Source organism: Poecilia mexicana, unplaced genomic scaffold, assembly GCF_051168715.1.
Source record: "Poecilia mexicana isolate PSO_F unplaced genomic scaffold, ASM5116871v1 scaffold_18, whole genome shotgun sequence".
Classification (NCBI taxonomy): Eukaryota; Metazoa; Chordata; class Actinopteri; order Cyprinodontiformes; family Poeciliidae; genus Poecilia; species Poecilia mexicana.
In genome coordinates, this window is record NW_028263387.1 from 10211265 (window position 1) to 10339022 (window position 127758).

At 40.0% G+C, this 127758-nt stretch overlaps 9 protein-coding genes and 1 pseudogene across 10 annotated transcripts; 5 read left to right on the top strand and 5 right to left on the bottom strand.

Moving 5' to 3' along the window:
• Positions 1-4564: 4564 nt before the first annotated feature.
• Positions 4565-6309, bottom strand: LOC106917626 (uncharacterized). The gene is made up of 4 exons (XM_088015516.1): positions 6173-6309; positions 5967-6075; positions 5783-5875; positions 4565-5541 (listed from the first exon to the last, which is right to left on the bottom strand). Exons 1-4 carry the CDS (start codon positions 6231-6233, stop codon positions 4917-4919), a joined length of 888 nt encoding a protein of 295 aa, XP_087871642.1. The 5' UTR covers positions 6234-6309; the 3' UTR covers positions 4565-4916.
• A 3029-nt stretch (positions 6310-9338) lies between these two features.
• LOC148154035 (permeability factor 2-like) lies at positions 9339-13472 on the bottom strand. The gene is made up of 5 exons (XM_088016109.1): positions 13329-13472; positions 10383-10811; positions 10187-10295; positions 10031-10102; positions 9339-9713 (listed from the first exon to the last, which is right to left on the bottom strand). Exons 2-5 carry the CDS (start codon positions 10444-10446, stop codon positions 9614-9616), a joined length of 345 nt encoding a protein of 114 aa, XP_087872235.1. The 5' UTR covers positions 10447-10811; positions 13329-13472; the 3' UTR covers positions 9339-9613.
• Positions 13473-14500: 1028 nt separating this feature from the next.
• Positions 14501-17522, bottom strand: LOC106917624 (permeability factor 2-like). Its single transcript, XM_088016106.1, has 6 exons — positions 17284-17522; positions 17054-17159; positions 16890-16970; positions 16334-16414; positions 16068-16122; positions 14501-14901 (listed from the first exon to the last, which is right to left on the bottom strand). Exons 1-6 carry the CDS (start codon positions 17345-17347, stop codon positions 14884-14886), a joined length of 405 nt encoding a protein of 134 aa, XP_087872232.1. The 5' UTR covers positions 17348-17522; the 3' UTR covers positions 14501-14883.
• Positions 17523-20987: 3465 nt separating this feature from the next.
• On the bottom strand, positions 20988-22291 carry LOC106917625 (permeability factor 2-like). The gene is made up of 4 exons (XM_014986746.2): positions 22028-22291; positions 21838-21946; positions 21673-21753; positions 20988-21423 (listed from the first exon to the last, which is right to left on the bottom strand). Exons 1-4 carry the CDS (start codon positions 22089-22091, stop codon positions 21342-21344), a joined length of 336 nt encoding a protein of 111 aa, XP_014842232.2. The 5' UTR covers positions 22092-22291; the 3' UTR covers positions 20988-21341.
• Positions 22292-26377: 4086 nt separating this feature from the next.
• Positions 26378-27832, top strand: LOC148154036 (uncharacterized; annotated as a pseudogene).
• A 993-nt stretch (positions 27833-28825) lies between these two features.
• On the top strand, positions 28826-35310 carry LOC106917621 (protein mono-ADP-ribosyltransferase PARP14-like). The gene is made up of 7 exons (XM_014986739.2): positions 28826-29059; positions 29359-29399; positions 30045-30957; positions 31044-31634; positions 33063-33199; positions 33432-33612; positions 33746-35310. Exons 3-7 carry the CDS (start codon positions 30081-30083, stop codon positions 34024-34026), a joined length of 2067 nt encoding a protein of 688 aa, XP_014842225.2. The 5' UTR covers positions 28826-29059; positions 29359-29399; positions 30045-30080; the 3' UTR covers positions 34027-35310.
• A 149-nt stretch (positions 35311-35459) lies between these two features.
• LOC106917593 (protein mono-ADP-ribosyltransferase PARP14-like) lies at positions 35460-50197 on the top strand. Its single transcript, XM_088016187.1, has 14 exons — positions 35460-35701; positions 35784-35908; positions 37226-38743; positions 38821-39057; positions 40493-40717; positions 40788-40842; positions 40942-41088; positions 44387-44449; positions 44537-44713; positions 44797-44976; positions 45727-46338; positions 46726-46862; positions 49113-49293; positions 49462-50197. The coding sequence occupies exons 1-14, from the start codon at positions 35530-35532 to the stop codon at positions 49749-49751; spliced, it is 4119 nt and encodes a 1372-aa protein (XP_087872313.1). The 5' UTR covers positions 35460-35529; the 3' UTR covers positions 49752-50197.
• Positions 50198-50335: 138 nt separating this feature from the next.
• Positions 50336-60068, top strand: LOC106917627 (protein mono-ADP-ribosyltransferase PARP14-like). The gene is made up of 14 exons (XM_088016188.1): positions 50336-50596; positions 50679-50803; positions 52206-53723; positions 53905-54141; positions 54467-54691; positions 54767-54821; positions 54910-55056; positions 56100-56162; positions 56254-56430; positions 56515-56694; positions 56799-57407; positions 57796-57932; positions 58077-58257; positions 58420-60068. Exons 1-14 carry the CDS (start codon positions 50425-50427, stop codon positions 58707-58709), a joined length of 4116 nt encoding a protein of 1371 aa, XP_087872314.1. The 5' UTR covers positions 50336-50424; the 3' UTR covers positions 58710-60068.
• Positions 60069-61233: 1165 nt separating this feature from the next.
• On the bottom strand, positions 61234-75101 carry f13a1b (coagulation factor XIII, A1 polypeptide b). The gene is made up of 15 exons (XM_014986749.2): positions 74940-75101; positions 71011-71228; positions 70101-70289; positions 69416-69664; positions 69227-69345; positions 69048-69155; positions 68762-68936; positions 68156-68294; positions 67293-67396; positions 66079-66167; positions 65766-65919; positions 65100-65375; positions 64159-64319; positions 63642-63778; positions 61234-62732 (listed from the first exon to the last, which is right to left on the bottom strand). The coding sequence occupies exons 2-15, from the start codon at positions 71198-71200 to the stop codon at positions 62591-62593; spliced, it is 2232 nt and encodes a 743-aa protein (XP_014842235.2). The 5' UTR covers positions 71201-71228; positions 74940-75101; the 3' UTR covers positions 61234-62590.
• Positions 75102-83119: 8018 nt separating this feature from the next.
• On the top strand, positions 83120-92733 carry LOC106917629 (uncharacterized). Of its 2 annotated transcripts, none has more exons than XM_088015359.1 (3): positions 83120-83368; positions 83571-84395; positions 87117-92733. In XM_088015359.1, the coding sequence occupies exons 1-3, from the start codon at positions 83320-83322 to the stop codon at positions 92657-92659; spliced, it is 6417 nt and encodes a 2138-aa protein (XP_087871485.1). In that variant the 5' UTR covers positions 83120-83319; the 3' UTR covers positions 92660-92733. The 2 variants fall into 2 exon arrangements, with proteins under 2 accessions (XP_087871485.1, XP_087871486.1); XM_088015360.1 differs by having other exon boundaries at positions 83619-84395.
• The last annotated feature ends 35025 nt before the right edge of the window (positions 92734-127758 follow it).

Consider the following 127758-nt stretch of genomic DNA (forward strand, 5'->3'; position numbering starts at 1 on the left):
CATGTTGCGCGTTCTCGTTTAGTTTACTTTGTATTGCAGTTTTATGAAAAACGTGCAAAGTTAGTATTTTGGGTCTGGTTAGAGCTCTAGATCTAAACTCTAATTCATCTTAACCATGTGTGTTTCTGTGTAGTTTTAGACCAATCCCTGCTCCTCCAGTCTCTTCTCCTTCTCTCCTAAGTCATTCCTCTCCACTGTCACCACATGCTTGCTTCAGAAGTAATTTAGCTTCAGTCAACAAAGAGCAGGTCATCAGCTTGACTTTCTTTTACTATGTCTTTATGTTGACAGAAAACCATTTGAATTTGATTGGTATAATCATTACCGCTGAACCGTATGTCACTGGATTTGACCGCATGATCGGCTCATATTGGAAGCAGCTGGGCTTCACTTCAGTTTAGAGCAAATGAGCTTTTCTGAAATGGGTTGGAACTGGATCTGATTGTTCTGGTGAAGTGGCCTCAGCTGACATTTGTTGTCATTTAGCAACTCAGTTCTGCTGAACTGAACTGAGTTGCATCATAATGCACTCCAACCATTCACTTTCAGTTCGTATTGCACAAGGTCTGTCACAATGCTTCTTAAAGATAGCTGATATGAACATGTGTAATGAAAGGTCATTTTTTGTGTGATTTGAGGGAAATCATTTCATGTTCAGGATTCAGGTTCAGATTGTGACGTTTTGACCCAACTCTGTTCATGTTGTACTCTGTACTCTTGTCTCTGAGGTGAGTTAAGCTGTGAATTAATGCAGCATCAAACTCAAGACAAAACTGCCAACAAGACAATGTTTGTGTTTCTATCAATTGTTGTTTATTATAAAATATATGTTTTCATCTGTGGCATCTTATAGCAAGTGAATTTGAATAGTAAAAAAAGAAAATGCATACATATTTAAATACTTCAAATTATACAAATAAATGCTTTGACAATAAACAGCCGTTGCTCATAAATAACAAAATTACATCCATGAATTTAAATTATCGACTAATTAAATTATATCACATTAAAATATATCACACAAAGGAATTGACAGATTTGAAAGTCAAGTTGTGCTGAAACTTCATGACAACTAAAACTTCTTTTCACTGTTTCAGTTCTTTGCTGAGTTGATATGAACAACATGGACGGCAGCTGAATGTGGAGCATTTCAAACAAATTACTGAGATGTTGCTGCTCCTGTTGCTGATGTTGCTGCAGTAGTTGTGGTTGCTGCAGTAGTTGTGGTTGCTGCAGTAGTTGTGGTTGCTGCTGCAGTTGCTTTTGCGTTGACACTGCTCGTCTTCTCAGCCTTTGTCTGCCTGTGAAGGAAACAGATCAGGGTCAATCACTTTGAAACACACCTGGAAGTCATGCAAGTGTTTTTACAAAATATTACATTTAGCTAGAAACTGGTTTTCATCTCAGATATGTCTGTTTATGCATTCCTGATGTTCAGAGCATCACAGAGACGCCACCACATTACTAAAACAACTACATTCATATAAAACAATCCCACTTACATTTATTATGGTTTCAGGAGTGATCTGATGATGTCTTGAGCCTGACGTTCCTGAAGGTCAAGGCAGCGCTGGGTTTTATCTTTCAGGATGACACTGCAAGAGATGGAAAAACATTTAAATAAAACAACTTTCAATCAATGCTCAGTGGTTATTCTAATCATTATTTGCTCTTGAAGATACTTACATCACTTCCTGTTTGCTGCAGGATGCACCAGGTTGATGCACTCTCACATCAGCGATGCGATTGCGCCTTACTGCTGGGACTGTACTTATACACTGGCACCTCATTATACCTGGAGAACAAATGACAGCGTAAATTAAGATGTGGTTTTATATATTTTTAATTAGGAATGTTTTTAATCACAGGTTTCATGACTGTAGAATATTTTTGCAGACTTACTAGCTGAGGAGCAGATGGCGATGCAGGCCAGAAGAACGATGCACTGGATCCCAGAGTTCATCTTTACTTCAGCTTGTGAAGATCAGAGGTTTCTTCTGCAGTGATTTGCCTTGTCTTTGACGTGAAGCGTTCTTCACTCCTGAGTCTGTCTGACTGTGCAGCTCCATCAGCTTCTCCTTTTATACGCTCACACCTAGGCTTAAACCTGCCAGGTGAGTCTTCTTAGGAACTGAACTAAAAAAAACAACTTATCCCTCTTCCCAACTTTCACTGCCCCCGTGTCGTTTTCCTCTGAATCCGGAGGAGCAGACTTCCAACACGTCACAAAACAATCCGGTCGTGTTGAAACTCGGCTGCCTTCGAGGCATTTTCTCTGTGGATGTTGAAAACCGACTGATCAGCATCTGCAGGTTAGAGAAGGCAGATAACTCTCTGGACCGTCACAGCGGTGGTCGGAAATATTTATTTATTGGCACCGATTCAGTTGTAAAGATCATTAATCAGCGGTTTTCTATTTGCTTGACAAAGTCGAGGTATTTTTCAAAAACTATCTTTAGCATGTATTTGACATGGCAGACGTAGGAACAGGTGAAAACATAATTTTTCAATTGAAATGGTGTTAAGAACTGGAAAATTATAAACAAACAACATTGAATATTAGTTAAATATAACGAAGGTCGACTTTCCAGCCTCAACATGCAGCCAGAGACACAATGGAAAGGTTCAGATCAAAGTGTTAGAATGGTCCAGTCAAAGTCCAGGCCTGAACCCAGTGATCAATCAATCAGTCAATCAATCAATCAATCGATCAATCGATCAATCAATCAATCAATCAATCAATCAATCAATCAATCAAGTTTATTTATGTAGCACATTTCAGCAACAAGACAGTATAAAAAGCTTTAGATTATAAAAACACAAAGTCACAGAAGACGCTACACAACAACTGAGAAAACCAGTAAATGTTACACTACATCCACATCAACATGTTGGTCATGTTTCATTTATTAAGGTTCTAAATTATTTTAAAGACTTTAAATGGATGTTACTCGCAGCTCAGATGTGTTGGACACAAAAACACACTAACTGTTTCTTCTTTTAATGTTTAATTCTCTTTTCAGTTTAGGGTTTAAAGTTAGTTTGTGTTGTTTTGTCACACAAATCCCAAATGGTAGGAACATCCAGAGATCATGAAAATGAGTCTGAATCTTTGATTTCCACTCTAGTTCATCGTCACTGCAGGTCATGTGTTATACTTCACTACATCTTCTGATGAGTCAGTAGTTTCTCTCTTTTTTGACATTGTGACTGCAGCAGTTCACACACACAATGCTGCCACCTCTTGGCTCACTGTCCCCCCTGCGCTGCACGATCTCAGCTCTTCATGGTTTGGTTGCAGATGACAGTTTTCTGATCCGACACAGGAATTAATCAGAGAACCAGATCAAAAGCGAGACTCTGTCAGCTTTTCTAGCTGAACTGAACTGATCTTTTTGTCTTTACTTCTGCGCCTCCGGGACTCTGGCACGCTGCCAGATGAATCATGATTCCTTTAACCTTAACAGAGACTGTTAAGGTTAAAGGAATCCAGATAACGGCAACGCTTTCCATGAGCGGAGATGAGCTGCAACCTGTCACAGCTGGAAACCAGCCACGTACTCAATCACTTCACTGTTATTATAATAGAAGTCAATATGCCATCAGATTTCATGGTTGCCTTGCTCAACCTCAAGGAAACCATTCCCTTTCAAAACTGTGGCAGCGACGATGTGGCAAGAGCAGAGAAACTTACAGCTAGAGAAAAGGTGAAGATGCAATAAGTGTTTTAAATTTCTGAATGAGTCACTAATTGTTTGACACCAAAGTGACGCCAGGCAGACATCTTTTGTCTGCACAATTTGTGGAAAATGCAGCAGATAAGTAAAACCTCCATCACCCTTTTCTGGGCTGCGTAGAGGCGCTCCCGCAGAGCGTCAAAACCCAACGCTGTGCTGGAATAAACGGATGGGGAGCTGGAATGATTTGGTGATCCTGCAGCTAAAAACCAGCGTTGCTGGAGGATATTTCTAATCTATTGTTGTTCATTTTCATTTTATATTCTTTAAATGATCCAAATATTTGACAAGCAATGACAGATGTCAGTTTGTACATGCCTCCCGCTCGACCACAGTGACCGCAGACATCACTGCGTGGCTGCTTACGTAAAGACAGATCTAGTGAAGACAGATCTAGCAATCTGGGTCAGGTTTAGTAAACTGCACTGCAGCAGGTAAGTCATTACTGTGCATTTGATCCTCCTAGTGTTTTAATCGTTCTAATAATCAGCATATATTTTGCAAATTCACAAAGACAGACAGTAAATGTTTTGCCATTCTCCTCATTTTGCTACTCAATCCTATTTGTACGTTATTTATAGATCAGGTTTTGTTAGACTTTAGTTTTGCAGTAATGCTTCTTTAAAATAGCTGACATTGATACATGAAATAGGTACATTATTTGAGTTAGTTTTGAGGGAAATCATTTCATGTTCAGGATTCAGGTTCAGATTGTGACGTTTTGACCCAACTCTGTTCATGTTGTACTCTGGGGTTTGCTCTTGTCTCTGAGGTGAGTTAAGCTGTGAATTAATGCAGCATCAAGACAAACTGCCAACAAGACAATGTTTGTGTTTCTATCAATTGTTGTTTATTATAAAATATGTTTTCATCTGTGGCATCTTATAGCAAGTGAATTTGAATAGTACAAAGAAACAATAACATACATATTTAAATACTTCAAATTATACAAATAAATGCTGACATTAAACAACCGAAGTTTATAAATAGCAAAGTAACATCCATGAATTTAAATTATCGACTGATTAAATTATATCACATTAAAACACGTAAAGGATTTGAAAGTCAAGTTGTGCTAAAACTTCATGACAACTAAAACTTCTTTTCACTGTTTCAGTTCTTTGCTGAGTTGATATGAACAACATGGACGGCAGCTGAATGTGGAGCATTTAAAACAAATTACTGAGATGTTGCTGCTGCTGTTGCTGCTGCTGCTGTTGCTGCTGTTGCTGCTGTTGCTGTTGCTGCTGTTGCTGCTGTTGCTGCTGCTGCTGTTGCTGCTGTTGCTGCTTCTTCTGTTTCTGCTGTTGCTGCTGCTGCTGTTGCTGCTTCTTCTGTTGCTGTTGCTGTTGCTGCTGTTGCTGCTGCTGCTGCTGTTGCTTCCTCTGCTGCTGTTGCTTCTTCTGCTGCTGCTGCTGTTGCTGCTGCTGCTGTTGCTGCTGCTGCTGCTTCTTCTGTTGCTGCTGTTGCTGCTTTTGCAGCTGTTGCTTCTTCTGTTGCTACTGTTGCTGCTGCTGCTGTTGTTGCTACTGTTGCTGCTGCTGCTGTTGTTGCTGCTGCTGTTGCTGCTTCTTCTGTTGCTGCTGTTGATACTGATGTAGGAGCTGCTGCTGTAGTAGTTGTGGTTGCTGCAGTATTTGTGGTTGCTGCAGTAGTTGCTGCTGCTGTAGTAGTTGTGGTTGCTGCAGTAGTTGTGGTTGCTGCAGTAGTTGCTGCTGCTGTAGTAGTTGTGGTTGCTGCAGTAGTTGTGGTTGCTGCAGTTGCTTTTGCGTTGACACTGCTCGTCTTCTCAGCCTTTGTCTGCCTGTGAATGAAACAGATCAGGGTCAATCACTTTGAAACACCTGGAAGTCACGCAAGTGTTTTTACAAAAATATTAAACTATTTAAAACAAAGAATCATCACAGATCAGTGATATTACATTTAGTTAGAAGCTGGTTTTCATCTCAGATATGTCTGTTTATGCCTGTCTAATGTTCAGAGCATCACAGAGACGCCACCATGTTACTAAAACAACTACATTCATATAAAACAATCCCACTTACATTTCTTTTGCTTTCAGGAGTGATCTGATGATGTCTTGAGCCTGATGTCCCTCAGGGTCAAGGCAGCGCTGGGTTTTATCTTTCAGGATGACACTGCAAGAGATGGAAAAACATTTAAATAAAACAACTTTAAATCAACAGTCAGTGGTTATTCTAATCATTATTTGCTCTCAAAGATACTTACATCACTTCCTGTTTGCTGCAGGATGCACCAGGTTGATGCACTCTCACATCAGCGATGAGATGGGGTCTTACTGCTGAAATCGTTTTTATACACTGGCACCTCATAATACCTGGAGAACAAATGACAGCGTAAATTAAGATGTGGTTTTAATTAGGAATGTTTTTAATCACAGGTTTCATGACTGTAGAATATTTTTGCAGACTTACTAGCTGAGGAGCAGATGGCGATGCAGGCCAGAAGAACGATGCACTGGATCCCAGAGTTCATCTTTACTTCAGCTTGTGAAGATCAGAGGTTTCTTCTGCAGTGATTTGCCTCGTCTTTGACGTGAAGCGTTCTTCACTCCTGAGTCTGTCTGACTGTGCAGCTCCATCAGCTACTCCTTTTATACGCTCACACCGAGGCGAAAACCTGCCAGGTGTGTCTTCTTAGGAACTGAACTAAAAATAAACAAACTTATCCCTCTTCCCAACTTTCACTGCCCCCGTGTCGTTTTCCTCTGAATCCGGAGGAGCAGACTTCCGACACGTCACAAAACAATCCGGTCGTGTTGAAACTCGGCCGCCTTCGAGGTATTTTCTCTGTGGATGTTGAAAACCGACTGATCAGCATCTGCATGTTAGAGAAGACAGATAACTCTCTGGACCGTCACAGTGGTGGTCGGAAATATTTATATTGGCACTGATTCAGTTGTAAAGATCATTAATCAGCGGTTTCCTGCAATATGAACCCTAAACTTGCAACCACAGATATAATGGAAAGGTTTAGACTGAAGTATATACAGGTGTTAGAACGGCCCAATCAAAGCCCAGACCCGAATAGAAATGGATGTTAATTGAGGCTCTTTAATACAGCTGAGTTTAAGGTCTTTGAAAAGAAGAACTGAAGAAACTTTCAGTCCCCAAATTTGTAAAGTTGTTAGAAACAAACCAAATAAACATAAAGTTGTATTTGCATCAAATGTTTCCACTTTAAAACTATTTTACATTTTCTTTTCAGTTTACAGTTTAAAGTTAGTTTGTGTTGTTTTGTCACACAAATCCCAAATGGTAGGAACATCCAGAGATCATGAAAATGAGTCTGAATCTTTGATTTCCACTCTAGTTCATTGTCACTGCAGGTCATGTGTTATACTTCACTACATCTTCTGATGAGTCAGTAGTTTTTCTTTTTTTTTTTTTTGACATTTTGACTGCAGCAGTTCACACACACACAATGCTGCCACCTCTTGGCTCACTGTCCCCCCTGCGCTGCACGATCTCAGCTCTTCATGGTTTGGTTGCAGATGACAGTTTTCTGATCCGACACAGGAATTAATCAGAGAACCAGATCAAAAGCGAGACTCTGTCAGCTTTTCTAGCTGAACTGAACTGATCTTTTTGTCTTTACTTCTGCGCCTCCGGGACTCTGGCACGCTGCCAGATGAATCATGATTCCTTTAACCTTAACAGAGACTGTTAAGGTTAAAGGAATCCAGATAACGGCAACGCTTTCCATGAGCGGAGATGAGCTGCAACCTGTCACAGCTGGAAAACAGCCAAGTACTCAATCACTTTACTGTTATTATAATAGAAGTCAATATGCCATCAGATTTCATGGTCGCCTTACTCAAAACCTCAAGTAAACCATTCCCTTTCAAAACTGTGGCAGCGATAATATGGCAAACGCAGAGATTTTGTTTTTTGACAGCAAGAGCAGCGAGAGATCCGATAAAGATCATGACGGATTCAAAAATAACTTAATCAGGTACTGATTATTAGACGTCAAGGTACTAATGTGTGTATGTGTTTTAGTAAATGAAGAGGATTCACACCATATTTCTAAAACAGACCACCCACTGGCTGCATTAACTCAGGATGCGCTCCAAAGGTCCCACAACAAAGTTTTACGACTGTTGGAAAAACAAATTGTGTTGTAGTTGGACTGAGGGTCGAACTTCAGCATTTGGGAAAAAAAACTCATTTTGACATCAGTCAAAACACAGGATCTGACATATTTTATAGTAATTTAACTGCAGAGGCCAGATGATGACGCTCTGAATGTTTAACCCTTCAGAGGAACCGGTTTGAGGTTCAGTTCACACAGAGCTGTGAGAACGACTCTGTTGTTTCCCTCAGACAGACGGGAGGTATTCCTCCAGGTGATTTACAGCAAGCTGAAACATTTGACCCATAAATCCAACTACCACATATCAGCCTGAAACGAAGACACGCGACCTTTAACCTGAACATGTTCCTGCTGAGTGTGAGGGAAACGGCTTCATGTCGTTCTCTCTGTTTTACTGCCTTCCATTAAAAAGTTACCATCAAAAATGACATGATTCAAATTGTAACTCTTAGTTTTTACCTTTTTCTTCTACTGTTAAACAGTTTTTCAATCAGACACTTGAATAGATACAGAAATACTGTTTCCATGTATTGTTTTTATGCATTTAAGGGAAAAAAACAATATAGATCTGGACGTGGACAGGATTATTAAAATCGCACACATTTGACAATGTTTAGAAACATGAACAGTTTGATTAAGATAAAGTCAAAATGTCTCCATCATACAGGAGAAAATTATGAAACCACTTAAAATGATCAGTGTCTCTGATTTTACCCTTTATAGGTAAATGTTTGAGAAAAATGAACTTTGTTCTTTTATTCTACCAACTACTGACAACATGTCTCTGAAATTACAAGCAGAAATGTAGTATTTATCTGAATAAAACTAGAAATGGACAAAATAATGAAAAAGATGCAAAGAAAACAAGTTTATATTCATTTAGAAACAACAACACTATTGTTTTAACAAAGGAAGAGTTCAGGAATCTGTTTGGTGGAATAACCAGGAGGTTTTCAATGGGACTCTTAGTGTTTTTTTCTAGAGCTGTATTTAAGTCCAGACTTTGACTAGACCACTCTGAAGCCTTTCATTTGGTTGCTTTTGAGATAGTCAGAAGTGGACTTAGCTCTGGATCATCGTACGGTCAGGATGCTTATTTGATCAAGTCTTACTGGTTTATCACAAAAGCCAACAGACCCAGAAGAGGCATCAGATCAATGAGCTTTTTAAATAAAGTCTTCAGAAAACAACAAACAGTCACCTTAATTTATCTGAATCCATGATTATCTTGACAACAGAACAGATACAAAATAGTTTGTTAAAACAAAAGTAGTGAGAAACACTTCAGGCGTGGAGATAATTAAATAACTGGGCTTGTTTTACTGCACCGGAGTGAAGGTGACAGGTTGTCACAGCAGGACCAGACATTATAGTTTTGAATGTGTCTCTTTTTAAAAAATTTAGAAATTTCCTCCACCGTCTGTTTTAACAGATACCAGATTAGTCAGTAATGTTTCAGTACGGAGCATTAAAAAGACAGAAGTGTTGTGTTTAAATATATACGGTATATTTATTTAAGTTAAGCAAATTTGTAAATTTATATATATTTACATCCTTCAAAAATAAATGTACATATCAAACAAAGTATAAATCCACAGGTTTTTGTTGGTCACATTTTGCTGATTAACCAGTAATTCAGTCCTGACAGAGACTCTCTAGTCTGGTATTAAATAAAATTAATATGTTACTTTTAGCTGCTGGTGCAAACTATGTTTCATAGAATAAAACAAACAAAAACATAATAAATATCAGCTTCCACGTCACTGATTTGTGACAGACGATGTTGCTCTTGCTGTTGATTGTGTTGTAGCTGCAGTTGTTGTTGTTTTTGTTGTTGTTGTTGAGAGTTTCTTTGTGTTCCTGTTAAGAAAACAAACCAAATGTAAACATTTTGAAACCAGCACTCTTAATGCATCTAAAAAGAAACTATCTGAATTTGTTTAACTCGTTTAAATCTCTGCAACGTAACACATTCAGCGCTGAGGTTTGAGCCTAAAATGAATGAAATAGTCAACAATCTTCTCCAAGAGAATATTTAGGAGCCGATTGTTTAGGCCTCTGTTACTGGTAGAAAGAACTCAGTTCTTTAGATTTGATCTCTGCTGACTGTTCAAAGCACTACTGCTAGACTACTGACCTATTTAAGTTTTTATGTAAAAAATTACTTTTTCACTTACGTTTTCAAGAGCCTTTTGGTGAAATCTGACTTCGGGTTGAGACAGAACTCTCTATTATCTTTCCGGATGACTCTGCAATAACAGAATAATAAATCAGTCTTTAGTTTCCAGTGATGTTTCTGATCGTTTCGACAATTTGTTTCTGCAGGTACTTACATCACTTCACGCTTGCTGCAAGCCGCACTCGGTTCGTACACCTTTACATCAGCGATGAGATGGTGCCTTACTGCCGGGATCGTCTTTATACAACGACATTTCATAATAGCTGGGGAGAAATTATTACAGCGTAAGTTAAGAAGGTGTTTTGTACCCAGTAAAACAACAAAAGAAAATCTTTCTACAGCAAACTTACGATTTCCTGACGTGCAGAGGAAGACGCAGGCCAGGAGAACGATGAGCTGGACAGCTGACTTCATGTTTGTCTCAAATAATAGAAATGAGTGAAACTGGTTTCTCCTCTCCAGACTGAAGGGTTTCTCCTCTCTGTGAGTTTTGCTGTCTGACTCTGGAACGCCATGAGCTTCACCTTTTATACACTCACAGTTGCAAAATAAGTCTTCCTAAGAAGTGAAAATGAAAAAAAAAAAGAAGCTGTCATTCCTGCTTTTCCGCCCCCCTCTTCTCTGTCTGTTTTCTTCTGAAAGAGGATAAGCTCCCCACTTCCTTTTATGGACTTCCTGCACTGAGGGAAATCCCTGCTTCACAGCGAAACAAGCTGAGTGACCTCCGACTGCTCCCGGCGTTTATGCTGCTGCTGCTGCTGCTGCAGAAACTCTGGCTTCTGTGGAGCAGAATCAATGTTTATATGACAAGTCAGTAACTCCTCTCTGATACGGATTCACTTTAGAGTTTTACAGCCTGTCGGATATCTTACATAGTTATGTATTCTACATTCCTTTAATGTAATAAATGTTTTTAAGCTATGGTTGTCTATCCATTTTCCTTCAAGACCTGAAATCATAATTTGTATTTTTTTCCCTGAACTTTCTCTGTGCACTCAAGAATCTGGAGCATCGCTTTACGGCTTCGGACTCCAAATTAATGTACTTTACAGGTCCCGATAGCTCAGGTGTGCTTTTTAATTGGACAAATAAAACCTCTGATATCCCAAATAAAATAGTGAACTATTCATCTCTCTCCACTAATTGCTATTTTATTAATATTTGCGTTTGCTGAAGTCTCTGACGTTGAGTTCAACACCAACTTGTTGATAGTTTGACTCGTGTGATGCAAAGAAAAAAGTGTCTCCGTTGCAGTTCTGGGAGACAAATGAAATAAAACACCTCATCCTAGAATCAAAACTTATTTTTTAAACTGCTGTGTTTCCAATAAGGGAATTTATTTTTTAAATACATTTCTAAATGCCCAGTCGGCTGAGGCAGATAACCAGTCATTAAAGGAAGTCATTCGCCTCCACTTGCTTGCCAAGGATGAGGAATTTCAAAGTCAGTGAGTCGATTAAATAATTTCAATTTCTCTGGACAGATGATTTTTAATTAACAGGCACTGAATGACTGAATTTCTCTAAATCTATTAGAACTTGTGTTATGTAAATACATATGAATTGGACTACATTTTAATGGAAACAACTGGTTTAAATGATCTGGATTTGAACTGAATAAGATTCTCTATTCAGTAATTGTTCATATAAATTGTGTTGGAAGGTGAACTGAAATGACATTGGTTGATAAACGGAGCAACATAAATGAATTGTATGTGAATTGTGTCATACGTCGAAGCGTGTTCAGTGGCTTTTATTCAGCTGAAATAGTAAAGAGGAAAACGGGAACGGATTAACTCGCTCACGGGTTCAACGGGTTTGAGGTTGGTACTTTGTTTTTTTTTCCCTGAACATCCAGCTCAACATTCTGCACTGACTCAAAATTAACAAATGCTGAGAGTCTCCCGTTGAGACAAAACAACTTAACGTGAAATCCAACTGCTCTGAGTGGGAGTGTGTGGTAATGCAGCCGGGAAGCATCCAGCTGCCTCATGTGAAGCACATTTCACCTGATGACAGATTCACACAGAGGAGGCCAGGATGTCGATCTCTTTCCTCTAAAGATGGTGAACATAAAGCATGTCAGTATAAAATCTCTTGGTATGAGTGTGGCAGCAGCTGAGAGAAACAGCGGTAGCTGTGAATTTAAGTCAAGTAAGTATTTGTAGATCCATGATATAAAAATGCATGCCAGATTTTTCAGATTACAACTTATAGTATTTTCCGCACTATAAGGCGCACCTAAAAACCTTCAATTTCCTCAAAAGCCGACAGTTCGCTTTATAATCCGGTTCGCCTTATATATGGACCGATATTGAGCCACAACAGGTCTAGCAACTATGGTAAGCAGCCGCCGACTTAATTTTCACCCGTAGAAGAAGAAGCGCGCGGTACATGCTGGGATAGTTGACTTCTGCAACTTTTAGATGCGTCTCTACTTCAACACAGCTGAGTCAAATAATGAGGTCATTAGCAGGACTCTGGAGAATTTGACTGCACTGAGGAGGTGATTCAGCTGTTGGATTCAAGTGTGTTGGACCAGGGAGACATTGAAGAGTTGCGGGACACCGGCCCTCGAGGACCAAGATTGCTCACCCCTGGTTTAGAATCAGGTCGTCTGCAAGTCATTTAGCACCACTTCTCCACCAACATGCTGTGCGCGAACGGAGAAGGGTGACCATCTTCCGGCCACGCCCCGGCCCAGTCCGTTTAGTGCAGCTCCATCTAGTGGATGCATAACGTAACTCCAGCATCTACTGTAGCGTCTACTCTATGTGGTGCGCCTTATATATGAAAAAAGTTTTAAAATAGGCCATTCATTGAAGGTGCGCCTTATAATCCGGTGCGCCTTATAGTGCGGAAAATACGGTAATTTATTTTTTCATTGATTGTTATCAGTACTTGGATGCTTCCCACCTAAATTGCCACACACTCCCACACACAGAAAGCTGTTGAGTTATCCGCCACATTATCTTGTGACAGTGGAGGAAGATTCTTATCTCAGGCTTTGATAATGTTGAGAAAGAAGCTGATGTTGTGCTGGAAGCTTGCCAGCATTCCTGCTTTCCGATGTGAAACTTGGACCCATGGATAAAACCGGAAAATGTCTTGACATTACTTTGATTTGATTAGTTTGTGCTGTGATTTTTCACTCATTTTACATGTTTAATAATCGGCCAGACAAAGATGTTCTCTCATCGTCTCACTCCTGTCTCAATAATCAGTTTCATATTTTAACAGAATCATTAAAAATAAAAATACATGACGTGTTTTATTGCTCTGAAAAGCGTTGCATACCTGTTAGCTTGTCAGCCGCAGATTAAAGAAGCGTCATCTTAATAACAGGCACTGCTCATATTTCCCAACAGCCAAATGAGCTGTTTTCTGAAAGTGTGGTAACTGGAGAAATCTCCCATGCTCTGACATCTTCACCCGTAAAACCTCCCAGGATGTGCAGCAGGGCCTCAATCAGTGACTTTAATGTCAGTTATTTGGCAGCAATTATTCTTTTATTAGATCATTTCACTCCCAGGATCACAAATGCAACAAATGTCATGGTCAGCTCTTTTAGTTCTCCTTTTGACTTCTTCAGAAAGAAGAAACGGTGATTCCTCAAAATAAAAATAAAAAAGAAGAGTCATTAATTAAAAGGTCTTAAATGGGATTCTGGCACTTGGTTCCAGATAATGTGAAAAGAAAAACGTGTTTAATTTGCAGGTACGAAGCCTAGAAAAAGGATTTTTTTTATTCCACTACTTTTGCTGCTTTCAGCATTTCAGCTTGTTTAAGATGAGAAAAAGGACTTTTGGTCTTCCTTCCCTCCTGACTCTGATTAAATCAGATGGTTGAGTCTCTAATATAACAACTCTCTCCCACATTAACAAATAAGATTGCATTTTTCTAATTCATATGTGTATTTACGTTACTCAGTCTAAATATTTTAAGAAAGAAATAACTATATATATGTTTTTTAAGTAAACGTTTGACATTCAGTCCAAAGCTCACAAACGACTTTGCGACCTCAAATACTCAAATGTGTCGCCGTGCGTTTAGCAAAGATACTGTAAAAAAATATCCAGATCACATTAACTTGTGGGTTAAACTTACTATATTTTAAATAGCATCTTATTCATTTTATGGAGGAAGTGGGACAGAAATAAAACCCGAGCAGATTATTTTATTGCCCTCTACTGGTATGTTTGTAACTTTGAACTTTTACCACACGTGACCTCATTTGTCTTTCGTTAGTCGGATGAATCCTGTCGGCGGTTTTATGTCAGCAGCTGCGAATTGTTTAGTCTGCAATAAAAAACTAATATGAAACGTAAAGGGTCAATCATGTCTTAATAAAATACAAACCCCACCACCAAGACGACATATTTAATACAACTGAATTATGTAAATAATAATAATAATAATAATAATAATAATAATAGCTGTTTCATAAGAATCAAAATCACAGCGAAACATAGAGGATAATTGTCTTTATTATGATTTCAGCCTTAAAAACAAAAAAATGAGGTTAAATCTTGACAGACACAAGTTTCACATTTATGTTTAATTGTGCAGAAAGAGCAACAAGTTTTAACATTGTTTTGCTAATTGATCGTATTAGATGACAAGTATTGATTATAAAGGTTAAAATAATGCATCTCTTCCTACAAATCTCTCAAACCTGGAACATCAGGAAAAAAAAGTATTTTTCACAGGATTCCAACTAAGCAAACTGAAGCTGTGACTTGTCATTTTGGCACACATGAGGAATTGAGCAATCCAGCCGTTGTGAAATAATCTGAGCTGATGAAGACATGCTGGAGCGGTGGATGATCATCCGGGCTGGGAGCTTCACGTTCTAGTTGGCAGTGGGATCCTGCGAGGCAAGCAAGACGGGACGATGAGAAAAAGTCATTTCTGAGTGAAAATAATCTGATAACTCAGTAGGGGGAAAAAAAATCAAATGATTGTTGTTTAGATTGCAAGTTTTATTCTCTCTGACGCTTTTTCTTGTCCATCTACACTCTATCCTGTTCAAAGAGCTTGAAAAGCAAACACGAGTGAAGTCTCCCTCCTCCATCTTGTTCAAATCTGACGAAATTGGTGTCAAACGTTTGTGTAGTAAAAATGTCCATCTGTGTCGTTTTCATTTTTAAATTAGGAGCAAAGAAGTTTCCAGATGTAATCAGAGGTCGTCATCAATATCTTCAGAGCAAAAGCAACACAAAAAAACTTTTGCTGCACAACCGTAGCAAAATCATTTGACACCAATTGCGTTACATTTAAGGGAAATGTTCGAGCCAGCTTCACTATTCCTACGTTTTCAGAAGCAGAAAGCCGACATTATTGGTGCAGGACGATGAGGTCAGAGATCTGGCAGGAAGCTGCTGGTTTTGACTCAGGTGATGCGACTCATAGTTTAAATCATCTGTTGCTATACAAGCACAACCTGCCTCGCTTTTAGCACTGCTAAGACCCAAAAGTGCACTTTACTTATTGGTTTGGTGCAGTTTTTCTTACTTACTGTACTTTTTCTTGCAATCAAACGATAATTTGTAAATGAACCAGGGTGGGATCCTTTCTCCCGTTGAACAGAAATGATAGGGGCGGGGCAGAGAACAATCCTGGAGAGAAAATGACCTGTCTGCATTCACACCTGAAGCGAAACGCACCGGAGTTTGATTGGAAGTGGACCGAGATCACCTTACAAAGTGAGTCTAGGTTCGGTTCTTTTGTTTGCACCAGGGTTTGATTATGAGTGATCGAACCTGCACAAAAAGTCCAGACCATAATGAATACAAAGGAACAAAAAAAAAAAAAAAAAAAGGAAGTTTCTCTGGTTGAAATGATGTAACTCTTTGAGATTTTTGTTTATTGAATCGTAATGGCATTAAATGCTGCTCAAAAGTATTCTTTTGCATATTGAGGATCTAGAATAATTGCCTGTTAAATATAAGGCAATATACAGTATATATATAGATATGTATTTTTTATCTCTTTGCGGTTAATTAGCCCAACGTCCTTTTCAATGGAGCTGCATACCCAGGTCAGCCAGGCGAGGAGATCTGCCTCCTCTGCAGGTTGAGGCGGCTGAGATCTGATGAGGAAAACAAAGAAAATAGCCATTCAGATCAACCCTACATGTTTGATAACTTAGTATCAGGGAAGAATACATTGATTTAGTGTTGAAACACACACACACACACACACACACACACACACACACACACACACACACACACACACACACACACACACACACACACACGCACACACGCACACACACGCACACACATATATATATTTGCCTTAAAGCCTTCTGGGTGGTAGCAGCTGCGGTTGTTGCTGCAGCTGTTGTTTTTGAGAGAGTGCCTTCCGCGTTTGTTTTCCTGCGAGGAAAACAAACATCATTACAGATTGCGAAACCACTACTGAGTAATGAGTAAAAATTCTGAGTATTTTTACTCATTTAATCATGTAAAAATAGATTGGTTAAGTACTAAAATTAACTAATGGTAATTTTACGATGGGTGTTGAGTTACAAATTTGCAGACTCCTGTTGGTAGCAGAATAAAAGTATTACTACTTTAGATGTGACGATGTGATTCCTGCTGACCATTTAATGCACTAAAGCTGCTCCAGATGCTGCTGTTGACCTTTAATTTTCTATCAAATCACATCAAATCAAATTTTATTTGTATAGCACATTTCAGCAGCAAGGCATTTCAAAGTGCTTTACATAATAAAAAATGCAAAAACACAAAGTCATGCAACATAGAATCAACAATTAAAACATTACATTAAGTCAAATGCCATCGTTAAACTCTATGTAAAATTTAAATGGAAAACAATTTTAATAATTACCTTTTCACCATCTCCAGGAGTCTTTTAGTGAAATCTGACTCCGGGTTGAGACAGAACTCCCTGTTATCTTTCCGAACGACTCTGCAGTAACAGAATAATAAGTCAGTGCTCAGCCTTCAGTGTGGTTTCTGATAGATTGACAATTTGTTCCTGCAGGTTCTTACATCACTTCACGCTTGCTGCACAATGGATTTGGTTCATACACTTTTACATCAGCGATGAGATGGTGCCTGACTGCTGGGATCGTCTTTACACAACGGCATTTCATAACTGAGAGGGGATTACAGCATCAAGAAAACAGTTTACACCACACAAAGAAAAATATTTTGTCATATATAATTATTTCCTTTATTAAACAATTGAATGGATGTCATTTTTGGTGCAGTACACTTACATGGACTTGAGGTGCAGATGGCGATGCAGGCCAGCAGAACGATGCACTGGATCACAGACTTCATGTTTGTCTCAGATGGAACAAAATTACAGTTCTTGCAGTGATTCTCTCCTCCTCAGCGTGGAAACGCGCTGACTGCGAAATACCATCTGCTTCACATTTCATGCACAAAAATGTCAAAAACGATTCTGCTCTCTCCTGAACCAGTTGGAGTGACCCACTTCCTTTTATGGACTTCCTGCTGAAGGGAAAAACTCCTTCACAGTGAAGAACGGTGAAGCTTTTTGGTTTGACAGGCAGCCATCACTGATGAGACAAAAAGGAAAGTGATAAAGGTGCTTTTTATTTAAAACAGATGACAAACGTGTGATAAATTTAAATAAAAAGAGATGTGAAATCTGAAATGGTTTAGATTCATGGAGTTACTCTTTGTGCTAACCGTCAGTCCCCATGAATTACATTTCATTATGTTCTGAAACTTAAACAAGTTGAATGCATAGGACTGGAGATTTTGTCAGATTTTTTTTCAATAAATAAACTAGTAATTGCTACAACAATCAGAATGTGGACATAGGAACTATAAAACATTAACAACTTGAAAGCAGTCAGTGAAATGACCAAATAGCAGCGTTTATCTACAGCAGGAAGACCTCTCTGCTTTGTGTTGGTGTCACTTTTTAAAGTTGCTCTATGCAACACTGCATTGTACATTATTAAACCACCAGCAACCAGAACCATTGATACGAGACAGGATGAATCCATGTTTTATGACTTTTACATTAAATCAGAGCAAAGAAGTCAGAGAAAGAAGATGAAGACATGCAGTAAGTGGTTTTGAAAACCTCATCAGAGCCTTAACCAATGGAGTTTATTGATATTTTTTTTTTGATATTTTAAAAAAACTGTTTATGTCATTTTTCTTCCTAAATCACAGCTCAGTTAGTTCTCTTTTTGTGTGGACTTCTTCAGAAGGCAGAACTGTGGTTCCTCGAAAAAAATGAGATTCTTCAAAACAGCAGAGTTCTCTGTGATTCTTGCACTTGATCCCAGATAATGAAAAGGAATAAAACCATGTTTTATGCATATATGAAGGGGAGAAAAGGGATTCTGCAGAAGGTTCTTTTCTGTGCTATTTAGATGTCGTTCACCTCGACCCAGATCTGTTGAGGTGAAGCTCTGTTCAAAATGCCTGACTTAAAAATCAAAGTGAGATCAGTGAGCAGTTCCCTCTTAGTGATCTGCTGGTTAGGATGATCAGTTTTATTTTTATTCCTCCACTCCTCCACTCATCACCTCTTAGCCCTTCTAGTCTTACTAAACTCTCCACTATTAGGACAATTTGAGACCAAAAGTCCCAACGGTTCTGTTTCTGGGCTGCAGGAGGACCAACACATCAAAAGCAAGAACATGCAAACTCCACGCAGGCAGCATTGTGCAGCCACATGTATAACTTTGCATGCACCCTGTGCAGTTCAACAGGAAAACACATTCATCTTGAGAACATTTTAAAGTTGCATGTTTAGTGGCATAGAGAGTAACCTGTCATCTGATTACTGGGATTTCAATGTCAGCTGTGAATGGTCTCACCTGAGGCTCATCATTAACATCCTATGAGAGCAGAAAACCGTTGTTCAGTGTGTGACCCTCCCAGTTTTTTAGCTGTGGAACAGAAACTAGTCTGTCAGAGGAAGCAACTGGTCGTTTCATCATCTGAGATGGTTGTGAAAAGCATGTAGAGTCCCTGCAGCTTTAATCAACCAGGATGTTATAACCAGGTCTGAATGGTGCTTCAGGACTTTTTATGATTATCTTTTTGTAAATCTGTTTCCTCTGTTTTCCTGTTTCAACACTCATTGCATCGTCAGAGGTGTAAACAAGTGTTAAGATAAACTGAACCAATAAAGTCAAATCAACGACTCCGTCTGTGTCGGCAAGTCAATGAGACACAGTAGAAACTGTAAGTTGTCACTTTTTGCTGCTTTAAGCTTGAACAGTAGCCATTAATGTAATACAAAATACAACAACCAGGATGGCATGTTTAATGCAACTGAAGTATTTAATTACAACCAAGAGCATAGAGGTTACATTTCTTTAATTTGATTTCAACCATAAAAGTAGAAACATTGGAGCAAAGTGTGACAGATGCATGAAATTTAAAGAAGAATAGGTTTAATGTTTTGTTCATTGGATGAATGAACATAAGTACGTCTTTTATTGTTTGACATTTTGGCACAAATGAGGAACTGAGCGATCCAACAAATGTTGTGAAAGAAACTCTACTGATGATGAAACCCTGGAGCAGTCCCTGGTGGAGTTGGCAGTGGGTTCCTGTGAAGAAAGAGAGGAAGACCATGAGAAAAAGCTGCTGCTGCTGCTGCAAGCTGACTTTGTGTTTTCATGTAAAGCTTAAATGAAAAACATGTTAAAACAATTACATTTTCATTTAATTTTCCACGCCTCGCAGGAGGTTTTTGGTGAATTTTGACTCCGGGTCCAGACAGCGCTGACTGTTATCTGTCATGGTGACTCTGAAATAACAGAATGATAAATCAATGCTCTTCACTTTTTTTTCTGATGGTTTGACAATTTGTTTCTGCAGTTACTTACATCACTTCGCGATGGGGGCAAGCCGGACTCGGTTCATACACGTTTACATCAGCGATGCGAGAAAGCCTTACTGCTGAGATCGTCTTTATGCAATGGCAATACCTAATATCTGGGATTACAGTGTAAAAAAGGCTATTTATTGTCTTCTTTACAACCTGCTGTAAAGAAGACTATTTACTACAAATATTTAGTTATAGCTACACTGTCTCTAATTTGCAGTAAAATACTGGCAGCTGCATTTTACAGCTACATTTATATTGTAAAATTATGGCAACCACAGCTGCTGATATTTTACCATGAATTAGAGATGTTTTTAGTTTTTTTTACAGTGTAATGATTTTTTTTGTTATATTATTAATTATTGAATGTGTCAAATCTTTGCACAGTACACTTACTCTGTGAGGTGCAGATGGCGATGCAGGCCAGCAGAACGATGCACTGGATCACAGACTTCATGTTTGTCTCAGATGGAACAAAGTTAAAGTTTTTGCAGTGATTCTCTCCTCCTCAGTGTGGAAAACGCTCTGACTGAGAAATACCATCCGCTTCACATTTCATGCACACTTGGATGTCAAAAATGATTCTGCTCTCTCCTGAACCAATTGGAGTGACCCACTTCCTTTTATGGACTTCCTGCTGAAGGGAAAAACTCCTTCACAGTGAAGAACGGTGAAGCTTTTTGGTTTGACAGGCAGCCATCACTGATGAGACAAAAACAGGTTTTGCACCAACAAAGCACGGAGATGTGTGGCACCTGCTTTGCAGCTAAAAAGTTTTTCTATAATCTACTCATAGTTCACTGTAAATAAATGAGATTATGTGATTCCTACGTGGTTATTTGTTTCGATCATGCATCACTAAACTTGACAGATCCGAAGAGGCATCAGAACTTGAACATAAAGTCTTCAGAAAACAACATAAAGCTAAATGAAAGTGACATTTGTTCTGTTGCCATAATTAATCTTTATAAAAACAAAAGTGGTCTGAGATGCAGTGGAAATGCCACTGTGTTAAAGTGGAGAATGGAGTCAGATTTACTGTGAAATCCTTTGTTGTTACCAATAGAAAGTATAAAGTAAAAGCAGAATGCAGAAGTGTTTATTTGGGTTTGTATTTATTGTAATTTAACCATCAACAGCAAGTGGATTTTATGTACAGTGCAATAAAAGACAAAAAGACACACACGTATTTGAATTAAACAAAATTATGAAAAAAAAAAGTCTACATCTTCTCAAAGGGAATGAGGCAAAGCTTTTCTGGTACACAGCATTAGCTTCCACTGATTAAACATTAAAATACAAACTGACAGATATTTTGGAAAGTCACCGTTTGCTGATTAACAAGCCTGTCGTTGCCTGAAATAAATATTTTAGTTTTAGCTGCTGGTGCAAATGTTTGTAGACTTAAATAAAATCAAACCAACACAAACAGAATGAATAGCAGCGTTAATGTCACTGCCTGGTGACAGAAGATGATGTTGCTGCTGATTTTGTTGTTGTTGTTGTTGTTGTTGTTGTTGTTGTTGTTGTTGTTCTGCAAAGAAGATAAAAAACTGGTGAATATTTTTAAACCATACCTGTTTATGTTTCTTTAAAAATTGTCTGAATAAGGTTTTTACTCAATAAAGGAAATTCTGTAGCAGCAAAAAGAAAAATATCAACAAAAGCTTTTTGTGATTCCTGTTGACTGATGCCCTACTGCAGCTGCTACTGAATACTAATTTAAACTTCTATGTAAAAGTTGAAAGGAGAACATTTTCAAAGGATTACTTTTTCCACTTACATTTTTAGATCTTGCAGGAGTCTTTTGGTGAAATTTGACTCCGGGTCAAGACAGCGCTGTTTGTTATCTGTCATGTTGGCTCTGCAATAACAGAATAATAAATCAGTTCTCAGCCTTCTGTGTCGTTTCTGATCGTTTTGACAATTTGTTTCTGCAGGTACTTACATCACTTCACGCTTGCTGCAGAATGGATTTGGTTCATACACCTTTACATCAGCGATGAGAGCGCGCCTTAATGTTTCGTATATCTTTATACAACGGCATTTCTTAATAGCTGGGGAGAAATATTTACAGCGTAAGTTAAGAAGATAGTTCATACCCAATAAAACAAAAAGAATTTATAAAGCACACTTACGATTTCCTGACGTGCAGAGGAAGACGCAGGCCAGGAGAACGATGAGCTGGACAGCTGACTTCATGTTTGTCTCAGATGGTAGAAATGAGTGAAACTGGTTTCTCCTCTCCAGACTGAAGGATTTCTCCTCTCTGTGAGTTTTGCTGTCTGACTCTGGGATGCCATGAGCTTCACCTTTTATACACTCACAGTTGCAAAATAAGTCTTCCTAAGAACTTAGAAAAAAAAAATAACTTCCTACTATTTCACTTTCACTACTTTGCAATCCATCTGATTTCTGCAGTAGGAGGAGGAAATCCCCCCTTCCTTTTATTCAGTTCCCATCGTGAAGGGAATGACTCCTTCACTGTGACCTCAGGCCGCACGCTTGAGGTGTGGCGCTACGGGAAACACTGGCCTCTCCAGAGCTTTGACTTGCTGCTGCCAAATGTCTGATAAGTCAGTAAATCCTCACAGTGGAGGTCTAAAACATTTTACTGCTGTATTTTACAGTCTTTCAGAAATCAGTGACATGCAGGACATGGTTACAGAAAATATTGAAGAAAGTTTGTCATCATTCTTTGGCATAACTCTGGATTCGGAGACAAAAAGAGGTGATAAGAGTAAGAAATGCGTTAAACATTGGATAGATCTAAATAGGAAGAAACGGATTATCTTAAATGTTTCAGATTTATTAAGATCTTCTTCTGTGTTTCATTGTTCATAATGTAAACTACAGTGTCTGTTCTTTTAAGATTCTGGCATGAAGTTTCACTTGCGTTTTAGAAAATTACTGTACTTAACTTTCCTGATTTAAGTTTCGGCATCAACCCCCTAATTAGGCCTCCACTTCATCCTGGTTTTAGGCAAACTGGTGAGAATCAGGCCACCAGTTCGTCAACGAGGCACAGAAGGAAACTAGCATAAGTCAGAGAGATTCATCAACCCAATAACTTTTGGACTGCAAGTGAAGAAATGAAAACCTTGGAAAAATCCCACACATTATGGAGTGAGAGGACTTGTTAACTCCTGGCCAGCCATTATTGGTAATCAGATTTTAGGCATCGATTCTTCTTGGCATGGCTTCATCAAAGTGAAAGATTCCTGAATTGTGTCTCAGTATTTTTGCATCACCTGCTCCAATGCGTCTGTATTTTGCATTTTATTGTAAAAAATGGAAGTTTAAGTCACTGTTACTCTCATTTAGAACCAGTCCCTCCATCCCCCTACGAAGCCCAACATCATAAAGACATTGTCATCTTAACTCCCGTGTGGTGAAAAGTTTATTTTCTTCCCACCATTCTTTATAAACCCAGACTTAATGGCATGTGAACATCTTAGTAGAGCCATTATTTATTAAATACTCTGACCAACCTGTCTGTCACCGACAGCTGCGCTATGTCCAAAGTCACTTTAATCTCTTTTCTTTCCTAATCTGACACTCTGAACTTCATCAAGTCACCTGATGCCTCTTGGCTTCATGTAGCAGATTCACTTCTTAGTGAATAGTTTTGAAGAGTGTACCTCATGATCTAACAGACTCATGAATGTAATCTGTTTTGAGTGAAAGGGGTGACGGTTAATGTTTGGTTAGCTTGGATTAGGACTTGGCCCTTCAGGCAGATACTTCTCGGAAATCCCTCTACTTGGAGTTCGGGGAATAACAGGACAGAGACAGGAATTTTCTAATGACGAGATTACAACTTCATCCAGCTGCTTCCCTGTGGGTGAGAGACTCGGCGATCTGCTGCATCTGGGAGGGACATCTTCATACTCAGACGATGTTTTGTTTGTTTTGGCATCAAACCGGTGATAATACAAGTTTAAGAGACCAGACGTCTGGTCTGGAGACTGACTCAGAGAGGGAGCGAGACTGTTGATCTTTTTCTCACAATAGGGGTGAATGTAAAATATAAAATACTTTTTATCTTACAGTCGACTTTGGTGGTACAACAATGAACATTGTTCTTTTATTCTGTTAGCTACTGACAACATGTCTCCGAAATTCAAAGCAAAACTTTACTTTTTATCAGCAGAAAACGAGGAATGGTCAAAATAAGGAAAAAGGCGCAGGGCTTTCAGACCTCGAATAAAGCAAAGAAAACAAGTTCATGTTCATTTAGAAACAACAAAACTGATGTTTTAACTCGGGAAGAGTTCAGAAATCAATATTTGGTGGAATATCATGACAATTACATTAGTAATATTGGATTCCTGTTTATTTCAAGGCTGTGAAAACAAACAGCAAGCTACAAAAACTGTAAATGTAAAACCAATTCGTCTACTGTGATTGAAATAAATCAAACAGTACGTGTGAATACTGTGAACTTTATTAATATAAGATAAATAAGTCATAACCTATAATATGATGAACTGTGGGTCCAGAGTTAATGCTTTGTAAAAACAATTTTAAAGGTCTTGCAATTATTACTAAATTCCCTAATTCAATGCACTTACTAGAAAGAAAGAAAAAAAGCTTCTCAGTTTGTGCCATTTATCAGAAAAGTGCCAAATCGGCATGTAATTAAGAGAAATGGTTTGATGGCAAACATCAAATCTTAGCCTGGATGTAAGCATGTATTTATCTATATGAGATGAAAACCCACAAAGCACCATTTGTTTAAGCAACACATTATGTTTTTCTGCAAAAAAAAAGAAAAAAAAGACACATATGTATATAATATTTGGCCATCTAGATTTGTATAATCTGAAAATTTGGCATTTTGTCAATCCAGAGGTTAGACTAAGAACAAATTTATTATCTCTGTCTTATAGGAAAATTATGTTTGATCGGTATGGATTAATTGAGAATGGATGTCACCAAACAGAGTTTATTCATATTTCATGTTAAATTAAATCCTGAGATCTTCACAGAACCTCTTCTTTTTGTTCAAGTAGACACGTTTGTTTTCTTTAAAATGCCCAAATCACTATTTCTTTACCCACAGCATTCTCTGGGATGGCTTAAACAGTTCCCCTATGTTCCTAATTAAAATCTTAAGAATTTTATTTATTTTTTCCCATGCCAAATAAGAGCTTGCATCATTTCCCTCTTATAATCCCAGTTTATGCGTTTCGCAAGGTAAGCCCCTTTAGTTCCCTTTTCTGACTATTTCTTCAGAAAGATGAAACTGTGATTCCTCAAAACCGACTGACATGACGTAGTTTTAACAAATTCTAGAGGTTTCTGTGTTGCTTCGTGTCCTTCACTGATTTCAAAATCAGTTAATCAGATTTATTGCATGTCTACCCTCCATTGTTCAGCGCAGAATCAAATAAATCCCTGATATATTTCAATGACCTCTAAGCATCACGGTTGTGACCTTTCGCATGCGGTTTGGCTGACCCCCCAGCTTGACCCCAGCTTTGTGACTGAACATCATAACGCTGTTATCAGATCCCTGATCGTAGGTCCTGTGGTCAGTATGAATTTCTTCGTCACTGAACTGCACAATGGATTGTGGGTAACTGAGTTTTCCCTGTCTTGTGATGCATCCTGCCACGTCAAACATATCGTAAAACATGAGGCCTCTATCACATGAGAACAATATGACATGATTAAGTGGAGTGCTTGGGATGCAATAAATGCTAAATAAAGCAGCTAATAGCTGCAAGCAACTGGCCTGATGTTTTACTGCCGTTTATTGTTGTTATGAGTTAAACTCTTTTGCGTCTGCCTGCCGACACTGAGCTCTGTGAAGTTACAACATTTAGTCTCTTACTTTTCTTATATTCCATTTGTTAGGCTACATAATGAAGCTTACAGCAGAAATAATGTGAAACTTTGTTGAGCCGCTGAAAAGTAATGCTATGTATTGGTGATTTCACATAAAGCTAATAGCCCACTGTGTGACGGATGATCCCACTGTGGATGACGGTGATATGAAGGGCCAACACAAAAAGTAATTTTATGAGAGATTTAAAACTTTGTTGTGAAACACCGGCTACGCACTCTGACATCACTGCACATCTGAGGGGCAATAGCACTACAGTATATTTTAAAAGTGCAAATAAAAGAATAAAAAAACAACAACAACAATACTAACAATATATAGAATGATTACAAACAACTTTTGTTCTTTGGACTGATTTCTGCGTATTTTTGTACAGTTAGCATTTCTTTGCTTCTTTTTGCCAATATTGGTTGTTGCTGTACACTTGGTATTTCTACACTGAAAGTCAAATGTATGTCTATTCTATTCTATTCTATTCTATTCTATTCTATTCTATTCTATTCTATTCTATTCTATTCTATTCTATTCTGGCAGTTCCTAATATCTGTTAAAAGAGTATTAAAATATCTATTACAATGGACATTTATACAGCAAATGAACAAATTCAGGCTTAATTAGAAGTTAAGTTTTCGCGATGAGCTGCAATTGACCACACAATCCAGGACTTTGACACACTGGATTGCAGGATTCGTCCTTTTCTCTATTCAAGCTGTAAAACTCGCTGACTGAAATCTTGGAAAAATCTTTTGAATCCACAGGCATTATAACTTTTACTTTTATTTTCACTTTTCTTTTTTCCTCCCTCTGCTTTTGGACTGTGCAACACATTCTTTCGTGGATGACAGCGTTTTCCTGAGAATACGCAGAGGCTCCCACTGTTGGGAAGCCGCATGGGGTTTTGATTTCTGTGGGACTGGTTTCCCTTTCTCTATCCATCCACCAGATGGAATCAGGAGGCTGTGTTGTCTGGAGGGCGGCCTCAGGAGTTCAGTCGTCACACCTGCAGCCAGTGTTTAAGAGAAGCCTGTCACCAGTCCTTCAACGCCTCAGTGTGATGTCTCTCTGAGTGTTTTGCTCAAGCCTCCCTTGTGAGCTCCTTGCAGGTTTTCAGTGGCTGTTGCCTTTTGTGCCTCCTGAGTTTTATCGCTTCGCCACCAAGGTTCACCATAAAAAAAGCCACTGGTTCAAATCTCTTCCGGCTTTTCAAGTCGGTGCCACAACCTGTCCGTCCTCCAACGAAGTACAACCAACAAACCATCATCACCACCCAGTCTCCCTGGATCTCCCTGGATCTCCTGGCTTCTGTTCCAACTCCATTTGGACCCGGCACTCCCCCTAGAAACCAAGCACCAGCAGAATAACCCCCCTGTCGGATCAATCCCCATTTCGCATGTAAGGTCTTCTCCTCACCTTCAGTATAACTTATTCACCGCTCCTCTGAGGCAAAGAAGACACATTCAAACTCTTTGTACAATAAACTTGAACTGAATTTCTCTGTATCCTGAAGTGAATTCTGCATGTGGGTCAAACGATTAGCCTCAGTTTCCTCCAAAAAAAAAAAAAAAATGGAGGGAGTCTCTCAGTGGACCAATTTGGAAAAACAGGCCCACAGGTAGACTACCTTTGAGAGTCCTTATCTATTTTATTATCTGTTTATTTTCTTTATCTGTGGGTGAAAATGTTTGTCTTGGCAGGCTTCAGTATTTTCCATCATTTTCTTTTTTTTTTTTTTAAAGGAAACCTTCAAGATTAGCTTCAATACATTTTATTTTTGGTATTGGCTTTTAGAAAAGGTGGACAGAAAAATAATTGCACATCAAAAATATAGTTTTAAATTACAATTTTCCTAGATGAAGGCCCAATTACCTTTATGGTGAGTGAACGATCTGATGTGGCATCTGCCACTGGGTTGAATATTGTCAATGTATTCTCAGCAATAGCTTTAGAACGTTGGACCACATTACTTTTAAATAATTGTGTATACATTCCCTTACTAACACAGGCAATCTGTCATTTTGATCACAAGAAATATAAAAACTTTTTGCCCTCAAACTTGTTTAATGTGACTGAAATCGTTCATGTAGAAACAGAACTGGACGTCACAATCCTATTGGGAAACTGTTCTGATCAGAATATTATATAGGCACTGGATGTAACCCATGTGAAGTACCATCAAAAAATGTCACAGCTGTAATAAGTTTACAAATCCTAACCATGTCATCATGTGCCTGACTTTGAGAGTTCATCACTTTGAGGAGTTTGTGTTTTTCATCTCCACCGTTTATTGTTTCGAATGCCTAAAATCAAGATATGAATCCCCAACAACAAGTTGGGGATTCAAGAACTCCCTTCTAATCTCAAATGCAAATATGACCATACATTTATTAAATGATATAGCTAGTAAATACAGCCAAGCCCATATTGTAAAAATATGTGAATGGTGTCTATGCTTTAACTTTAGTTGGATAATTTTATTGTTTAAAATCTCAGAAGAAAGGATTGAATAAGGACGCCATTTACAGTGCAGGATGCTGTAAACTTCATCTGCTGAGTTGGATGGTTACAAATCTGTCTCCGTCCTTCCGCGGTTTTTAGTCTAAGTGTGACATCTAGTGGTTTGCTGTGGTAGTACAACATGCCAGTTTGACACAAGATATTAAAACATAGTGTTAGTTACTTGGTTTTATTTTAAATAATGTTGAGTGACAATACATTAAATCAAATGGAGCAAATTTTCACACATGTTAATAAAATAAAAATGATATATTTAAATATATTTTGCTTCCAATAAAATGTTCAATATTTTATACAGTTTCTAAACAATAATTCTCAGACTTTCTGATAGTCTCTACTAGTATTAAAGTACTTGTACCATGTTGTTTTAAGAAAGCCTCTTTTTCACAACCACTTACAAAGAGTAGAAGACAAGTTTGATTATTCAAAATTAGATTTTTATTCTAAAAAATGGCTCAGTGTACTGTATAGCCTATTTATTTCATTGTCATTTGCACAACAAAATACAAACAGAAATGTCGCCATAAAAGGAAAACAATTCGCATGTTTGGGCGTGTCTGTAAAAAACAGACTTGTAAGTAAATGAAACTGAAACTAAAAGTTGTCATACGCGAGATCAGCTGTCAAGAGTGTAGTTCTGGAAATGGTGACACATTTATTAAAAGTCTTGCTAGAAGTTCAAAAGTTTTGATAAGATTGGTAAATATCAGCAAATCATAGTTCTGTAGAATCAGGGGAGACTTAAATCCTGTCCAGGACAGCAGAGGCTCTGGGGGAGGAACTGAAAAACCAGGATCAACTCTCGGTAAGTTGTATTTAGGAACAAAGCTAACTCTGTCATCAGTGTGGATGACAGAGTTAGCCGTCAGTTAGCATTAGTCTCAGATTCATGCTAACTCAGTGGTTGGTTACACCGTTAGCATGTTTGACAGGTTAGCATTAGCCGACCGAAGCAAACTATTCCTGACAGAGAGCAGTGACACAGTTTATCTGAGACTTTTATGTTTTAAATAAATAGTTGTGGGAGAATAAAGGAGAGGAGATAATAAAATTTAGTGAATCGCATCCCAGTTTTAATCTACTTGATGAAATGTTTTCTTCCAGATATTTTAACTACACAAAGGAGCTCCAATATTCAGCAAAAGGTGAGTTTTTTGGGGGGAAATTATATACTATGCTTCACTCCCTCCTGATTTTGATAAATCGCAACCTTATTCCAAAGTTTATTAAACAAAATTTCCCTAAAAGAAATTATACTATAGTGATAACGGTTAAATTGTCCTTTTCACTGCATAAAAATATCAGATATTTATAAAGAGCTTGGTGATAACACTCAGAATTGAATTCACACCTGAATACAGTGTTTAGCATCACTTTGGAGAACTTGACTGCATATTGAAAAAGTAATTCAGCCATTTGATTCAGGTTTCTTTTGAATGGAAACAATATTCATGTTTTAGTGTGGACCATGGTCGTCTTAATGTGAATCTGAAAAGGATTCTGTGCAGGGAGCTAAAGGTCAGGGCAATGAACGTTTCGAATGTTTTTCACCACAGATATTTCTACAACATTTTTTTTTTTAAATAAAAAGTAAAAAAAAAAAAAAAGTCAATAGATGCTCCTTTTACTTTCAATCCTCTTTTGAGAGATTCCTGTTTCATCTCGTCTTGGACGACTTGGATAAAGAAAAGTAATTTTGATTCTAAACCTGTCAGGGGTATGAATAATTTTGGACCTAACTGTAAGTGAAGCAGATAAATACTTTTTTGTGGTCTTTGTTTTATTTGTAGACGGACCCCTGTCACAGGGAGGAGCGGTTCAGAGTGATGAATGATTTCGCCAAAGGACAGCACCTGTCTTACCCAAAAGTCGACATCTTAAGAAATACAAATATAGTCATCTTAAAAGGTCCTGGCAACACAAGACGTACTAACCCCCATGGACAAAACACAAATGATTTAGAGAGGAGAATAAATCTTCCTCAAGATGTAATAACCTTTATTAAATCCAGTAATGCCGTAAATAAGTACCAGACACTCTTCCAGCAGCGGTTGAGGAATCCCGTGTTCATAGCGGTCGAGTCAGACTTGGTCCTGTTTTGTAAGTGCCCTCATGACCTGGATGAGGCTCAGGCAGAATTGTTGGGGGATCTGAGTGTGGAGATTGAGAAGCTCCAAGGCGTTGCCGCTGCTCCTCCAGATATAGACAGAATCAAAGAAACTCTCATCAAAGCCAAGACTGACCTAAACCGCAATGAGCTCAGGGTGGACTTCAGCTTCGTCCCTGGGCAAGGTGCAACCACGGTGGCCAAAGTGCGCCTGGTGGGCTACACTGAATATGTGAAGAGTCTCAGAGATGTTCTTCAGGATTACCTGTTGAATCAGGTTTCTACAAAAGAAGTGCTGAACCTGCAACATCCTGAAATGGTTGACTGCTTTGGCAAAATCCTAGAACTGATTAGCATTAAGCAAACACAAGTTACTATGAAAGAATCCCTTCTTCCCAAGCCCTGTGTAGTCATCTCTGGCCCCCGTTGCCATGTGCAGGAGGCCCATAAGGCTCTTAGATCTGGATTAGCCAGTCTGACATTAGAAAAGTTGGTTTTCGATGGTCCGGGAGCTGTACGTTACTTCCAGGCAGAAGGTAAAACCAGCAAAGAGCTGGTTGAGAGCTCCTGTAATGTTCTGATCCAGGAACGTCAAGGTAAGCACAATGAACAGGATTACTATGAGTCTTCTTCCAGTTACATCTGACTGTCTCCAACCATTTACATTTGATTTAATTTGCAGTATCAGTGCCAAGACAATTTATTCTTTCAACCTCAAGTCTCCGTCATACTACAACCACCAGTCAGCAGTCCTCTTTCCTGTTTGTGGGCCTTCAACGAAAAAATGTTGATAATGCCCTAACAAAGATTAAGAATCTGTACCAAGACCACAGCGCCACAAAAACCTTCACCAATCAGGATCTGGCAGACCTTATCGAGGAAGACATAAAGAAGTTGATGAACCTAGTAAAGACTCAGGGCCTGTATGTACAGGAGGACCCCTTACGCCAGGGGGGCTTGACGGTGAGCGGGTTGAAAGCTGGCGTCAACCAGGTGGAGCAGATGCTCCAAACACTCATTCCTCTTAGGAGAGAACTGAGAGCCAAAGAGGAGGAAAGTCTGTACCCTCGCGTAGCTTGGTGCATGCTGGGACAAAACGGTAGCTGGGAGAGGCTCCCAAAAACAGCCAATTATAATCTGGAAAAACGTAACACCACGAAAGATATATTGGACACACAGGGGGTTACCTGGAGTGTGAATCTACTGAAGATGGAGGCCAGAGGAGTTTTAACTGGACAGAGGGCCAAGCTGAAACGACTTGAGAACTTGGCAGGTAAGGGAAGCAAATGCTTTTATTTGAGTGTTGGATTCATGAAGGTTTCGGTGGATCCCATTAGATTTAATTTCCAAACCTTGAAAGAGACAAAGAGAGCAATATTTGCCTTTTACCTTGCAGACTAATAATAATATCTACATCAAACTATATAGAAAAAGGAACATACTCTATCCTGGCAGGGAAGCAGACAATATATTTTACATTATTCATCCCAATATACACACAGTATGGAAAACCAGGGCATAACATGCTATAAATATGGGTAGGAAGCTGAAAATGACGTTTTAAAAAATGTGTTTAATGTCCTAACATTTGGATTTAAGTTAAATGCTTAATTAGATACTGTGATGGACTGGCGACCTGTTCAGGTTATACCCCACCTCTCGGTTGTTGACTACTGGAAATAGGCACCAGCTCCCCCAGCGACACCACTAGGGATAAACGTGTAAGATGATGGATGGATGGATTCTTTGTTACATAAGCTGAGACAGCAAGAAGAGAAAGTATAACAGCAGCTTATAAAATGTCATAAAGTGACACAACGTTTTTATTTTCTGCCACACAGTGCTTTTAACATTAAGAATTCAAACAACTTCTACGCTAGTCACAAAGAGCTTAGATTTAACCCTACACATGTTATTTACAGGCTTGTTCTGCCTTTTGGATCACTCTCTGGGTGGCTGTCATGTTGCAATATGTCCTTAGAAACAAACAAATAAAAAAAACATAGCCTTATAATGAAAATAAATCCTAAAACAAAGTTAACTGGGGTGGAGAACTACAGATAATATCTTTTATCTAGTGGCATTTCTATGAAGTCACATGTGAACAGTTTATTAGCAGAGCGGGATTGCCAGTAAGTGATGCAGTGTTTCTCAAGGAAGTAATTTATTAACCAACTCTGACTTCCTGTAAGAAGCTCAAACAATAATTCTGTTAAGGTTGGTTTGTCAAATACACAAACATGTAAAAATAAGCTGATAAAGTTTTAAACCACATATACACTTTACATATATATAATTTTTACTTAACTTACTCATAGACCGTTTTCATTGTAGATATTAGGACAGAACATGTATAAAGTTGAGTGCATCCCTCATTGTCAACCTTTGTTAGTCTTTCCTTTTCAGCTAAAAGTGGGAAATATTTTATCTGATCACTGCAGTTACACAGTTACAAGTATTGCTTTTGAAAAGGAAGATGCACTCTTAAAGTTTTATTGGCTTTGCAATTATAAAAAAGTAAGCATTAAAACCATTTTTTTCTTGAATCACAGATGTGATGTTCCAGTTAGAGGCCAAATGTTTATTCATTTCAGCAAATAGGCCAGCTGTCATTAATTGAACAGCTTTGTATTTATGAAGTTTCCAGAATATCTTTGTGTGTTTCTAACGTTTTCTAATGTCAACTGTGACACTTTGATAGACTTTACATTTCCGCTGTACTGGGACAAAATGTCTAATGCTGAACGTTTGGAAGAAGTGCTGCTGAATCCTTCGTCTGCAGAGTATCGAACCGTCCAGCAGGCATTCAACAAAACTGCCCACAACACCATTGTGAAGGTAGGAGAGCTCTTCTGTTTAGTTTGGTCCTTGTTTTATCTCAGAGGATGTGTGCCACATCATTAACTCATAGAGAAAAGTCAACTAATTTTATTCATTCATAACAATATAGAATATTTGTTCCAACTTAGGAGAATAAACAATATCTAATCATACCTAAGCAATGATTTTTGAACTAACCGTGTGAAAAATCTCTTTCATTGACCCGTTATCTGTTTTTCCTTCCTGTCAGATCGAACGCTTGCAGAACGTTCATCTGCGGCGCACGTATGAAATGCAGAAGAAACACATCTCTGAAAAGAACAAAAATGAAGGTGGAGTAGTTGAAAGACTTCTGTACCACGGGACAAGCCAGGAAAACCTCAACTCCATCAAAACCAAGGGGTTCAACAGGAGCTTTTCTGGGAGAAATGGTAGTGACTACTAACTAGTTCTTCTGCAGATGAATTGTTTGTGGAGATTTAGGATGTGTAAAGAACTTGCAATAATGTACCGGGGTACTTTCCTGGACTATGAAAGATAATTATTTAATTTTGTCTTTCACAGCTACTGCCTTTGGTCAAGGAACCTACTTTGCTGTAAATGCCAGCTACTCAGTGAGCTACTCCAATCCCGCAGCAGATGGTACTCAAATCATGTTCATGGCCCGAGTCCTGACGGGCGTTTTCACTCTGGGCAGCAGCAGCATGAGGATGCCTCCGCCTCGCAACAGCCAGCAACCCCATGACCGCTACGACAGCTTGGTGGATAATATGAACAACCCCAACATGTTTGTTGTGTTCCATGATAACCAAGCGTACCCAGACTACCTCATCACCTTTCGTTAAGCACATGTTTAACAAAAAAACTGTTGATCTTTTTGCCCATGTACCAATTCATACCTTTACGGTTTCTGTTGTTCCTAACCTAATGTTTTGTGCCATTTCTGTTCGTACCTCTGCGACGTAGTTCACAGTCTTTGACAGCTGAAGATTTAAAGTCGTTCGCCGCAGGACTGAAGGCATCACCCAGACTAGAGACTCATCCTGCTGAGAGCAGCAGCAGCATTTTTAACTGAGATTAAAGTCCTTATCTCACAAACACTAATACCTGAAGAAAAGGTTCTGGACCCTAGGTAACCAGCTGTCTCTTGGCAATTAACATACTGTGATTTGTTGTTACCATCTCATCATTATGTGAGATGAGATGGTTTCAAGGAGACATTTACTTTCTTTTATATTTTGAGACTTCATTGCAATTGATAATTGATGTTGGCTAATATAGGCAAACTGCGTTTTGTCTTCTAGAAAGGTGTTGGAAAAGCACATAGTTTTTCTGTTAATTCAGCTCAGTGTCGACTGAGCCCTTTGTTCCTGTAATGTTAAATCAGAGGACAACAGGTTTGTTTACATGCACAATGCTTGCAGCATGTTTGAAAATGTAACATATTCACAATGCCTGGGCGCCGGGGATCTGTAATGTCACCTTGGAGTTCTCCAAGCCAATACAATAAAGTTAAAACGTATCTAGAAATAAACCTTTAACCAGCTCGGTTGAATTTGGTGTGGAAAACATGAGAACTTGGGCAAAACCAGGAGAAGCGACAATTTGATCTGCTTTGCAAATGAGCCACAACAGCGACACTCTTTCCTTTATTAACACAAGCTTATTGAAAGTCTGGTCATAGAATCATTTATTGAAAAAAAAATAAATTCTAGAAATATTTTTATTCTATTCAGGATCTGGTTTAATAGTTCACACGTAACCTACTTGTTTCAAATAGGATAGGATAAAAATAGAAGGGCGGGACTTGAACTGTAATTTTACGCCACAGGTACTTTCAGTTCTTGATGCCACCCATTTGAAGTTTGCCTTCTTCTGGAAATCCTGGCAGCAGCAGACTTTACCCAAGAGAAACACTACATACTTGAAACAAAGATCTTTGCTCACTACCATACATCATAATTACATATCTGGTATGTGTGAGGCAACTTGAGTATTAGTTGTGTATGTGAATATACTTCTTCTACACGATGAATGTGGGCATATTACAGAATTGTGCAATCATAAGTTATTTCACAGCCACATGAAATGTTGGACACTGTATTTTAATAAACATCATGGAGCCATGATCAGTGGGATTTATTGTCATTTATTTACCTTTTTACTTTGCCAATGTTCAACAGTGACACCAGGAACATATCAAGTTTTCCATTTACTGGAGTATAACTGGGTGTGTCAAAAGTATTAAAGGTGAGAGATAAGAGAAAGCGAAACTAGTTTTTCAGTGAACACTGTTCATTCAGAATAGGGACAAGCACAGAAAATCCTCTCTTGGTTATCAGTCAGAAATGGCTGAATTTCCATATCCGCTGTATTTTGAGGCCAGATATTTAACAGATAAAGAGAAGGATAAGGTCAGCAGATACTTTCAGATAACAAGAGAAAGTGGGGGAGGCGACTGTGGTGGGATTGAAAAGGTGGGAGACAACGTCTATAAAGTCTGCTTCAGGGAACAAGAAGGTACGCACTGATATTTGGCTTAAATAAGAGCATGCATGCAGATTTAAAACTGACATTATTTATATTCTCTTTCATCTTCTAGTCCAGGAAAGGGTTTTACAGAAGAAAACTCATACGATTAGTCTTCGTGGAGGAACTCTACACCTGACCGTGACTCAGAGCAGTTCACCACAGACCCAGGATCAGCCATCGACAAGCCAATCACAAGTGAGCTCTAGTTTATTGCAAATATATATATATCTTATATAACCAAGATAAAACCTCAACAGGAACTAGTGTTGTTGACTTCTTAACATACCAGTTTTAACCCTGAAGTGCATATTTGTCTGGATTTTTCTTTTAGTTTCATGTTCAACTGATCAGACCAGTTTCCAATGTGTTTCTGATAATATACAATTGGAAAGTAAATATTCAATGACTACAGTGTCGAGTTTTAACTTGTATAATCATTATTTTTTAAGAGATGTATTTCACAAACTACATTTGATTTTGTCACATTACAAACTAAAACTTCAATATACATTTGTGAGATTTTATGTGATCGATTCATTCAAAGTTATATTAAGTGTCATTAAAACCAAATATGATTTTTCAGATTCTTGCAAAGCAAATCTCTGACAAGGTCCATGTTGCTGTCAAAGTCGCACATCTACAAGCTGAAATGTTTGGTCTACTTTTTTGCAAAATGGCTGATGATCAGCTAGACCTGATGGGCAGCATTGTGAAGAGCAATTTTGAAGTGTTCTCACAGATTTTGCAATGAATTTAAATATGGAAATTAGCTGGACTTTCCCAGTCCAGTTGGTTAACTGGACTGACCTGCATATATGTCCAATCCAATTGAGCTTTTAGATGCATCCATGCTTCAACACACTTGAAGAAACATTCTGTATTTTTTCATGTCAGGCAAAAAAGTTCAGTTTTAATGTCGTATAACCAGAGCGCCATCTTCCTCATGTTTGATGAATTTTCCACATGATTTGTGGTAAACTGGAAATAGGCTACTTTTCCATATAGTTTTCCAGAGTACACAGGTAGTTCTGTCAACAGATTATTTTACCTGAGCTGTGAATGTCTGCAGCTCCTCCAGAGGTACCATGGGTCCCTGCTCTCCTTGCTCTTTCTCTTTAGGTGGACAGTCATGTTCTCTGATGTTTTCTAACAGTCCTCTGAAGTCTTCACAGAGTAACTGGAGTAACATTGAAATAATATTACCGACTTGTGGAATTTATTTATTTAATAGGTGGCAATGAATTTTATATGGAGGTATCAGAGTCAGGGAACTGAATAAAAAATGCACATCATACTTTTCTAAAAATACAAATAAAAATTGGTGAATATAGTGAAAGTATATATTCACTATTTTGTTTTGGGTCTTTCACAAGAATTCCAATACATGCAAAAAAAATTTTAAAGTAAAACATGGGAAGGCTTCCCAAGTTGCAAATTTTTTTTGCTCTGAATTTTGTGTTCAATTTTCATTTACGTGACAAATTCATTAATTTTGCTGTTTTGCTCTTTCAGACGACTACTAAACTCAGCACAAAAGGCTTTAAGAAGACTTTCAGGACAGACATCTTTCTCTTGTACTACATGAGAGACAACCCTAAAGCTTACAAAATACTGCAGAAGCAGTTCTCTGCAATCGGCTGCACGATACAGCTAGATTTTGAGGAAGAAGAGACAGTGGTGAGGGGGAACATAGAGAAAGGGCCTGGAGGAGCTTTTGATGGCGCAGCAGAAAACTGGGAGCTACAAGTGGACCGGACCTTCATCAATGTCATTGAGGCCTACACCTGCCATCATGTCCTTGAGCCCAAACAAGTCAAGAAGGTTCTACAGGATCCCTTCTTTGTGTCTGATGATGTGAGAGTGTACTCAGAGAATGGCTATGCTGTGGTTGTAGGGGAGACAGATGTAGTGAAGGACAAGATTGCGGTTCTGGAGAAAAGCATAACAATTCGCAAAGAGCAGCAGGTTGTGGAGAAACGGTTCAAGCTGATTGAGGAGGAGTTCAACCGAGAGATGAGTGCAAGTTGTCCAGAGGTTAAAATCAGCAGGACCTCTAACATCATCATCTTAGAAGGTCCTGAAGATAAGGTGCAGCTTGGTGAAGCCAAACTTAACGAACTGATTAAGAAGATACAAGAAAAGAGGGTTAATCTCTCCAATGATTTATTAGACTTCATGGCGACAAGCAGTGCCATCTACAAGTACCAAACACGGTTTGAGCAAAGTCTCAGAAGCCCAGTGTCCCTGGAGGTGGGGTTCGAACTGGTTCTGTCCAGTTTGTCTTCGGATGCTCTGAGAGAAGCAGAGACGACGGTGCTGAGAGATCTGAATGAGTCCAGTGTGACTCTTCAGGGTGCTGCAGCTGTGGCTCCAGATCTAGACACACTCAAGGAAATCCTCAACATAGCCAAGGATGACGAAAACCGAGGCGAGCTAAGAGTGAACTTTAGCTTTCTTCCTGGATCCAGTGGCACTTCATCATCCAGAGTGAAGCTGGTGGGCTACACTGAACACGTGAACAAGCTTAAAGAGCTTATTTATTCCTTCCAGGCAAATCAGGTTTCAACTCAAGAGGTTATCAGTCTGCAGTATCCTGAACTTGTTGACTGCTTTGATAAAATCTTAGGAATACTTGGCATGAAGCAGATCGATGTGACACTCAAAGCCTCCTCTTTTCCAAATCCTTGTGTTCTTTTGTCTGGTCCTCGTTCACGGGTTCAGGAAACCAAACAAGGCCTTGGGTCAGCTCTGGCCAGCATGACGATGGAGAAACTAGTTCTGGATGGTCCTGGGGCGCTGCAGTACTTTCAAGGAGCTGGTAAAGTCAGCAAGGAGCTGGTTGAAACTTCCTGTCAGGTGATTATTAGGGAACAACAAGTTGTTAGCTCACCAGCTGTGGCAACCAAACAGCGAAGCCTCAGCAGCATCACACCAAGACCATCAACTCCCAGAAAGCAGTTCACCACTGTTGGACAGAATGCAGTGAAAATCAATCTAGAAATCAAGATTGGAAGTTTAGAGAAAGAGCAGGTTTGACCATTTTCACTTCATTTTCTGTGTCAGTTACTGTCAGTTTTCTATTGAGGCTTATCTAAATGTTTCTACAGGTGAATGTTTTGGTCGTCCCCACCCATGGCAGGCAGCTGTCTTTAACAAATATTGGCAAATCTTTGCTAAAGAAAGGCGGAGACACAGTAAAATCACAGTTCGACTCATTGGCTGCAAATTCCGCCTTCCTCCCTGGTGATGTTCTGCAGGTTAATGCCAGTGCATCTCTGGGTTGCTCCAAGATATTCTGCATAGAGTGCCTGGCCTGGGACGGAGTTGGAGGAAAGAGTGAGCAGGTGAAAGTGAATACACAAAAAAATCTAGATCTATGACAGAAAAACATGTGAAATGACTTATTACCTTTAGAATAAGTCTGTTTCATCTCATCCATCAGCATTATAGAAATATTGCAATTTAAAGTCAGCAAAATTTAATTAAGTTCACTTCTGTAATGCTAATGCCTTGAGTCACTGTACAAAAAATTTCGTTTCAATTATAACACACATACACTATATTAAACTGAGTTAATTATTCAAATTAATTTAAAAAGCTTCTTTCTAAGGAATGGCTAAATCCAGTCTCTCATTTTCTACTGACCCTCCTCATGGACGTGTCAGTAGATGATCACTTGCATTGTGTTGTATACAAAACAGTTTGTAGCATAAACACCTTCTTTCATTAGGAAAATCAAACACTCAGCCAGAATTGTGAATGAACCAGATGGTTTGAGTCCTTTGAAACCACAGGTAGCGGTGGTTTACCTCTTCATTCTGTTTAAAGCCAAAGCAATCCAAATCGGCAACTTTGGGTTTTTTGGCAACCCCATTTTTGGACTTCAATGTAAATGGTACATGTTTACATTGTCCTCCTCAGTCTCACAAAAAAATCCAAATGTCACCCACGCAAATATATCGCCCATTGACATTTGTTGGACTGACTAATATTGTTTAGGAATATTGATCATAAATGGGTTAATTGTGGTCAGTGGATAGTGTAGTCATCTTGTAATTGGAAGGTTGTAGATTCAATTCCCACTTCCTCTTGTTTTGTGTTGATGTGCCCCTGGACAAGGCACTTAACCCCAAGTTGCCTACCAATCAGTGTGGGTGGGAATGATTGAATGTGGCTTTAGTGTAAAGTGTTTTGAGTGGTCCAAATGACTGGAAAAGCACTACATAAGTTCAGCCCATTCACCATTTAAAATGGGAACAGGGAAGAAGGTATCCCTTTGAATCAAAGGGTTAACTTCTTTAAACAATGTGGTTACTTGTGACGGACTCCAACATGTAAGTTGAGTCTTTGGAAGAAGTTAATATTTTTCATAACTCAGAAAGCTCAACTGATTCAAAACAGTTCAAACACGGATGCACCGGTGACACAGGGGGTAGAGCGCGCAACCCTTGTACAGATACTTGTGCAGATTTAGTTTAGGGTCTGCTCACTTACTGTTGTTTCAAGACCTGGATCGTACAAAATCCAGGATACAAGAGCTAATTTCTACCTTAGAGACAGTGAGTAGCTCAATCAGCCAGAGTAACCTTGGATTGGAGCCCTCATTGTAAGACAGCTGTTGAGATTTGGATATCTACTCAGGATGCCTACTATGTGCCTTTTTTTCTAGAAGATTTCAAGAGAGATCAGAGGGACATAATCAGGCCAGGAGGGACCATATATCCCTTCTGACCTATAAATGGATGCATTCTTTTAAAAACATTTATTCTTGTCTTTCAGGATCTTGCTAAGGGATTGAAGAGATGTTTGGACCTCTGTGCAGAGAAGGGCTTCAGTTCAGTGGCCATTCCTGTTATCGGGCCTGGACTTCTCCTGAAATACCCCTTGAGTGAAGCCGTTCAAATTCTGAAGGAAAGCATTCGCCAATTTGCATTGTCTGGCCAATGTGGAAATCTCACCACCATCCACATCGTCATTAAACCGGGCTATCCAGACTCTGAGGAGGTACATCTTAAAGGCAAAATATTTAGTTTAAATAAATGTTTCCTGTTATTTATTACTTTTTTATTTCCAGAGCTACCATGAAGTATACAAACATCTCAGCTCAATCGTCACCCAGGAAGGCCGAGGTAAACTAGACTTTATTACTGGTTTATAGATTATGTAGCAAATAAACATTTTATTGTCAGTATTTGTCATCAAACTTCAAGATAGCTTCTTTCTCTTAGCGCTCTTCGGATCCCTCACCAGTGACCTCGATGACATCAGCATCACTGTAGGAGGCGGGGTCAAACTGCAGTTGGTGTTCGGCGACATCACTAACGAGATTACAGATATTGTAGTGAACACCACCGACTTTGTCAACTTTTACAATGGTAGGTGATCAGGAAGTGAGCATTTGGTCAAGCAATCAATCAAATTTTATTTGTAAAGCACCTTTCAGCAACAATTCATTTCAAAGTGATTTACATCATAAAAACTTAAAAATACAAAGTTACTGAACACAGTCAAAAACTGAAACATTACATTTTGTCAAATGCCATTGTTACACATCGGAATGTTGATTCATTTTTCATTGATTATGTTTCAAAAGCAACTCTAAGCAGGTGGGTTTTTAGTCTAGATTTAAATGCACTCAGTGTTTCAGCTGTTTAGCAGTTTACTGGACAAATAACAGAGCAGAATAGAAGATGAATATACACACACTTAAAATTATGACAGCAACAACAGACTTAAAATACTGACACAAAATATAGAATTAGAACAGGTCATATGACTAATATAATTGCTTGGATTTAGTGAGGCCTTTTAGTAACGACTGTCAAAATGAACCTCCAAATGGGGCAAATTTGCATTTTTAAAATAAAATAAAATAATCCAACGGACGAGCCATCTCTTAGAAAAAGTCTTTTCTACTTTCACATATTAGTGTTACTAGCCAATTAACAATGTAGTTTTGTCAAAAAAAAAAAATAGTAGTAATAGTAATCCAGAGCACACATGAAAGCTAGACATGTTGAACTGATAGCTGGTTTACAGCGACACTCCAAAAAAAACTCACAACCATGTGGCTGCGCTAGTTTACATTTCACAGGGCTAATACAATACAGCTCATTAGCAGCTCATAGCTTTCACATTTTAGACAAACAGCATATCAAGACTGGTTTTTTTTAACTGATAAACCCCAATCCGCACCATGTTCACAAGGAAAAGAAAAACAGCACAATGCACATCGCATATAAAAGTATCGACTTACTAGGAAATTCCTCATAAACATAGTCCACCCTCAGTGGCATTCACATATCACTAAGCTTCTGTAAGCTTCTCTGCTTACAGAATGATGACTGAATTGCTCAAATTTCTCAAAGCCGCTCTGCTCTCATGACTGTGGGAAAATGTTTGCTTCTTGTATAGAGATGAAAGGAGGAAAGAACCAGCAAGCCAACATATGTACGAAAATAAATAAATAAATAACACCACCTACATTGCTATAAAATATTATGAAAGGTTTTTGGATTTCTACCTAGACTGGGTAAATATCTGGATAAATATCTGCTTAATTGAAAAAACATCGTCATCTGTTAAAATCTGCTTTAGTCCATGTCAAGAACTGGAAAGCTAAACCACAATCTGAACCCATCCAATCACTGAATAGATGCTTAGAACAGATCAATGTGTGGATGTGCCAAAACTTTCTCCAGCTGAACAGAAACAAAACTGAAGTTATTATCTTTGGACCAAAAGAGGAGCAAACTAGAGTCAATGCACAGCTTCAGTTATTACAACTAAAAACCAGCGATCAGGCCCGAAACCTGGGAGTAGTGATGGACTCTGATTTGAACCTTCAGAGCCACATAAAGGCAGTTACAAAGTCGGCCTTCTATCACCTGAAGAACATCTCCAGGATTAGAGGACTGATGTCTCAGCAGGATCCAGAGAAACTCGTTGTATCAACCTTCCAGACCCCTCAGGTCTTCTGGTTCTGGTGGTTCTGGTTCTGCTCTGCATCCCCAGAACCAGAACCAACAGAACCAAACGAGGAAAAGCAGCATTCAACTTCTATGCACCACAAACCTGGAACAAACTTCCAGAAAACTGCAAAACAGCTGAAACACTGAGTGCCTTTAAATCTCGACTTAAAACCCACCTGTTTAGAGTTGTATTTGAGACATAATCAATTACGAATTTAATGACGGCTCTTGATTTAATGTAATGTTTTGATTGTTGATTCTATGTTGCATGACTCTTTGTTTTTGTGTTTGTTATGATGTAAAGCACTTTGAAGTGCCTTGTTGCTGAAATGTGCTATACAAATAAAATTTTATTTGATTTTTGATTTAACAAACTGGAGATGTTAATTGAATGAGATTTTTTCTTAACCTCTTATTTAATGTAATTTGTATTATTTTATTATTATATTATTCTGAAGCAAGAAAATCCTCGTAGTGTTTTAGCTGTTTTTCTGTTTAGGTAACATCTGGAAGCTTTCAGAAGAGCATTTTTATTGTGCACTGCATGCTTGCTACAGTTTGTTTCTCTTAAAATAAATTTTAGACAATCTTATTAAAAATGTACATTTTTAGGGGTAAAAATTTTAGGGGTAATGATAGATGATAAAATTAGTAAATAGTAAATCACTCCACATCTTGTATTATTCAATGTTGGAGCCACATCTAAATTTTTGTGCAGAATTGTGGGCCACTACACATAAATCAACATTACAAACACTAACAGTATTACAAAAGAAGAGCCATCAGAGTAATACACAATGCTAGTTTTCTTGCACACACAAATCCTTTATTTGTTAAGTCTAATTTATTAAAATGGCAGGAAATTGTGAAATATCAAACTGTTCTATTTATGTATAAAAGCCATTACAATCTGTTACCTAAACGTCTTCAGGAAATGCTTTATGAAAGGGAGGGCGGGTACAACTTAAGGGGAACGCTGAATTTCAAAATATGTAGCATCCGAACAACTATGACAATATTTTTTGTCACTGTAACTGGAGTCAAACAATGGAACGAACTGAATATGGAATTAAAACAATGTCCAAAGCATTAACCAGTTTAAAAATAAATACAAAGCTATTCATATTACTCAGATGGTACAGGGAACATTAGCTGTATGTCAGGGGTATTTGCAATTTGTCACTACTACTATCAGTATTATCCGTACATTTTCTTGTCTCATGAGAGCTGGTTTGTAACCATTTTGTCTATGTATTATAATTTACTGTTGGCTCTTTAGCACGGTACATTGAAGAGGCACATGAATATTATTACATGGTTTTATTTGCAAACTTTTGATAACTATTGAGTCAGTAGAAAATATATTTCATTAAATTGAGATAAGGGGTAGGATTAAATATGTGTTCACTTCTTCCTACTACTTTTCAAACAGAAGAGTTGTGGTAAACAAATAGTTTACCACAAAAATTATTTGTTTTTGTGGTAAAAGTGTTTGTGTCTGTCCTACTAATTGCTTGTTCTGTTGTTTTTAAAACCCTTTTGAAATAAATAAAGTAAATAAATAAATCTGCCAAAGCATCAGGTCCTCTTTATCAAACAAATTTGAAGCTTTATTGTGATTGTTTGCTGAGCCTTAGCTCAATGTGCATCAGCTTACAAACCTGGTGAAAAATGTTTATGTGTGCATAATTATTTATTGCAGAAGGAGTTTGCAAAGATATTTTAACCGTAGCTGGACCAGAAGTGGAAGCTCAGCTGAGAGCAGGTGAGAGAGGAGAAAGATCACATGTTCCAATCACATGTGAGTTCAGAGCCTGTTTTTATGGTGATTTTCTGTGCTTTGTGTGTACAGTGGCTGTGAGCCAACAACCTATTTGTGCGACAGAGCCTGGACTGTTCCCCTGTAAAGCAATTTTACATGTTTGTGGAAAGAAAGACGCAAATGTCATTGAACAACTTGTGTGCAGCATCATTGACTCCTGTGAAAAACTAGGAGTTAGCTCTGTAGCAATTCCTGCTATCTGTGCAGGTAAGTATATTGTGTTTTTTAGAGCACACACCATAATGTAGCAGTGTGTGGCTGAACTCTGTGTGGACAATCTGTTTCTGCAGGAGCTGGTGGGCTGGACCCTGCAGTCGTTGCAGGTGCAATCCTGAGAGGAATCAAAACGGCCACATCATCTGGTCCTTTTCACAGCTTCACCACCATCCGCCTTGTCCTGATTAAAATCAACGTCTTCTTAGCTTTTAAAGAAGAAGCAACACAGATGTTCCCCACTTCTGGAAGAAAAGGTAACAGAACTTTTTTTTTTACAAATATATTTTGTTTAGATTTGGTTCAGAGTCACAGATCTAATCTCTGCTACACCTTTACAAAAACTTAAGGCTCTAAATAAAAACACGTTTTAATAAGTAACTCCACTTAATAAAATTTCTCATAAATATTGATTTATTGCAGTGGTTCTCAATACAAGTCTATGAAAGCAATGTAGCAGTTTAGCTAGTTTTGATTTATATGGCATAAGGTGGCAGTTTATCATGATTCAGCCAAAGTAATTAAATAAACTGTTTATTGTCAATGTGTTTCTTCCTACTGAGCAGTGAAAATAAATAAAACGTGTAACATGTCTTTTTCTTTAAGTATTTACTTACTGGAGGGCTGTTTGTTAGTGCTGCAGAGCCACAGCTAACAGCTAACAGCTAGCTCCTCACTTAGCCTAACGGAGCCGGTGGTTCAGCAGTGCAGCTGTTGCTCCTCCTACACTTTGGACTGAACCATTGTTCTAACAATAGTGGGGGGGAGGGGTGACCTAAAAACTAATTCTTATTTTTTTTTCTGAGATGAATGGCAGATTTACTTCGTTCTTTGTTTCTATTGCCTTTTTTATATTGATATTGTTTAAATACAAGGGTTTCTTTCATGATTTCTTTGGGGGGGAGGAACAATTCTAGACTTTTCTAAGATTGGGAGGTCCGGACTCCCCCCAACTCTCTAAATATTATGTTCGGACTTTTCACAAATGTCTTTGACCTGTTTTCCAGCACCACCATTTCAGGTGCCTCAGGTACAACAACAGGCACCTTTACCTCTGGTTGCTGACCTCAGCATATATGATACCATTCCTGTGAGTGAGCCATCGACATTCCTGTTCCTGGGTCTTACCAGAAAGAATGTTAATGATGCCATGGAAAAAATGAAGAATCTTTATAAGAATCAGTGTACCGAACACACCTTCCCCAAAGAGCAGCTAGACAGTCTCAACGCAGACGACATGTTAGATCTGCAGGAGCTGGTGAGGATGGAGGGTCTGTACATGAAGAAGGATCCGTCTGGAAACCTGATGGTGAACGGTATGAAAGACGGGGTCAACAGGGCATTTGTGAAGTTCAATTCATTTCTGAATGTCAACCTCAAGAAGAAGATTATCGAGAAGGATGAGAATGAGTTGCACAAACGTGTGATGTGGTGTATCTTGGGACAAAATGGAAGCTGGAACAGACTCCCCAAAACAGCCAATTACAGCCTGGAACACAAGGATGTTGCAGGAGGAATTGTGGATGCACACAGAGTCTTGTGGCAAGTGGATCTACAAAACTTAATGGTCACTTCTGCAGCACACAAAACAAATCTCAAACGACTTGAGAATCTGGAAGGTGAGAAAGACAGAAGCTACTTTTACTCAGTATTTTGCAAAATGTTATTAATATGTTTGTAACTATCAGCTAGCTAATTTGCTGTTATTACCCTCCTCATTTTTGTTTAAGTCCTTGTCCTTTTTCTTTTGATAAAAAAAATTATTTTAGTTTCCACTTCTTACACTAAATGGTGACTGCTACAACTTTTACAATCAAATATCATACTGCTGTATATTGGTGTTAATATAACTTTTGTTTATTCCTCTCATTCAGTGTCAAAGCTGTGGTTAATTCTTAGTTGTAATCTTAGAAACAATCCTATTGGATATTCTTATTTTGTAACACAGGTTCACTAACTGGAAAAAAAAATAACTCTCTAATTTTCTGGTCTAATATATTTTCCAGACTTCACGTTCCCTTTGGAATGGGACAGCATGACGCACGGTGAGGTCATGAAGAGGGTAACGCTGCAGTCTTCTTCACCAGAGTACAGGAGAGTGAAGCAGGGATTCAAACTAACTGCTAACCAAACTGTAATGAAGGTCGGTGGCTTCCAACAAGAATTTATAATTTACAATTTTAAAAACTCTGCCTTTGCCTACTGCTTAACTCAGAAATGATTTAGAGTTTTACAAGTACTCTTGTGATATTTTTGATAACTGCCCTTGGTATTTATTTTCTTTTTAACATTGACCACATTCCATCCAGGTACCTGGGAAAAAATTAAGATAAATGATACTGATGTTTCTGATATGAGAGAATGCATGGTTTATTATATTCTAACACTATCTGAAGCAGTCCATTGACATTTTTCTGCATGTTCATTTTTTTTATATTAAAAGATCATGCTTAAATGTTCATGACACACATTATGCCTAAGGACAAACAGTGCAGGATTTTGATTCCTAACATATGTCAGAGGATTATTATAGACAGATTAGATGTTTATTATTATCAGAGACTTGAGACGTCACAGTGAATTGAGAAGCCAAGAGCAATAGCATATTTCGCCAGCAATGCAGTAACCAATTATGAAACAAGCAAGAAACATAACATTTTGTCAAATGTCATTATCAAAATCATCAAGAACAATTCAGTCATCATCAAGTATATTGATCAATACTGCAGTTAGGGCTGAAACGATTCCTCGAATGATTCGAGTACCTCGATTACTAAAATTCCTCGAGGAAAATTTACCTGCCTCGAAGCTTCGTTAATTTATGTTTTTAGTTAGCGCACCGTGTTCCGGCCGGGACTTCATTTGCGTTGTGCGGAGCTCTCACTTCCGCCTCTGAGTTGTTGACAAAAGCTAAGTCTCAGCGGCATAAAGTCCAATCTTCAAGATTGGCCCGTGGGGATTTAATTGATTGATGATAATGCCCGACTTTTTATCGTTTTTGGGGAACCAATAAGCATCCTTAAAATGACTGGGGGAATGCCTGGAGTACGGCAGCATTTCTCCTCCGGGGCTGCTGGTTGAAAGCGAACGGCGGGAAGAGCGCTGAGGTGAGCGGATAGACTGAACAGGGCGGGCGGCTGAGTAGCTGATGCTTACCGTGTAAATGTAGCTTTACCGACGAACCGCACAATAAATTTCATATCCCGGTCTGAAGAAACGGGTGGCGGAGCGCATCATACATGGCTGGTAGATGAGTTTCTGAGTGTGACCAGTGAAGGTGTTGTAAATATCCCGTATTGCTTCCCCCCGTGTTCGTACCCCGGTCTAACGGTTCGTCAGTCCGCTGGTCTATTTCCTCCCCTCCACCCCATCTTACGTTCGTTCATTCGCCCTCTCCTCCCACTCCAGGCGGCATTTCCCGTATTTTCAAACCCAAAGCGTGACAGGTTAGGTGGCAAACTCACTGAAGATGAATACATAAACTAAAAGCTGGATTGTAGACATTTTTTATAAGCATATTTGTGAGCCTGCCTCTTTGTTATTAAATTCAATATAATTTCAGATTTTTCTATAACTTTTCTTCTGGTTAACTTAGAAAGTGAGCTATTATTGTTACAGGTTAGTTTTCTAAACTACAAAAAAGCAACTGTTAGGGATGCTCAAATATGAAAAATTGGACTGATATTGATATCTGATAGTAACACCGGTATTATGCCAGATTTACCAATATTTCATTTTATATTTTTTTTATCCGATTACTCGATTAATCGTAAGAATAATCGATAGATTACTCGATTACTAAAATATTCGTTTACAACAGCCCTAAATATATGCACACTTACAAAAAGAAAATATATTTATCAACATTACTGGAAATATATTGTAAGTAAAAAGCAAGCAAAAATAAAATGAAGTCATGCATCTCTGTTCTATGTGACTGGGAGAAAATGTATGGACACCTGCCTATTGCAGCCACTAACAAAACATTTCCCTTTTCCAGCAGCCATTGTGCTGCAGTATTCAACATCTTGAATGAAGTGGGTGAAGCTTCTATTGGGTTGGGGTTGCTAGATAACAAATTATAATGCAACAATTGAGGTTTTTGAAACAGGCTGGTTTTTTTTGCAGACACCAGGGGAACATTTACTTATTCCCCAAAAATGGCTGTTTTTTGTTTTTGTTTTTTTTTTCTCTTGGACTGTTTCTAGAAGCAGGAGGCTCTCTTATGATAGTACAGAAACATACAAAATTTGCACATTAGTGGATCTGTATTTTCATTTTTTATTTTTTGTCAAATTTGATATTTTTATAAGGGTTTTTAATGTATTTTCTATAGAGGTGCCAACAACTGAGATTGGTGGGTTAGCTGTTTTTTCTCTGTTTCTCCTGTTAGATTGAGCGAGTGCAGAACATTCCTCTACGACGTACTTATGAGGCACAGAAAACATTAATATTTGGAAAGAACAAACAGGAGGGAGGAGCAAATGAAAAGTTTTTATACCATGGGACAACGGAGGACAACTGTGACTCCATCATGAAAACTGGCTTCAACAGGCGCTTCTGTGGGCAAAACGGTAAAACTATCTTATGCATTATATCTTATAGCTTTTGTAAGCTAAATTGGTGACGTCTACCTTAAAAGTAGCAATGAAATCTAGTAAATATAAGGAAAAATCTGTTCAGCAAGTATGTCTTTGTTTTAATTTGCTAAAATCTTTATTTATTTTTTGTCGGTCTCATAGCAACAAGATACGGTGAGGGAACCTACTTTGCTGTAAATGCCAGCTACTCCGCCCATCCCACCTACTCCAGACCTGCTGCTGATGGCTCTCAGCTGATGTTTGTGGTTAGAGTCCTGACCGGCGTCTACACTCTGGGCCAAACCGGCATGAAGGTTCCTCCGCCTCTCGACGACCAGGAGCCTCATATACGTTACGACAGCGTGGTGGATAGAATGAAAAGACCCAACATGTTTGTCGTTTTTCATGATAACCAAGCTTATCCGGACTACCTCATCACCTTCAAGCAATGACCCTGAAAACGTCACATGGTCCTATCAAAGTTAGAGTGAAATAATGGTTTCTGGGTAACTAGGTTAAAAGTAGAAGACATACAAATTTTCACTAAAACCTCAAATATGTTGATACTTAAGATAGACTTTATTGTAACCTTTGAAAGGTGTCTTTATTATTATTTTATCAGATTTTCTGAAGGTCCTATGGTGATTTCCTTTTAATTCCTTTGGCTCTTAAAATTAGAGATGGAACCAGTTCACACACATTTCAACAAATAATAAAACAGTTAAGTTTTATTATGATTACATATATGGTATGTGGGACGCAGCTTAAGTATTACTTGTGTGCAAATATATTTCTTCTACACAGTGAATGTAGGGATATTGCAAAATTGCACGTTATGTCATAGCCACATTAAATATTAGATGCTGTGTTTGTACATTAATAAATATTATCATGATCAGTGGGTATTATTGTCTTTCATTTACTTTTTGATTTGCCGGTGTTCAACAGTGACACCAGGAAATACCTTCTAGTTTTCCATTTCCCGAACTGTGACCGGACTGGGTGTGTCACAAGCATGAATGGGAGGTGATAAATAACAGAAAGTGAAACTAGCTCTTCAGTGAATGCAGCTTACTCAGATTACGGACAAGAACAGAAAGTCCTCTCTCAGTTTAGAAGTCAAAAATGGCTGAATATCCATATCCGCTGTATTTTGAGGCCAGATATTTAACAGACAGAGAGAAGGAAAAGGTCAGCAGACACTTTCAGAAAAGAAGAGACTCCGGGGGAGGCGACTGTGGTGGGATTGAAAAGGTGGGAGACAACATCTATAAAGTCTGCTTCAAGGAACAAGAAGGTACGCACTGACATCTGGCTTAAATAAGAGCATGCATGCAGATTTAAAACGGACATCATTACTATTCTCTTCCATCTTCTAGACCAGGAAAGGGTTTTAAAGAGGAAAACTCATACTATTAGTCTTCCTGGGGGAGATGTACACCTGACCGTGACTCGGAGCAGTTCACCACAGACCCAGGATCAGCCATCGACAAGCCAATCACAAGTGAGCTCTAGTTTATTGCAAATATATATGTTTATACTTTTTTTTATATAAGCAGGATAAAACTTCAACAGGGCCTAGCGTTGTTGACTAAACATAGCAGTACATATTTGTCTTGATTTTTCTTTTGGTTTCATTTTCAACCGATCAGATCAGTTTTCCTTATGTTTCTGACTTTGGTGGATTTGAGTCACAGTAGTGTTTAGTAGTAACTTGCATGGTCTTTATTTTTCTAAGAGAAATATTTCAATATTTCACAAACATAATACAAAGTATCTTGCAGAATGTATCCATACATCTTATTTTGCCACATTATAAACATGAACTTGAATTTATATTTTTGAGACTTTATATGATTGACTAATTCAAAGTCGTATTTATTAAGTGTAACAAAAATTACACATGATTTTTCAGATTCTTACGGAGCAAATCTCTGACAAGTGTGACACACATGGGTATTCAGCCTCCTTGGGTCAGTTATTTGTAGAACCATTTTTTGCTGCCACAGTTTCTGGGTCCATGTTGCTGCTGAATTTGCACATCTAGGAGTCGAAATGTTTTGCCCACTTTTCTTTTTTTTTTAAATGGCTGACGCTCAGCTAGACCTGATGGGCAGAGCAAGTCTGAAGTGTTGAAGTGTTGCACAGACTCTGTATTGGATTTAAATGATTTAAATCTGGAAATTGTCTAGAATGTTCCAATATATATATATATATATATATATATATGTGTGTGTGTGTGTGTGTGTGTGTGTGTGTGTGTGTGTGTGTGTGTGTGTGTGTGTTGTTCTGAAGCAGGTCCAAACAAATTGAGCTACTAGATGCATCCATGCTTCAACACGCCTGAATCTAATAACCAGATCACCCTTTTCCTCATGTTTGATCAATCCTCCACATGATTTGTGGAAAATTGGAAATGAGCTGCTTTTACATGTAGAGTACACAAATGATGTCGACACTCATGGACAGTCATGTCGTTTTGGGTTGCAGTTTTCTACAGTCTTTCAATTCTTCCAATTCTTTCAAAGATAATGGATTGAGCAGATCTATGAGAGACGTTCCAGTTTTGGGGTACTGCTTTATAACCTAACTTTGAGTTAAACTTCTCTAGAACTTTCTCACTAACCCCATCTTCCATGATCCCTGGTCTTCATGATGTTTGTTCTCTGATGATCAGAGAACAGGGAACAAAAGTTTGTCTTCAGGTTTGTCTGAAGTTTTCAGGCACTTTTCTGGTACTACATTGTGTTGGTCTATCACATAAAATCCCAATAAATACATTATTGTTTTTGGAAATAAAATGTGGTAGGTTTCCCAAGGCGCAATGTTTTTTCTAATTAATTTTGTCTGTGTCCATTTTTCGGCTACGTAACAAATTCATTAATTTTGCTGTTTTGCTCTTTCAGACGACTACTAAACTCAGCACAAAAGGTCTTGAGAAGACTTTCAGGACAGACATCTTTCTCTTGTTCTACATGAGAGACAACCCTAAAGCTTACAAAATACTGCAGAAGCAGTTCTCTGCAATCGGCTGCACGATACAGCTAGATTTTGAGGAAGAAGAGGCAGTGGTGAGGGGGAACATAGAGAAAGGGCCTGGAGGAGCTTTTGATGGCGCAGCAGAAAACTGGGAGCTACAAGTGGACCGGACCTTCATCAATGTCATTGAGGCCTACACCTGCCATCATGTCCTTGAGCCCAAACAAGTCAAGAAGGTTCTACAGGATCCCTTCTTTGTGTCTGATGATGTGAGAGTGTACTCAGAGAATGGCTATGCTGTGGTTGTAGGGGAGACAGATGTAGTGAAGGACAAGATTGCGGTTCTGGAGAAAAGCATACCAATTCGCAAAGAGCAGCCGGTTGTGGAGAAGCGGTTCAAGATGATTGAGGAGGAGTTCAACCGAGAGATGAGTGCAAGTTGTCCAGAGGTTAAAATCAGCAGGGCCTCTAACATCATCATCTTAGAAGGTCCTGAAGATAAGGTGCAGCTTGGTGAAGCCAAACTTAACGAACTGATTAAGAAGATACAAGAAAAGAGGGTTAATCTTTCCAATGATTTATTAATCTTCATGGCGACTAGCAGCGTCATCTACAAGTACCAAACACGGTTTGAGCAAAGTCTCAGAAGCCCAGTGTCCCTGGAGGTGGGGTCCGAACTGGTTCTGGCCAGTTTGTCTTCGGATGCTCTGAGAGAAGCAGAGACGACGGTGCTGAGAGATCTGAATGAGTCCAGTGTGACTCTTCAGGGTGCTGCAGCTGTGGCTCCAGATCTAGACACACTCAAGGAAATCCTCAACAGAGCCAAGAGCGAGGAAAACCGTGGCGAGCTAAGAGTGAACTTTAGCTTCCTTCCTGGATCCAGTGACACGTCATCATCCAGAGTGAAGCTGGTGGGCTACACTGAACACGTGAACAAGCTTAAAGAGCTTATTTATTCCTTCCAGGCAAATCGGGTTTCAACTCAAGAGGTTATCAGTCTGCAGTATCCTGAACTTGTTGACTGCTTTGATAAAATCTTAGGAATACTTGGCATGAAGCAGATCGATGTGACACTCAAAGCCTCCTCTTTTCCAAATCCTTGTGTTCTTTTGTCTGGTCCTCGTTCGCGGGTTCAGGAGACCAAACAAGCCCTTGGGTCAGCTCTGGCCAGCATGACGATGGACAAACTAGTTCTGGATGGTCCTGGGGCGCTGCAGTATTTCCAAGGAGCTGGTAAAGTCAGCAAGGAGCTGGTTGAAACTTCCTGTCAGGTGATTATTAGGGAACAAGAAGTTGTTATCTCACCAACTGTGGCAAACAAACAGCGAAGCCTCAGCAGCATCACACCAAGACCATCAACTCCCAGGACTCGCTTCAGCACTGTTGGAAACAGTCCAGTCAAAATCAACCTAGAAATCAAGATTGGCAGCTTAGAGAAAGAGCAGGTTTGACCATTTTCCTTTATTTTCTTTCTCACATTTGGCAGGATGTGAGAAAGCATGTCTCACATCCTGCCAATGTAAGGATGTCTGACATTGGCAGTAATGTCTGACAAACTGACATTACTGGCCCGATATGATCAGGTTGTCAGTTTTCCATTAATGATATTTCTAAACGTTTCCACAGGTGAACGTTTTGGTCGTCCCCACACATGGCAGGCAGCTGTCTTCAACAAATATTGGCAAATCATTGCTTGTGAAAGGCGGAGATGTGGTCCAGTCAAAGTTCAACTTATCGGCTGCAAATTCTTCCCTCATTCCTGGTGATGTTCTGGAGGTCAGTGCCAGCACTTCTCTAGGTTGCTCCAAGATATTCTGCATAGAGTGCCTGGCCTGGGATGGAGTTGGAGGAAAAGGGGTGCAGGTGAGAAATCAGAACTTCAAAAATCAAGAACTATTTACAGAGAGAATAATCCACGGTTTCAAGTGGCTGAACTTAGCATCCTTCATAAGGTGACTTGCCTCAAAAAAGACAGATTGAGTCGCTATAGGACGGGATGAGCTTGGACTCATTGTTTGATTGTGGAGTTTTTGGCATTAATCAGGATGACTATGTGCCATTCTTCAGAAGATTTCAAGTCTGATAGCAGAGGGATACCCCTAGAACAGGAAGGACCATGTATCCCGTATGGCCTGTGGATTGATGGATTCTTATTAACACAGGGAAATATTTTATTCTTGTCTTTCAGGCTCTTTCTAGGGGGCTAAGAAGATGTTTGGACCTCTGTGCAGAGAAGGGCTTCAGTTCAGTGGCCATTCCTGTTATCGGGCCTGGACTTCTCCTGAAATACCCCTTGAGTGAAGCTGTTCAAATTCTGAAGGAAAGCATTCGCCAATTTGCATTGTCTGACCAATGTGGAAATCTCACCACCATCCACATCGTCATTAAACCGGGCTATCCAGACTCTGAGGAGGTACCTCTTAAAGGCAAAGTATGGAGTTTAAATAAATGTTACAAAACATTTATTATTGATTTTAATTATTTCCAGAGCTACCATGAAGTATACAAACATCTCAGCTCAATCATGAACCAGAGAGGCAAAGGTAAACCAGACTTTATTGGCAGTTCATAATTTTGTAGCATATAAACATTTTATTGGCATCAAACTTCAGGACGGCTTCTTTCTCTCAGCGCTCTTCGGATCCCTCACCAGTGACCTCGATGACATCAACCTCACTGTAGGAGGCGGAGTCAAACTGCAGTTGGTGTTCGGTGACATCACTAACGAGACTACAGACGTTGTGGTGAACACCACCAACTTTGTCAACTTCTACAATGGTAGGTGATCAGGAAGTGAGCATTTGAAGGTCAAAGTCCAAGGAAGGAACTGTAGCTGTAAAGTTGTTTGTTGACACACACTGCAGCATATTACTGAGCAGAAAAGAGGATGAATGAATACATATGCACTTAAAATCATGGCAGCAGCAACAGATTGTTGACAAACAGAATAAGAACAGGTCATATGATTCGGCTTCACAGTATTTACCCATAAAACACGTTTGAGAGGATTTCATGGATTTTGATTGGTTTTCAGGAAGCATGTGGTGTCAGGCAAACTGAACCTCCAAATGGGACTAAATGTGTGGAGACATGAGGCTTTAAGCTATATTACTGAATTTGACCATCATGAGATCTCAAAAATCAGCTTGTGGCTTATCAGACTGCAATAAAATGTTCAGTTTATGATCTTTGATTAAACTAAAATAACTCATGCAATTTGTTGGCATAATTACCATATAGTATAAAATTTAAATTTCTCAGATGTCCAAACAGATATGAAACGTTCCCCGGGAGACAAATTGGCTTATAGTCAGAGCAAAATTTTCCACAAAAGAACAAAAGATGATAATATGTACCTAAATGAGTAAAGCACCTGGAACACAACACATGGAACAAAAACTTTCAACCAACACCGTTTAAAACATAATCAAAAGTTTTTGGTTTACCATCTAGACTCAATAAATACCAGTGGTTAATTTAAAAAAAAATGTTACACAGTGGTTAATAAATCGGATTGTTATCTGCATGAATATTTATTGGACTTTGTGTTGTTTTATTGTTATTGTCTATAGAACAACTGAATAAAAAGCTGAACGTGATTTATTGTTTTTCTTTTTGATTAGGCAACATTAGGAAGTTTACAGAGAGATTAAAAGAGTGTTACTCTTAAGAATGGATTTTAAATGGCGCTTTATGAAGTCGAATTCCTTATTGAAAATGTAAATTTTTAATAAGGAATTACCCTTTGTGAAACAAGTCTTGGCTCTGCTTTCACATGAGCAAAGAAAACATATTAAAGTGTACATAATTAATTATTACAGAGGGAGTTTGCAAAGACATTTTAACCGTAGCTGGATCAGTGGTGGAGGCTCAGCTGAAAACGGGTAAGAGAGGAGAATTGGCCACGTGTTTTAAAGCAACACACAGTTCAGATAGTTTGTTCTTGTGGTGATCTCCTGTGCTTTGTGTGTACAGCGAAAGTGAGCCGGGGGAACGTTTTTGTGACACCGCCTGGACTGTTCCCCTGTAAAGCCATCTTACATGTATGTGGAGAGAAAGATGCAAGCCTTGTTGAAACTCTTGTTCCCAGCATCATTGACTACTGTGAAAGCCTGGGATTTAGCTCCGTAGCAATTCCTGCCATCTGTGCAGGTAAGTGTATTGTGTTCTTTAGAGAACACATAATGAATGTTGCAGTGTGTGGCTGAACTCTGTGTGGACAATCTGTTTCTGCAGGAGCCGGTGGGCTGGACCCTGCAGTCGTTGCAGGTGCAATCCTGAGAGGAATCCAAACAGCCACATCATCCGGTCCTTTTTACAGCCTCACCTCCATCCGCCTTGTCCTGATTAAAATCAACGTCTTCTTAGCTTTTAAAGAAGAAGCAACACAGATGTTCCCCACTTCTGGAAGAAAATGTAACAGAACATTTTTCACAAATAGCTTCCTGCTAGTGTGTCTCTTATGATGGTTTAAATATTATGTTCAGACTTTTCACAAATGTCTTTGACCTGTTTTCCAGCACCAACATTTCAGGTGCCTCAGGTACAACAGGCACCTTTACCTCTGGTTGCTGACCTCAGCATATATGATACCATTCCTGTGAGTGAGCCATCGACATTCCTGTTCCTGGGTCTTACCAGAAAGGATGTTAATGATGCCATGGAAAAAATGAAGAATCTTTATAAGAATCAGTGTACCGAACACACCTTCCCCAAAGAGCAGCTAGACAGTCTCAACGCAGACGACATGTTAGATCTGCAGGAGCTGGTGAGGATGGAGGGTCTGTACATGAAGAAGGATCCGTCTGGAAACCTGATGGTGAACGGTATGAAAGACGGGGTCAACAGGGCAATTGTGAAGTTCAATTCAAACCTGCACGGCACCCTGACGAGAGAGGTGAGAGGGAGGGATGAGGACGATTTGTACAAACGTGTGATGTGGTGCATCCTGGGAAAAAATGGAAACTGGGACAGAGTCCCCAAAACAGCCAATTACAACCTGGAAAGGGGGGATGTTACAGGAGGAATTGTGGATGCACACGGAGTCTTGTGGCAAGTGGATCTACAAAACTTAATGGTCTCAGCTAAAGGCTACAAAACAAACCTCAAACGGCTTGAGAATCTGGAAGGTGAGAAAATTACATTTTAAAAGTATCTATGAAGTATGTCACAAACTACTTTTACTCAGCATTTTGCAAAATGCTTATTGATGTGTTGTGTGTCAGCTAACTAATGTGCTGTTATTACCGTCTTCATTTTTGTTAAAGCCCTTGTCCTTTTTCTTTAAATATACATATATATATTTCCACGTATTACACTAAGTAGTGACTACTGCAGCATTTACACTCAAATATCATATTACTAGATTTTGGTCTTATTATAACTTTTGTTTATTCCTCTCATTCAGTGTGAAAGCTGTAGTTAAATCTTAGTTGTAAACTTAGAAGCAATCCTACTGGATATTCTTATTTTACAAGACGGCTTCACTATAATTTTGTGGTCTAATATATTTTCCAGACTTCACGTTCCCTTTGGAATGGGACAGCATGACGCACGGTGAGGTCATGAAGAGGGTAACGCTGCAGTCTTCTTCACCAGAGTACAGGAGAGTGAAGCAGGGATTCAAACTAACTGCTAAGAAAACTTTAATGAAGGTCGGTGGCTTCCAATAAGAACTTACAATTTTTAAAAATTGACTTTGTTGCTGCTTACCTCAGAAGTGATTTAGAGTTTTACAAGTATCTGTAGGATGTTTTTGGTGGCTGTCCTTAATTTTTTTTTTCTCTGTTTCTTGTTAGATTGAGCGAGTGCAGAGCATTCATCTACGACGTGCTTATGAGGCACAGAAGAAAAAAATATTTGAAAAGAACAAACAGGAGGGGGGGGCAAATGAAAAGTTTCTATACCATGGGACAACGGAGAACAACTGTGACTCCATCATGAAAACTGGCTTCAACAGGCGCTTCTGTGGGCAAAACGGTAAAACTATCTTATGCATTATATCTTATAGCTTTTATAAATTAAAATGGTGACGTCTATCTTAAAAGTAACCAAGAAATTAGTAAATAAAAGGAAAAACCTGTTCAGCAAGTATCTCTTTGTTATAGTTTACTGAAGTCTTTATTTTTGTCGGTCTCGTAGCAACAAGCTTTGGAGAGGGAACCTACTTTGCTGTAAATGCCAGCTACTCCACCCATCCCACCTACTCCAGACCTGCTGCTGATGGCTCTCAGCTGATGTTTGTGGTTAGAGTCCTGACGGGCGTCTACACTCTGGGCCACAGTGGCATGAAGGTTCCTCCACCTCGTGATAACCAGCAGCCTCATATACTATACGACAGCGTGGTGGATAGAATGAACAGACCCAACATGTTTGTCGTGTTCCACGATGACCAAGCTTATCCGGACTACCTCATCACCTTCAAGCAATGACCCTGAAAACATCTCATGAATTAACGGTTTCTGGGTAATATTAGGTTAAAAAAACATTTCCTGGATTACTGGAAAACCTCAAATCTGTTGATCCTTTAACTAAATTTTATTGTAACCTTGGTTATTATTTTATCAGATTTTTGAGAGTGCTATAATGATTTTCCTTTGATTTCTTAGATGAACCTGTTAAAAGGATCTTTTGAAACTTGTCTGCCTGTCAGATAGACGCAATTTATTGAAACCTTTTTGACCGAATCTGTAAAAAATTGCAAATAAAACAATCTTAAATACATCTTGAATAAATCTTAAACAGCTTCAACAGGGTTATTCCCAAGAGAGCTGAAAACCTGACATAAAACACATGGTCAATAAAGAAAGACCTTGTGTCTGATCTTTGCTACACATTTGACCATTTCTTAAACATATGACATCCAGATATTGCAAATCTATTTTCAATAGTTTAGATGCCTCAGAGAAAACAAGAAAAAAAACACACTCAACAGAAGCAAAATTAAATACGAGTGATTTAGCGATTTTGCATAGTACTGTAAATATAAATGAGCAAACACAAAATAAAAACAATAAAAATGTAAATACCATATTTTTCGGACTATAAGCCGCTACTTTTCCCCCACGCTTTGAACCATGCGGTTTATAGCCCGTTGCGGCTTTTATGCTTTAGCAGGAAGTGAATCATTGGAAGACACAATTGGAAATCAAAGAAGAAAGTGCTAAATTTTCTTTTAGAACGAGCACATGCTAGCAGCAGCATGACGGATAAATGTTTTCAAACTCATACCCCCTCATCATGGAAACAACACGAAGAAAAAGATCCCGCTTTTAAGTTGAGGAGTATCGATCTGGCAGGACAGGAGGGAAATAGAGCCGCTGTACGTAAGCTCAGCGTGAACGAATCCATGGTTCGGCGTTGGAGACGCAGGGCTGCTTCCTTAATAGCAGATTTATGAAAAACCGAGAGCGGCTGAGATACCATATATATATATATATATATATATATATATATATATATATATATATATATATATATATATATATATATATATACGTTTCCAGTTTTTTTTTTTTTTTTAAACTTAGTACATGCACTTTATAGTAAGGTGCGCTCTGTAGTCCGGAAAATATGGTACTAATAATTACTGTTTATATGAATGAATCTAAAAAGCGCCACTGATTTTTAACCACATGGTTAAGGTTTGCATTACCTTGTTCTGTTGGGTGAGAACTTTCTCAACAAATCAAGTTTTTCTCATGCACTTTAAGGCTGTACAGTAAGATGTTTGTAAAAACTATATATTTTTTTCTGAACTTAAGTTCCATAAAAAGTTGTTGCACCATGGATCAACTTGATCTTTTTCCCTCCTGCTTATTTAATCTGACCGTCTTGATTTCTTGACTTAGTCCAATTAATGCATTTTTTTCTCTGCATAAAAGTTATCAAGACAACATGTACAGTGTTGGTGACTTTTTAGGCTGTTGTGATGCTCTGTATGAGAGCTACCCTCAACTACATTGGACTGTCTTTTACGAGACAAAAACAGACAATTTTCATTTCTAATTCCGAATGTTAAATTGCTTTAAATCAGTAAAACTGTGTGTTATCCGAGTATATCTTAGAAAAATTGGAAAATCATGAAAAAGGGAGCAGTTTCTTGTCATTTTAGAAACGTTCAACATAGACTGATTCAGACTCAGATTTTTTGACAGACTGCTAAAAATAAACAATATTTAGTGTGTCAGAAAATTGTCTTGGAATGTTATATAAGATTAGTAAAAATAATGCAAGCTCAGGCTGCTTTAGTTGCAGTTTTCAGGTGATCTGCATTGTTTGGTCGGCTGTCTCTGATTTTCCCTTTTACAGTGCTCCACAGATTCAGAGCGTTTGCTGACCAATCAAGGTTTATAATTTCACCAGTTTTCGTCTCGGGAAGCTCCAGTCACATTATTTGCATTTTATTAATACAATCTACTAATTTGCTCCATCTTGTCTTTTGCCCTTTCATTCATCCTGGAACATCATTGTTACATCGCCCGTCTCCTAGAGACCATCTCGGGATGTAGCGATAGCATTAAGACTCTCCTCCAGAGAAAAGTGACTGAATCCAGTGCTTCACAGCTGAACAATGTCCATCTTGCAAATTAAAGGGCTGCAGCACACTGGTCAGTTTTTAACTGTACTGTGAAAACTTTGTGGAGAGTAACATGAAGACACTAACAGTATAAGTTACTTTTTAGGGAAAATGGTTTGCCTTAGATTATTATTGACCCTAAAAACACATTTATGTGAAATGTTGACTTTTACAAAGTGGAATTTGTGCACTAAGTAGGATTATTATACTGTTAGGGTAAGAGACTTGGATCGTTTTATTACCAGGAAGACCTGTTATAAAATGAAAAACTCACTGCAGGGTTAATGACTGAGCTTTATGAGGTTAGTGACATCCTGGCTTCCCCACTCTGTCTCTGACTCACACAGTCTGATGCAGTAAAAATAACCAACACCACATGTTGCTACTTTATTTATTAGGTAATTCCAAGATGAAGGAAAAACAGAAATAGCTGTTAACGGTGAATATATATGGAGTTTAATCTGCATAGAGATACACAGAAGTATGGGATTCTTTCTGAAATGTAAACTAAAACAATATATAGTTTGATAAAATACTGTATCTAAAAGCCTGTTATCAGTTTTCTATGGCATATATTCAGTATTTGCAAGATTTTTAGCCGCACAGTTTCAATAAATCCTCTGCTTACCTCAACCTGCTGTTTGCTTCATAGCAAGCAAATGGAAATAAACTGGAAGCTCTTACATTGCAAAGAGATTATATAATATGTGCTTAAGTATTTCAGAATATAACAGACTGGGCTTGTTGCATGGCGTAAAAAGGACAACTGTGGCTGAAACTCCCTTCCTGTTTACACATGCAGTGAAAGTTCAGTCACCTTTACTTTTCAGAGTTATTCTGCCCCCTAGTGGCCAAATTAAATTACTCAAAAATAGGACTTGACGCAAAAATGGTCAAGATTTGTACTGACCAAAATATTAAGTTGTTGATCAATCTTTATTATGCTACAGGTAAAAATCTGAGTTTTTTAAAATCTATTTTTTGTCTGTACTTTCATGCATCAGATTAGTATTTCAATATGCTCAAACTACCGCCTCTATTGATATAGATGATAAAAGTTATGGAAGTCTCTATACTTTAAGTACTTTACTGTGCAGAAGTCTTCAGACAACCCCTTCAGTCATGTTTTAACGGATTATCATGTAATTAGGCCTGCCACAATAAACAATAAACCGATTAATCGCATGATAAATTAAAAGAAACTCAATAATTTAGCTTGATTTATCATTTTTCTCTCTTTTTAACCAAAAACTGAATTATAAAGTCTTCAGTCTGGTACTTTGGTCTCAACTGTTACTTTTTTTGAAAGATAATTTTGTTTAATTCTGACTTCACATTTTATTTTATTTGTTGTTTTCTTTCTTTATTTTGGATATTTCAAATTTCTTCCAGTTCCAGTGTTTAAATGTTCATTAGAATTTAAAGTTTATTGATCTTTGAGGATATGCTCTCGCATTTTTATGCCATTATTACTATCATACTACTCGAAAATGTTCTTAAAATAACAATGTTATCGTTTGTCACAAAAAGTTCTAGGACAATTTATCGTCTGGCAAAATTTGTTATTGAAACATGTAACGATAATAAGCCCATACCAGTACTTTCCCATGCTTTCTGAAACTTTTCTCCAATTTCAGCATTTTTAGCTAAGTCTAAAGAAATCAGGGTTGTTTTAAGCCTTGTGCACAGGGCTGGATGCTGCAGCTGGGTGTCGGTGAGTCTTCTGTTTCCTCTTTAGGTTTCGACGGTGATGGATGCCTGGCCGGAGACCTGTCTGAGACCAGAACAGTCCAGAGTAGCCATCACTCTGGTTTTGCCAGGCCTCTGCGGAGTAAACATCTCAGTCCAGGTCAGAGAGGAGCCGCCGGGGAGCAGACTGTGAACAGCAGAGCCTGAGTTACAAACTGGACTGCTTTAAGAAGACTGAGACGCATAAATCATTACCTTATCAATTTATCTCATATCAATTTAGTAGCCAGAAAAAGTTATTTAACATATAACAGATAATTATAAGTGGAAAAACTATTCAACATCTATTCTGAGGTTCTGTTGTATAAATGTTGTGGCTCATTTCTTTTGATAGGCGTTACTATGAAGCCCAGATTTTTGCTTTGTGAATTGTTGTACGGTATGTACAGTATTTTTAGCCACATAACGCAGTCTGTAATTGCACTGGATTTGTGATGGTTTTCTGAATAGGAAAGAGATGACCATGCAGCAAAGGCTGCTGAAGACCAATGATGATGCACTGCAAAAACATGAAATATTTTTAGTCTAGTTTCTACTGCAAATATCTTTGTACACTTGAAGTTAGAACTAACTCACAAGTAACTTTTCAACTAGATACAGGAGCTTGTTTTAAGTCAATAGTTCCTTATTATGGATGAAAATGTACTCCTTCTTTCAATAGATTATTTCACTTATAACAAGACATTTTGCCCATGTTATCAGTGAAACAATCTGACAATGGAACCAGTACTTTCTGTCAATATAAAGAAATTACTAACTTAAAACAAGCTCCTATATCTTGCTGAAAAGTTACTTGTCAGTTAGTTTTGTCTTATTTTAAGTCTTGTAAGATAATTGCACTAGAAACTAAACTAAAATGACGTGTTTTTACAGTGTCCATCAGTGAGGGTTAGGATTAGTGAGAGTTAGGGTTACGGACCCAAATGCAAACGCAATGCCTGCAGTTAATAAAGTGAGAAGCTGTTTTAGCAAGAAGAAGAACAAGATGGATGGAGTTTATTTCTAGGAGAACTCGTCTGTTTCCTCTCAGTCTCACCTGTAGTATCTGGACTTGAGCTCCATGACTCCGGGTCCTTCCATTCGGAGGTAAACGTTCTCAAGGTTGAAGGAGAAGGGGTTGGTAAACTGCACAGTGGCCATCATCTCTTCATTCACTCTGCCGCCGCCAGACACCTGAAGCGCAAAAAGAAAACATACAGAAGCCTCAGAAGGTAAACATGAAGGAGGTTTTCTTCATAAGAAACAAACTGTTCGGGGCCGATGGTAGAGACGGTGGTAAGAGTTAGCCCAACCCTGGAACCGGTGGGTGCCCACTCCATCTGTCTCCATCATTGTGTGCTTGAGCCAAACATTTTACTCGCCTTGCACCCTGCTGATGGTGCTGCTACTCACTTCTGTCAGACTGCCAGGGCAGCTGTGGCTATAATCTGACCACCATCAGATTGTGAATGTAGTTTGAAGTGCTTTAGTGTCCTCTAGACTTGATAAAGTGCTACGCAAGTACAGGCATTATGAAGGAGTCACGCTGGATCAGCCAAAGGAAAAGTTCGTACCTCAACAGTGAGTTTGGGAGTGTGCAGGGTGACAACTTTCATGGCGCTCACGATACGGCCGGTCTCTTTGATCTTCCCAGTAACTATGAAGTTAAGGTTGGCCTGTTCCACCAGGTGATTAAGATAGTTCCTCGACTCAATCATCATCAACTCCTTCACACCTGCAACAGTCACAGAAGTTTCTGTCATGATTACCATTTAGGTATTGGCTTCTCCTCTTGTGCTACAAGAGTTCTTTACCCAGAATGGAAAAAAGACATAAATACAAATTTCTGACAGCAGTTTGCAGAAAACTGAATGCTTCTGAGGCAATTTTGGCTTGATATTTGACCACTCTTCTTTTTGGCAGAATTAATAATGCTGATTTAAATCCACTGGTTGTCTACCATGGACCTGAGTTTAGGGGTTATTTTCAAGAGAGTTGGGGTCAAAGCCATTCCAAAAGCTTAACTTTATCCATTTCAGTACCAGTTTAAATGTCTACTTAAGATTACTGCCATTTTAGAACGAGGTGTCCACATTTCCACTGATGAGATGTTGATTTGAGGAGAAGCTGAATAAATTGGAAGTGATCCTCCCTTTTTATTCCACTCGCGTTGGGCAATGCACCTATAAGTGCCACTATTTCTACTATTATTATTATGTCCTAAATAGTGGCGAGCCAGCCAGGAGGTTACGTTGTGTTTTAACCTTTGGGGTTCAGTGAGCAAAACCTAACTGGGTGAACACAGATCCTATTATGTGTTAATTGTCCAATTAACACAACTAAATATATGTATAACAGAAAATCATGTTCCTTTTCCCTCCTTTTATTGACATGCCAACCTGCATGCGCCTCATTCTTGTTTTTTTGTGCAGTACTGCATCATCAATACAAAGAAAAAGATTTTGCCTTCTTTGTCGCTCATGAGTCTCCTCTCCTCGCGTTTCTCTCTACTCACTCTTTTGGGCCGGAACGGTCACAGTGGGGGTCTTGAACAGGAACTCATTGCTGGAGACTCCGGTGTAATACACCACACTGCCACTGACGTAGGCCTCCACCGTGCGCTTCTGCAAGCTCTGGTTTACGAACTCCACATTGAACTCGAAGTCATCGCCGACACTGATCTCAAGGGTGGGCAGGACCACGCCCACATCCGCCTCAGGGGGGCTGGACTTCTCCTGCTTGCAGCCGAACTCCTCTGCCTTTTCCAGGACCGTCCGCTCCTCTGGGCTTCCTGCGTTCACATTGGAACGTTTGATTTTATGATTAAAGGGAAAAGGCAAAAAAAACAAAAGCCAAAGCTGATCCTTTTCCTGGATTTAATTTAGGACCTCACATCTGACAAACAAATCTGACTTAGATATGAACCAAAAAAAGCGATCCATCAACGAAGCTTTTACCATCATTGCTTTACTTTTCCTGTTTACTTTGAGTCATTATGCGTCAAGGTAAATTTAGTCGTTCGTGCACCCTTGCGTTTCAGCTGTGACGGCTGGTTAATTTAAAACTATCCTCAGATTTGCCAGGAGTGAGGTCTGTGTGTTAAATCAGAAGCAGCAGCAGGGAAAAGCGGGTTCTGCTGCTTCGTTTAGCAGCAGTGCTTGTGTTCGATGTGGTCACTGACCTTCAGGAAACTTGTATTGATCGATGATGTCTCGACGACCGTCGCTTCCCGCAGCCTTGGTCAAAACCATACGACCCACATGACTTTTGTTCACTTTGACCGTCTCCATGGTCCCGTCTTTCTTCCGTGAGTGAAACACGACGTCGCTGTTGACCTGCGAGGAGGAAAGGACAGGAAAACAAATAACAGCTGAACCGGGTCTGACCCCTGCTGATCCGGCTGCTGGTCACAAAGTATGACAGGCGACAGACGATGGAAATACTTCCCTTTTGGTTGTAATTTCACAGAAAGTAGTAGTGCTGAAAGAACTAACCTCAGCAAACACAAAGGGCGCATCGAATGGGAAGCAAATCTGTCCATGTTTTATGGCCAGGACGGATGCGGGTCCACATCTGTACATCCCTTCAAGCAGCAGGAAAGACAACAATTGGTACATTCACTTCAATTTCATATGGGGACAAAACATGCTTTTGCTGTATCACAAAGTGCTGCACCTTCCACGCTTATTGTCTCTGTAAAAAGCCCTAATTGATTGAATCCTTTATGGCAGTTTCATAAGAAAAACTAAGAAGGGGGCATCCATTGTTGGGGAGGTAAAGAATATATATATCTGGGGGTGATGTGGTGGCGCAGAGGCTAAGCACAACCCACCTATGGAGGCCCTAGGGCTTGACACGGCTGTCACAGGCTCAATTCCAGGCCTGGTGACACTTCTGTATGTCTTCCTCCTTCTCTCATTACCCACCTTCCTGTCAATTCACTTCCAAATAAAGGCCACTAGAGCCAATAAAACCTTTAAAAATATCTGGAGTTTAAGGAGTTTCCTAAACTCAACTTATCTTCAAAGATTTGGTCAGATGAGATTAGGTCTCGTTCCAGTCAACTTTTCATTCTGTAATCCAAATGTCTTCATTATGTCTTATGATTAATAAAAAAATATTATAGGATTGACCTATAATATATTATTCCACCCATAAGGCTGTTGATTAGACAGAGTCACAAACCCACATCGCCCATTATGAACTATTAAGGCCTTGAAAATGCAATTCACATCAACAAGAAAGTTGGTTTTGGTTTTAATTCAGAAATTAAAGTTCACTTCCACCTCACTCACATACAACACGGGTTACAAAAACAGCCGCTAAGCATTCTGGGAAATAGTTCCTCTCCTGTCCTTTTCTTTCAGTTAGTGCTAACCTAAAAACGCTAGTTTGTTCAACTTTTGGAGGTTTGACCAAATTAACATAAAGTTAACACAACTTATCTTTCACAAACTCACACATGCAGGGTCAAAATCTAAAACTCACACGTTTTTGACTTAAAGAAGACAGTAGACACAACCAAATGCGGCTCAAATATTTCACAGTGCTCAAAAACTCAGCATTCTTGATTGAATTCATTAAGACTAGTGAAATATTCATTCTAAGAAGCAGCTACTCTGACATCCGGTTGATCCAAAGTTATATTTTTCAAGGCCAATAAATGTGGAAGGGGCTGAACGTCCACTTCATATGGGTTATCGTTTACCGTCGCTGGTTTCCTGTGGCGTCGCGTCCACAACCTGCCAGCCTCCAAAACCTGTAGGCAGGTCCGGTCTGGTCATGTAGCACTCGTTCCAGCAGTGATAGTTCCTGAGAAACACCAAAATGTTCAGAGTTACAGAAAGTGTGAAAAGGTCTCACAGTCTAACTTTGGAGCTTTCTTCCTCGGTCGCGTCTGTCATCGCTGGTTTTCTCTACATGAGTAACCACAGAGTGAAAAGTTCAGCTCAAATATGTCCCATCTTCAAGAACGGCACTCTGGAAACCAAACCATTTGAGATGAATATGAAGGCCTAATTATTATTACATTAAAAAAAGACAATAAAACAATGCAGTCTTGAATTTCTAATGAATGTGATTTGGAAACCCTGTAACATTGAGCCATTCTCAATCTTTGGCAGCAATATTATTTGATAACTCAAGTGACCTTAGTAGCCCTTTGGTGTCAATTATTGAAAATAAATTAACTTTGACATGTTGTTCCAGCACATGGATCCTTTCTTCCAGCAGAGGAGAATAATTCATAAGTTAATCACGGAGAACAGAGGCATGAAATGGGATATAATGGGTTACAAATTTCTTCTCTTTTTGATTTCTTTTCATATTTAAGTGTCTAAAATCACTAAACACGTTTCAATATCAAACATAATGTGAGTACATACAAAGGGCCGTTTTGAAATTATTTGTATTACCTAGAAAAAAAAAACAGTCACACACAGACCTGAGTGCTGCCAGACCTGTGTATGACTCAATAAATGACATAAACAGGACCTGAATGACAACACAAAGTGGACTAGCAGATGCTAAACCTCAACACATCATGCCTCAATGAAAGGGAGTGTTTGGTACCAGACGGAGTCCTTGGTGCGGTTTCGATCGATTCTGCTGTTGTCGTCCAGAATTATGTCCAACTTCAAGTTTCCATCGTTGTCGTGAGCAGAGTAGTAGTTGGTGACCACCCTGGACGGGATGCCCAGACAGCGCAGGACTGAAACACAGGAACATGGCCGAATCTTAACAAATATCAGCGTCCTCCATCGCTTTTCTTAACTTCTGATTTTAGCTCAGTTCGACATTTGTTGGAGAAATCTTTTGTTTACCAGCTTGTTGCTGTTGCTTAAGTAGTTCTTGTTTGAAAATGAGTTCAGAATTTTGACTCCTATGAAATCACAATTACGTTTTTAAAATGTCAAAGCAAAATTTTATATATATATATATATATATATATATATATATATATATATATATATATATATATATATATATATATATATATATATATATAACCAATACAAACTGGTTTTCTCTCAGTGTTCAGCTGCAGTTTCTGACGTTTTCATATATGACTTTGGTACTAATACTATGGTATTCATTTTTGTGGAGATCTAATGAATAAAAAAGAAACTTTGGGCTGGCCAGAGGTTAATTCTTGACCACTTTACACCAAGATCTCACAGGAATTGAAGACAGCGGCGTAGACCCAGCACTGAGCGTAGCACACGGGCATCTTGCTGCGGAAGTAGCTGAGCAGGATGTCGGTGCTGCCGGTCCAGGAAGTCGGCGCCACTCCATAGGTGTAGTCGCCACTCCAGTTCCCCACCAGCACGCCGTCGTCATCACGTGAGTTCAACTAGGAGAGAAAACTGCCTGATTTTATAACGTTTCAACAACATATTTGGGCTTACGTCATTTTTGAATTACTGCAACTGGAGACGTTTTTTTTCTTAAAAGAGCTCCTCACCATGGCAGAGGCCTTTCTGGTCACCTTTATGGGGTCTCCTCTGTTGGTGATTGGCATCTCAGACCGATCCATGATGTACAGACAGGCATCTAGAACTCCAAAGTTGAACTATGAGATTAAAAAAGAAAAAATTAAACCACTGAAACAATCAGAAAGTAGCTGAATATATTCTCTCTTACCTGTCCGTAGTTCCAGTTTCTCTCGGACACGTCGTCGTAAGCGCCATGATAGATGATCCCCAACTCATTCATCACACACTCCTGCCTCTCTGCCTCATCGTCCAGGAACACAGCATCATCTACGAGAGGAAAACAAAAAGTCTCAGGAGAACACAAAATCACACCTGCAACGTTTCAATCCAAACAAACCTGCTGCCCAAGGATTGAAGAGGATGTACAAATCTCTGCTGTTGTCCCGCTTCGTCCTACGAATGCCAAACGGAGTCTGCACTGCAACGTACATGTGATATTTTCCCACAATGCAGTTGGCTGCTGGCGTGACGCCCATGATGACCACGTTGTCGTTGGTCTGTATGACGCGGCCTTCCCAGGAGCTCTGACGGGTCTTGGTGGGGAACACAGGAATGTAGGTCCCCTTGCTGTACTGAGGGTTGGCGCCTGAGATAAAGCAAGAAGCATCAGCAGGTTACTGTTGCATGGGTAAAATATGCAGCTACTGGCATGACTACTAAACCAATTTAAAAGGTATTCAGAGGAATTCGTCTTCCATTGTTCAAGCAAAACCTCAAACTAAGAATCGTTTAGTCAGTGGGGAACATGAGGTTGAAATACATGGAGAAAGCGATTGTTGAACAGGCTCGTCCTCCAGATCTACTAGAACTTTTCTGCTCTTTTCTCTTTAGCTTACCCAAAGGGTTTTCAATTACATTTCAATACATTTCTTAAGGCTTGCTACATTTAGACTTGAGGGAACTGTATTACATCTCACTGAATTAGTTTTTATGGGGTTTTTTGCCATTAATTTTTGAACCACTTTTACTCAGTCTCTGAAAAGTCCGTACAGCAATGAGACGTCTAGTTGTAAATGTCTCACCAATGACAAACTCCACGGCAAACTTGTCCTCGTTAGGTTTGTAAGCGCGACTGAAGGTGATCTTGATCTGGAACTCTTGACCCCGGCGGACGATGAGATTGTCGCAGTGGTACAGGCTGGTGCGGTGGTCGGTCTTGTTGGTTTCGCCTCGCCCCCTCATCATGTCCACGTCCCAGATGTCCAGGAATTCTGGATGGACAGAAACGCGCGGAGCAGAAAGCAATCAGCCTTAAAACCTGGAGTGAAGATACTGAGGAGCAACTAGAAAGAAAAGAAAATTATGTAGCAAGGCTGTGCAATAGACTTTTGTTGGTGCAGTCTTAAAAGTTTTTGTCATGCTTCAAGGGAGCAAAAAAGTTTAGAAGTTAAATATTGATTCAGAAAATGAATTAGGTTAAATCTGCTTTAAAAATTCCAACGTTACTCTTCTGCAAACATTTCTCTAAAGTGCTTTTAGCACATTCTCCAGTAAACATGCATTTAGGACCAATCAGCCCTTCAAACCCACAAATATTCAAGTGGCTCAGCAGTTTTTCTGGTAAAAGTTCGTCACTGCTGTGAGGTTTCCTACAAATGTTCACATGTGGTTGTTTGCAGGCAGTCAGATAAAACTCCAGTAAGTGTTTCAAAAACTTCTGTCACATCTGGGCCCCACAGCAGGAAGTCTGCTCACTTTATCCAGCCTGCAATTCATTCACCCGTCAATCATGTCCAAAAAACGAAGAAATAATCTGCCACTTCCAGGACAAAGAGACACACACTGTCCTCTAAAACAAATGACTTTCATCAGTAAAATGCCTTGAGAAGGCAGTCGGCTTCTTTCTGAATCAAACCTTCCTCTCTCACATTTTAAGCCGAGCATGTTTATGTGTGTTCCTGACGTCTGTTGCCAATGGTTACGGCCCCTCACCTGTCAGAGGAGGGTATCCTCTCGGACCCGGTGCTCCAAAAAACTCTAATTCTGGGATGTCGGCTGCCTCAAAGTTGTCGCTGTCCGTGGGGCCTGACGCTCGGCCCCGGCTGCCCACCTTGGGAGGACGTCCGGCGGGAGGAGCTGGAGGAGCGGAAGGGGCCGGGGTCGTAGCGCCCTGGTCAGACATTTTGACGATTTCTTGAAGCGCTGTATTCCTGAGAGAGGAGGAGGAGGACTGGATAAAGACCAGAATTATAGCCACACTGAGTCCGTTCTGCTGATGACAGCATGTTATATGACTTATAACTGGCCTCTGCAATTACATTTTTAAAGCCCAGAGCTGGATTTGTTGTGTAAGAGGAGAGCAGCGCTTAGCTTTAGTGTTGAAGCAAGCGGCGCAATAATCGCTCTTTCCAGTGGTTTTGATTCACATGTGGTCACCGTGTGTGCTTGTGGTTTTGCTGGAGTTTACAGTCACTGCTGTTCCTGTGAGCTGCAGGGAAACACTGCTAGCGTTTAGCAACAAGTATTCAGTGTTTTTATGTGTGTGGTTAAAGCAGAGTACACACACACACTGCTGCTGAGCGTTCATTCAGGATTAAACTAATCAGAAAGAATTGTGAGCTTCAACAAACAACTTACAGAATATCTCTGTAATTTTAATTTCATTTGAAGTGATATGAGATTGTATTTTGGGTATTTCGGGAATTTGTGTGTACTTTTCATTTCTTCCCATAGAAGTCCTATGCAACATCCTGCCGTTATTGTCTATGTAAATGTTTACAACAAGACCAGTATCAGAACTTATTCAACTCAACTCAAAGGGATTTTAAAATGCTACTTTTCTAACTTCCTGCAGCAGCTTGTTGCACCGTAGTGGAGGTACGTATAGTTTTGTCCATGAGATTTGTTTTTGATTGAGCAGCACAAATTGTGAAATAAAAGGGCAGACCGTTTTCAAAATGTTCAGTAAGTGAAAACATTTCAGCTGTGTGTCATTGCATCACTCTTGACAGCAGACGAGTCTCGTCGGAAGCCAGAAGTCTCTTTATGGAGCAATCTGTTACCATGTGTGGCAACCCCAGTCAAGCCCACAATATTTGGTTCTGCTAATTACAATTAGGCTTTTATTCATAATGATTCATGAAGGTTTAACAAACTCAAAGCGTTTGTCTGTTATGCGCTCTGCCAAAGCGTCCCACAGAGCCCATATCTGTGGTTCTGCTGTGTTTTTTTTTTGTTTTTTTTTAATAAAACAGAGCTCTCGCTGTGTTAAATGGTGACTAATGCAGCCGGACGTCGTCCCAAACCTCTCTCATTATGTAACAGCTGCTCCAGCTCTTGGCCAGGTGTTTTGGCCCAGCAGCTGGGAGCTGAGAGCGCTGCCCCTGCATGAGATGGAAACAGCTTTTATGCATTTGATGGTTTTCTCCAAACTTGGAACACACACACCTGTCATCATCAGAGCTGCAGTCCATGCGCTGCCAGCCTCCTCTGCCAGCTGGAAGCATGTGAAGCCCAGGTGGGCGGAGGTCATTTTAGCCGCGTTTCATATCGCACTTGTTGTATAACACTGAGTACACAGTTGCTCTTTGTTTACCCCGTTTCAGTGTGTAAATAGAACGGGTTACGGTTGAGTATGTCAGTATTTTCAGTCACCATAATGGTCATTTTTGGGGGTTATTGGTTTAACCTGAAATCATAAAACTTTGTTTTCTATGAACCGAAAATTCTGCATAGGAGTACAAATTTATGGGCAAATTTACCAAACCATTTGAACACAGTAGATTAGTGCAAATCAGAGTTTGCATATCGGTTCAATTAAACTGTGCAAAAGAGAAAATCTGCTTTGGAAGCCATGAAGATCCTGGGATCATCCTGAGCACGACTAAAGCTGTGCTTGGCTAAAGGTTCTTCCCGAGCTCGGGTTTTTGTTTGACGCCATTTTACCGTTTCCTCACAGTCGTTTACCTTCAGGTTACGGTGGAAGTTCAGTAGAAGAAAGTCAGGACAAAGCAGGAGAGACATGGGAAGAAAAGCATGTGATGAGTTGATGATGAGTTCACTGTTGTGGTTTTCAGCAGAGAAAGCAAGAGAAGAGTGGGCGTGTGGAAAGTCCGCAACTCTTCAGGTCTACATGTGTTTTTGTTTTATCTCTGTCTCTGAAAATCATTTAAAATACACAGATGGCAGTAAAGACAACCCCCAAGTCACTGTTGTCCTTTGAGGGTTTGGTTTTGCTTCCCTGGGTTTGTTTTTTTTTTCTGATCCCTGTGTGTCTTTAATTCTGTCATTAAGCCTCGTTTGTCTCCTCAGCTGCTGCCTCGTTCTACTTTTGTCAGATCTCCTTGTTAAATTACGTCATTTCTCCCTGATGTCTTTTATATCGTCTCCCACTTTTTCTTCAAAGTTAATCTCATATATTTCCATTTTGGTTTTTCAGTTGTTCCTCCGTGTTGCCACTAGTTTTCTTTAGTAATGCAACAAACAAGACAGATGTGTGTGTGTGTGTGTGTGTGTGTGTGTGTGTGTGTGTGTAGGTGTGTGTGTGTGTGTGTGTGTGTGTGTGTTTATCTGCATGCAAATGGTGGTTCATAAAATGCAGAGGTAAAGGAAATAGCAAACACAAAAGATGTGCAAAAGGTCGACCAAATGGCGACTTTGTGAATCGATCCCTCTGATTTTTGCACATTTTCCTCTCAAAAAATGTAACCTTTAAGTTCGCTTCTATTGTTACTGTGATAAATGAATCTGGTGCTTATGAGTATCTTTGCTAAGCTGCTTCCTTTCTTCTAAAATAGATATTTTCAGAAGTGCCACCTAGATATAAGATAAGTAAGATTTCATATCCATCTGATATTATTGAGTGATAATATCAGATAATATCAGCCAGATTTAATTTTCTATCTTTGGCAGCTTTCTAGAATCTCAGATGATTTTATTTAGAGTTTACTATATATAAAAAAATAACTTTATAGCATCATTGTATTTTTCAGTTGTGTTCATAAAGTTGAGATGTTTAGAGAAAAAACAGTGAAAGCTTGTTATTCCCAACTCAAACCAAAATCTACCTCAACTATGATACTGATCTGAAGTACCGAGGATTGTCGCAAAATAGTTTTCATTTTGACATTTAATGGATTACATCAAATTATACGAACAGATTCCCTTTTTTCTTGAATAAATTCCACAGTTACTAATGTGAAACAAGGACAGCATAGTGTTTCAGACTGCTTTACCATCAGCTGCTACAAAAGTGTCAGTACGCTCTTTTGAAGAATCCTTCCATACAAATTCATTTTTAAGCTTCAATTTAGGCGGAACGAAAACACACATTCCTACAAGAAATATTTGTGTTTGACTTTTGTCTCTTTTTTAAAAAAAAATAACCGTCAGATTTTTATCCGCTAAAACTGTTCATAAAACAATTTTGATGGAAAAGAGTTATTTGTGGCAACTTGAAAAGATTTATTAGGTGAAGTTTTTCATCATAAAACTCATCCATCCACGCCCCCGCCTCCGTCCCTCGCAGAGAAGAGGAAAAAAAACAACAAAAAGAAAGAAAAAAAAACGCAGTTCCTTCACAGTGGAGCATCTGCCCTGAATTAAACATTAAACACATACTGAGTTTCATAATTTCAAGATGAGGAATGTCTGCTTTTATTGCTGTAATAAGATGCCATTCTTTGGATATTACTGCTGTCTCCTGAAATTCATTTTGTAACTCATTTTCAGAGGCAGAATTTCCTGAAAAAGTTGCTGTTTGGTGTTAATAAGACTCACACGGAAACACTAAAACTCTCCTCCTGCTCCTGTAGAGTTATTTACGCCATGCTAAGTATGAGTAATTTAAGTCACATCCTCTCGTGAGGCAGCAGTGAAACATGAAACGACCGAACTTGCAGCAAAGTAAAGTATTTACTCACCGGTCGGTCAGGCTTTAAGAAGTCTGATGCTCGTCGTCGGCTGGAGTTGTAGAAGCTGCTGGAGGGTGGAGCTGATCTGCCGCTGCTCCATCCAGGACTCTTCTTCCTCTGCTTATAAACCCAACAAGAGCCAAGGAAGAGGTCCAAGTGTGTGTTTGTGTGTGTTTGTGTGTGAAGTTGTCCAGTGTTTTTGCGGCAGGATGTGGGTTGTAACCGCCTGTGGATAAACCCCCCACTGCCAGCCTCAGACCGAGAAACTCACTCAGATAAAGTTTGTTACTTTAACTTATTTTGGGGCTCTGCTGTCTTTCCTTAATGTGGTTTTCTGTACCAGCGCTGGCCTGTTTCTGTAATAAAACTCTACTAAATACTGGGACAAAACGATAAGCTTCTGATAATCTGGATGATTTTCCCTCATAAATTACATGAATGTAACAAAATGTTTTAGGAGCAAAATACACGATAGAGTTAGGAAATGAATCTATATTGAAGAGTATAATCCTGATATTTGCTCAATCCAGTTGAATATAATTGAGATGGTTTCCCATTCCTGGGTCACATTAAGGCAGGTGAATAAAAAATATGTCAGAAACTCTCAATTTACAAGTCGATATAAGTTCCTACCCTCATCTACTGTCAAAGGATTTGTGACCGAAAGAATGAGATTGTGGATACAGGTGTGATAAACAGCATCAGAGCTGTATGAGAATGGTTTATGGGTCGAGGTATGTTCCCACATCCAGCTGAGGATCTGGGGACTTGAAAAGTGACCTTCTCAATTCAATCTGACTGACCAACATATTTTGCAAACTAGAGTTGTAATTGCATCGAAATGTTGGTTCTGGAGTCTAAATGCATAATATGACAAAGTTTTCTCCTTTCATTTCACAGTTCTGAGCTGCTTTGTGTTGGTCGTTCACAAAAACAAAAAAAGTTTCTGATTATGACATGAACATTAAAAAAAAAAAAAAAAAAAAAGTCCAAGTGGTACAAACACTTCCTGAGTGATTGCACAAGCTGTTCTCCTCTCGACTTCCTGAATGTGCTGGTTGATACTTCAGTATAACTCAAGTGTTTGTATGAATAAATGACCCAGAGTGCATCTTGGCATGAATGCCCACAGTGTTCACCTAACCCGAAGACCCCAGTCTCAGAGTTCACATAAACATTGTTTTGTCGTGTCCTGCATCGTTTTCAACTCGGGGAATTTTTGAAAGGTTTTAAATTTGGATGTCTCTGCTAGGAGGCAGGTGGTTTGAGGCTGCAGACCTTGACGCTTAGCATCTAATTTTGGGCTAAGAGGCTAAAAAGGATGTTGTGTGATTTGTGTCCCGTATTTGTTCAGTACCTCTGAGTGAGGACACTTTGAAGTCTTGCTTAATTTGGGGGTCACGATTCCCAGTCACAGGTGCTCTTCGTGTTTGATGGTGTTTGTTGGTTTATGGCTCACTGTGTTTGTGTTCACGTTATGCTTATGCTTTTTCACCTTTGCAGATTTCCACAGAAACCTCTCTGTTGCCCCTTTGAGGCTTGTGCTTTCCTGTTGTCTGTGGCGTTCCTCACTTTAGCGTCTTGAGGGTTTTTGTGGTCTCAGTAAAGATAAAGTTGTGCAACAGACTTGCGTTAATTGTTTGCGAATGGCGAGAAAACTATTTTTCCATCAAATCCAAACTGGATTACTGTCCGCAAGCTGAACAATCAGATCAGTCCTGCTGAACTGCGAAGGCAACACAGGAGAAAACCTAAAGTTAAAATGTACTTATCTTCTTTTAAAACTTCTCATTTTTCTAGAAAACAGACAAATGATGTGGTTTTGGAAAAATCTATACAGAAGCAAAAGCACCGCACTTCTCATTCTGTCTGCTAAGTTGGATTTTATCAGATAAGCAAAACCAAACAGAATCCCAACGATGCCTTCACTGTCCGAATTTTTCAAAGAATTTCAAAAAGTTCTATGTTAGAGATAAGCTTCAATATTAATAATACGTCTGAAGTTTTAAAATGAAACATGTAGGTGTAATCATGAGTTTATTTCAAAAGAACAGCAGGAAGTAAACAAGCAAGGCTAAATCAGTTTATGAAAAATGTTTCAAATGAAAAAGTGTGGCTGTCAAATGACACTGCAGAACGTTTTAAAAAGAAAATTATCAAGTTATTTGGAAATTACAGAAAGCAAATAACTTTTGCTAATGGCCACTTCCAAGAGCAGAATGTTTATTTTTTTGTCTTGTACTTTTTCTCACTTAATTTATATTATTACCAACGCTGCTCTTCTCATATTAAAGTTGACTGTTTCCTCTTACTTCTGAATGGTCCTAAATTAGTTTAGTTCTAAGTTATTATTGAGCTTTTCTGCATTCAGTCTGGGCGTTCAGATGTTTCTTCCTCAACTTTGGTAGTGAATCAGTGTTCAAGGCTAGTAAAGTAATGAATCCAAGCACAAAAAAAAATAAAAAATAAAATAAAAAATCCCAACTACTCTTTAATTTGCTTCAAGTATGACAAAGAATTTCCATCAGGAGCACAGACAAAAAAAAATGAAACGCAGTTTCATTTACCACTGAGGCAGACGGGTTTTTATAAAGAAAAGAACTGTTTACTGAACTTCATCGGCGAACCAACAAAAACACCCTCCTAACCTCCACTTAAATTAATCAAAAACACACAAACTGCACTGTACGTGTTTCATTGCCACCGTCAACACTCATTCTGCCAGCCGACATTAACGTCAGGGGTAAACTAATCACAGGCTCTAGTGTTAATCTATGTGATAAACCAGATAAATGTGAGCCGTTAGAGGTTGGCGCTCTTATTTTCTTCATAATGTGAACTCGTTCAGTGAAAACAGCGCCTCGTGAAACTATTCATATCCTCTGAACTTTTCGTGCATCTTGCTACACAACAACCTCAAACTTCTGAATTGTTTGGGGGAGTTTTCTGTGACAGAATAACACAAAGTAGTACATAACTCTAACGTGGAAGAAAAAAAATGTTACATAAACATGATCTTTGACTGTATCTTACAAATAAAAAGTGTGGAATATTTGTATTCGGCCACACCGAATCAGTCTTTGTTTTGACTCAAACTGTTCTGCAGTGGTCGCTGCAAAATAACTACGTCAGAACGAATGAGGCGAATCTAAGAAATCTTTTTATCGCAGACTTTCAATTTGATTCGACGTGAACTTTGACTGGACCCTTCCATAACATGAAGATGTTTTATTCTGCTGCAGGATTGAGTCTTTTACAGCCTCTGATTGGTATTCCTAAAATACTCTCACATATTTGGAGTTATTCGTCCTCCCATCAACTCTGGCCAGCTTCCATGTCCCTGTCAAAAACAAACAAACAAACAAAAAACAAATCCCTATTTTATACATTTCCATGTATTTCAAAAAATAATTAATTTTGGTCTCATCCAACCGGAGCACCTTCCTCCATATTTTTACATTTTTTAAAACCTACTCCTGCTTTGAACTTCTCCACAAATACCCACAAACGTTCACTAATGTTTGCTGACAAACCTCTGAGGTCTTAACAAAACATCTGCACTTTAAACTTATTAAAAAAGATTCAAGTGCTGAAGCTAAATAGTTGTGGTCAATTTTATTTCAGGGTATCAGACTATGGGGGTTGAATACAAATATCAGAGCGATATCCTGTTAGGTTTATGTGTTTATTTGTATTTGGTGTAATACCTGAAAGTCACAGTGGGTGGCGTCGTGTCTGGTTAAACTGAACCCAGCAGAAAAGTATCTGAACCGTACTCCAATCTGGAAGGTGGCGGTAAAGCACCTGATGTTGTTTGTTATCCGCCATAAAAACAGAAGAAGAAGAGGAAGAAGCGAAAGAAGAAGAACCAATCAGCAGGCGCGCTGATAGCCATGTTGATAGCAAGGAAACAAACGGGTTTTTGAGCGTCGTCGTTGTTTGTTTTTGATTGTTGCGTTGCGCCAATTATGTGAACCTTTTGGTTGTAGTAAGCCGACTCTGAAATTGTGCAAACTTTAAAATTTTACAGTTGAGATTGTAAAGTGACAAAAACAGAATAAATAAATAAATAAAAATCTGCGGTATAAATACTTTTGCAAAGCACCGTGTCTGTCATGATGCTGGTCCTCTATAAAGGAAAAGACTCAATAAATGCTTACAAGAACATGCATGTTCAAACAATAAATTTAACATTCAACCTGTTATTTAAAAAAACCCTCTAAGGAGCAGGTCTGGATACATTAATGCCACCAAAACTATAAAGCAGTCGATTCAGTGCTTTCCATAAACAGAGCTTGTTTTTATCATCTCTAAGTGCTGCTGGAGGAAAGGATGAATCATGAAGAATATGATCTCGTGTGTGTTTTCATGGTTTGGGGTGAACAGGGTCACGTTGTTGGAAAACATATTGTACCATGCCTGTACCCGAAGACGCCCCCACCCACAGTGATGTGACAGGAGGCAGATCGTAGAGCAGGGGTGATGAAGGATCACTGGCTCCTCACACAATAAGGCAACTATAAGAAAATAAATGTCTCATTGTAAGGGCTCTAATCCGTCATGAAGGTTTTTTTTTTCACAACTCTGCTGGTGAATGGTGGCTCTGCCGAGCGAAACTTTTATAGGGCCAAGTTTTGCGAGGAAAATAAATGGGTGCTTAATAAATAATTTGAAAAGTCCTTCCATGTTGAATGTGACAAAATGGAAACTGAAAACCAAAACAAATCTTTTCGAGGAAAACCTTTCATAAGTGTACTCTCCCTTAAGCGAATACTTTGATGTGCCGTCTTTTGGCTGAGCATTGATTTGCAGAAAGGTCACAAAGAATCGGAAGAATCTTACTGTACAGGAAACAACCGTTTCAGCTCAAGAGATTTCAAACTACGGAAGTGAAGACAGTAATCAGCGCTTTTTTTTCCCCAAAACTGAACAGAAAGACATGACTGAAGTTGGTGGAGGAAGGCCAGCAGGGTTTACATGGTTTCCACTGGTTGTCCCATTATGTCCTACTCTTCAGGTGTGCTTTGGAAAGCTAAAGATGAAAAGGGATTTTATGTTTCTGCATCACAGAAACTCCAAGTAAGCATAAAAAAAGCAACCACAGAATTAAGTTTTTTCTTTTATTAAGAATTTTGGACCAGTGATGTCCAACAAAAGTCCTTAGGAGTTGACGTTCTGCATGCTTTATATAGTTCCTTGGTGCAACACGTCTTAATTAGTAGAATGCTGAAGAGTTTCTTCAGTCATTTGAATCAGTTGCATTCAAAGGAGGAGATCCAGACATAGTCCAGAACTTAATTTTACCTTGAGGAAAACATGCTGAGTGTCTTCAAAATCCGCTTGAAGACAGAGAAGGAAAATATTACCAAATGACCAGGGCCGTGCAGAGACCACTAAAAGGGCAGGTGCTCAAAAAAAAAAAAAGGGCACATCTAACCGCATTCTAGGACAGAATATTAACAAAGCCTCTCAGCTTTTAGAGTTTAATAAACAATGATAAATTACAAAATTGTGAAATATACAATCAAATCTCTATACAGAGCATACAACTATGCATACGTAAGATATTTTATTAGTAATTTCTTTCTGCAGGTCTATTTTGTTATAGGAAAGTATTGCAATATTCAAACCCGCAATTTAGCAAGATATGTAAATCAGAGCTGGAGGTTTAGTTCTGATTTACATATTTTGTCTTTACAGAATTACACTATTAAAAATATAAACAAGGGCACAATGCAACCTTTTAGTGACTGTAATCATTAAAAAAAAACAGCTGCCCGTTTGCTGCAGTGGAGATGAAGATGGTCCATTCAGGAAAGCAGAGCTGCATCAAACTTTAAGGTGGAACTGCAGAAAAAAAGAAAAAAACAAAAGCAAAAATTTAATTGTTAATGCATGTCACTATGGGAAAAGCCTACTGAGTTTTGCTTACAACTTTTTTAAACACTTAAATCACACATTTGTCTCATGAAGTGAATTTTTTTGCAAAACAAACTTATTTGTGCATGTCAGAAATCTTTTCTTGATATTCTAAGTTTTTGTTTGACTCAAACAAAAACTCATGTGATTCTCACATGACGTCATGGGCAGGACCCAAAATCGCAACAAAAGATTTCTGATCTGTGCAAATAAAAGTTTGTTTGGCAAATAACTTTTTAAGTTCACAAGACAAAAATTAGTTATTTAATTAAAAAAAAGTTTTTTAAACAAAAGAATTTGTTTTTAAAAAAGAAATCATTACAATTCCAAAAGTTTCGATTACAATTTTATTTTACTTAACTGAGGTTAGTTTATTTTTTCCCATTGAATAATTGGGGGGAAAAAATTTAACTACATACTCTGCAAACCAGACCCTAAACTTAAAGTCTGGGTTGAGTTTTTTCCCCTTCATTAATGACATACATTATATCTATCATGGCAATTCAGGGTTAGTTATTTTTAATTCTAAATGAATATCCTTGTTGGACTTTTATTTAAGTGCTATTCTCCTTCAAGATACATTTACCTAACACCAGAATAAATGCGATGTACATTATGCAGCAAAGGAAATTAGAAGATCGGACATATATTCATTATGGAGATGATAAGTTTTGGACGGGCGATGTGCCTCGTACACAGGAAAGAAGCTTTTCAGTTATCTAGCTTCTAGCAAAGTCGTTAGCTAGCAGCTAGCTAATAGCACATCAACAACAGCCTAATGTCTGTATGATAAAAATACTGAATCGATAGATGAGAACAGTTTTTCTTTACCTGAGTGTCTCCTCCCGTTCAGTAGTTCTTCAGAGAAAAGCAGACGCAGAGGCCTGTCAGTGTCTGTTGTATGTCATTACCTCTCTGCTTAAACCGCGACTCCGTGCTGAAGCAGAAACGAGACTTCAACGTTTTCCGTCATCTGACAAGTAGCAAGTCTACTCCACTTTATTCACCAAAAACGTTTATTTATTTATATATATATATATATATATATATATATATATATATATATATATATATATATATATATATATATATATATATATATATATATATATAATTCACCAAAAACTGATCTGTAATCTGGAACGTTTGCTATGCTGAGCTCCAGTTAGCCGCCTTATCTCACTGCGCGAGAGGCAACTGCGTCATGCGTCACGGGCAAAAGGTCAAAGGTAACAAGGTGACCGGAAGGCTTATTATGTTGTACAAAAAATAAATAAATAAATAAAATAATTTTAGTACATGTTATTATGTGTCAGAAGAGGGCTTTGAAAATAATACCAAAAAAAAAAAAAAAAAAAATTGACCAAAAGGGCACTTTGGGGCAAGGAGCAAAAAGGGCAGGTGCTCAAGCACCCCCAGCCCCCCCCTGCACGTGCCTGCAAATGACGATTTGGAAAGCTGGCAGACTCCAAGTAAAGTTGAAACTAAATCAAAGTTTAAGCATCAGACTGAACATTTATACAAACCAGAGGCGGAAACAAGAGGCGGGGTAAACCCTGGACAGGTCACCAAACGGTCACAGGGTAGATTTTATTTCCATTTGTTAAAACTATTCTAAACATATACTTTATTTTTATATTATTTTTGAAATTCTATTAAAATCAGATAATTATTATTGGAAATGCTGCTTCCTGGACTAAAAATGGACTCTGAAACTCATTTCTGACGTAAAAAAAAAAAAAAAAAAAAAAAAAAGAGGAAGTACTCTTCGGCTGAGTATTTTGTCTATATCAGACATGAAATGCAGAACACCCTCTTCGTTTTGATAAAGTAGATAAGATATGCACTTTACTGATTGAAATGGGCTTTAATCTATAAAACTTAGTGTAAAGCTATCCTTTATTGTCTCGGTTTGCGTGACTCTTTTCTCTGTGTAAGGGATTCTTAAACCACAGAGAGTTTTTGTACCAGTGCTAAGTTGCTGCTTCTCCGTCTTGTAGGGACAGGAAACAGAAGTTCCACATGTTCACCACAGAGCAGCTTTTGACTTCAAGTTGCAGAACAGCTCTCAGGAAAAGACATGCACATTTGTGCCTACATGCAGAATAGCACCATTCTTTGGTGCATGCACAATTGCATCCATGAATGCACCCGTTCTTCAGCCATTGACCCAACTGCGCATTTTGCAAGCTTTTGTACGAGTGTTTCTTAAAAGCTCACACTGCCACCTCCACCTCCTGGCTTCCTGTCGTGTTAAAACAGAGCATGTTAGAAAACCACAAACTGAGGTCATGTGACTCAGTAAGACTGCTACGATACGAGATCTCAAATCCTCTTTTCATCTCAATCAGTTGTCGGTTTGTGTCCGTTTTGTGTCACAATGACTTTAGAGAAGCTCTTCCGGTAAAAGTACACACAGGAACCAAAAAAAAAGGGGAAGAGGAACAAGAGGAGGAAGGTGGACAGAGAGATGGACTCGACAGATGAGAACTGCAGTGCAGCTGCAGAGGCGAACGGAGGTGAGTTTACAGTGGATCTAGTTGCAGGGCATTGATATGAAGCTTGTATGTAGCTGCCAGTTGAAGGGTTTCAACTCTTGAAATTGGTTCAGTGATGCAGACGATGGACTCAATGATGAAAATCTAAATTCAGTATGTTTTGTGGTGGTGATCTAGATAGATGTCTGACTTTTGTCACATTTCTTTGTTCTGTGTCACTCAGCTTATCCGGTACGATGCACTGAGGAAGTACTTCTGCCTTTCTTCACAGATGAGAGTCTGCCGGCTGCCATGAACGTCCAACGCCCTCCGGTCTCCCCGGGCACGCCGCCCGCCCTCCAAGAACTCAGAGTGGTCCTGCTGGGCAGAAAGGGAGCCGGCAAGAGCGCCGCAGGGAACACCCTGCTGGGAGGAGTGGGTGGCTTCGAGAGCGGGAAGCCCACGGAGGAGTGCGTGAAAAGGCGAGCGGATGTTGTTGGCAGGAAAGTCACAGTGGTGGACACACCGGGCTGGGAGTGGTACTACCCACTCAACAGTACCCCCAACTGGGTGAGGAGGGAGACTCTGAGGAGTGTGACCCTGTGCCCTCCTGGACCCCATGCCGTGCTCCTGGTAGTTCGCTCCTGCGCTTCCATCACAGACAGCTACATCCAGGAGATAGAGGAGCACCTGGAGCCGCTGGGAAGGGAGGTGTGGGAGCACACCTTGGTGCTTTTCACCAGGGGAGACGAACTGGGCCTGACCACAATGGAGCAGCGCATCCAGACCAGCGGCTCCGGGCTCCAGAGACTCCTCCAGAAGTGCAGCAGCAGGTACCACATTGTGAACAACTACAGCAAAGGAGACGGGACACAAGTGAAGGAGCTGATAAGGAAGCTGGAGGCGATGGTGGATGGAAAGAAGGGAGGAAGGAGTCATCTGGAGCTGGACAACGGAGTCCTGTTGGGGCTAGAGGCGGACGGGAAGAGGAGAGCCAGGGAGAGGAGGAAGAAGCAGAGGCAGATGGAGGCGCAGATGCAGAGAGGGACCATCAAAGCCGCTCTCATGAGTAAGTCCTTCAGATTGTTTAATGCTGAAGAAGAGACTTCAAGAAACCATTGGATTACAAAATAAACTCTAGAAACAAAAACACTCTAATGGCCTCCATGTTGGAATGGCCACCATATATTCAGATTTTCTGTAAATTAGACTTCAATGATGTGTTAAAACCTTGGTCTTCAGGACTGAAAAGATTGTATCTTGAGAATAGTTGTGTCATTTTTCTTTAAGTTTCATTTGAAAATCCAATACTGAGTTACTGCAACTCCAAGCTGACAGATCACACAAAATAAGACTTGACTCTAAGACCAATACCCACTGAAGTTTTTCTGAAATAAGGGAACCTTCTTCATGTTTACATTTACATTCTACTGAAAAAAAAAACAGCTTACAAATAATTGATGAGAATAAGAAAAACTAAAAACCAATTGCCTAATTCAACAGACTAAGCTTTTTTACAGCCTGTGTACATAATAATAGGGAAACACTTTATTATTTTCCAACTCCATTTCTGAGAATTGGAGCACACACAAGGGAGCTTTGACTAGTCCTCTCTTTGAACAACCTTATGATCTTTTCTCTTTAGCTCATCCTGTAAGTTTTCTAAAGGGTTTATGTCTGAGGACTGGAAAGGTGTTGGGTGAATGTTTATGTTGTGTCTGGTGAAGGATTTCTGGTTGACTTGTTTGACGTTTTTCCTGCCCAAACATCCAAGAATGACTCTTTTTAGATATTCATCCAGGGTCCACTGGTAAAAAAATGTTCTGATATTTCAAAGAGTTTGGCACCTTGTTTCTCTCACAAGGTGCCAAAGAGAAACAAGCCCACAGCATCATGGATCCTTTGTCATACTTAATAATGGGCTTTAATTGCTTTCTTAGAAATTCAGGGTGTAGTGCACACACTATAAGACTGGATTGTTTTTAGCTGGAAGTTTAATTTTAATTTCACTTGACCTAAGAGTGAAATTAGGTCAAGTGAAAGAGCACAGCTGCAGTAACAGTCCCAGGAGAGCTTTGTAAACTCCATGTTTACCTTTGTGATGGTAGGACAGGATGCTTCCCAAAGGACCAATAGGAATGTAGATTGAGTGAAATGATATGAAGGACTGGCGACCAAAACTGTTGCTCTTTGTGTCTCTGACAGTGAGCGTTGTTGAAATTTCTTTTTAACTCCTTTATAGTTTTTTGGGGGTGGGAATCTGTCCTCCCCCAGCCCTTATTGTTACAGTTCCAGGTGTTTTAAACTTTTCAGTCATTTAGACAATTTTAGGCTAAATGTTAATTTCCTGACTTTGAAATTCAACATACTTGAAAACATGTTCTCTTGTTTTTCCTATTTTGAGAAGTGTCAACTACATGTTAAGTATTACTCACAGAACTAAGAGGTAAAAGAGTTTAAATACTTTTAAAACGGAAGCTATAAGTAAAAAATGTTTTAGTTTCATTTATATTTAAGTACTTGTTAAGGGAGTAATAGTTGTGACACCAGAGATTTAAGTCAAAAACATTTTTTTTGAACATGTTGGTGTTTGTCGCTCAGTGAATAAATTAAAAATATATATTTTTTAGAACGAGATTAGCAGTTGTAACCTAAGTATGCCCTGTCCTCACAAGTAACCAACAAACCCAGTCAACACTGTTGTGACTAAAATTATTACTGTTTATCGCTTAACCTGTCAGAAAGATGTTTCTTAGTTGAGTCCAAGTCTTGTGTTTTATAAAAAAAAATGAATTAGATGTGCTTCTAGCCGAAATTGTAACCTAGTGGTGATTCTAGTAAAGCTAAAATAGCCTTTTAAGCTAGCCATTAGCCAGCTAAGTACACAGCTATCGTTTCTTACGGAGGTACCAACACCAGAGGGCGCTGTTCCTCTCTCACCGGAGATTCCATCAAGTAGAAGAAGGCGTGTTTGTGGCTGCAGCTAGCATAATTATTTTTGCTCATGACACCCCGAGACCATCCCATCCTGTGCTATATCGCTGGTGTCAAAACCAGCTGTGTGAGTGCAATAAGTTTAACCGGTAATGCTTAGAAACCTGCTGAAAACCACTGTTCAAAATTCTCATATCGGAAAATTGAAGGTCTGGTTTAAAAGCTGATATCCCGCTAGATGTTTTGAATTATGATGAATGTGAGAAACAAAGTGCAGGTCTGGCTGTTTGAATCTGTGTACTTGTTGCTGAAACAGACTCCAGCCGTCCTGGAACTGAGCAGAACACCATGGGTGAAAATGAGTGAATACACATGCAGCTTTATAGTTTAGTTTTCAACTTGAGAGGGATTCAGAGTAACCTTTCAGAAGCAGAGTTGTCACCAGAGTCTCTTTAAATGGGGGTATAAATGTGCCCAAGGTGAGGTAAGCATGAATTACATGAGTAAATGCTGCTAAACCGGTGGAAAAAATGGGGGGAGTCATTTGATGGAAACAGTGGGAGGGATGGATGTTTCAAATTAACCACCAAAAACCAAGAAAAGGGGAGAACAACTCCCCTTTTATATTTTTATATTTTATAAACATATAAAATGTTTATATCCAGAAAACATTTTGCTTTCTGGATATAATGAGAAATGATTGCTAGCTGGAGGCATGGAAAGTTTACCCAATTGCTAATGTTTGAATGTCCTGCCAAACGAGGCGGACAGCAAAGTAAAAAGCAAAAGTATGACACGGTGACAAAATGTCGAGCATAAACCACAGAGTAAAATCTGTTTATATTTTTCCCCCTAGGTGATGGACCCCAGGGTTCGGAACTGGATGCACACCAGTCCTTCTCCAAGGCTCCTCGGCGGCTCCCCGAGGTCAGACTCGTTCTACTGGGAGAGCGTGAGACTGGGAAGAGCTGTGCTGGGAACGCCATCCTTGGGAAAACGGGTTTCTTCGAAGCGGGAGCGGTGACGGAGGAGTGTGTCCGCCAGCAGGCGGAGGTGGCCAGGGTGATGGTGACCGTGGTGGACACGCCGGGCTGGGAGGCAGGAGTGGCCGGTGCCACCCCGGAGCGGGTCAAACGGGAGATCATGTGCAGCGTGGCCCTGTGCCCTCCGGGGCCTCACGCCCTGCTGCTGACTCTGAGGGTGGACACTCTGGTGAGGGCGGGTCACGTCAGGGAGCACCTGGAGCTTCTCGGAGAGGGTGTGTGGAGACACACGATCCTGCTGTTCACCCATGGCGACCAGCTCCGCGAGGGGGTGGACATCAAGCAGCACGTCCAGAGCGGAGGCAGGGACCTGCAGTGGCTGCTGGAGAAATGCAGGGGCCGGTACCACGTGATCGGCAGCGGAGACGGAGGAGGACGAGGCAGCGGGGGGTCCGCAAAGGTGACGGAGCTCCTGGAGAAAGTGGAGAAGATGGCGACGATGAACAGGTGCGAAGCTTTTTCCTGCGTGGTGCAGGAAGTTAGGGATCTGAGCCTCCAGAGGAACGAAAAGTTCAACCAGCGGCTGAAGGACATTGTGGACAAGATGGTTCGTCAGGAGGCTGAGTTGAAGAAGTTGAGGGACAGGGAGGTGAAGAGCATCAGGTGGTTCTTTGACAGGAAGAAGAAGGTGAAGTCGCCGGGAAAGGCCGATGTTCAAAGAGAGGAGGAGGACGATGAGGACAGACGGGTCGGTGAAATGAGAAACGACTTTGGCGACCTGGAGGAGAGGATGAGATGGCTGACGGAGGACAGAGAGAGGGAAATTCAGGACCTCAGCCTCGAAAACGAGAGGATCCGAGTGGCACTAAACCAACGGCAACAAGAGAAACACGAAGCAGAGCTGAACCTGGAGCTGAAAGAGAGGGAGATCGAGGAGCTGAAGGAAAGGACTGACGAGCAGCAGCTGAAGCTCCTCGATCTCGAACGCACCTGCGTAGAGTCCGAACACGAAAGGAAGCGACGGGAGGATGAAATCAGCGCAGAGAGACAGGAATGGAGGAAAAAACTTGACGAGAAGGAGAAAACTGTGGCGGTGCTTAAAAAGGAGAAAGAAGAGTGGATTGAACGGTTTGAAGCTTTACAAGTAAAACTGGAGCAGATTGAAACACACTATACTGATTCTCTAAGAAAGGAAGGAGAGAAAATCAGGGAGATGGCAGAGAGGGAGGAAAAACTGATGAAAGAGATGGAAAATCAAGACAAGCAGCTGGAAGGACTAAGGAGGAAAGCTGCAGAGGAAAAACAGACGATGCTTGAAAACTTTAACATGTTGGAAAAAAGCATGGAGGAGCTAAAACTACAACACCAAAAAGAAATGGAGGAGAAAGAAACTCAGATAAAAGACATAAAACTGCGGCATGAAGAAGAGATGACCAGAAAAACTACTGAGAGCGAAAGAAACATTGAGACAATGAGAGTTCAGCAGCAACAAGAAGTTCATAAGACATTAAAAGAAAAAACAAATGACATTGAACGACTCAAGCAGCTGCACAAGGAGGAAATTAAAAACATGAGGCAAGAACAAGACAAACGGGTAGCACAGTTAAATGAGAAGTTTGCAAAAGAGAAAAGTGAACTTCTGGAGACAAAAAAAAGAGAGTTAGCAGAACTAAAACAAGCACATCTTACTCAGATGGAAGCAAAAGAGCAAGAAGGTGAGAAAAACAAAGAGACAATTCAACTACAGCACAAAAAAGACCTGGAAGCACATGTTCAAGAGAAAAACAGAGAGCAGGAGGCCTTGAAGCTGAAACACCAAGGAGAAATGGCTACAAAAATAAACGAGATGGTTAAACTCATGGAGGAAAGAGAAGTTGACCGCAAGAAGGAAGTCAGTAAGATAGTCAAAGAAAAGGAAGAGGAAATCAAAAAGGTCAGACAGGAATACACAGAAATACTAAGCAAGCTAGAGGGAGAGAGACAGAGAGATAGAGAGAAGCTGAAGCAACAAATAGAAGAAGGAGAGCAGGAAAAACAGAGACGGATAAAAGAGTTACAGGAAACGTTTGCTGCCCAAACAGAAGAAACTAGGCGAGAACGGGCAAGCATGTCGCAAGATCTGCAGCAGAGTCAAAGAGAAACCGAAGAAGTCAAATGTGAACTGGAAAAGCAAGTTGAAAGCAGGGCAGCAGAGAAAGAAAGGCACAAGAAAGAGTTGCTGCAACAGGAGAGAGAGATTAAGGAAATGAAAGAGAAAATTAAAGAATTGAGAGATACAATCCAGCAGAAAGAAAATAGAGAGAAGGAGCTTCTGAGTGAAATTGAAATCGGAGAAACAGAAAAAGAAAGAGACAAGAAAGAGTTGCTGCAAAAGGAGAGAGAGGTTGAGGAAATAAAAGAGAAATTTAAAGAGTTGAGAGAGACAATCCAACAGAAAGAAAATAGAGAGAAGGAGCTTCTGAGTGAAATTGAAAACAGGAAAACGGACAAAGAAAGATGCAAGAAAGAGTCGGAGCAACAGATAGAGGAAATGAAGGAGAAGCTCAAAGAAACAAAAGAGAAGATGCAGCAAACAGACGAAAGGGTGAAAGTCCTTTTAAATGACATGAAAACAATCGGACAACAACTAAAAGAAAAAGAGGAAGAAACTGAGGAGATGAAATTAACTGTTAAAGAAATGAAGGAAGAAATCAGAGAAAAGGAAGAGAAAGAACTCGTTTACCTGGAGTGTAAAAAAGACTCGGAGCAGAAACTGGAGAGAAAAAACCAAGAAGCTGAAAAGATGAAGGAGCAAATAAAGGAGCTCGAGCAACACTTGGAGCAGGCAAATGAGCAAAGAGAGAAAGACGGCTTGAGCAAGAAGAAGATGCAGCAAACCCTGGAAGAAAATGGCCGAGCGATAGAAAAGTTGCAACAGTACATAAAGGACATCGACGAGATTCTGCAGAGAAAGGACGAGGAGCGGGGCGAAATCATCCTGAACCAGAAGAAGGAGGCCGAGCAACGCCTGCAGGACACGGAGCGAAGGATGGAGGAGATGAGGCAAGAGTTTCTGGAAGACATGGAGAGCAAACTGAAAGAGAAGGAGATGGAGAGTGAAAGCATCAAACAGCAGGCTGACTCCAGGGAGGCAAAATGGAGGGAAGAGCTGAAGAAGACAGAGGAGAGAGGAGTGAATGAGATAAACAAGCTTCTGGAGATCGTCGAGAAGAAGACGAAAGAAATGGCACAAGCAGAAAGATGTCTCGCAGAGAAAGAGGGAGAGGTCGACGAGCTGAAAAGACTGTGCTCAAACTACTGCAAAGACATAGACGAGTTGAGAGAGTGCAATGAAAAGTATACACTTAGTATAGCTGAGACGCAGCAACGCCACGCAGAGGAAGAGAAGAAAATTGAGGCAGAAATGATGGAAAAGCTGCAGGAGAAAGAGCAAGAGCTCAAACGTCTGCTGCAAAAGGACAAAGACAACGAGAAGGAGCTTGTCCAGCTGAGGCTGACCTTCGAGCAGACCAAGTCAGAGCTGAAAGAGCTCACCGAGAGAATGGAAAAGGAGATGACGAGCCTGATTCAGGAGTACGAGAAAAAGCTCAAAGAAAAGACGGAGAACATTGAGGCCGTCGCGAAGGAGAAGGAGAGTCACGAGCAAAGTGTTCGGGTTGTCGCAGAGAAATATGAGGAGAGCCAAAAGAAAGTGGAGGAGCTGCAAGAGCACAACGAAAAGATGAGAAAAGAGACCGAAAATCTCAGCGTCAAGTGTGAGGAGATGAGGAAGAAGAGTGAGGAAGAGGTTAGGGAGCATATAGCAACATGTGAGGAGAAAGTAAAGAGCATAGAAGCTGTCGTTAGGGAGAGAGATTCAGAGGTGAAAACATTACAAGAAGCCAACAATAAACTTCTAGGAGATTTGGTAGAGATTAAAGCAAAGGAAGACAGGAGCAAGATTCAGATAAATGAGCTGATGGAGAAACAAAAAGAGCAGGCAGAGAAATATGACGAAGAATGTCTAAACAGAGAGAAATTAGCCAAGGACAGAGAGCGAGCTGTGAGGAGAGAGGAAGAAGAGTTGAGCAAAAGAAGAGACGACCTCAGTGTAAAACAGAAAGAACTTGCTGAAATGGAGATAAAGTTGAAAAATCAAGAATCTGAGCTTCAAGAACTCCAAGCTAGGCTAGAGATAAGAGAAAAAGAAGCAGAGGAAATGAATAATCAAATGATAGAGTTGAACTTAACAAAGCAGGTTATCAAGAAGAAGGAAAAGGAGCTGGACGCTCTGCTTGGAGCGCTGGAGGGCAAACAGAGAGAACTGAGCTCTCACGGTCAAGACCTCCAGAAGAAGGTCAGAGGTTTGAAGGATCAAGGGAAGGAGCTGAAGGACAGAGAGTGCTACCTAAAGAACGAGGAGCAGGAGCTGCTCAACTGGAAGTCAGAGCTGCTGGTGCAGAACGAGTACGTCAACTGCACAACGCAGGAGCTGGACGAGATTCGCCGGGATATGGCTTTGCTGAAGGAGGAGCTCCGTACCAGGGAGATGAAGCTCAAGGAGTCACTCAAAGACATGAACAAATGGGAGCTGAATCTCAAAAAACGAGAGGAAGCTTTGGTCAGGAGGGAGCAAATGTCCGATGACAGCATTGACGAAACGGGGTCTTTCCATCTGTTGGCCGAAGATAACTTGCCTTTGATGGACCAAGAAGTCAAGGATGGGAGGGCAAAGGGAAGAGGGAAAGAGTCAGCCGTAGAAGATACTACTAGCCCCACAGAGACAAATGAATGTCACTTTGAAACACTCTTAGAAACACAACAAACTGAAGGAAACAAGAAGATCAGCAGTTTAAGGTCCCTACCGAACCACAAAGACCCGGGATGCGACTTGAGAGTGATGGTCCTGGGAGAGACGTGGTCTTCTCGCTCCCCAGCCGGAGTCACCATCTTCGGCGGAGAGGCGTCCAAGTTCAGCGGGTCCGGCTTCAGGCCTTGGAGAGGTCAGATAGCCGGGAGGCGCCTGGCTGTCGCAGAGCCGCTGGGTCTGAAGTGGCGAGACGGACCCGATGCGACCGATTCGGTGCAACGGAAGAGCATCCTAGAAAGTGTCTCCTGGTGCCGCCCGGGCGCTCACGTCGTCCTCCTGCTCGTTCCCGCCTTCCTGACCTGCACGCGGAAGTACAGGAGGGCCGTGGAGGAGCACGTGGGCTTGCTCGGGGAGGACGTCTGGAGGCGCACGTTGGTGCTTTTCACCTGGGGGGAGATTCTGGGTGAGAGCGTGGATCAGCACATCCTGAGGAACGGGGAACTGATGGGGCTCATAGAGAGGTGTGGCGGCAGATACCATGTGCTGACGAGCAAACAAAACAACTCAAAGATCAAGGCGTTATTTGAAAAGATGGAAGATATAGCAGATTTAACTTTAGGAATGTGAGGACTGATTAATAATTATTGTTTTCTCGTGTATAATATGTAAATATGTTTGAATAAAAGTACCTAAAAGTCTAACAGTCTAATTTCTGCCACACAAACCTTTATTTAATACGTAATTCTGTTTCTTCTTACCTCAAATAAATTAAATGGGTCACATTAAAATATTTAAGGATATAATTGAGGAGTTGAATTGACTGTCAGGTTAAAATTTTTAAGAAATCATAAATCCTGAAGTGCTAGAGGTGAAAAAAAATCACTTTAGTAAAATACAAAAAACTGTAAAAACTGCACTTAACTGTGCTTTATTAACACCCTGTCTCCTGAATGTTTCATAAAGACTCATCATTCATTCATTTAATAAAAAAAATAAATCATGCTGTAGGCTTGATTTAACATAGAAACCTCATCTGACCTCAACCATAATCGTCTCATTTCCTCCACTAGATGGAGCCCTTGAGTCGGTGTAGACTTCCTTCCCTCCCTCAGGGCTGAATGTATCAGTGTTGAAAGTCACAAATGGTGAAAAACATGATGGTAAAAGTATAATGAAGCCCCGTCAAACACGTTTCAACTGTGTTTCATGGGTTTCTGTGTAATGGTTACTTTTAAAAGGAAAGAGCACACAAAGCCTGACTATAGCAGGCCCCTGTGCTTCATCTTTACTTGAGGCATTTCAGGAGAAACCGTCTTGCAATTATAACCCCAGGGAGCTGGCCGCACACTGAGAAGACCCCTGCTTTGACAAGTAAATTATGACTTGATGAGAGCATCGCTCCTCTTTCAAAATGCAATTTCTGACAGTCGGGCAAAAATGCAGGGGGATACATACAACAACTTCCATCATCATCTGCAGAGCCACATACAACATCCAAAAAACACTCGTGTGCAATCATCACGACTAATAATTATGGAGTGTGAGTGCTGGTCTGAATCCAACATGGCAACAGTCTTTTTTTCAGGGTTTTTTCTACCTATAATCTGTCCATTCAGTGTGAGCTGCCTTTAGACGCAAGATGAGAGGGTGTTGTGTCAAGATAGATCTGTCTCTCCTTTGATCATCTCTGCAGGATGGGTCTTCTTCTTTGTCAAAGCATCTGGGGAAAATTAAAGGGGGAAAAAGTTGTCAAATTGCAGTTGATGTAGACATAATTTTCATGCACTTAGCATAATGTTTTCATGCCCCAGGCACAAAATCAGGCTTAGTATCCCATAAGCAATTCTCTGTTTATTTTTATTTTTTTACAGCCTGAGATTCATCATCCTTTATATGATTTAAAATATTACAGAAAGTGATTTACATGTTATAGCAAATGTCCAGGTTGTGCCTCACTTTTCAACCAATGACTGCTGGAGATGGGCGCTTGCCCCTCCCACCAACCTGCAACTTTAAGACTAGACGATGGATGGATGTGTAATGGCTTTTATTTGTACATGTATGTTGATCAAGTTTTATTGTTGGGGCATGCCATTAGCAATGCATAAGGAGAGCAGTGACTGACCTGCGAAGCAGGTCAGTCACTGCCTCCATGCATTGCATGGCAGGCACCTATTGTTCTTCACCCAATAGAATGTCTCTTTATTCTATATTATTTATTATTCTTCCGTCACCGTTAATGCGGCTCGTACCGCTGCGTGCCCACCCACAAAAGTGGTATCAAAACGTGCGGCTCGGTGCCGAGATGTGAGCTATTATTTTTATTGGGGATCGGAGTTACGATGGCGACGTAAAAAGCGAAAAACGAGCAAAATTTCCAACTGCCGATCTTCGATGAATCTTAGAGTGTAACTGACACCAACTGCCGCTTTTTTAGAGTGAGAAAAAGAGTGGATTTTTGACCCCAAAATAATTTTGAAATCGCTCTCATGGGTGCAAAAATTGGTCTATCGGTATGAAAGTCGGTCATGACATTGATACGCATGCCTGCTCCGGTAAAATGTCTTCAAAATTTCTCTAGGGCTGACGGTTTTCTGTCAAGGTGCTTCAGAGCAAAATCAAGTGACAGGGTACCTTCAGGCACTCCACCATTCATTTTCAGACTTTTCTGAAAAATTTCTGAGCTCAGCGCACACCATTTTTCTCTCATCACTGCTATTACTGTGATTGAGCTACAGATATGAATCGCGGTAATAGATGAGATGAGAAATAGCCCTCTCATATGCTTCAAACGGTTTTTGGATCGGACTTACGGAACCCGAACGGGAAGCAGTCGTTCGGACTGCTTTTTCCATTAAAACTGACTGGGTGTCTCATAAAGATAGATAAGTCTGACACACACAGGGCACTTTCATCACTATAGCAACAGAATGCAGAGAGGGAGAACTGCTGGGGTTTGGACTACAAAGACTCTGTAGTTCTAAATATGGCGGAACACTTTAATACAGAGGGCAGAGCAGAAGGTCAGAACTACAACATGGCGGAACACTCAATTATTACAGAGGAGGGCTGAGCTGGCAGTTAGAACTACTTCCTGTTTTGGGCATTATACAGGTGGATTAACCAAACCACTGTTACACATTGGATTAGTGTGGTTATGAAAATTAAGTTTACTGAAAGTTTCAAAATAAAACTCTGAAAATTGCACTGACAAAAGTGCATCGCCGTAGGCGATGCAAAAATGAAAATCTTTTTTTTATGTTGTTTTTCTCAGGATAGTGAACTGCCTTGCGCAGCAAGGCAGTTCATTAACATTAGCATTTCATGGTTGTCTCAAAGATTGAAATCCTTCCCCAGCTTTCTGTCTCACACATACAGCAGTTGGCTGAGGGCCAATCGCTAGAGCAACAGAATCCAGAGAAAGGCTGCTGGTTTGGACTACAAACTATGGACTATGGCTGCTGGTTTGTAGTTTGGACTACAAACCAGCAGCCATAACTGCCATAACTGTAGTTCTATCTATGGCCAAGACTCAGTTAAAACAGAGGCCTGAGCAGCATGTCAGAACTACAACATGGCGGAACACTCAATTATTACAGAGGAGGAGTTGGCTGGTATTATAAACAACTTGTGCTTTGAGCATTATATAACTGATTTAACCTGATCACTATTACACATGAAATTAGTGTGGCAATTTCAAATGAAGCTTATTGAAAATTTTCAAAATAAAAGCCTTGACAATTTTTACATCATGTAATTGCTCTTTTTACATACATTTCTGCAAAAAGTTCTGAGCTCAGCGCACACCATTTTTCTCTCATCACTGCAATTACTGTGAATGAGCTACAGATATGAATCGCGGTACTAAATGAGATGACAAATAGCCCTCTCATAAGCTTCAAACGGTTTTCGAATACGTATCACGGTTCCCGAATGGAAAGGAGTTGTTCGGACAGCTTTTTGGAGTGAAACTGGCTGGCTCAAACAGATAGAATTGTTTCTCCCCCTGTCTGGAGAAACACAGGGGGAGGCTTGGTCACTATAGCAACAGAACACAGACAAAAGCCAGACTGCTCCTAAGGACTACAAAAACGCCATCTTTGTAGTTCTAAACACGATGGAACACTTTACTACAAAGGCCTGAGCAGAAGGTCGGAAGGTCAACATGGTGGAACCCTCAATCATTACAAAGGAGGGCTGAGCTGGCAGTTAAGAAGTACATAATGGTGGAACTCTGACTTATTACAGAAAGAAGGTGAGCAGAATGTTATAACTACAGACAGGGCAGAATGTTCTGGGCTTTATATATAAACTGGTTTAACCCAACCACTGTTAGACATGGGATTAGTGTGGCCATTTAAAATGAAGCTTACTGAAAATTTCAAAATAAAAGCCTGAATATTCCTCTCAGGCCTTTATTATGTTTTTCTCTCAGGTTAGTGCAGAGAGAACTACAGATTTAAATCGTGGTTCCATCGGAGACAAGAAATTGCCCTCTTATATGCTTCAAAAAGTTTTCGGATTGCTCTTATGGATGCTGAACAGTAAGCCGCTTTGATCAGAAAAACTAACTGCTTCAAAGAGTTGCTGCACTCCTCTCATGCTAGTGCAACGCCGTAGGCGTTGCAATAATATTAAGCTTTTTTCGCATTTTTTTCCCTCAGGATAGTGAACTGCCTTGCGCAGCAAGGCAGTTCATTAACATTAGCACAAGTTTAGCATTTTACTGCCCCCACTAGTGCACTGCCTTGCGCAGCAAGGCAGTGCATTAGCATTAGCATTAGCCTTTTCCCTAAAGGTAGCTATTAGATAATTTTCTTACTTATTAGCGATGTTCAGTATACTGAATGGAGTATACTGACTACATTGCAGCTTTCTTTAGCATTAATGCTAATTTTTTGCATCAGAAGGCTTGATTAAAAAGCGACGGGCACACTTTGGCATGCCCCTTAAAATTTCTGCGGAATTTTCTAGTTATTTATTATTCTTCCGTCACCGTTAATGCGGCTCGAACCGCTGCGTGCTCACCCACAAAAGTGGTATCAAAACGTGCGGCTCGATGCCGAGAAGTGAGCTATTATTTTTATTGGGGATCGGAGTTACGACGGCGACGTAAAAAGCGAAAAACGAGCAAAATTTCCAACTGCCGAAACCTTAGAGTGTAACTGAAACCAACTGCCGCTTTTTAGAGTGAGAAAAAGAGTGGATTTTTGACCCAAAAATAATTTTGAAATCGCTCTCATGGGTGCAAAAATTGCTCTATCGGTATGAAAGTCGGTCATGACATTGATACGTATGCCTGCTCCGGTAAAATGTTTTCAAAATTTTCCTAGGGCTTACGGTTTTCTGTCCAGGTGCTTCAGAGCAAAGTTTTGGGACAGGATAACTGACGCTTCTCCCCAGTGTTTTATATACCTTTCTGAAAAAGCTCTGAGCTCAGCGCACACCATTTTTCTCTCATCACTGCAATTACTGTGAATGAGCTACAGATATGAATCGCGGTACTAAATGAGACGACAAATAGCCCTCTCATATGCTTCAAACGGTTTTTGGATCGGACTTACGGAACCCGAACGGGAAGCAGTCGTTCGGACTGCTTTTTCCATTAAAACTGACTGGGTGTCTCATAAAGATAGATAAGTCTGACACACACAGGGCACTTTCATCACTATAGCAACAGAATGCAGAGAGGGAGAACTGCTGGGGTTTGGACTACAAAGACTCTGTAGTTCTAAATATGGCGGAACACTTTAATACAGAGGGCAGAGCAGAAGGTCAGAACTACAACATGGCGGAACACTCAATGATTACAGAGGAGGCCTGAGCTGGCAGTTAGAACTACTTCCTGTTTTGGGCATTATACAGGTGGATTAACCAAACCAGTTACACATTGGATTAGTGTGGTTATGAAAATTAAGTTTACTGAAAGTTTCAAAATAAAACTCTGAAAACTGCACTGACAAAAGTGCATCGCCGTAGGCGATGCAAAAATGAAAATCTTTTTTTTATGTTTTTTTTCTCAGGATAGTGAACTGCCTTGCGCAGCAAGGCAGTTCATTAACATTAGCATTTCATGGTTGTCTCAAAGATTGAAATCCTTCCCCAGCTTTCTGTCTCACACACACAGCAGTTGGCTGAGGGCCAATCGCTATAGCAACAGAATCCAGAGAAAGGCAAATCTGCTGGTTTGGACTACAAACCAGCAGCCATAACTGCCATAACTGTAGTTCTATCTATGGCCAAGACTCAGTTAAAACAGAGGCCTGAGCAGCATGTCAGAACTACAACATGGCGGAACACTCAGTTATTACAGAGGAGGAGTTGGCTGGTATTATAAACAACTTGTGCTTTGAGCATTATATAACTGATTTAACCTGATCACTATTACACATGAAATTAGTGTGGCAATTTCAAATGAAGCTTATTGAAAATTTTCAAAATAAAAGCCTTGACAATTTTTACATCATGTAATTGCTCTTTTTACATACATTTCTGCAAAAAGTTCTGAGCTCAGCGCACACCATTTTTCTCTCATCACTGCAATTACTGTGAATGAGCTACAGATATGAATCGCGGTACTAAATGAGACGACAAATAGCCCTCTCATACGCTTCAAACGGTTTTCGAATACGTATCACGGTTCCCGAATGGAAAGGAGTTGTTCGGACAGCTTTTTGGAGTGAAACTGGCTGGCTCAAACAGATAGAATTGTTTCTCCCCCTGTCTGGAGAAACACAGGGGGAGGCTTGGTCACTATAGCAACAGAACACAGACAAAAGCCAGACTGCTCCTTAGGACTACAAAAACGCCATCTTTGTAGTTCTAAACACGATGGAACACTTTACTACAGAGGCCTGAGCAGAAGGTCGGAAGGTCAACATGGTGGAACCCTCAATCATTACAAAGGAGGGCTGAGCTGGCAGTTAAGAAGTACATAATGGTGGAACTCTGACTTATTACAGAAAGAAGGTGAGCAGAATGTTATAACTACAGACAGGGCAGAATGTTCTGGGCATTATATATGAACTGGTTTAACCCAACCACTGTTAGACATGGGATTAGTGTGGCCATTTAAAATGAAGCTTACTGAAAATTTCAAAATAAAAGCCTGAATATTCCTCTCAGGCCTTTATTATGTTTTTCTCTCAGGTTAGTGCAGAGAGAACTACAGATTTAAATCGTGGTTCCATCGGAGACAAGAAATTGCCCTCTTATATGCTTCAAAAAGTTTTCGGATTGCTCTTATGGATGCTGAACAGTAAGCCGCTTTGATCAGAAAAACTAACTGCTTCAAAGAGTTGCTGCACTCCTCTCATGCTAGTGCAACGCCGTAGGTGTTGCAATAATATTAAGCTTTTTTCGCATTTTTTTTCCTCAGGATAGTGAACTGCCTTGCGCAGCAAGGCAGTTCATTAACATTAGCACAAGATTGTGCACAACATCAGCACAAAATTTAGCATTTTACTGCCCCCACTAGTGCACTGCCTTGCGCAGCAAGGCAGTGCACATCCTAACATCCTACATGAATATTAGTCTTCACGCTAATATTAGCATTTTGGCTTATGCATTAATTTCAAAATACTGAATAGTACAGGTGCAGTTTAGTCAACATGTTTCTGACTCACCACAGGTTATTGACTACATTGAAGCTTTCTTTAGCATTAATGCTAATTTTTTGCATCAGAACGCTTGATTAAAAACCGACGGGCACACTTTGGCATGCCCCTTAAAATTTCTGCGGAATTTTCTAGTTCTTCTGTTACTCTCCACTCTTCGTAAGCAAACCCCAGTTGAAGTTTGTGCTCCTGTCAAACCTTCTGCGTTCAGTGGTGCAGGAAGATGTAATACCATCAGAAGTGTCCAAAATGTGATGATGTATCAAAAATGATTCCCATTTGGCCCAGAATGTAGGACAAGTTACTCTACTTTGGAATATGCTGGAATTAAAACAAGTTTGGTCAGAAAATAGCTGTAACATTTAGCAAATGCTACTTTGATTTTGGGAAAAGTCTGTAGTCTGTTTCTTTTAGTGAAAAGTTTTCTTTTCACTAAAAGTGAAATTTTAGTGAAAATTTCACATCACAAGCAGACGTGAAAGAAATGAGGTAAGTGGGACAGCAGCAGCGTCTTACAACATATTGAAAAGTGTTTATATGAATGAAGATTTGTAGATCTTCACAGAATAGCTACGTAGCCTGTTAGCTAATCTAACTATAACAAAATAAACTATAAAACTTGTTCCTCAATAGTCACAGAATCAACACAGTAGCATTTATAAAGCTAACAAAACAAAATTTCATATTTTTGTTTTTCACATAAGTCATACTTCAAAAAACTGTTAAAAGAAGTCACATGTAGAGTTAGCATAGCAACATGCTTCACTGAGTGCAGCTAGCTAAGAGTCTCTACCAGAATGAAAGTGTTTAGGTTTTATGAATTGTGCAAGTTATCAGTGAGAGAAGTTAAATAAAACATATTCAGTGATTAGCACTCAAAAGGAAAATATAGTTTTAACATTTCCCCTAAAGTGAATTTTTATAGTTCTGATGTTGAAACAACGTGTAGCTTTTAAACATTAAAGCATCATATATGGAGTTATGGCGTTTAAAAAATCCTGAATTTCTTTTGTGGACCAAGATCATTCTGCGATTTTGGTTTCTCATCAAAAACACACCGAAGTAATGTGTGTTTTCAGGGAAAACTACTTCCACAATGTTAAACATTTAGATTTAGTGCTATGCTGTGAGGTCCTGACAAGGTGAAAAAGTGGATCTGTGAATGAAGAATAAACGAGAGGGTAAAATTTTACAGATTTATTTTTTAGAGACCCCCAAACCATCAACCCCTTTTGTCGTTCCGTTCCACACCATTTAGAAGACAAAAGTCCCGTCTTTCCGAACGTTTCCGGCTCCACACTGAGATTCCCACACTGAGCGTTGCCGGCTGATGGAACCACTTTTGAGCGCTCATTTTGGTTTTAGCTGGCACTAGTTCAGATTAAAGCAACACTGTAAGCCTAATTTCTCTTTATTTGCTGCCTTTTAAGGTCTTGATTGAGGCTTTTGGGAAAATATGGATGGGACCACATTTACATGCAACACAATAGACAGCGACGCACAGTCAATCACGTCCGCAAGCGCCGGAAACCAAATTACTGGGGCTGTTTTAAAACAGAAGTTAATGGTTGGGCTGATTTCTATTAAGGTCTGTGCACTCTCATTTGAATAATGGTCTTCCCTGCAATGTTTTTTTTTTTTTTTCTTCCTTTTCTGTTCCGCACTTGACCCAGGAAGAAAATGAATGTATTTCGGTTTAAACACCTCAATTAATATTCAAGTGGTTTAATACTCCAGGTTTAATATGACTTCACCGTAATTAGCATTGCAGCCTGGAGCCAATTAATGATAAATCATATTCTGTGACTGCAGATTGATTTGATAAAATGCCACCACAAGCACAACATAAAAAAAAAATGTTCAGTGTGAACTAGTAAGCATTTTTTTTAATACGGCTTTTCATCTCTAACTCCTAAACAAATGAATAACATTCTGCCAAATAGAACAACTAATTAATAAATTAGCTAAAACGATTCTCAGTAGAAAGTTGAACTTTGGCTTCCTTGGAACAGATTTTGATGTATCGCCTTTTCTCTCTGAGCTGAGGCGAATCTTCCAGGTAGGTGAAAATGTAGTTATTTGCATGATTGCAAAGGTCAGTCAAAGCCTCTAGAGGGCAAGGATTCATATTGAAATTGATGGACCATGAGGAGGTGCAGACATGCCCCTCGTCGCCCTCAGTTCCCACCCCGGCCACTTAATGGGGGGTGGAGGGTAAATTTACTAAAGTTAGGCATTCACTGTTATCGGTAGATCGTGAAACACACCCAATGCTCAAAACTCCTCCTGCACGGACAGGATGCGTCAGCAAAGTAGTTCATAATGTTCCTACAGAGGAAATAGACTTTATGACACTAGAGGCTGTTATTCAACAGTAGGTCAGCAGGAAGAAGGGCTTCCCTGGTTCTGGTCCAGAACCAGGTACTGAACAGAGAACAACTGTGTCATGAACTGTGACCTCTAAATACAATGCACCCACTGAGAAAAAACAAACAGGAGCTTGTTTTAAGTCTAAAATTCCTTAATATTTAATATTTTCCTTAATATTTTCCAGTTCCACAGGCAGATACCATACTGTACCAAGTACCATACTGGTACTTGGTACCATACTGGTACTTGGTACAGTATGGTTTTTAAAAAATATTAAGGAATTATTGACTTAAGAAAAGCTTCTGTCTCTTGCTGAATAGTTTACTGTCTTATTTCAAGAGTAGTAAGATATTTGAACTTGAAACTAGACCAAAAATACTTAGTGAGATTTTGTGTTTTTGCACAATTGCTCACACCTCACCTACCTGTTGCATTTTGGGTATCAAATCTAGAAGATAAAAAACACAAGCTTTTCTGTGACATCAGTCAAACTCACGTAAGACTTTTTTTTTTTATCTTGTTTTGCTATTTTGCTGTAAACTGTTCAATGATAATCATAAAATCTTCGCTTCCAGCAACAGGTTTTTGTTGGAAGTAGTAAGAAATGCATCTGATCAAAGTTATTTGATTTTGATGCATCTTAAAGAGTTCTACAACTTTATTTGGAGTTCCTACCTGTGCTCTCTGCTGCTGTAGTAAAACGCTGAGCTGCATTTGAGAATGCTGCATAGATTTTAAGAAGATTTGGCAAAAAAAAAAAAAAAAAACCTAGGAAGAAATGTGCTAGGAGAGCCAGACCAGAAGATCTTTAGATCTATAACATGTTTACCCAAAGAGAACGTGTTCGGAAAAATTCACTAAGATTGTTAAAAATAAGACGGTTGCCATAGCCACACTGTTTGATGAAATCATCCGTCATAGCTCGCTATTGTTCTCATATTCAAACGTTGACTCAAACAGTTACTTAAAACTCAAATGAAACTTGTAAACTTTAGAGTCGTGGCTAGCTCATCGTCAAGCACAATGCTTAGCAACAACGAATGAACAGCTTGATTCTTGTGGCCCTTTTAATGTCATCAACATCAATGTATATAAAGCTGATTTATCTGTTTCATTCCTTCAATATATGTTTAAACAAATTGTATTTCATGATAGCATGCAGTGGAAATGCATTCTCCATCACCTTTTAATGTAAATCTGATGTTTTTTGGGTTTTTTATCCCAGAAAAGCAAAACGTTCCTTCTGTGCATCTCTTAGCAAAAACTCAAAATACTACGTACTTATTAATATTTGTTTTACAACATCTTACAAAAAATAACTGCTGTCGTTTTATTCACTAGATCCTTCAGTTTATTTCCCCCCCTCTGTATATATTCTCGTCTCCACTCAGCCCCCTCCTTCTCCGCCTCCTCTTCGGAGCGGAGGAGGGAGAGATGAAGCGAGGAAGAGGAGCGAAGCCGCAGATGATGAATTCCCCTCTGGACTGCATCGTTTCCGGCTGAGCGCGTCCAGTGGGCCAGAGCCAGGTCCTGGAATCTAGCTAATGAGACGCTGCCACCCCCGGGGGTCGCGTGGCCTCCCATTGGCCGAGGAGCTGGCAGGAGCGCAGACGATAGGCTGATTGACTGCTGTCTGAGCGAGTTGGACGTCAGGCTCTGGGTTTTCATATCAAGTGTGTCACGCGGTAAAGAAGCTAAATGAGCAGAGAGAACTATGTTCTTTAACGTGTGTGTGAGATTTTTCACCCAAAGGGTCTGGAAACAAAACCAAAAGAGGTGAAAGGGATTGTTTTAGCTTTGCTGTTTTTGTGCGTCATTGATTAATTTTGTATGTTCGGGAGACGATCTGAATGCGTAACGTTTGTAAGAGTATTAATTTAACACGTCTCTTGATGGCTCTGAATTAAGCCGTGGTCGACCTTTGATCTTTGGGTTACCTCCTAAGGGAGAAGGAGTCACAATACGCCCACAAATGCATGGTTTTCAGGATTTAATGTCTTTGACCTTAAACACATTACAGTGCCTCAGTAAGACAGGCTGACATCCATCACCTCTCTGTAAGAATACACCAGCAGTATAGATTTTATTCATTAAGACATCAAACTTCAAAAGAGAAATTACATGGTATTTATCTTAATACCAAAATAAAGCATTGCATCTTTTTTTTTACTGCATGATAAAAGCCAAGCTCTCCACAAAACTGTATGCATCATTAGGGGAAAGAGGAGAGCTATTTTTGAAATTGGCGATAATTGGAAAAGTTTAACTTTTTTTTGTGTGGTGTTTTTCAGAAGAACAGGACCAACGAAGGGTTGGTGGAGAGGGGAGTAACACGAGTTCAAGACATTTGAAATGTACTTAAGCGGAGGATGTGAAAAAGTCCAACCCTCTGCTTTTTCACCCCGGCTTTGACATTTAGCTTCTCCGTCTCAGCGGCGTTCTTGGAGCTGTGAGTTGGGTTCAGCTGAGGGTCAGGACGGGAGGAGAGGGAAAGACGAACATTTCAGGTCCTAAGTGGGCGTTCTCCGATCAGCCCGTGGTGGCAGGTGCCCGACGGCTAAATGGCAGCAGGAGGAGTAAGAGGGAGTAGAGAGCTGCTTCCAAGACGGAAAGGGGAAAATCCAATCTGTGACTTACAGCTGACAATTCAGAAAGTATCGTAGAAACCACGAAGGATTACAAGAACGACTCACAGCTACACTGTTCTTTAATAATGTGTTTTTTTATGGATGTCTTTGAACTTTTAAATAGTAATTTTGCTTCTTTAAGAAGATATTACTCATTTCTGTAATCTTTATGGACTCCTCTGAGGTCTGAGGGAGGAATTCATCATCACTGGTGAGACAGAAAAATGCAGAGTGACAACTTGTTGCACGTCTGTTTTAGACACATCTTCATTATCGCAGACAGAGCGTTTGCACATAGCAGAGGGATCAAATTCTTTCGGAACGAGGCTCCATGAAGTTATAATCAATTGTTTTGTGAAAAGTTATAGAAAGATGTCATATTGTAATCGGGTTTCTGGAAAACTGCAAAAAATAAAAAAATAAATAATTTCTTTGATACTTTTTCCCTCTTCCTCACATAGATGAAGCTCTGGGGTCCAACTCTGACAAGCTAAAATATCTACTCATGCCCCTAAGAGTTGAATCTGTTCCCATTCCTGTGTCGGCTCCTCTTCTTGTCTCTCTTCCCCTTTTATTTCCAGTTTGATCAATTTGCATCACTTCCCCCCGGCCTGTTTACTTCGGCCCGTTAATCGACCTGCGGACTCTCTCTGCGCTCATGAGTCGGGTCATGGAGTCAGTGTGAGCTGCTGCATTCATCTAATTAATCAAAGCGGGATTATGTGATAACAGATGTGATACTGTGAAAACGCCTGGAAGCAAGGGGGGGGTCAAAAGTTCACAGAGGATGAGCGCCCTCTAGCGGCCGGCTTGCAGTCCTGCCCCGCGCGTTGGATGTATAAACGCTACGCATCATGACTGTGTACGTCCCGAGGCAACAATAATTTTAGTAATATTTGTATCCGTTTGAAATGTTTACACCGTGCGTTTCTTTCCCCGTCTCGTCCTTTCATACCGAACACACGCATCCACCGAAGGGAGCGCTTCACCTCTGCTGCGTTACATTATATAAGACTGAGGGGAAAAAGCAGGATTTGCGTGACAGACGAACGGGGGAATTACATGACTAAAACACACACACACACACACACACACACACACACACACACACACACACACACAGAAAGAGAGAGAGAGAGAGAAAACACTCCTATTTGACATCTCAACTGCAGCAACTGAGCTACGTTTTAGTCGTTTTACCTCATTTGAACTCTCGATGGGAGGAAAATGTCACGTTTTGGAGGAAAAAAGCTCCGCGTTCACAAAGGCCGCGCTTGTTGGGAAACATCGGCAAACACCTGCACACATCCCGCCGTTCGCTCAGACCTCTGTAAATATTCAATATGCTGGCTTCGGTGACCCCCCCGCACGGCGCATATTTTCATATAAAAACCCTTTTCAGAGAGTCGTCTAGCGCCGTGTAACACCTTAAAAACGGCTTCCTCTCACCTTTCCTCTGGGACTGAATGCAGGGGGCATTTATTCCATTTTGGCTTTATCTCCGTTACCCTTATGAAAGTTTCATAAGTCAGCCGTCACAGCTCTGGATGGAGGTGAGGAGCAGATAAAAGATTAATTGTCTATGCATAATGAAGTCATCCTGGGGAAAAAAAAAAAAAAACGCAATGTTTTTCCACCTCTTGGCCTGTTGGTGTCGGTGACCTTCATGCTGTAAGAGAATAAATACGAGCTAAAATAACCTAAATAGCAGAAGCAGCCGGTGGGAAAATATTCCAAACTGCAAATCAAACCGAGGAGGAAAAAAAAATAACAGAGAGAAGAGACTGGCCAGTGGTTCAAAAAGTGATCATGAAAGTTTAACTGGCTTTTTTGTTTGAGAGATTGGGGGACTGATTTGGAGATGAAGGAGGAGCTGATGATGTCAGCCATAAACGGGGAAACGGCTGGTAGACCAGCTGCTACAAGTTCAGACGGGTTTGGGTCCAAAACGTGGTTGTTTCTCTGTTAGAAACAACCAATCAGAGCCAGGGGGAGGGTCTTAGCGCTGTCAATCATGCGCTCCCCCTTCCTCTCTGCTACGCTACAGCTTCTCCCCGACAGCAGTTCCTCTTAGGAATGCTAATGCTAGTTAGCATAACCTCCGACGATGGCAGGTAAATGGTTTTTCAGTAACGGTTCTGTCAAAAGTGCTTTGAGTAGCGACTACAAGAGGTTGATTGACAGCACTAAGACCCTCCTCCTGGCTCTGATTGGTTGCTTTTGACCGGAAGCAGTTCTTCTTCTTCAGACGTCAATAGTAGCACTGGGAGAAGATAGAGAAGCTTTTTTTTTTTTTTTTACAGATTATCTCTTTCATATTATAGCATCAGGACATAAAAGCACTTTTTACACACATGTAAAAAACAGATTTAAAAAAACTTATCTACTGCAGCAGCTTTAATATAAATGGCGTCTATTTTGTCTTGGAAAACTGACAGTGAGGTTTTGCACTTATTTCCCGTGAAGGAGCTGGAGATTAGCTCTGAGTTCATGGCGTTTGTTTACTGTTAGAAGAGTCAGAGTGTGTTAGGTTTGTGTTGTAGGTATTGCAGTTTTCTGGCACTGAATTTAGTTTTTCTTTTCTTCAATAAATCAGTTTTAGACAGGATGCTTCTTTTCTCACAAAATTTTAAAAAACCAAAATCTCTCCATCCGTATAAACTGAAGCGTGGACGTGCTGCTCTGCTGCTCTGCTGCTCTGCGTTGAGTCACCTGATGGAAATAAAGGTTCAGTGAATTGACTCCGGACAGGGAAAATCAGTGTATTGTTGTTTTTGCCGCAGAAATGACAGACACAACAGAAACGCCACGGGGCTTCCTTCTGACTCCAGACACACTCCGGCAGATTATTGGGGTGTGAACCCTGGGGCCAAATGAGTCACAATGTTCTGGTTTTTAAAGCGCGCGACCAAAACAGATGAAAACAAATAACGTCAAGAATCGCAAGAGAGTCACACAGACAAAGCCGTACACGCAAACTCCAAAAACGTCCGAGAAATGCAAAGCAGCCTAAATGAAGGGCATGATGCTGCAAAGTCCAGTCTTTCTTTGTAAATTAGCTAAAAGAGAACCAAGAAGGACAAGTCTTGGACTTAATGCTGAACTCAACACCCCCAGAGTAAAACATGGCGGTGGCAGCATCACAATGGCTGGATGCGTGTCCCAATCCTAAATGAAAACCTGTCAGAAGCTGCAAAACATCTGGGAGTGGGACAGTCCTAAAATATACAGCCAGAGTTACGATTAAACGATTTGCTCTGAAGCAGATTCATGTTGCCGAGCGGCCTAGTCAAAGTCAAAACCTAAGTCTAATTCAGAATTTGGTTCTAGACTTGAAAACCAAAACTCTCCATCCATCTGACGAATAAAAAAATAAACTGATGTCATTACTGATATTTCTGTTACCAACCATAAAGAGTTGTCTCTGCACAGTTTCATATTTAATTCGTTTGTTTTGTTTTTCACAAAACTGAAAGTCATGATTCTAGTAGCAACAAATTATCATTAATAATCAACTGTTTAGTTCAACAGCCTGAGCCTAAAGCCTGCTGAAGACTGTTTTTCAGCCACACTGGAAGGCTCCTCTTGATATTTGATCAACACAAAGTGAAACGACTGCCCTGCGAAGAGCGGCTAGTCAGTGACTTGTCTTGGATCGCCATGGAAGCTGCCATGCTGTAGCCTCTGGATAACCATGAAAGAGTCGGCCCTCGGAGTTAGCATTACTATGATTCACATCGTGCCCAAAGTCATTAATGCGTACATGTGGCCAAGTCTGTCGAATTGGGTCGGCGTTTCTTTTCTCGTGTACGTGTTTGTGAGTCACAAGTTGCAGTTTAGGCTTTTTTTTTTTTTTTTTTGCCCATGTTATTTTCATTATACACTCGCTTGTTGCGTTAATTCAAGTTGTCAGCGGAGATCAAGATTCAAAGGCATTGCAGTTTTATGCAAAAGAGGATATTATGTGGACCGCGCCATGCATGTGCAGCTGCAAAGCCCTAAAGCTTGTGAGCAAAGTAAATCTGCGAGCGCGTCATAAAAAATGCATTCAGTGGCATATGGTGTGCCAAGCTGCGTTAGAGCCAATCCAGCTGCAGCCCGTACACTCACACTGTAAATCCATATCCATTACTGCCTCTTTTTTTTATCTGCAGAGTTCAACAGTTCAAACTCCGTCACACTGGAGAAACCCCTCGACATCTGCTCCTGTTGCCATCGCAACTGCCGCCTCTGCTGCTGCTGATGCTGATGATGCTGCGGCCGTGGCGGCTGTCTGACAGATCAGAAGAGAAGGAGAAAATGGGGGGGTGAATAGGAGTAAGGGGAGCGTTTCTCCTGCTGCAGGTGCAATCTGATGCTCTGTGAAGCTAACTAAAGTGCAGAGAAGTCCACTTTTCCAGAGCGCTGCCGGTCGTGCTCTTCCATCCTCTCACACACCTGGACTATTACAGGTGTTTTTCCAACACATCGGAACACATCTTATCCTCGGCGCTCCTGAGGGAGAGAAGTGTCTGTGGCCGTCGTCTGAGTCACAGAACCACAGCGACACGTTCAGACCGCTCACAATAACAAACGCTTCAGAAGTATTTTTGGGTTTGTTTGTTTGTTTGTTCTTATTTCAACAAAATGTTCAACTTTTCTATTCAAGAGACCTCATAGCTGTCAGCAGGATAATGTTTTATTTTGTTCAAGAAAATATTAGGCAAGTTAGGGTTCACATTTTTGAATTATTGCGTCAAGACAATCGGTGTAGGTGACACCGAATGGTTTTTGACTTTTCATGTCAAAAACCATTGACATGCACACACACACACACACACACACACACACACACGCACACCCATCATCCATACCAACCATCCCAAACTACACACCATTTACTGCAAGGCACCAAACTCTATTTCATTTGGGGCCAAATCAATATTATGAATGCTCTTAAAGGGGCGGTTGTGCCAGAATGTATTGATAAAACCTGTTCAAAAACTCTTAAAATATCAATACATTTTTAAAATTAAATAATATTGTTGAACATCTTTTCTTTCCACGATAATTCTCAAGACATTGGAGGCAGTAAACAGATAAAAAACTGCTGTGATTTGATTGATAATATTTAAGCACAATTAATGTTTAGTCAAGAATCTAGAGGGCCGCATAAAAAGCTATGGTGGGCCGGATTTGGCCCACGGGCCTTGAGTTTGAAACGTGGTCTGCTGTGTCTTCCTGTTTGGATTAATAGCAGCTAGTTGGGAGAACGATGCTAATGGTGTTAGCATCGCTAAAAACGGTGGTCAACTTTCTATTTGTCTGGTGAAAAGAAAAATATTTGATATGAATGCAACTTAATTTGTTTTTGTCATTATGTGAATGTGGACCCACACAGAAACGAGGCAGGAAGATAGAGAGAGAGAGCGAGAGAGAGAGTAGCATAAAGTAAACCAGTTACCGCTATTAGTTTGCTAACGTCTCAGCATTAGCATTTTTACACATGTTAGCTCACAAAATCAATATTTATTAAGGTTGAGGTATAATTTAGAAGTATAGTGATTGTACCTGTACTGTAATGTAGGAAGCTTGTACTCTAGACCAGTAAAAATAAATAATAACGAACATATACGTCATATACGAGCATAATAACGTCTGAGTTAGACTAGCTTGCTAAAGCTAGCATCCGCAGATAATTCTTAATAATGCCCAAGCACATTTCCCCCTCAACTTAACAGTTAAATTACCATCTGTTAACAGTCACAAAGCAATTATTTACACAAATAAAAAAAAGAAAGAGGTTATTTTCAATTAATTTAAAAGCTAGTTGTCATTTTAAAAGTTGTTGTCCACTCTTTTATTATTAAAAAAAATTACAATAATGAGTACAATTACCAGTAGATTTTCTCAAATTGGTTAATATCAGGGTTAAAAGTAAGATGATGTTAATTATATGTTGTTTTTTTAAATCAAAAATAACAATGTTGCTGTCCATCATTCCAGAAGACACTGGCTTAATGTTGGAGAAGCAAAAAACGACGATAAACACGTTCATGTCTGTTGTGTACAAGAACATAAAAACTCCACGTTCAAATATTTTTATTCTGTGTTAAGGAAGAAATTTCTAAATAAGTTAACTTTGGAAAAAGTCTGGCTCTCTCTTCCTCTGGATCCCCGGTCCTCATGGCGAGCCACGTGTAGCCACAAGGAAAACAACAATGCGTGTTGACGTCACAGAATTACAGAGTTTAATCCAATATAAGACAATGCATAAACTTTCACCAGAAACTGCAGAACAACGGAGACATACATTCATTTACCTGACAGACTTGGAAAAGAAGGAAAGGAAGAAAAGCAAAGACGTGCAAAGACGTCTTTGGAGAGTTGCAGGAGCAAATCTGATCTGTTACTTCTGTGTAGAAAGTTTTATCCTCTTGTATTTAATTTATTCAAATAAGGCGTACCTGTGCTCATCCAACCAGGAGCTATCTCTGACCCTCTCTCAAGCCAGAAACCCCTGCCGTGTTTACGGCCTTTCACAGATGAGTGTGAAAAGCTAGAACTTCCACTGTATTGTTTTCCCACAGACAAAAGGCAGTTCAAACGATCCTAGCAAACCATCTGCTGTAACTACAGGTAACATAAAGGTCAATAGGCCAGAATACGTTACTAATTTCAAAACCACAATTAGGCCATTTGAATCAAGACATGTTAAGTTTTAAAACTAGCTTATTTTAAATTTATTTTCTCAACATCTGCAAACATTCCATGAGAAACTTTTAACTGTTCATTTTTAAATTCACAAATTTCTATCTGTCTGAGAGACCACTGAGAGAATGCACATGTTGGATTTAGAAAGGTTGCTAAAGCTCTGGCCCATTTATTTATTAATCATTTAAAAAGAGAAAAAAATGAATAAGAAATAAGGCCCAGTTGTAGCATATAAAGTGTTTCATGCAGCCCTTTGTAGCGCATCTGTGCATGCAGAAGGAAGAAGTAGTCAAACAGTGGGCCTTTAGCATGAACTGGTAAGTGAGGTTGTTCCATCAATTTTAAATGTTTGGACGATTTGACTTTATTTCAGCAACTTTAGAAAATAGCATCTTCAAAAAATGTGTGAATGTACTGAGCAACCAATGTGATCTTATTGCTTCCTATAAATATTTCAAAACAATTTAAAATCCTTTAAATAAATACCTGTTTTTTTTCTCATAAGAAATGCACTTATAAAAACAACAATGATCAACTTTATTTTGGTCCATGCTGCACACAAACAGATTAAACCCTCTAAAATATTTGCCTTTCTCCACAGGAGGGGAAATAAATAGAACTGTTTCACACATTGACACCTAAATTGGCCTATTTAGAGTTTAGCATGTTCACAAAGTGAGCTCAGATTTGAAATTAATTCCCTCAAAATGTGTTTTCAAATTACCCAACAGGGTTAAAGTGGGACTTGTTAGCAAAAAATATTTCTCCCATCATTAAGTTAATTTAATTTCATGTTAAATCGCACGCTCCAGAGTTGGAAATAATAACAATAATAACTGTGATAATTAAAAAAAAAAAAAAAGAAAAAGAAAAAAAGACACCAATTAGCACGCTCATTTGTGCGTCTGACTGGGTGATGAATAATTCATGAAATTAGAGAATGGAGGGATCAGCTTTCCTACTGAGGGGGGGGATCGGTATAAAGACAGGAGACAGTGCTGCCTTTTCTTAGGAAACATGCTCAGACTGCTGCTGCTGCTGCCTGGATACAGCTGCACAAGCCAGGTAATTCTCATTCATGTACTAATAATTTATTTTCTTACAGAGTTTTTTTAATCATTTTAATACAGCACATGCATTCTTGTTTTAGACATCTATTTTTACCAAATTTTTTGCCAAATATTTTTACTTACATTTATAGTTACAAAGACTGCATATCAATGCATTTAATTTCAAACGTATAAAATAGAAAAGGGGAAAATAAATAAATAAAAGGAATACGTTGCACTGATTTCATTCATTTACAGATTTTAGCCTTCATTTAATGCTACTTGTTTATTTGCAGTAATAAACAAGTAACAGTATGACTTTTGTTGTTGTTCTTGATTTGTATCTCTAATAATCCGCCCATTCATTCAACGCTGTTATCATGCAGGAAATCATGTCATCCCTGAAACCAGCGGAGCCCGGGACCCGGAGGCCGGAGCGAGGCCCGGTCCCTCCGTGCGGTGCTTTCACAGTTCAGAGGCATCTCGACCTAAATGCGATGTGACAGGAGAACCTTTACTGAAACAAACGGGAATATAGTATCAGGGAAGGCTGACCGAGCTGTGAACCGGAGCCTTAACACAGAGCAAATTAACATCAGCAGAAATAGCTCTCTCTTTCTCTCTCTCTATCTCTCTCTAACACTCTGTTTGTTTTTTTTTTTTTTTTTTTAGATCGCTTGTACGAGTCGGACAGCAAACGCATCAAAGCTCATCCCGTTATCTGAGCGTGCAATTGTCTAATTAAACAGGCTGATGTGAGAGACCTTATCCTGGCCCCGGCTCTGTCCGTGAACTCTGACCGATGAACTGGACCGTTTCCCGAGGTGCTGCTGCTGTTGCTGCTGTTCGATGTCCTGCAGGCGAATATTTCTGGGTCTGAGCTTTCAGTCCCACTATCGTCCATCAGAGATCTGCTCCGTAATGTGGTGCTCAGGATTTGTGAATGCAGTTTGATTGGGAGGCCACTAAGGGGCTTTTTTTTTCTTCCCCTGAGTCTGAGCACGTTCAGGTTTATGCGAGGTCAACATCATGGTCGAGGAGCTGTCAGAACAGAACTTCTGTTTCTGACTGACTGACAGCGGTGGGCTGAGAAGGAGCTGAAGCTGCATGAGACCACTTTAATGGGTTATGAGTCACATTAGTCAGCACGAGAACCAGCAGGGGAAGAAGCAAGTATAGAGGAGTGCAAATCAAGCCGCCTTGCTCACGAGTGCAAAATAAGTGCAAACTGCACAAAAACACCCCCGCCCCCTCCACTCCTTTTAACTTGTTGGTCTGCTTTTGTCACTTTCTAATTATTATTTTTTTTAGTTCTCTTGCAGAGTTCAGGGTTTAATCTTGTTGTCATTGATTCTCCTCATTAGATCCTCTGAAGGGAAGGGGAGAGCTGCTGACACAGAGAAGACCAGAGACCAATATGGCGACACACTGTGGGAGGAAAAAAACGTCTCCAAATGAACAAAACAAGATCATTAAATTCTGTTTTATGTTGCACGTTTTGTTTGTTTGTTTTTTTTTTTAAATCAGTTTCAGTTCTTCTTCTTCAAACAGTCAGTTCAAGGTCATGAAATACGTATTTTTCTGAATAAAAGAGAAGTTGTCGTTTTAAAAACAATCAATCAATCAATCAATCAATCAATCAATCAATCAATCAATCAATCAATCAAGGATTTATTTAGCACCAACAGAAATGCAAATGCTTTACAGATACAGGAAAAAAACTAATGCTGTACTGCTATAAGTCACTTAAATTCCTCCTATGAAATAAAATAAATATAATTAATTAATTAAATTCAATTAAATATACAGATGCACAAAATTAACAGATTTGGCCTTGAAAATCAATAAAACTACCTTCCAAAATAATATATGCATAAAAATTACTAGTATAATAAAATCATATGGTATGCTTCAAAAATAGTGCATGCGTTTGAGCATTTTAAAATAAACACCCAATAAGGATTCAGATCAAATATTTTTAAAAGGACGACGGTTGATGAAAGATGTCAGATGCAATACAGAAGAAGAAGAAGAAGAAGCTGGTTGGAGCTGATGGGACGTTTGCTGGAGCTAAATAAATAAAGTTTAATTTGGGATGAAAACTCACTACAGCAGCAGAGGTTCCCAAGCTGTGGGGCTCGCCCCCTAGGGGGGGGGGCGCCGTGCCATTGCAGGGGGGGTGCGGGAAGCCGTCTGGATGAAAAAACAAAACAAAACAAAAACGAACACTGTATGCGCTGGGTTTTTACCTTAGAATGGCCAACTCTCTGTTATTCCTATGTCAATTTGATACAGTAGAGGCTTCCACATTTCCCATATGTGTGTCCTCTGTCACTTTTATCAGCAGTTAAAACTGTTTAATCCGTTGTTAACATGTTGTAACCTGTTTTTCCGAGCCGCCTTTAAACGCAACATGAGCGCTACGACGCTCGCGCTGGGTTTCCACCTGTGAAGGAGACCTGCTGCTGCTGGGCGGAGCTACGTAGGTTTGTGTTAGAATCACGGCAGCAAACCAGCAAAACGCCAAGAACTTTTCACAGTTTTTCCCTCCAAACTAACCGACTGAGTTGAGTAAAGCTGTTGGATGCAGGTAATGTTAGCTAAAAGATGACTAGCTAATATCAATACAGAACCTTAAGCTTAACAAGTACCTTGTAGGCTACCGATGTTGGTGTCTATTTTCAGCTACGTACATTCATTTTGCCCCCCAAAAAAAGTCGATGCCCCCCCCCCCCTCACATGCGTCGTTTCAACCAGACAGCCATTTGTAATCCATAGTGGGGGGCGCAGAAAATGTTTGGAAACCACTGGGGGGGCGCAGAAGAAAAAGTTTGGGAACCACTGCCTTAGGCCGTTCATATACCTGCTGTAAAGGAACGCCTGGTGCACTTCAGGTAAGCCTGAAAGGAGTCAGTCAGTCGTTTAAAGTGAGCTGCACTTTGGCATTGCGCTGGGTTTTATCAGCCACATGTCACACTTTACACGTCCAAAGGTTAACTCACCTGCTCCACCCGCGTCAAGCCGTCGGACGTCCATCCAGTCGCATCAAGAAGGAGACCGTCAACGCTTTCCCAGCCGCCGTCCAGGACACAAGCAGCACAGACACTATCTGCTAAAGCAAGGCTTTCATTTCTGAAACAGAATAGAAACAGCTTGTTTTGTCTCGCACATGGACAATTTAGGTGTAAAATCAGAATAATTTGGTTCTGTTTACATGACAAAAAGTTTTTAAAGTGTTAAAAAAAAAAAACAATTGACAATAATATACTGTACAGCAGGACTATAGGGAATATTGGGACATTCCAAGGTGACTCAATCGGATCACTTTTCCAAAAATGTGCATAATGTGTACTGAATTTTAAAAAAGGGACAGACTTTCTACAAATGTCTTGAATAGATATTTGAGTGTTCTTTAAAACTGAACAATTTGTTCAGTGGTAATTAAAGTATTTCCTGTCACAGCTGCTGTTGTTTTTTTTATCCCAACAACTGTCAGAGAAGTTTGCCTTCTTAAAAAATGCTCCAAATAATTTGAAACACAGTCAAGCGCAGCTGGTAAAACCAAGCTACAGTAAGGGCAGACACAAATACTAATCTGATAACTTATACAATAAAGATTTTGCCATAAAAAAAAAATAGAAAAGCCCTCCTGAAATTCACAAGAGAGGGGGAAAAGACAGGTAGATGTGACAGATAGCGAGTCGCCTTGCACCCCCTTGCTTCCAGTCTTCGTTGCTTCACAGCCCATTAGGTCAGAGCAGATCAGGAAGAGCAGCTTTTAGGCTGGAGGTGTAACGGTGGACAGGGTGCAGCTGGGGAAAGAGCCGGTGGAGTTTTTTAAAAGCCGGGCTGGATGTGTGGGTGAGGTGAGATGTCATCTTCTTCAGCTGCCGGGGAGCGGCTTCATAGTGAGACGAACATGAGCTGCTAAAGAGCGAAGGAGCTGCAGGGCAGCAGACGGTGAGCAGGGAAGATGTGGAGGATATTGTAGAGCCAACATATTAACTCGTTAGGAGAGTTCTCCTAACGTAAAACGAAGCTCGTTGTAATTTATCTGCGCAAAAAAAAAAAAAAGAATCGGCTTCAGAATAAAAGCCTAGGTGGGCTTTAGAGCTTCATTTTGTTTCAAAGACTGTTTTGCCTCAAAAACTGTACTTTCCTTCAGGACATGTACTGATTGTATATACACTGCTCAAAAAAATAAAGGGAACACTCAAATAACACATTCTAGATCTGAATGAATGAAATATTCTCATTGAATACTTTGTTCTGCACAAAGTTGAATGTGCTGACAACAAAATCAAACAAAAATTACCTCCAGCAGGTCATAGTTGAGTTATATTGTGTTGTTTAAGTGTTCCCTTTATTTTTTTTGAGCAGTATACATATATATATATTAAACACAATAAATTTTCCTCTGCTCAAGGAGAATTCTGCTTCTCGTCGGCGTCTTTCTGTGACCTTGTCCTGTGTTGTGTCAAACCTGATTTGTTGTGCATGTATTGATGTTGGCCTCCCTGGAGGAGTTCCCTACAGTCGCCGTACAGGTCATACAGGACCGCACCTCTGACTCTCTCTGGCGGGGGCCGGTAGCTTTCAAATCTCTGACCCTCCCGGTGTTTGAAGCAGAAGAAATAAAAAAAAAATGAAGAGACGAGGGGGAGAAGACAAAAAAGGTTTGACTTTTTTCTTTTTTTTCTTTCTGTGTGCTTTTCAGAAAACGGGACTCCTTCCAGTTCTGCTCTCCCGTCCCGTCATCTAATGTGTGAAGACACCTGAGAATCAGAGGAGCCAGACTCTGGCCGGGGTGTGATTCATCCCCCGGTTCCTCATGCCTGGACCTCCTTTTACACTTGGATCACAATCGCTAAATCGACCCCAGGTCAAGCATGTGGAGAGACCCTCGCCTTCCTCTAACAGGAATCAATGAGCATGCTCCTGGCCTGGCTTTCCGGGTTACAAGTACCACCTAAAGGGCATCTGAAAACACGCACAAGCCCCACGCCTCACTGCACTCACTCCACACACTCCACACATTTTCAGATTACATTAAATTAGCTCGTATAGCACCTATGGAAGGATACCTGTTCAGTCACACAAGCTGCCAGAGACGCACAGCACCTCTGACAGCGGAGCATCAGAACCATAAGCGCCGATGCTGCATGAAGCAGCTGATTGCGATATGGCGCTTATACCGCGGCGTCGACGGGGGGAAACACATGGAGCTGCGTGTGTGGGTTAAAAAAACACATTTGGCCCTGTCACGGATACATAGACTCATGAACAGGAGCTGTGAGCGCGCCGCGCAGTGGGCTCCAGCACACCAGATGTGGCTGGAAAAACGCAGAAAGACCCTGAATGTGCCAGACGACATCACAATCTGCTGCGTGGCACCACGCCGACTCGGGGACCTCCGGTAAAGAGAAGACGGACAGGAAGTGTGGCACACCTCCATGTGGGCACTGCAGGGGGATGCCAGGAACAGTGAGGATCAGACACACACACAAACGTGCACTAATTTCTTTTAGTGTTTCGAGAAACACAGCTCATCCTTTTTTTATTTTTCTGAAAGCCACTTTCGTGTAGAACCCCTTAAAGAGGCAGCATTGTGTGTTTTCCAGCTACATAGTGCCATTTTATAGCACAATCACATAACTATGTTACCTTCAGTTATAAAAATGTTGTATATATTTAAAATGATTTTGTGATGACTTAACTTTAGGAAGTCATCACAACATTTATTAACCCTTTAACAATGTTTTTTTTACCAGCGTAAGCAGCTCGTACAACGAGCTCCGCAGATGCACAGCTCCATCAGGTGTTTGCTAATTGCTGCTGGCTAGTCTGAAGGATCAGAGTGGGAGAGTTGCGGGGATCAGTTGCATTCATCCCCCCCCCAAATCAATGCAAAACAGAATCACAGATACAAGCCAGTTGGGGAACGTCTTCACCAACTTGCACATCTAGAGACTGAAACGTTTTTCCCTTCTTTTTAGTAAAATAGCCCAATCTCAGTTTGACTGGATGGAAAGCATCTGTGATTATCAGTTTTTAAGTTTTTGCCAGATTTATTCAGTTAAGTTAGACTTGGATTCTTCAGCTCCTACAAAGTCACCTACTATCATTCTTTTGTAGCGGTTCGGTTGCACGTTTATGGTTGCTGTGGAAAGTGTGTTTCTGTCTAGGTCAGGAGTCCTTTGCAGCAGTTTTTCATAAAGTACCTGCTTTAAGCAGTCAGGACTTCTTAAGGTTTTCCTCCTCTTTGGTCTTCAAGACGCCGATTATTCACTAAAGTTCTCTAATAAACCTCTGAGGTCTTCGCAGAAAAGCTGAGATTAAAAACACAAAGACTGACTGTTTATAATGAAGCGACTTCTGGACGTGATTAACTGTTTGAGGGTATTAGAGTAAAGGGGAGTAAAGGAAATTAAGACCTCTGAAATTCCTGGGTCATTTCCCTGTTGCTGCACAGAATACACTACTTTGAAATCCCAACGTAGCAAATTGAATTTTGAGACGGTTACGTGACAAAATATGAAAAACTGAGTCACTGCTTCAACTGATAAAATGGTTAAGTCAGCATGTTTCAGCCGAGGCTGTGTATAATTAATTGCAAATGGAATAGATAAAAAACATTTTATTTTTCCATTTTAAAAAGAAAGATAAATCCATCTTTAATCCGCTGCATCATAATTAAGTTATTGATTAATATTTTGTTCTTTGTGAATATTCAGCGAACAGACAGACTTCCCACCGGCAGTAATTGCAGAAACAATCTTTAATTACACAAATAAATGCTTTTTGTTGTCACCACGTCCAGTTAAAGGATTTAATCACACAGGCAGCCTGGAATTAACCTTTCAGCTGCATCAAACAGGCTCAAAATGAGCTCCCTTCACCGACACCAAGCAAAAGCAGACGGCAACGATAATTTGCATGTGCTGTTTTTTTTCCGGGTTTTTTTCAGTCTAAATGGAAGAACTCTGTTTGAACTTTGAGCCCCTGTAGCTTTGCAGCCTTAAACTGAACTCTACCACTGCTGATTTTTACAGTACTTTTGCTCAAAGGGGAATTCCTCCCTAACCTCTAGAACTTATGAACCCTTTACATAATCAACCTGATAATGTCAAAAATGCTCGCTGTCAAGCTAAAAGCAAAGCTACTTTTCCCTCCTTCCACGGAGAAAAGAGACAACTTTTTATCCCAGTGCATGTTTTTACCTGACAGACTCAAACAATTGACTTTCCAAGCACACAGAACCGTGCTTAAGTCACAGAATGAACAAATTCTCACAGAGGTCATGTTAGATCAGCGTGAGGCTGCGTTGGTAGCATGCCCTCATGCTCCTGCATTTTTATGTCATTTTATTCTTCTTTGCACTCTTGTGGCAGTCATTGACAACAGCCATTGATTCATGCTCTTAGAGATCATGCTGTCTTTTTATTTTGAATTAAAGACGTAAAACGACGTTAAAATGTGTTTGGTAGCACTCATTTCACTCTGCTACCATTTTATGCTTTTGCGGTTTTAATGGTGCTGTACTTGAGTTTAGGGATGCAAAAAGAGCTGCAACAGGACGATTCATAATTAAACCAGTCGTGTGGGTATTGATTGATAATTGATTATTATTGACTTAAAGTAATTTTCTATAATTTACATAAAGTCCACTGTAGGGAAAAGCAAGAAAATGACTTAAATAAATAATCTTCACCACAAAAGGGGACTCAGTTATTTTGGTTTAAGTCATAATGTTCCATATTTTACATAAATGTATGCTAAATATAAAATGTAGATCACGTAACATAGAAATAAAGCAGTTTTACAAACTTTGTTTGGTGAAACAGGGTCTGTCTGGAACAGCCATTCCAGAGGTGTGACGTAATCCACAGGTACGTCGGCGCACATGCGCAGAACGCACGGCTGCAGGGGCGGATAACACGAAAACAGAAAACAATGGCGGTCCAGGTTGTTCTGCTTAACCTGTTCAGCTTACTGCAACTTCCAGTGGGAAACACTGATGTTACATGAGCACCTGGTTCGTGGGAAACGGGTTACTGTTTTCTAAATGAGGTGGAAGCTAAAGGTCAAATGCGCGTTTCAACAACCTGACAAAATCACAGTGCCATCTAGTGGCATGTCATGACAACTACAGCGGATTCCAGGTGTCTTGGCGGTGTCTCAATGTGGAACTCTTCCCCAATCAACACCAGAAAAAACGTAGTTTAGACTTTAAGGTTTTGCTTTGGTCTAAGCCTAAACAGAATAAACCCTGACTATGAATGCAGGAAGACAGTGAATCATGTCTAAATTAGGTTTACCGATAGCTTTAAATTTTAAATCAGGTTGAATAATTTACATGACCCACACTCTGCAATCATTATTTTAAGATCTTTGACTCTGTGTTAGAGCGCCATTATATATTTTTTTTATATAGGCTACTGCTCTGGTTTAGCTTGTTGTTGCATGAATGCTGAACCTCTCAGTCCGTCGCAGCATCATCTTCTTCTCTACATCCAGCGTGACTATAGCTTCTTTCTGTTCATCTTCTTTCTTCTTGTCTCTACCTTAAAGTTTCACCAGCCGTCTCCCGGCCTCACACTCTATTTTCTCCATAAACAGTGTCCTCCTTTCCATGAAGTCCTTCAATAAAATATCCTTTAACCTGCTGCTGGTTCACCATCTCCAAAACCTCACTTAACAGCTTAGTGAAACACGCTGCATAGCCAACATCAATAATGCACCAGTCAACATGTTGTACTGTACACAGAGCATGTGGCTACATCCCTTTAGCGTTGTCAGTCCAAATGGATTTTGGTGTCTCTGCATGTGGCTGCCACAATGTATAACCCAGGACAGACTTTTTGGGGGGTTGTAATTGCGCAGCTGCAACTGTGGTTTTTAAATCTTAGTCAAATGTAATTTTGAGACTTTAAACTGTAACTATAAATCATCAACTAGTGGATAAATCCATGAAACGATACATATTTTTTAAATCCTGTGGGGGAAAAAAACCCCACACACTATTTGCGGCTATGCACATGGACCTGAATGTGTAAGTTTGTGTTTAGTTGCTGTCTGCCGAGTCATGTTTGCTCTCTGAACACTTTATGAAGCTGAATTGTGGTATCAATGCCCCAGTGGCATTTGCTTTAATGGTCTTATCTTAATCATCACCAGAGTTCATCATCGGGATGAGAGTAAGAGGAACAAAAGGGTCTTGGTGAGCTCTGCCCTGCTGATGAACTGGGATGAGGCGATGCTCCGTGACCTGGATATTATTTAAGAAAGGGTGACGATGTCGCCACCAACACACCACTGTGTATGTTGTGCTGTGTGACTGTGTTTATGTGTGGCCTTGTATGTGATACATTGTAGGGGCCATTTTCTTTCCTAACGTTTACGATGTTGTGGGGACGCGCTGCTCCTTGTGGGGCATAAAGCCTGCTGGCAGGGAACCGTTGCACATTGACGAGATTTTCGCCGCCTCTATCAAGTTTTCATCCAGGATTGTTCTGTATTTAACTCCATCCATCTTCACATCAACTCTGACCGGCCTCCCTGTCTCTGAGGGTGTAGAGTCAGTTTTTTTTTTGTCCGTCAACTCTATTTTTTGTCTGGACATTTCTTCATAAAAGCCAGATTTGCACATGTCTACATAGGCGTCTTGAGAAAAAAAGAAATTCTCCTACCTGAGCTGCTGATCTCCGCAGCTGATTAACTCTTGGCTGCTTCTTTCATTAATTGTCTCAATCTCCGTTATTGGTAGGTTTGCAGTTGAGTCATATTCTTCCCATTTTCACATGATGGATTGATCAGAACTCTGTGACATGTCCAAACCTTTTTACAACAGATTTGTGCTATAAAAATGTTTTTATTTTTCTTCGTGCCTCAAGTTGAGATGACATTTGTTGTGAACTGGGGCTATATGAATAAACTGAACTGAATCAATTTTCTTTCTCATTGAACTGTCTGCTGTATTTATTCTTCATGATGTTCACTTATTCTTTATTCTGAGACTTTAACAGAACAGCAGACTGTGTTTACTAATTAGGCGACTTCTAAAGGCAGCATCGGCATCAGAGTAAAGTAGCAGAATTGATATGCACGGCATGCTGTACTTTCTGGCTGTTTTTCTCTTTTTTTAACCAAGTATTGTCATTGTCATTTTGATGATGATGAGGATGATGATGATGTGCTGTCTACTGACTCCAGCTTCAGTACATGTAATTTTGACCTTGGTAATGCAGGCTGTTAAGTGGCAGACCTTGGCAACTTTACACACAACCAGACTGTGAGCAGCATGTATAAGGACCGTTTTCACAGCAGATCCCAGGCAATTTCTGAGAAGGGAAAAAGAAGCAGTAGAGTTGAAGGAGGATTCTGGTTTTCTTCTATCTTAAACACATAAAGGTTTAATGAGAACTAAAGTAATTTGTCAGGCTTCAGACTCAAGTAGAACATGAGTTGCTTTAAAGCAGAGCTAGCTGCAGTCAGTGTGAGGTCAGAAGGTGTAAACCAGGAGACGAAACAGTTTCGACATCTAAGCCGGTGCTTTTCCTCTTCCTCTGCACACACAAATGACATACTTATCTTCCTTTCTTCTCCTTTCCTCACCATCTTCTCTTTTTCTCACTATCACAGTCCTTTTATCTCCCTCTCCTTCCCTCTGGTCATTTCTGCTGAGCTGTGAGGACTGAGAACTAGGTGTCCCATGGATGTGGAAAAATGTGAAGATCATTGGAAGGTGTGACAACAGAATGTCTTTTTAAACCCCAGGGGCATGAAAGAGCAAACCCTACCCTCTCTCCTCCCAACCCAAAATTGGAAAGAGGTCAAAGCAACAACTTCAGGAAGTCCCTGAATAATCTACAAGTTCCAGAGCCGGAGTTTGTTTCTGTAAGCGTTTTATCGTCTCTAGTTTGACCCTAGCAGGTCACAGGAAGAACAAGAAATGCCTCCGTGATACGGACGGGGTGGATTTGGCCTTTAACTGTTACTAATTATTCATCTTCCTGTCGTTTGATCTGATATCCGAGTGTCAGGTTCCTGCCCTCTTTTCCTCTCCTCTCCTGACCCTGCGCTCCCTCGCTCGCAGCTCCCATCCTCTCCCTGAACGGGCTCTGCTGCAGCACAACGCCTGTGCGCGGCGATGCTGAGGGAGGTCGCCGTTCGGTCACTGCGTAAAGCCGAGTCGCATTGTGACTTGGAGCTGCAGAATGTGCCATGGTGCATTAGTGCGCTGCCGCCTGGCCAAGCATGAGGCAGCGAGAGAGAGATGGGGAGAAAGAGGAGGAGGAGGAAAGAAGAGAGGAGGAGCAAAAGTGAGGAGGAGTGGGAGGCAGGAAGTAGGCAGGGGATGAAGAGTAAAGGAGGGGGGGGGCAGTGAAGTGAGGACATGAGCGCACTTACAGAAGCAGCAGCTCCGGGGCTTCGGGGGCACAGGTCCTTGTAAGGTGGATCATCAAATATGAAAGAATATGAAGGTGTGTCTTTACACTGGAACGTACAGTAGCACTCATCTTCACTTCTCCCTGCTCACTCTCCTGCTCTTCCATTTCCAAATTATTCTCATCTTGACAATTGTCAGATTTTCAAAGCTTATTTTTGTCCAAGAAGAAATTATACATACAAAAACCTGTGTGTATGTGGGTCCCGTAATGATTTTGCTCAGATGGAAAAGTAGCTCTGAGCTTACAGAGTTTTTTTGTTGTTGTTTTCCTTAATGGAAACCCTTAGATTGTCTAAATACGAACGTATGCATGCAATGAGTGGGAAAACAACCCTATGAGAAGATGTTTTCACACCTGATTGTTCGGGGATCAAAATTGCAACAATTGTTAAATTTTCAAAGTAACAATTGTTTGTGCTTTGAAAAACCTGTTCCCCTCCTCGCCTGCGGTGGCGCTGCACCAAGAAAGAATGACGGAAAAGACACAAAAACCTCTGGAGAAGGCATGAGCGCAACTTCCTTCTTCACAAATGAAAACAAAAATGGAGTAGTGTCAGATTTTAGGATTTCTCTTTTGTCTTTGGTGAAAGACCGCTCTTGCATTTGTTTTGGTTGTATTTACCCAGAATGCCCTTCGCGCCATAGTCCGCTTCCTGCTTTTGGAGCCATCTATTCTCCACTCTGCTTGGCGTTCACATATGCACTTGAACTGCACCAGATTTCACTTTAATCAAACTAGGTTTTTTAGTTTGCTTTTTCGGTCCATATCAGAGTTCGATTGCGCATTCACACTTGAATCAAACCTTAGTTTGATTTAAGTGGGCCAAACAGGGTTGGCGTGAATGCCTGGTATGTCTTAGCTGGGTCCTAATTGGATATTAAGAAAATCTGTTTGAATCTGGCAATAAGAAGTCATTCTCCTGATTAGATACAGCATGCCAATACTGGAGTTAGTCCGTCATTATCACAAGCCAATCTGTCCGGATTGGCTCCCGGTGTGGTTTTCTGTCTGCTTCCTGGCTCAAGGTGTCGTTCATCATTCCCCCTAAAATGTGGTTTTAACTTTTTCAAGATGTCTTCAACATGTTTATGCCACTAAATGCATTGGGTTTCTGCCATGTGATTGGCTGAGCCACAATTAAACAGGCAGACATAATTAAATAATCAGTGAGCGTAGGACCCAATAGGCTGTGGCTTTAAGCCTATTACAGTTAAGTTCAATATTATGGCAGATTTAGGTTCAAAGTAAATATTTAACTTTTCCAGAGTGTATCATCTTATCACCAAGTATAAACTTGTATAAACTTATTTCACATTGTTTTATGATTTTTTGAGAGATAATTTTCTCATTTCCAATCAGGGACAAGCATATGGTTCAACAAAAAATTATTTTAGATCAATGAAACATTTTAACTTAACTTCATATGTGCCAAATATGTAAATGTTTTTTTTTTTTACCAAAATATTTTTATTTGATATTTTCCAGTTTGAAAACACAATCATGTTCCAGTCTGAACTCGCTTGTTTTCTAATCACTACATAACAGCAACATAAAACTATAATCCCATGTTGTGGCTATGTAAATGTTATTTTTTATCACATAAAATCCAATTTATCAGAGTAATCCTCCATTAAAGCAGCTAAGACGCGCCCAAAACCTTTATAAAAAAAAAAAAAAACCATATAGCACAGACTGGAGACATAAGATTACTCTAAGCAGGTTAATCATACTTCCAATCCCTCTGTGTGTGCCGGTAGTTGGTCTATTGGGCTGCTTTGCAGAGCAGGACCTGATTTTGTAAAGCCAATAGAAACAGACAGAGTGTGAGTGGATGATTTAATGGACCAATAAGAGTGCTTGCCGTAAGGCTGCGGGGATATTATCTCATTTCCATGCTCTTCCTAAGCAGGTTTAGACCACTCTGAATAGCCAGTAGCGAATCGGCGACGCACCAACTGGATGAATTGTAGCTAATGCATGCTCACGCAACACATATGTGCCGGCTTCACTGTGTTGTTAGAAGCACTGTGTACAATTAAAAACAAAAGAAAGTAACCTTTAATTGTGTAACTAAGGAATAAATGTACATTTTAAAGGATATGTGTCATGACATTGACTGTCAAGCACACCATCACCGTCTCAACTAGAGGAAGAGGTCACACTGACTGGTGTCCATCGAGGGACTTGTCCTGAAAGTCAAACAAGAAAGAGCTCTGCATCAAGGAGTCCCCGGCTCCTCTCCCGGGACGCGACCGAGGTCAAGGGAAGTATCTTAGGTCACAGCGGGGCTATGCTGCCCTCCTACTGTATCATTAAGTGATACACTCTGGCATGCACACACGAGGGTTTCGTACACACCGCTGGCGCCGCACATAAACACAAGCGCCTCTCGCGCTCCCTCTCTCCACGCACACGCTGATCTGCGTCATCGGGCTACAAGGCCGGGTAACGACAAAGGCGGCGGCCCCGCGGGGGACGCAGGCTCGTAGCACGAAGCCACGGGTTCATGGCCCGTCCTTGACCCCGCACCGGACCCGGAGAATGATGGGGAGTGAAAGGCGAAGTTGCTTATTAAAGAAATGAATCAAATATGAGTTTTAGGCCAGCTAGAGAGAGTGGGGACATTGATTAAAGGTCTTGAGAGCTCAAAGTGAAAATTTAAAGTGATACATGATGACTGAGTCATGAATTATTAAGTTTACTAACTTGTTAAATGTGGCTGAAAGCTTTGGAAAAAAAGGCAAGTCGGCGGTAAGCGATAGATTGGAGTTTTATAACAAACTTCAGGGGAGACGGAAGTTGTGACATTGATATTTGAAAGTTCTCAACGCCGCCATTTCCAGGATCTGCCTGAGGTGTTTGTCATTTGTGGCTCTTTTTCAAGGATAATCACTGAAGGCAAATGTTTCTGTGATCTATTTAATTCGAACAGTCAGAAAGAAAACATCGTAGATATGAACTTGGATGGCCTTTTATTTGGTTTGTCTGTTGCAAACTAACAAGTCACAGCATACTTTATGAGGAAATTCATTATTTGAATACTTATAGACATTATATAGACATTATAGACATTTTAAAAATCATACAACATTAACATATTATTTCTAGATATTCAAATCACCAAGTTATGTACTGATTTCCATCCATTAAAATGTTTTGATTTTACAGTTTTTTGATAGTGGACTGCTTAAAATGCTTAACTTTCTCAGAAAGATATTTTTGAAAGCGACGTTTAATATTTCTTTTATGTTGTCATGTAGTTACAGTTGAGCCCAAAATTATTCACACCTCAGGCAGATATTAACTAGCAATAATTCTAATAAACCAAAACATTTGTTTCCAATAGGAAATTACAGGTATGACATAAGAATATCAAGGAGAATCACAAAAAAATATGTTATTTACATTTTAGAATGAAAATGATATGTCGAAAATGATTTAGATCCAATAATCAGTGGAAAAATTCTTAATGGCATTACAATAATCAAATCAGTGTTTGAGATGCTGCGTATTATGGAGAGCGGTGAGATACAGTTCCAAAATTTTAACTACAGTGTTACAATCTCGACATTTTTTTTTTCTTGACAAAGGTGCTGTCCGTCACGTCTAGTTCGCCAATAGGTCAAATGGTCAATAGCTGCAAACAAGGTGGGCCTACTGCCTGGTGTGAGAATCGATTCGCCTTGCCCAGGGGAGAATACAGCTGTCCCACGGCACATCAGATTCACATGCAGCCTGCAGCCCTTGGGAACCTTCTGGCGTCTCCACGGCATTGGCAGGATTGATCTGTTTTACCAAAGGCCAAGACCAAGTGGGTAACTGCTGATGCACCATCAATATGAGCACATCAGGAGGATGTAGTCTGTATGTGGGACACAGGCGATGAAGACAGAATGTATCCATCTCTCTGTCATCCTTCAC

Excerpts from the sequence above, each read along its gene's own strand:
- LOC106917627 (XM_088016188.1), top strand. The coding sequence starts at position 50,425 with ATGGCTGAATATCCATATCCGCTGTATTTTGAGGCCAGATATTTAACA. Across the intron at positions 56,163-56,253 it reads GGAGGCTCAGCTGAAAACGG|CGAAAGTGAGCCGGGGGAAC; the intron begins GTAAGAGAGGAG and ends TTGTGTGTACAG. Across the intron at positions 56,695-56,798 it reads CCCCACTTCTGGAAGAAAAT|CACCAACATTTCAGGTGCCT; the intron begins GTAACAGAACAT and ends CCTGTTTTCCAG.
- f13a1b (XM_014986749.2), bottom strand. The coding sequence starts at position 71,200 with ATGTCTGACCAGGGCGCTACGACCCCGGCCCCTTCCGCTCCTCCAGCT. Across the intron at positions 68,295-68,761 it reads CGCCGCTGTCTTCAATTCCT|TCCTGCGCTGTCTGGGCATC; the intron begins GTGAGATCTTGG and ends CCTGTGTTTCAG. Across the intron at positions 64,320-65,099 it reads GACCGTTCCGGCCCAAAAGA|GTGTGAAGGAGTTGATGATG; the intron begins GTGAGTAGAGAG and ends TGACTGTTGCAG.
- LOC106917624 (XM_088016106.1), bottom strand. The coding sequence starts at position 17,347 with ATGAAGTCTGTGATCCAGTGCATCGTTCTGCTGGCCTGCATCGCCATC. Across the intron at positions 17,160-17,283 it reads CATCTGCACCTCAAGTCCAT|TTATGAAATGCCGTTGTGTA; the intron begins GTAAGTGTACTG and ends ATCCCCTCTCAG. Across the intron at positions 16,971-17,053 it reads TGCAGCAAGCGTGAAGTGAT|AGTCGTTCGGAAAGATAACA; the intron begins GTAAGAACCTGC and ends CTGTTACTGCAG.
- LOC148154035 (XM_088016109.1), bottom strand. The coding sequence starts at position 10,446 with ATGAAGTCAGCTGTCCAGCTCATCGTTCTCCTGGCCTGCGTCTTCCTC. Across the intron at positions 10,296-10,382 it reads CCTCTGCACGTCAGGAAATC|CTATTATGAAATGTCGTTGT; the intron begins GTAAGTTTGCTG and ends ATTTCTCCCCAG. Across the intron at positions 10,103-10,186 it reads TGCAGCAAGCGTGAAGTGAT|AGTCATCCGGAAAGATAATA; the intron begins GTAAGTACCTGC and ends CTGTTATTGCAG.
- LOC106917625 (XM_014986746.2), bottom strand. The coding sequence starts at position 22,091 with ATGAAGTCAGCTGTCCAGCTCATCGTTCTCCTGGCCTGCGTCTTCCTC. Across the intron at positions 21,947-22,027 it reads CCTCTGCACGTCAGGAAATC|CTATTAAGAAATGCCGTTGT; the intron begins GTAAGTGTGCTT and ends ATTTCTCCCCAG. Across the intron at positions 21,424-21,672 it reads CTCCTGCAAGATCTAAAAAT|AACAACAACAACAACAACAA; the intron begins GTAAGTGGAAAA and ends TCTTCTTTGCAG.
- LOC106917629 (XM_088015359.1), top strand. The coding sequence starts at position 83,320 with ATGGACTCGACAGATGAGAACTGCAGTGCAGCTGCAGAGGCGAACGGA. Across the intron at positions 83,369-83,570 it reads AGCTGCAGAGGCGAACGGAG|CTTATCCGGTACGATGCACT; the intron begins GTGAGTTTACAG and ends TGTGTCACTCAG. Across the intron at positions 84,396-87,116 it reads CATCAAAGCCGCTCTCATGA|GTGATGGACCCCAGGGTTCG; the intron begins GTAAGTCCTTCA and ends TTTTCCCCCTAG.
- LOC106917621 (XM_014986739.2), top strand. The coding sequence starts at position 30,081 with ATGAATGATTTCGCCAAAGGACAGCACCTGTCTTACCCAAAAGTCGAC. Across the intron at positions 33,200-33,431 it reads CCCACAACACCATTGTGAAG|ATCGAACGCTTGCAGAACGT; the intron begins GTAGGAGAGCTC and ends CCTTCCTGTCAG. Across the intron at positions 33,613-33,745 it reads GAGCTTTTCTGGGAGAAATG|CTACTGCCTTTGGTCAAGGA; the intron begins GTAGTGACTACT and ends TGTCTTTCACAG.
- LOC106917593 (XM_088016187.1), top strand. The coding sequence starts at position 35,530 with ATGGCTGAATTTCCATATCCGCTGTATTTTGAGGCCAGATATTTAACA. Across the intron at positions 35,702-35,783 it reads CTGCTTCAGGGAACAAGAAG|TCCAGGAAAGGGTTTTACAG; the intron begins GTACGCACTGAT and ends TTCATCTTCTAG. Across the intron at positions 40,718-40,787 it reads GCTATCCAGACTCTGAGGAG|AGCTACCATGAAGTATACAA; the intron begins GTACATCTTAAA and ends TTTTATTTCCAG.
- LOC106917626 (XM_088015516.1), bottom strand. The coding sequence starts at position 6,233 with ATGAACTCTGGGATCCAGTGCATCGTTCTTCTGGCCTGCATCGCCATC. Across the intron at positions 6,076-6,172 it reads CGCCATCTGCTCCTCAGCTA|GTATTATGAGGTGCCAGTGT; the intron begins GTAAGTCTGCAA and ends TTTGTTCTCCAG. Across the intron at positions 5,542-5,782 it reads CTCCTGAAAGCAAAAGAAAT|GCAGACAAAGGCTGAGAAGA; the intron begins GTAAGTGGGATT and ends TTTCATTCACAG.